The sequence below is a fragment of the Scomber scombrus genome, chromosome 11 (assembly GCF_963691925.1).
Source record: "Scomber scombrus chromosome 11, fScoSco1.1, whole genome shotgun sequence".
Taxonomy (NCBI): domain Eukaryota; kingdom Metazoa; phylum Chordata; class Actinopteri; order Scombriformes; family Scombridae; genus Scomber; species Scomber scombrus.
Genome location: NC_084980.1, coordinates 12,575,423 through 12,717,735, shown reverse-complemented (window position 1 = coordinate 12,717,735; position 142,313 = coordinate 12,575,423). Strand labels below are relative to the sequence as shown.

Below are 142,313 nucleotides of genomic sequence, written 5' to 3'. Positions count from 1 at the left end.
CTTCAGAACTTCATATATTTCTTTCCGATGTATTGGTGAGACATTAGTATTGTTTACGAGACACTGAGCTTCTCTGGTCTTCTCAAAACTGAGTAGTACAGAGTAAACAATATCATTTGCATCTATAAAATATTTATAAAAGTGTTTCATACATAAAAAAAAAAAAATCAGACTAGCTTTCAGACTATTATATGTTTTAAATTTTGTTTATGTGTTTGTTAGCAAGACATTTCACAGCTTAACTTGTCAACAGCCTGTAACTTCTTCAAAATCCTTCGTTTATGTCTCTAAAGTAAATATTTATGTCAATGAACAAGTCAGAATGACAAGTGCTCCTGTCATTGTTTACAAACAAAATAGTCAAAATACCTTTGCTGTGTTGTCAATAAAACACAGTACTCTCAAAGTATTTTCTGATGTAAACTATGATTAAACTGTGTTGATGACAATGACATTTCTTAAAATACAAGCTGGCTTTAATCTGCTGCTACTGCTAAAGCTGTAAACATCGTCGAATCTGTGCGGGATTTCGCGCGATCACACGGTATTTCAGTGATCACGCGAGAAGTTTACAGCTTTAGCAGTAGCAGCAGAGTAAAAGCCATCAGGTAAGTGTTTATTTTAATAAACTCCTAGTGTACTTACAAACTTTCCAATGCATTGATTTATGAGTAAAGACCCTATTTGTACTACTGTAGAAGTTTGATAACAATCCAGGCATTATTAGTGGAGTAATTTACGAGATACACTGGTGGTTCCATTAGCGCCTGTACTAAGCCATTCGGCTGATGGCTCTAACTCCACTATTTTGCGACCAAATGAAAAAAAAAGGGCTGAGGCGGTGATTAGATAGACCTCATGGTGCATATGACGCTAGGTGGAAATTACGCTGAACCATCACTTTAACTTCCACCGCTCACTTTTAAGGCAAAATGTAAACTGCTCATTGTGAAAATGACAAATGTAAATAAATTTACATATATGGACAACTTACACACTCGTTTTGCTTTTTTTCCTCAGTTTAATTACATTGGACTTATTTCTCTTTGAACATATAGCTTCACCTCATCATAAGTTTCCACTAGAAGCTATTGCTCACTTGGTGAGAGGTGCAGCACGCATTTTTTCCATGTCTGCATCAGTAAATCTGTGATCGATCGAGTGGTCTATGTAAGAAAGCCGTGAACACGCAGGTATCTGAATTAATTAGACCTGGCTTGACATATTCGCATATCCTCATCCTGGATTGGCGAACGTGCAATAGATCATGCCACCAGGATGCATTGATGACACTTTGTCGAGCCTCGCTTTTTCAGTTATCCTGGATTTCTTAATTCTGCAGATTGATTGATTGAACGACTGATTGATTGATCAATTGATTGAGATTGATACTGCAAAATGCAAGTGAAATACTGTGATGTGAAGTATTACAATAAATATCTCAGTACAGTGCACATTGTTGGATTACATACCTGTTCTGTCTATGAGGCGTTTGAATGATTGAGGACGCGGTTGTTTTCCCAACATTCGGCTGCACCTTTCAACCATCCTCAGCCATCATAAGGCCATCGCTGAGAACATGGTCCACAATTGTGGCTGTTACATATTACATCAGGAATTTGTCTATGTCCTTGGCCTCTTCTACCTCTCCTCCTGTTTTGTCTCCCTACCTTTCTCCAGGCAGCCATACTCCTCTTCTTCTTCCAGAATGTTAGACCTGTTCATTTCCTTGTTGTTCTTCCATTATTCTCTGTGTATATATGCTTGCTAATTGAAGGTTCATGAGTTGCAGCTCTGAGCTGTTTTGGTTTATATAATGCTTCAAATATTCCCCTTTATTAGTGAAAGTCAACATTCACCTGTGAGTAATTCATCAATTTAGGCACATTTAAGGAAATAGTCAACCAGAAATGTATATAAAATATGCCTGACATACTATGACAACTGGTTCAACTATTTTGCATGTGATAAATCAATCAATCTTTATTTGTATAGCGCCAAATCACAACAAAGTCCTCTCAAGGCACTTTACACATAGAGCAGGTCTAAACCGTACTCTTCAGGTTTCATTTTAAAGAAACCCAACATTCCCACATGAGCAAGCACTTGGCGACAGTGGTAAGAATAAACTCCCTTTTAACAGGAAGAAACCCCAGACAGAACCACGCTCAAAGTGGGCGGCCATCTACCCCGACCGGTTGGGGTAGAGAGGAGAGAGAGGAAGGATAGGAGAGAGAAGCACATTGAAAATCAACATTGAAGCTAGTAGTTCCAGGACTGGAATCTGTCATCCGGACGTCTACAGGCCCAGATTACCTGTGAGACGAGAAAGCACAGACAACTCCGGGGAAGAAGTTTAGGTTATTGAATGCATTAGGAGTACATGAATGTTAATGGATATAGATGGATGGATAGAGAGAGAGAGAGAGAGGAAGAGAGGGGAGTGCATCATGGGAGTGGGAGTCCCCCGGCAGTCTAAGCCTATAGCAGCATAAACTAGGAGCTGGTCCAGGACAAGCCTGGCCGGCCTTAATTATAGGCTTTATCAAAAAAAGAAAGTTTTAAGCCTACTCTTAAACGTAGAGAGGGTGTCTGCCCCCCGGACCGAATCTGGGAGATGGTTCCACAGGAGAGGAGCCTGATAAATGAAGGCTATGCCTCCCATTCTGCTTTTAGAGATACTAGGAACCACAAGTAGCCCTGGTAGGTACATAAGGTACTATAAGCTCTTTAAGATATGATGGAGCCTGACCATTAAGAGCTTTGAAAGTGAGGAGAAGGATTTTAAATTCTATTCTAAATTTTACGGGAAGCCAATGCAGTGAACTTATGCAATGAGCTAATGGCTAGATGTTTTGGGTGGTGAGACTATTCAACAGAGAACCAGTATAATACATTATGATTTTAAAAAATGACATAAGCAATTGATAATGTAGGAAACAGCCAAAAACTGTACAAAATCATTTGCAAGAATCATATCCAAAGAGTCTGCTAAATGCATATCATCAGTGTGGACGTTGGAATTAACAACTCCTATGTGTGTTTGATGAAGGGAAATATGGAGTTTTTGTTTTTTTGTAATGTTTTTTACAGCTTGGACACAGTAATTAGTGTAATGAGTTACAAAATCAAAAAAGCACTGGTAATTTGATCAGACTAGCTACTACAAATATATTTAAATAAAATGTGGATTGTCTACTAACATCCCCAGACATGATCAAAGAGCACAGTGGAAAGTTAAAATCTTCAGTTTTTAACTTATTTTGCACTTGTTTTTTGTTTTGCTGCAGAACAAATTATGTATCAAGTGGTCTGAGGTGGAGGAGGGAAACTGGCTTTGTAAAACTAGGGGGCTGAACCAACCTAACACTCCTACACACACTGCAATCTGAATGCACAATCTTACAGTAAGTGTGTATAAAAATACTGAGAAGCTGCTACCTAAAACCACATGCCAGAACAATAAACTCAGTTCCCACATCCTCCTTCAGGTGAATCCTTAAAGGCTCCATCTATCAAATCATTTGCTGACATGTCAAGTGCAAGTAAAGTTACTGTATCTCCTGTTTGCAGGAAAGTCAGTCTACAGGAGCTCTGTTATTAATGATATATAATTCTTAGAAGTCAATAACAACATCATTTCTCCAAATATTTGAGAACATTGTGTTCTGAAGTTGACAGCATTAATGTGTCAATCCCAGACATTACAATTAGCTACAGTTAGACATCTGTGCATATACACATTGAGACTGTGAGGATGTGTTTATTTTACTGGACAGGATGGGTCATATGTGTCTGTGTTAGCAAGAAATGATTGACTTTGTGATGTTTTTCTGAATTTGTTGATGTGATTTCTTCAAATTTTGCAAAATAATGTAACAGCCTACAACGATAATGATGTTATTTAAAGCAGCATCCTCAGCTTGTACCGCTACCAACTACAGATAAGCTGGACTGGGGCAGAGGCTGCCTCTGAAAATACCAGAAATTCAGCCATGGACAGTACACAGTACTTGCTGTAACAAATGACAGTTTTTACCTCATGTGCAAGCTGCATTGCTACAAGCTGAGTAGTCTCAGTTGAAACAAATGGTAGTTTCTTTGTATACACTATAATGCAAACAACAGGACATGGATGTGCCATGGAAGTGTATCCTGTTTTGTGGCAGCTTAAGGGCAATTCAGTCCTCTGTGTACTTCCTCCTTTCAGTAAAGATCTGAATGTTTTTATAATGGTATCATCATCTTAAGTGTCTTCCTTATAAAGTTGTAATTGTCAGTAAATGGTCTGTATTGTAACATGAGAACATGATGTCTTCATTTATTCCCTTTTCACCAGAAGGGGGCGGCATATTAGGTGCACAGCACAAAGCACTTTGGTATAAATACTTAAATATGTTCCTGAACAGAAATTTCAAAATATACATTACATAGACTGTATGGTGTATTGTGTATATGTTGTTGCCACAAAGTTATCTAATGCCTAATGTTGAAAGAAGGCAAAAGCGGGGCAGTGAACTAAAGCCATGATTAAATACATTCATCCTCCACTTAAATGACAGGCATAGTGATTCATCTGTTTGGCTCATGTTCAGTGATAATGAAATGTCTCCCTCAAATGTCTGTCGACTTCATGCTGAAAGTAGAAGGCCGTGAGCTGTGAGAAAGACACATAGTGTTGCAGCATGTGTGGTGGCTAAGTCTGAGCAGTGTTGATAGGAGGGGAACTACTGCAGTAGAAAAACAGCAAAGTCTGCAGTCATTAATATGCAAATATGCAAATGAAGGGGTAATTAAGATTGGGCGTTTGTCAGTGGCTCTTTGATTGCTAATGAATTCCAATCTGCAAGAAAGGGGGAAGGGATGATGAGCTAAAAATGAGGAAAAAGAACAGGGTGGTATTGTGCTTTTCCTCTTAAAAAACAAGGGAAAGAGTGAGTGTGAGAGTCCATGAAATGTAAAGGCCCACTTAAACAAACAGAAACAACATGATTTTTGCTGCTTTTAGACTTGCATCAGATATAAACAAGGCTACAACTGGCACCTATCCAAAACACACATATAGAAAATGCAGTACGCTAGTGTGTCGAAATTCTGTTCCAGCATCAACAGAAACCTCCGCACAAAAGAGGGGAAAACATGGCTTTGAGTTTGTGCCAAGACAATTAACCACGTACACCGTCACTGAGCATTCAGCACGGCAGGCTGGAGCACCACAGGAAGGTACAACGATTTCTGCTCATTAAGAGTGATGCGGCTAACCCCTGCGGAGAGGGATGCTCAGGTATGTTGGCGGGGGTTGGTGCAGTGGCAGCATGTTGTGTGTCACAAACAGTGTTATTTTCATATTTTTGGCAAACGGGGGCCTAACAGTTCACACACGAGCACACACCGATGTTATTGCTGTTTCAGTGGTCCCTTGACACTTGTACATCTTCCTCTCTGGCATGTGAAATGAGAAGATGTATACATGAAATAAAAACAAATTAAATGTGGTGAAGAACGGGGGAAAACAGCTGCTCTTGTCATTTTACAGCCTAATGACACACATTGCTGCAGATATATTTCACAGCGCTTAACACTGACCACGAGAATATACCCAATCTCCTTTTTAAAAAATAGAAAAAACATGCCACTATATCATTAACTGAATCCAAGTGGCAAATGTGGCAGACATTTATACTGACCACATTCCCAAATACTGGAGCCAACATTATATGTACATACTAATATATTAGCAGCTGATGCTGGCCCTGCTTTGTTTGGTGTGTGACAAGCAGCAGAGTACATGAGTGTGTTTGTGTATATGCATGATTGTGTGAGAGTGAGGGGGCTGTATTTTTCACAGGAAACAGGAAACCAGAAGTCATAACAGGATGCCCCAGGTTTTTTATACTGTACCTGATGCGTGGGTGGCTGCATGGGGGTAACCCATTTACAAAGGTATATAGCTTGTCTAGAAGAAAAGGAGGGAGCCCAGGAAAGTGTGGGTGGAGAGGAGGGTACACACTTTGGGGTTAGGAATATGGAGTTCCACTCTAAATATAGCTATTTTGTATGTCTTGCACTTCACCGTACAACCTTGATGTTGTTTTGCCTCTATGTCGTTCGTCCTACTTTTTAAAAGGCACCAAACCAAACATTGTTTGATGTTTCATGCAGAACAGCGATATGATCACTTCCATGGCAAAAAAACATGCTCCATCTTTCCCCAGGTGTACTGTAGGAGCTTCACAGTGACTCTGTGACATGAGGCAGGTTTTGTCATAATGAGGTTGATCTTCTCAAACTGACTAAACAGTTGCAAATATATCTACAGCTGAGTTGTGTTGGTGAGTATTTTACCCTTACAGCCTTTATTCATTTACTGAATCTGTCTTTAATAATGTGATTATAAGCATGCATTACCTGTCTCTGTGGTAAGTAAAATAGTCTGTGTGACGGTTCTTGTAAATGTATTTGGTTATAAAAGGACAACATGATAACCGGTATTTAGTCACCACTTTTAATGACATACAGGTGTTATCTTGAGTGCATGTGTGCACTGCATGTGTGTGTGTGTGTGTGTGTGTGTGTGTGTGTGTGTGTGTGTGTGTGTGCCCACAAAGTTGATGGTTGAGTTTTCTCGTAAAGGCCAGCACAGATGTTATTTAGGTTGTTTCCCCTCACACTAGTTGAGGTTCTCTCTAGAAAGTCTCCAAACCAACGCAGACATTGTTTACATAACCACTGAGGTACGACTCATGAGAAACAGCAGGCTGGCCATTTTTTGTGCTGTCTCATGCTTTACACTTAGAGTCTTATGGTTCAAGTTTGGATGTTGTTGAACAACAACAACAAATGTTTAAAGGAAGTTGCTGTATTACTAATGTCACTTTTTTTCTCCCTTCCACATAAATGCACTCATATGTATGTTGCATTTGATGTGCCAGAGCATTTTCTAACTATACTGTAGGTGTTCTTTTGTTGTTGGTTTCTTTTGCCCAAATCACCAGACTACACAAAATTTTTTTAACAATAATGCATTTGTAAATACCTAACTAAATTCAATATTAAAAATATTATTATACATATAGGGCAACTTTAATGACTATAGCCTAGTAGTATATTATTTTAAAGAATGTTTTAATAGCAAGGTCACTCGAAATCTGGCGACTTTGCCATGAATTTAAGAAACATAGCCAGTTAAAATCAATAACTAAGTGAGGAAAATTAACTTAAATCTCTCACTGACACACACATAACATTTTTTGTTGTCCAGGCACTGTTTGAGGACAGAATTATAATGCGGGTAACCCGTAGGCAAACTGAGGCTGCCCTAAAGGTTGATGTTGAAACATACTTGGATGTCTCACTTGTCAATCAAATGTTCGTCGTATCCCATTGGTCCTCCCTCAGATATTATCATTCCATCTTCTGCTGGGCTAGTCTGTGGGCTTTCCGTTGTCCTCCTCCGCAGCTAAACATAGATCCCTGCAATTTTGTACTCCGATCATTTTACCTCCGGCTCGCAGACACAAAGCAGTGACATTTTGCATAATTTAAGAAAAACCCCGCATCAGCACAGAAGCCGTCGAAACCTGCTTCGTTTGGTTAGTTAGTTTTAGTTGAAATTGGACACCGCTGATGTTTCGGCGTCCATGTCCACCCGTAGGCTGTGTGCAGCGGAGTGATACTTCATTGGAACCGTCCGACAATGTGGAGGCTGTTAAAATGTCTACTTGGAAAATGAAATTGTTACAATTTCACCAACATTAAGGAAACGGAGTTACACGAGAGTTATGGTCCGTGTTAGAGACGTGTTTTCGGTTTCGTGACGAGGACGACAACGAGACGAGGCGGGCGCAGGAGAGGTTCATATTGTCTTTCCTCATCTTCATCAAGCCCACAGACCGGACCACGGGGGGAAGGATCCTATCCCTAACTTTGTTTTTCTCTCTACTCCAGTCGTTCATTTCTCTGTGTTGGATGCTACATTATTCAATCCAGGTAAACGTTTGGATAAATACACACTCATAAAAAGCATGTGCATGTCAAAGAGAAGTTGTGTGTCACGTTGTAACCGGAGTAATAGTCAAGTTTTTAAGCGCATCGTTCAAGTTGCGTTGAGCCACCGCCGGGAAAAGCGGGGTCTTGGATCTTCGTCCCTTCGGCCTGAGCGAGCTTGCGGGTGTTATTACGGAGTATTTGGAGCTCATGTATGGTGGAAAAGACTTCTTTGTTCACTTCAATGGGCTCTAACGTTATAGCACATTAGCATATTACCAGACTGACTTAGCTCCCCCTCGGGATTGTGCTGTCTGTAGTAGTAGTGTGAAGGTTTAACGTTAGCCGAAAAACGTAAACGCGCACAGACGTCGATGATTGCTTTATAATATTAACGATTAGCGGCTAAATTAGCGACGTCTTCCACCTGTTCTCCACGTTTTCATTAACGTAGCATGCTCACTTTAACCTTAAATACAATTAAACCATGGCATTTTTGCACTTTCTTGTTAAAAGTATTACTGGGGGTATATATATTTTTTTACCCCCCTCCACCCTCCTCCACATTTCTCAACAACATTAACAAGCGTTAAAACGCAGCTAAAGCCTTTTATTTCTGTATCCTACACAATATAAACTCGTCTACTACCAGCTTAGTAAAACCGAAAAAAATGACTTTTCTATCTGTATATTCGTCATGTTTTGACCACTCAGCTGAAACTTTGGTGGCCCGGGTCTTTGTGTTCATCAGTGGGGTGTCTCGACGTTGAGGGGCAGGCAACAGGTTTTTTTTTAGGTCCTTTTAAACGTCCCGCAGGATTTTAACCTTTTCACATGAGCCATTATCAAAAAGCAAGCTTGGTGATAACAGACAGACCTGGTTTTAAGAAGGGCATGAGATGTTGTAAGGCTATGCCTTGCTTTAAACTTTTCTCCATATGGGCAGGCCAAATGTGGGGGTGCTCAAGACAAGCGTATGCAACTTCCATTTGTTAGGAGGGGCTAAACACTTAATCCCCCATTTTGACCTCAGCTCAATGAGGGATAGAAATCGCTAGATTAGCTAGGGTCAAAATATTCAGGCTTCTTGAGACATTGCTCATTAGTCGTTACTCAATTTGTGTTATTATTACCCCGTTGTACCACTGTTTGGATTGCTTTTGGGTTTAGTGGTTGATTCCTTTGCCTTTTTTTTTATTGTTTTGTGCGGTATCATGTTTCTTTGTCTTAGTTTTACTTGAGTGTCAAAAAAGTAATGATATTTCAATATATGGGTATTTTTGGCAAAAAGTGGAACAAAAATAATGTGATGAATAATATTTTTATAATTGCTAAGAATAGCTTTACAGTAAGTGAAACTAATTTGTTTTACCTGGTTGTTTCTACTGTATTATTTTAGACTTCAAGAGAATTAGCAGTCATACTCTGAGGTGCTTGTTTCAGTTTTTGTTATTTTGGCTTTTGATGCATTTCCTTTCTTCACTGAACTAGCTGCTGTGCAACAAAACCAAACAATAGGTGAAAAGAGCAGTAACATGTATAACACATCCAATATCCTGGACACATTTTGGAGTAGTTCGTAATGATCAGCTTTTGTTGAGACTGTACTAAGGTTTTCCTGTGCCAGAGGAGTTTTCAAATTTATTTTTTTAAGACTATATAATTATGCTTTGTTAACACCACCAATTCAGAGTGGCTATTCATGATATTCATATGAAGTTAAACATCTACTAGCGGTATGTATCAGCTTTAGTACACAACCTACAAGACATTTTAATTGTATATTTTGCTTGCTTGCTCAAAAAGTTTAATCAACACCTCTGACTGACAAGAAACTCACATCATGATTTCTCTCAGCTGGTATTCACTACAGTGCTAGTTTGAGCTGCAATGAATAATTGATTAGTTGATTATAAGGAAATTAATGGGCAACATTTCTGATAATTGGTTAATTGTTTCAGTCATTTTTCAAGCAAGAATGTCAAATGTTCTCAAGTTTCAGCCATTCAAATGTGGGGATTTGCTGCTTTTCTACTTTATATGTGTTTAAATGTATTATGACAGTACATTTAGTTTTTGGCCTGTTGCAGATAAAACCAGTGAATTGAAAGACTGGGCTTTGAGAAATTGTAAATGGCATTTTAACATATTTGTTTTAACATTGAATGGGCTAGGAATGGTTAATTGAGAAAATAATCAATAATGAAAGTAATTGAATGATGCTATTCTATTGCATTTTATTACTCTGAAACTTCCAGTGTATAGAGCATTGAGGGCCGGTTGTTTTTTGAGGTAGAGGAAGCAACCTGAGCCCAGGGCCCGACTAACAGTGCTGACACACAGACTCCAGCGAGCCTACAGCACATCTGTACTCACTGGACCACCACATGCTCCGGCTGGTGGGTGACGCCCTGTGAGTTGGGCGGTGCTTGGTTTTGGCTCGTCCCTTTTCAAGATGGCGGCCAGGTCACAAACTAAAATATGTTTCTTAAAGCATTTGAGGTGAGAAAAAGAAAAGGAATATATGTTTTTATATTTGATGAGCGTGGCCTAGTTTGACAGTTTGATCGGAGTTTGGTGCGCCGGGTGCGTAATGCCAGACGGACCTATTTGCATGAAGTTGAGGTTGAGTTGTGATTATGCAAATTCAGATACGATCAGTCTGTTTACACACCGTGCCGTATCCATCATGCACTGTGCGGCCGGATCCCTGCTCTCCATAGAAAATGAATGGGATCCATTGACTTCACATCCATCAACAGATGCCGTATGTCTGCACCTTAACGAGCACAGTGTGACCCGCGGCTGAACCACGGTCACCCAAGTTAGATCAGGGCTATCAGGGAAACTCTAAGCAAATGGCTGATTTTTCATTACATGGTGTCAGGCTGAAGGATGTGCATCTTGAAAAGTCAAAGTAAAGTCGACTGAGTGGTTTGGTAGTTTTGTATGTTGGCGGTCACGTCGTTCTCTTATCCTTTCTCACGGTCACGTTGAGCCACATTAATGATTTTGAATCATCATCATCTATTGTGTAGAGATGGAAGATATCAATATTATATTGACATTTTGATGCAAGTGTAGATATTGTCAGGGATTGTGTTTGTCGTGATATTTCTTGGTCTGAAAGGGAATTTGAATTATTTCTCATTTTCATAACATCATCATTCCCATTAATTATTATAACATTTTATGTCCCAGCTTTATTGTGGGGGTAAAGGTACAAAAGAGAGGCAACAACATGATCACTTACACTGATTATAGCAAGTATCCAGTTTAACTATATTATCTAAACTTCTTATTTGTAAGTGGAAAGTAGGACACCTGTAATGTGCAGTTGCACATTGCATTTTGTGCCTGCTTGTCTAAACACAGTAGCTGAAGTTTAAATCACGTATCAGTTCTGCAACATGCAAATAATGCTGTGTGTTTTTAAAAAAAGTGGTGTATAAGTAAAGCTTAATAATCTTACTGCTGGGCATATTGGTTAGTGGTTTAGATGATGTTGAACTGGACTTGTTTAAAAGTGCGGGGTGTAATTGCTTCTGTGGTTGTCACATGTTTTTTTTTGCAAAGTAATATGTGGAGGTGTTATTTAGTCTTTTTGTTTCGGTCTCATCAGTTAAGCCAGTGACACAAATGTGGTCATAACCAACAGGCTGATGAACAAAGCAATGGAAACAAGACCCAACTTTTGAAATTAAAAAGATAATTTAAATTTTTTAGAAGCTGCGTTATTGTTAAGTGATGACATTTCATGAACCTGTAGTTGACTGAACCAGCTGAGTGAAACAAACACTAAATGTGTAACTGTTTGGTTTTCATAATCGTCATATAAGTCATGATATTTTTCTTAGGTAACACATAACCCTATCTCGGTTTTGATTAGATATTTCAGAAAGCACTCAGTCATTTCCAAAATATTGTCATATTATTGCAGTTGTGGTATTGAAAAACAGTGATATTTGATTTATAGCTCTAATTTGTGCATTTGCTGGTCAGAATAGTCAACCAGCTTTACAAATGGGCAAAATATACTTATGTTCTCCTCACCTCTGTCTGTAGCCGCTTGCTGAGACTGAAAGGGCCAAGTGAACAGCAGCAGAGAATGGCTACAGTGGGAAACGACAAGGAGCTCAGCGACTTGCTGGATTTTAGCGCGGTAAGATATCTCTGAAGCTTGATTTTGATTGTTGAGTTTGCATCTCAGACAATTAAGTGTATTCTCAGAGAATGACAACATTTTAACTCTGATAAGAAATCCTGAATGAAGTTGTCAGATAGGTTGAAATTTGATGAATATGATGGCATCCAGGTATTAGTCAGGGTTTGAAGGATTGTAGTGTTTTTTTTATTTTATTTTAAAGCTTGTTGTGTTGCTTTAGTTTAAGTACTAAGTAAAAGCTGGATTGCTTCATGTTCAGTGTAGCTGTTGGCTAATCAATGTAGACTAAAGAACAGGATAGTTTAAATTATCCCCTCCATCATCTTTTCAGAGTTTCACATTGACTTGCAGCAGTTTGTTCACAGTTCTTTTTTTCATTTCAGATGTTTGAGCCTCCAGTTTCAAACGGCAAGAATCAGCCGACTACTCTCGCCAGCAGTCGCTTTTCAGGTAAGACAAAACCCTTTTTACTTTTTTACTGCCGTCGTCCCTTTGGCTTTACTGACTTGTAGCAATTACTTTTCTTCTGTTTTTTATTATTTCTTAATTTCTTTGAGGGACTTTTTCTGCCTGCAATGCCCTTGTGATTAAAAAAAAAACCTTATTCTTGTGATTGTCTTTATTTAAAAAACAAAACACCAATAAAATCCCATTACAGTGAAATAAAGGGTTTGCATTCATTCTCTCACCTGAAGCTGCTGTGAAATAGGCTTTTATTGCTTTGTAATGCTCTGTTTACTGACAGTAAAGCACCATGGTGTCACTACTCCATGCTCACTTAGTAGTGGTGCTTTGAACAGTGATAGAAAAGGAAATGTTCTTGCCCTCCACTCTAATGAATTGCTTTCTTGGTCACAGATTAAATACAGATTTTCAAGAAAGACATCCACATTGTTTTATGTTATACAGATTAAGCGTCATCTCCTCTACTCGTCCTCGTCCTTGCCTTGCAGGTGTCCCCTCCCTCACCTTCTCAGCTGTTGCCATTCAATCACTCAGCACAAAGGCAGAGGGGTGGGGGTTGATGCTTACTCTCTCTGCTTACTCTGTGAAAAAGTGTATTCCCTCGTCCTGCAATCTCGCACCCCACTCTTCCTCTCCGCATAACTCATTTTCACCCGGAGCCATTATCCATCCTCGTCATCAACTTCACCAGCCCAGCCCTCGCAGTCAATTTTAAGACACACATGCAGCTTACTATAAACAGACAGCCGCAGGGAGACTCAAGATCAGATTGTTTCCTTTCACTTTGGCATTTCTGGGCGCTTCCTCTCTGTGTTGCTATCATGCACAATAAGTGGAAAGCTTCGGCTCTATTTCTGCTATGGCAGATGCACTTGCCCTACATGAACCCTTCTCTGTCACCCTCGTATCTTTAAAAGTGCAGTAGGTCTTTGGGCTGGCAATAGAAATGAAACAGGATATTGAAGCTAAGATGAAAGACAAAGCAAGCGGTGGCTGGGCGGGGTATAGGGGGTTCTATTTCTTCTATTCACTCGAGGGCCACTTGCATTTTCTTTTGTGACGGCAAGGTGCATGCTTACAAAAGACACACATAGATGTCATCAATCCAACGGCTGCTCACACCATTGTCTCCAGACTTTAAAATTAGACTCCACCCAAAATCTGTCCTTTGAGTATCACACACTCAACCTTTTTAGAGTTGAAAGTTGGTGGTAAAAATGTTGCATGTAGCTTCTTCACAAAGAACAAACACTGTGGTCAGCTTGAATTCATGTCACTTGGATTCCTGCTGTGACTGTTTTCACAGCAGGGAAAAAAGTTCACATCGTCTTTTAGAGCAGCATCATAAAACACTTCTCGGCTTCTCCACCTGCACTCTCTCTGTGTTGCTCAGGATTTATCCATACTGTGGTGAAACAGTGATTATGTGGAATGTACTGAGCACATAGATGGACAGTGGATAAGTGGATAAGGAAACAGGAGCGCTCTGAGAAGTTTCTCTTTCTTCCTCTCCTTGTAAAATCTCATCAGAATCCATCAGAGGGTCAGTGTGAGACACTCTTAGTATTTTGGGTGCAGTATCACTTTAAAGGAAATAGATCAATATTTTACAAAATATGTTTGAGGTTTTTTTTAGATTTAAATGAGAAGCTCGATGCCAATCTCACATCTGTTAAGTATGAAGCGAGAGCCAGTAGATGATCAGCTTAGCTTACCGTAAAGACTGAAGGCAGGTGAAACAGCTCGGCCAGGCAACAAACGCCTCTAAAACTCTGTACATAACGAGTTTTATTGAGTCTATGAACAATCAGAAATATAAACTACAAAAGTAATAATTGATTTAGGTGTTTTGAGACGTTTTTGGGGGGAAAAGTTAAAATCTTTTGGTTCCAGCCTCTTAAACATCAATTTCTTGTTTCTTTAGTTTTGTACGACAGTAAACTGATTATCTTTGTGTTGTGGACTGTTGGTCAAAATAAAACAGGACATCACCATCGTCCTCTTTGGGAAACAGTGATTGACATTTTTCACTATTTTACAACATTGAATGAAATCAAGAAAATAATCAATAGATTAATTGATAATGAAAGTAATTGTTAGTTGCAGCCCTGAAGGCATGTAGCCCTAAAACTACATGTCTTTTGTGAATGGATCCTCTTATTTCAGTCTCTGGAAGAAAACAGATAACAGTATTTCAGACAGAAAGGTCAGATCAGTACTGCTGGATACCGGCAGCATTGAGAATGATTTTGGAGGAAATTGCACCTTTGTGAACAAGTCACGTCTGTCTTGTAGTTTAGTTGGTAGTTATTCTAATTGTTCTGCCACATTAGTATCATGAGGCAGCAGCACAGACTTGGTCAAACTGTATTCCTGCTCTTTGTGGAGCAGCTGCCACGTGTTTTCTTTATAGAGTCAGTAAGATGCCTTTTTTTCCCAGTATGGTTAGGGTTTTGGGGTATGTGGCAATTTAACATGTGTGGCTATAGGGAACCTCCCTCTTAGAGCCTTCAGTGAGGATTATATCTCTGCTCTGGTCTCATGTGCTCGGTACATTTTGTCAGATCCCTCTGACTAGTCGGTTAAAGTAATTTCCAGTGCACTTTCATTTTTTGGTCACTGGAAACCGAGAATCCTGAAATGTATTTTTAAACATTGGTAACGGGCTGAAATGCAGAAGGGAGGTGATCCAAATTTGCATGAAATGTTCCATTTTTCAAACACAGATGTGTATGTGAAACAGAGACTTAAAGATGTTAAAGTCACAAGTAAATGTACTGCTTATATGTTCAGTTTCTGGCACATTTTGAGTGTCTATAATTTAACACAGTGTCAGAACAAAGACGTGGAAATATAAGATGAACTGTGTATGTTAATGGGCACACCGTGTTGTGTCTAAGTCTCCGGTGACTCACAGGTTAAAACAGCTTGGCCTGTGTTATTGTACATTGTTCAGTATTTCATTAACAGTGTTCACTCTCTGGAGATTTGATCTGACCTCATGCTTTGTGTCTGCGTGACTCACTTTGCCGAGGGAAGGAAGAAGGTGTGTAGACAGAACGACACACTCAGTTATAGGTGCCGGGGGCAATATTCCTGTAAAAACTAAGACATGTCTGCAAGTTCGGTCCATGTATGTGTCGGGAGTTTTGCTCATGAAGCCTATGACTCAGGCTCACTGTCTGTTTCCAGTATCTCTTCCTGTGTAATTATAGACTAGCCATGCTTAAAGGGGCGTTGCATGCTGGGAGAAATGCATTGGGGTAGAGAATTTGTCTGATGTTACTCACCCTTTTCTCCGTTTCTCTTTTTCCATCCTGCTAGTCTGAGTAGTGAACGACTCATGTTTATCTCATGGTCTTGGCACTTCTCGTAACCCTAATGAAAATCTGTCAGTAGACATAGACAGAATCATATGTAGTTTTTTCATTAAAAATTATGGGATTAATTGTATTTGAAAGTGTGATTTTTATCTTTACCTCCATGTAATGTAATTCCAACCTGAAAACAAGATCGACTGCAATTGACTCAGTGTGATATGTTATTTCAAACCAGGTCAAAGGCACATACTAAAAAAACAAATGCAATGTGTGAATGACACTGAAGACATGTAAGAAGAAAATTAGTCACAATCAAGGAGACCCAGCTGGTCTTGAAATAGTAAAGAAAAGGAAATCCAATCACAGCTCTAACAAAAAAAGTCCCATCCTGTGGTCTGTTTTAAGACTCTTTTTAAGCATTGTTTTGCCGTAGTTGCAGAATTGGAGATTATTGTCACATTTTTATCCTAACACCAAAAAAGAAACCGTAAAATACGATGAAGCTAATTAAATCTATGTCACCTGATCATCAAACTTCTGTTTCCAGTACATTACTATATGCAACAATCTCTCATAAGGAGAACATTACAGAGGCAACCACCTGAACAGCAAATGTATAGACGAGGAGAGGTATGGAAACTTACAGAGTATGAATCTGGTGCCTTGAGACGACGTCCCGAAGGATCACACAGATGAGCCTCAAGCATAGGAACGTGTAGCGGGTGTTACATGGTGCAGTTTTACAGGAAAAAATCAGGCAAGCATATCTGTCTATCAACTGCAGCATGTTGTTAGAATACACAGAGTGACCAGAATCAATAAACTGTGTCATTTTGACGTATATGATATATGAATACTTTACAGTGAGTTACTTGTTTAATTTGCTCATCTGAAAGTGTCCTCTCCTCCGCTCACTGACGGCACCTGAGCAGCAGCTAATGTCTGTCCAACAACTGCCTGGTTTGTCTGTGAAAGTCATCACAGCTTTCTTAAAAGGTACTAAACTTGTGGTTTCAAAGACGTCCTGTTGAAACTGGAGCATAGCTGAACTGTGGTGGCATCTCAGTATATGTAAAGTATTACATGTTTTAAAAGCTTGTGTTTGGCTTTTGCACAAAAAAAAGTCCAAGAGATCCACCTAAAAACTAAAACCTGCCAACCAAATTTAGTTTTAATAGATGCCCAGTAATATTTTAACCTGGAAATCACCACAACCACGCTTGTGACTTCTACAGTGGCAAACAAAGCACTTCTGTATGTTCTTAAAATACACTGACAGGCCTGAAAAACAGAAACTCCTATGTAATCTTTGATTTGACTTAATTAATGATGTGCAGGATTGACAGCAACAGTTCTGAAAAGCAGCAAAAATGTACAGTAAATTGAAGAGTTGTTTCATATTTTTTACTTCATCTGCTTATCATTCAATCAGTTAATTAGAAAGAATATGTGGGTTAATTTACATTATTCTTTAACGCCTGTTAGTCTGTCATTTGTCCACTCTCTCATGTAGCTTAAACATTTTTTTCATAATAGCTTTCTTTCTGGTTTGAACTTGCATGAATTGTCTCATTATTTCCTTCACACTACCCACTGATTTCACAAGTATCACCTGTTAACCACATTAACTACATCACCAGCATGGAGAAAGCTATTCATATACAAGAAGGTTTACAGAGCTAGTTTATTTTTGTTGTACTATAATACACCCTTCTGTTGTGGACTAGATGGTGACAGTTCACACCTCTTTTTCTGCTGCCTCACAATCCTCAGTCCTCCTAAAGAGGAGAAAAATACCACATGTTCACATCTAGCTAATTAGCTTTGAATATTTTTCAGACAGTTCTGATACGCTACATGGTTCAGATTACACAACAACAATAATGAAACGTGGCCGCCTTATTACAGTCACCCCAAAAATAACCGTTTTAATTTTATTTGAAGCTGCAACTCATTTAATTCAGTTTGGTACTTAAATGACCAGTGCGTGGAATTTAGTAACATCTAGCAGTGAGACTGCAGTTTGCTTGCAACTGACTACCCCTCACCCCTTTCAGGCGTGTAGGAGAATCTACGATGGCCGCAAAAAGCGCCCTCTCTAGAGCTAGTGTTAGCTTTGTCCATTCTGGGCTACTGTAGAAACATGGCGGTGCAACATGTTGGCCTCTGTGGAAGAAGACCCGCCCACTATAAATATATGAAGGTCTCATTTAAAGTTAACGAAAACATTCTTATTTTCAGATGACTATACACTGATGAATTATAAGAGTTATATTCCATTCCTGCTTATAGGTCCTCCCTAATCTTACATAGTGGGCCTTTAATGAGATGATAGATGGGTATGTAATAGTTTGTGCAGATTATAATGAGCTTTTTCTCTCTCTGGTCAGTCTAAAAAGCTTCTTGTAATCGGCATCCCAACGACACTGAATTGGAACATTTTTCTCGTTGCGAGCGTGGGTTTTGACGACCTAAACGGCAAACTAGTGGTTCATGCTTTTTCTATCGTCTTTGATTGACGTGGAGAGTGACAGTCAGCCATAGAGAGGGGACAAGACATTGTCTCCTTCATCTCTTATTCCGCTGGTGTCGTGCTTATAGATCACAGTTGTCACGGCAATCTAGCAGCTCTCAGCACTGTGGACCCATCATTCTGTTCTACTGCTGATCCTGTCATGATTCGAGCCCGCCTCTAGCCCCCTCCCCTCTCCCCTCTCCGCTTTTTAATTAGACAACAAAACAAAAATATGAATATTCATTGAGCTTAGCTTCATTAATATGCACAATTATGCAAATCAGTACGCAATTAAGCTTCAGCTTTCCCCCAGAGATGCTGTGTTGCAGTACTAGAGGAGATTGAGAGAAAGGGGACGGGCAGAAATTTCTGCTTCACCAATCTTTAAAATCACTCCTTTCAAACACAGTCACCTCTCTGAAAGCTGGTGTGCTCCAGCCAGGGATAACATGTGTCAGCTATGTAAGACTGAGACCATGCGACTGTTAAAGCAAAGGTGTGGGCCAAATGTGAGAGAATAGATGGGCTATGAATGACTGTTGCCATGGGAAAATGTAAAGGAGCCGAGTGGGAGAATGAAGAATGTCGAGGATGATTCTGGGAGCCTCATACTGGGTGTTAATTATTCAAACTTCCTACAGCTCATATCCACGCTATGTGACAGCGCTGTCACTATGCTGTCAGTGTGAGCTGTGAAGTGAAGCTCTTCAATGGAGGTTACTTTCAGCTGCCTGAACAACCTGTATCAAAGCAGGTCAACTTCATGCTCAGAAGTTACACTTAGTTTCACAAAGCAAAGATGAGAATCCCTGTTCAAAGTGTGTCTGCCATTTAGTGGTTAATAGGCCTAATCCAGTTCTTTGTCTTCCAGGTATAGATGAGAGGAGTGGGTCCAGTTCCTGGGGGCCAGGAGAGCAGAACAGTCCATCTTTCAGCCAGGGAAGGGTATGACTAATCTTCACTCATTACATTGAAGCCGGACATGTAGATCATGATGTCGGGCTTTAGTACATCACTAAGTAATTGCCTAGGTTTGGGTCATCATGTAATTTATACCAGTTTCACAAACACGTCTAATGTATGAGACTGGATGATGAAGTGTTTTTTTGTACAGCAGTCTCTGTTCACACATGGCCTGGCACCACACCCGCAGTTTCAAAACCAGGCTCAGACTGGAGTCATTGTCTATCCACTGTTTGAATTTACTCTTAAAGGTTAAAAAAATGGTGCATCACACATCAAACTATATTAGTGCGATTGTCTTTGCACAGTGAGCTACACACCATGTAGGATGGCCTGTGTTGATTCATTCACATGGACACACATCACTGTTTCTTTTCTTGTATAGTTGCCTTTTTGTTAAAAAAGTGGAATTGACTGTGGGTTTGGTATTTTTATGTCCCTAAAGCCTCTGCTGTCTCTCCCTCCAGGGTTATGGAGAAGAAGGTATTTACAGTGAGCAGGAGGGTATTGCCTCTGCCCCGTCATTTGGACCAGGGATTGTTGGTAAGAGGGTTTAAATTGAACTTATCTGTTTAAGTACTGACACAATAACTTTCACACAGTCTTCATTTGAAAAACATAAGTGGAGGAATTCTGAGCCACCATTGTTCACTTAAATGGAGAGTATGGTTGTTGAAATACACAAGTCCATATCAATGGATGGCATGACTGAACCAAAACAATGAATTGGTTGTTTGTTTGAGAGAGCAGGTTATACACTAATGCACCACTGTAGGACAAACTATATTCATGCTTTGGTAGCGATGGATGAAGGGAGCAGGGTAATCAGGGACGTTGTGGAGGAGGGGTTTGTTTGTGTGTTGCAGTTTGTGTGTTCAGTGTGGGAGGGGGAGGGGGGAAGTGTAAAGGGCACCCATGCACAAACAAGACTCTCCCTCGGGATTACGGTGGCCTGTAGCTCCCCTCTGTTTAACTGTCACGGGAGGGGAGTGAGGTTGGGCACAATTGCCCCTCAACCATTTATAATGGGCCAATTTGTTGTTGTTTTTGCTGTCCAGAGCCATAAATACCACACATCATATACACTCACACAACAGATGGGAGGCACCCAAATGGAGAGAGGGGAATGGCCAGATTGTGATTTTATATTGACATAAAAGCCCAATTTTCACGATCATGGCCTGATTATATATTCCTTTTTCCTTACAGGGAAGGCTGAGCGAGGACCGTACTCCTCATTTGCAGGACAGGTAAATCATAGAAAGACATTAACACTTCTCTCCTCATGTTTAAAAAAAAAATGGTGTCCCTCTTTAATTTTGTTTTCACTTTGAATTTACCTCCTTAATTGCATTATTTTGCATAACTTAGCTTTTACTTTCTTTTACAACATCTACAGCCGGGCTTTATGCCCAGTGACATACACATATCCAGTCCCAATGCCCTTTCCCCGTCTGGTCTGAAGTCCAACTCCCAGTTTTATTCCTCCTATGAGGGGAGCAACGCTCGCAGGCGACCCTCCCAGGATCCCATTGGTAAGATTTCAAGGGCCTGTTTCGAGTACAGTAATTAACACCATCTTAAGATAATCTGTTGTTACAGATTTAGTTTGTTTTTTCTGATATATATTTAAGTCAGTGTGTGTTATTACTTCTCCTGCTGAGGTTTGTAGAAGTATCTCACTTCTGCTTAGTTGAAGAAAGTGAAATCACATTGAGATCTCTATTTGAAAAGTCAGTGAATAACATCAAATTAGAAAACCTTTTGATCAGGCATTAATGACTAGTCATAAAACAGATGGATGGATTGCTTCAGAAGGGAGGGGTGTGCATGAATTAATTCCTGTATTGACGATTGTAAAGTCAGAGCTGTAAAAAGTTAAGACCCCTGTGTGTTTTTAATCTATTTTTCTCTTTCTATGACTCTCTTGTTTCCCTCCCAGCAGAATCACAGCCAAAAAAGATCAGGAAGGTGCCCCCCGGCCTGCCCTCCTCAGTGAGTACTCGCATCCAGAAATCCTGCAGCCCTGAACTGTATCTCAGCCCTCGCAATCAGTCCATGGGAGCCCATGTTTTCAGATAACGCCCCTTTTCACATTCCATTTGGCATCTCAAGCCTCTCCTTGGCTTGCAGAGCAGTAGAATAGCTGCAATACAGGACATCCCGCTCCTACAGCTGTGTATCTGCACCACCAATGTTAAAAAAAAAGAAAGGGGGGGGGGGGACCACACATTCACCCAGTCGCTCATTTGCAGCATGTATTTATAGTGAGTTGTATTTGTCGGCCCTTTACTTTACGGCCACATTTCTTCCCCTCTGCCAAGTATTCTCGTTAGATCACTGAAGGGAATTCATACTGGGGTTTGATGGTTCTTACTCCACCTCATTTTTTCCCTCCCACTCGCGCTCTCTGGGCACCCTATTTCCTCCTCTTCTCTGTTTCTTCCTCCTCCCCCCTCCCCCTCCTCCTCTCTAACCCCACATCCCCTCCCGCCGCCTTCCTCTCCTCCCCCCGCCACCACGAACAACAGCCCTCCCCTTTCTCTCTCCCTCCCCCATCCCTCTATCCCAGCTGCCAGTGGAGTTGGCTGCCATCCAGGATTCGGCAGATGGTTCAGTAATTAGGAGTGCATCTCTCTGTTCCCTCTTCTCCTCTCTCGTCTTTCCTCTCCTTTTTCTCTCAGTTTAATCAATTAACAGAAGAAAACTTAGTCCATTTGGATTTGAGTTTTTCAGGCACAGTTTGATACTTGATTTTCTTGTAGAATAGTCTTGATTGAGAAGGATGCAGCCGCTCAGAGCATTTCTTTCTTTATGACCATTTTAACGTGCACCATAACCAACTGCATCTCGCATTCTGTGGTCACATTTCACTGTGTTGAAAGAGTGTGAGTTATGTATCTGTAAACCACTCTCAGCATGTTTCTGTTTAAAATGATAATATGTAAGAGCCTTTCTGAGATGGGAGACAAAGCCGACTAAAATGACTGACACTGCACATTCAATACATAATGCTCAGTGCTCCAGTCTGCAGAAATGTTGCAACAAACAGTTTATTGAATTAAGTAGTAAAACCAGATTGTAAAAATAGATTCTTACTTAGGAAGGAACACATACATTAAGATCTGTATTTAATCAAGTATTTAATGCAGTTGGCTTTTTTGTGTACAGTGCAATAAAAACTTTACTCAGTGAGTTCCAGGAAGTATTTCGAAAGAAAAATTGATTTGTGGTCACCCGCCTTGTTTAGCACAGTGAACTTTCTTATGAGTAAAAAGGAAACATGTAGCCACCGCATGCAACAAGTTAGATATATTATTTATCTAATCATAACATGATTTGTTTGTTTGACTAGTGAAGATTTCAAGCACTGAGCTGAAAAGTTCATTTTCTTTTCTGTGCATCTTGTATAGGTTTATGCATCAGCCTCAGGAGAGGATTTTAACAGGGACAATGCTGGCTACCCAGCCTCTAAGACAGGAAACGTCTACCCACCACCATTCTACATGCAAGGTCAGTCCAAACAGGAGTTGGCCTCAAACCTTCCATTTGTTCATTGTGTTGGGTTGAAAAGTTCAGTGTGACCAAGACACTGGAAAAGATTGCTTATGGCTCAATGTCTCACACACCTACATGGATAATAATACTCTGTGATGTTCTTTTACTGTCAGTATGGTTGTGAAATTAGTTCCCCATAATATTCTTCTGGAAGTTGTGATGGACGTAGGTGCTCTCGCCGTATGCCAGTGAACATCCTGTGGTGCTTTGGTGCTGAATGGTGCATCATGGTTGAATGAAGTCATCATAGTAATGTGACATGTCTCATATGTGGCCTTCATTGTCTTTTCATCTCCTGTGGCTGGTTATCCCTCACCCTTCTTGCTCCCCCCTCCTCTGCTGGATGCCCCTCTGACAGAAGGCCTCCACCCGCCCTCCGATCCGTGGGGCTCTGCTGGGTCGATGGTTCAGCCTGGTTACTCTGCCATGCCGGGAAACACCCCCCATCTAAGCCAGCATGGGCCCTTCACTGCCATCAACCCACAAGACAGACTGGTGAGCTCTGCCTTCACACTGTGGACTTGTTTTTCCACAAGGTCTTTGACACTTTTTGACTAATGCGTCTTTGAGGGCATCTGTCTGGTTGTAAATTTAAATCTTTGTATGTTTTTGCTTCCAAGAAACGGCAGCCGCTGCCCCTCTCTCCCCAAAATTACCCCCTGCATGGCAGCGAGGTGAATGGGGCTCATCCCGCTGGCTTCCATGCTGGGTCCAGCAGCTTCGGCGTCCCCAGCCACACACCGCCTATTGCTGGCACTGACACCATTATGGGTATACCCTTTTGAAATGTGCGCTTTTCTTTGTGAAAAGTGCTCTTGCAGTACCTTCACATAGCAGAATCGTTACTGAGCACAGCTTTTTGATTGAAATGCTTTTTCTCTTGCCCTCGACAAGCCAATCGCGGAGCAGCTCCTGGAAGTTCAGGTGATGAGATTGGCAAAGCCCTGGCATCTGTAAGTTGTACTAAAATGGATAATTACAAGCAATTATTCTTAAAATGTTTTACAGTACAAAGATTCTGCAATGTAATAAATGTAAGGACATAGGTTGAATTTCATCCAATTAAAAACAAACCTCTATGTACAGATCTATCCTTCAGATCCTAACAGTAATGGCTACTCTCCGTCCCCATCTACTCCCTCTGGCTCTCCTCAGGCTGTGTCAGGTGAGTGAAACGCTCTAGTCATTTTTTCCTGTGGCCTCAAGGTCAGCTATCTGTTTTGTTTGTTCAACCTTTCCCATTTCCTGTTGTGTAAGGTGATGATAAAAAATCTTTAAAAATGTATTGTTTTCAATCTAACAAGATTCATAGGAACAATGTAGCTCCATCTATTGGGATAAAAGTGTAAGTAAAATATTTCTTGATTGATTCTTGATTGTTGTGTATTTAGCAATTTGTACTGCCGCTTGTGTAAGTTCACAATCTGTTTTATTGGCTTGTATTGCATTTATCATGCATTCAGCCGGACTGAGTGTAAAATACTCTCAATTACCAATTTATGTTAGCATGGTTGATTAGCGCAGTTTAGGACCACTCCTGTTAAATCTGATTGGTTCAAGAAATCTAAACAACCCTGATTATGATATGATTTTTTTTCCATGTCAGTGAGTTCAGCCTGACCTCTACCAGCATAGTGTAGAGATAGGTTTGGCATGCAATACTATGTCGGTATTTAGGTAATCTAATTTAGAAATATTTTTTTTAAATTTTGAAATATCTCTCCTTATTGCTGTAAGCAGTACAAAGTTTTTGGAGATAATGGCACAGACAGTGAATATCTATATGTAGAGTTGCAATAATTAATTGATTAGTTGCCAATTTTTAAATTATCCAGCTACTGTTTTAAGTTAGTAATTGTTTTGAATCATTTTTATAGGAAGACATTTCCCAAATTCTCCGATTGCAGCTTCTTTTGTCTTCTATGACAGTAAACTGAATACCTTTGGGTTGTGGACTGTTGGTCAGGAAAAATCATGACATTTGAGAATCACCTGGGGCTTTGTGATATGCATTTTTCCCCATTTTCTGACACATTATGAATCAAACAACTAATCAATTTATCAAGAAGATAATCAATAGATTAATCGATAATGAAAATAATGGTTAGTTGCCGCCCTATCTTTAAGTGTAACTCACGGTATAAGTTGTCCATTCACAGCTTAACCTTCACGTGATCTTTCAGACACTTACACCATCCAAATATAACTTATGAGAGAGGAAGGGAAAATACAGTTAAAGAAAACAAAAAAAGGCGAGGTCACTTCCCCATTTGTCTCTACATTTAGTCCCTGATTGAGCTCATCACACACTTTCTACATCAAATACTACTGCTGGCACAAGATGAGAGAGAAAAAGAGATGGTAATGAAACACATGAAATAAGGACAGTCTTTGATTGAGCATGTATCATAAATAGCATTTGACCAAAATGAGTCACAAAATACTACAGTGTGAGATAATGAAGGAGAAACATTATTTAGCTGGAAGCCCCAATTGTACCAGTCATGTACACTGTAGATGACTGGTACTGTGAGTACGACATTAAAAGCCGACCATTTCCAGGAGGCATCTGTCCAACTAAGCCAATACCCTGTGAACGGAGGGGCAAGTCCATGTAGATAAATGAGTATCAACAAAAATCCACTGCTGAGTGTGGGGCATTACTTTTAGATACATTTATTTATTTACTCTATTGACACAGTAAATGAGGGCAAATGTATCTGAATATACCATGTGGTCTCTGTTTTTTCAAGGCTCTGCATCCCAGTGGACTCGGTCCTCTGGCCAGGCCACACCTTCACCTAACTTTCAAGGTGGAATTCAATCCTTGGTGAGTCAGTCAACATGAGTTACTTCTTTTTTGTCTGAGAGATGCTCAAAAGACTTTTTAAGGCATATTGTACAAGTAAGTTACGTAGGTTAGAATCTCTCTCCTCATCTGTTGCTGCTCCTCCACCTCTGCAGTCTAATAAACTGGAGGATCGTCTGGACGAAGCCATCAATGTTCTTCAGCGTCACGCCAGCGGACAAGGAGGGCCAGGACTGGCTGAAATGCACAGCCTGCTGTCGTCTGGCTTAGGGTTACCTCCGGCTTTTAGCAGTGCAGCACTTGGGCTCGCCAGTCGTCTGCCTGGACTGGTGAGATTAATGAATAGTAGCATCGAAAAGATATCTGCCAAAAGTTATTTTTATATCTTGATATCACAGGTTTTTGCTTATTTACCAACATTACAAACATTTAACACGATAATTGAAACTCTGCTAAATTGTTGTCTTTAAGCTGTCCAGTCACCTTGAAGACTCTGCTGGTCTGCCCTCTAGTGGAGGACTTTTGCATGGTCACCACGGCTCCTCATCTGTCCAGCCAGGCTCTCAGCCTGAAGGTTTTACCAGTAAGACTTTCTATCCTTCGTCCTTTTATTTATTTTTCATTTTAGAAAGAGAGCATTGAGTAATATTTTTTGTTTTTTTTCTGTGTTTGTATCATTTAACATTAGAGCTCAATACCATTTTTGTTTTTGACTTCTCTTTGCAGGCCTGCCTGGCGGTCTAAATCGTTCCAGTGGTAATGATATCAAACGAGAGAAGAAGGAGGATGACGAAAACTGCTCCATTACTGACAAGTCAGAGGATGAGAACAAAGACACGAATGCCCACCTTGGATCAAGGTGCCATTTGTTTAACATATCTTTTATATGTCTGAGATGTCATAGCATGTACCCTTCTAGTGTCAGGAAGTTATTTTAAACCTGTCTAGATGTTATTTGGTGTAGTCATTAATTTCTTATTTATGGGCTCTGATCAAACTATACTTACACAGTCAAGTTATCTCATGTATGTTATAAGACTCAAAATGCTGCGGTGCACTCATAACTATAATATAATATGAGTTATTACATGGTAGGAGAGATTTACCAGTTACAAACTTCTTCTTGGAGTATCTTCCACATATCATCATATTAAGCTGAGTAAGAAGACATTGAATCATTTGAGACACATCTTTATTTTGTGAGAAGAAATGTCTTTGGCTTTATTGAACCAAAACTTATACTTAGTGGTCACATTACTAAAAGTCACAGAAAGGTCAAATTGCTGGAAATGTAGCACAAGCTATTTCAATTAAAGTTCATTTTATTTACATGCCAAGATTTAAGCTGAACCAGCAGACGGAAATACTTCTCCCTCAGTTGAGCCTCACTTTTTTATCATGTGTTTGAACAATAAATGTTTTTTTAAACAGTTAGCTTACATTACAGTTTATCTCATTACCTCACACCTAATAACTTTTTCTTGCAAGTATTAGAAAAGCCTCGTTCAAGTTAAATGGCAAAGTTAAATCTCAGTTCTTGCATTATTCAAATGTCTTCAATGTTTCTCAAGTTAATTATAAGATTAATTAGCTGATAAATAGGATACATCAGTAGTTGGAGTATAGCGTTATCTTTTAAAAGTGGAAATGGGGATTAAAGATGTAAAACCATCTTATCCCATTTTAATGTTTAATGCAGTACAGTTCACACTGAAGACACATCATCATTTAGCAAAAAGTTTCTTTTATGAAGCTTATTTAAAAAAAGGATGCCAGCTTAAAAAAAAGTATCTTTGATAAAGCTGACATCCTTACAGATATAACGAGGTTATGAACCTACTATATAATCTTGAAAGGAAAAGTACTCTCACAATTACACAGCTAAAGGTTGGGATGTAATCTTGTTTATGAGATAAATTAAAGTTTGAAGTTTTAACAAAATCAACGAGAAATGGGAAGATACTTTTCCCTTTTTAGGATCTTAACTAAATCTGCATTTCAACCTCAGTAACTTAGTTTGAGTTTTGGTGACGTAGTTCAGAGGTTGCATCTCAAATGAAGTCGTTACTTTTTAATCCTTTATCAGTTTAATTTGTCTCAATAGTGTAGGACACACGCTAACGTTAATGTTCAAAGAGGCTCCATTGTTCCCGTTACTGTGTGGTCAAAAAGAGACAATTCGCTAGTAATTCATGTCATTAAGTTATCTGGAGTTTAAGCCCTTGTGATGAGGTGTCGACGTCATTAGGAAAGTTTATTGCATACCATAATTAAGTAGTATGTAAATCAAAGTGAACTGTACCCATACTGTTGTTTCCATCCCTCCTCATTTGCTGTTGGCTCTTCATTAGTCTGGATGATATTGATGATGAGGATGATGAGGATCTGCCAGTGGAGATTAAGGCTGGGCGGGAGAAAGTGCGGAGGTTGGCAAACAACGCCCGCGAACGGCTCCGTGTGCGGGACATCAACGAGGCTTTTAAGGAGCTGGGCCGCATGTGTCAGGTCCATCTGAGCTATGAGAAACCGCAGACCAAATTGAGCGTACTGCAACAGGCCGTTAACGTTATACTCAACCTGGAGCAGCAAGTTCGAGGTTAGTGGGTGTCCAGGGAGGAAGGAAACGGAGGGAAAGGTCCTCTTTACAAATTAAAACTCCTGCATGGCTTCACTTCCTCAGATCCTGACATGTCCTGCTATTCATATTGATTTGCTAAATCCTTTTAGATGTGAAGAATAATCTTGTTAGTCCACTCACGCTGCTTAACAAATTATCCCTGCTTAAAGCCAGTTAATTTAAGCATTTTACATCTTGAAGTGCACTCTAGAAAAGTGAAGACAAGGGAGAAGGAAGTGAAGCCATGTGAGGGTTTTTTTTTAAGACATGCCCATTCTCCGGTTTATCTTAAAGGTTTTCGTCCTCTGGTAACACATACTGGACTTTGTTCTGATGCAGCATGTGTTACCTTGTCTTACATTTGCCTTTCTGTTTCCACTATGAAAATGCTTACATGTCTCACCCTTTGACTGGATTAACACATCTTTTCCGTGCACTCATTTGCTTTCTCCACTGTTGCCTCATTATGCTTTTCTTTAACCATGGAGTTGTTTTTATAAAAGTTATTTTAGCTTCACAAACTTGAAATTACTTTTATGATTTTCTTTCTCTCTTCCTCTCTGAGCAGGCTGTTTGTTGTCATATCTATTTACCCAGCTTCAGCTTTGTTGCAGTGTCTGTGCTGCATGTCTTTAACCCATAACTTTTCCCACCCTGTTTTCAAGACAAACCATTTTTCCATTCACTCCCCTGTCGTCTTTTCATTTTCCTTTTTACAGATGGCAACAGTGACCTCCTCTTCCTCACATTCAGATAAATACATCTACTGCTGATGTATTTAACATGACGCTCTCAGTCTATGCCCTTGGCTTTAATTCTGTGGCCTTTTCTATGTGCTGTACTCGGCAGAGGGTGTCCGCTTCCTCTCTCTCTCTCTTTCTCTCTTCCTCCTCATAACTTCTCTCATTCTGCTGGACAGTCACCGTATCCCCTCGACTTCCAACCTGGACCCCAACAACCAAAAAAGTTGGTTAGACTTGAGGACAGGTTAAAAAAGGCCTTAGGTTGACTGTTGCATCTCAATCCAATCCTGGTTTGAAAATCTGCATCAAGCTTGATCAACTTGTAACATTTCAAGTTTGATTTGAAGTGTCGGCTAGAAGTTTTATTCTTACAAAGGCTTCCTATTCATTATCTACATGCTATAGATTCAAGACATATCCGCTCACTCTCCCGCAGCACAGCCCCACTCCACTGAGCAATTCCACTGATCTTGTTCTGGGTTAAGAGTTTTAAATTGGCATCATACTGTGAAATATTTGCCAGTAACAGCACAATAATCCTCATGAGGGCAAATATAAATAAAACCAGTCTGACTGCATCTTTAATGAAATGTCAGCGTAGGTTCAGCGAGGGTTGTGATTTTGGGTTTGTTAACCAGCCCCTCCAACCCCCTCCCCCTCTCCTCCTGGCTGCAGCGTTGTCACGGTGACCGATGAGAACCTGACTGCCGAGGAGAAGGAGCAGAGGGAGCGTGAACGCCGCCAAGCTAACAACGCTAGGGAGAGGGTGCGTGTGCGCGACATAAACGAAGCCTTCAGAGAGCTGGGCAGGATGTGTCAGGTTCATCTGCAGAGCGACAAGGCCCAGACCAAGCTTGTCATCTTGCAACAGGCTGTCCAGGTCATACTGGGCCTGGAGAAGCAGGTGCGAGGTAGGTCAGTCGATACAGCAAGGCCACATAGACCACCACCCATATCTTATCATAGCTGCAGAAAAAGGCCACCAGAACTGAAGAAAATCTCTTCTTAAAGTTTGTTGTCACCTACTGTGTAACATCCACTTTTCTTTCTTTTTACTATTTGCTGTACTAATTGAGAAAGGAGGAGAAAGGGAAAATGCTTGAGGAAGGAAATCCCTGCTTTTCTGCCACATGCTTGTAATTCTCATCCTCCTATTCACTTTCTTCTCACGTTTTTCCCTTTTTCTCTTATACCTCCTGCACATTTTTTGACTCTTTTGTATGTTCAGAACTGCTTAAATGTCTTAAAGAATTGTTTTAAGCACACTAGTGAGAAAACTCTTGATGTTGTTTTTTAATATATATATATATATGTGTGTTGTTTTTTTTTCAAAGAGCGTAATTTGAACCCAAAGGCTGCCTGCCTCAAGAGAAGAGAGGAGGAGAAAGTGTCGGGTGTGGACCCCCAGATGCAGCTCAGTGGGGGTCACCCAGGTCTAGGAGGCGATGGACACAACTCTGTGAGCCATATGTAATTCTCAGGTCAGTCTTCAGTTTAATTTGTGATGTTTTAAGTTAACTTGGTCAAAATACAATGTTTTAATAGGTTATTATGAGCTACATCTGTGTAGAAGTCTTTGTGTAGAGGGGTATTCATTCATTTGTCTCCTTTCTCTTCCAGTTCCTGATGATTGTACAGCCCTCAGAACACGTGGCCTTAATCTATCATTGTCATGCATCTCAGTGTGTGTTAATCAACTTTTGGAAAGCACACACCTCATTACTGACAAAGGAGTTGGCCACATTCCTGACGATGAATATAAGAGTAACAAGCACACTGATACAAAAGATTTCTGAATCTTTACATGACATCACTTTGAACCGAGGACGCTGGTTTGGAGTCGGTGGCAATTGGACATAAGGACATTCTTATGATCATGTTTTTGTAAGACATTTAAAAAAAAAAAGTTGCTTTACACGTTGGGAGCAAAACTTGTTTGGATCAAATAAAACTTGCGGATCAATTGCTCATGTGAGCAAAGTTAGGATTTGTATTATTGGATAATGATTTGGCATTCCCATCCGAAAAGGAGGTCTTACATTCTTCACAAGCAAAGAGGGACACTCGGGTTTGAACAGCACGTGTGTCTGAAACAAAGCCTAATGTGTAGTGTTTGGTAAGATAAAAAAAAATGGCCATTATTATTATCTTCTTTAGTGGTGACTGAACGACATCCAGCCATGCCAGCAGCATTTAAAAGACTGACCGGGCAATCAGAGAGCTGACTCCTCTTTTTGATATGCTGGTAATTCTGGGTGTATTTTATAATTTTCTTACTTTGGTTAAAAAGGTAACACAGTCAGTTTTTTTCTTTTTAACTGTGGATCCCTGAGTCTTGTCTCTAAGTCCTGTACATCTGTTATTGTCACTGCCATGCAAGTGGAATGGAAAAGACTGCTGGAGGAAGACCCGCCACTGACACAAACACGAGCACTCATTACCAATGCAGGATCCACAATGATGTTGAATAACATCTGCACACGGATACCCCAACCATCCCTCTGTGAGGCTGTCGACTCGAGCACACAGACGTCAAAGTTGTTCGTTCTCAGCCTCAGTCACGTGTTCAGTATAATGCAGCCACTGTTATACCACAGTGAGCTTACTTAACGTCATTGTGGTAAATTACATTTTGCTAGAAGACGGAAATAACGGAGTATTGAAAAGGATTGAGTGTTAATGCTACTCAATTGCCATTGACTGACTTATTATGTTGTTGAGAATTTGGTGTTTTTGTGTTGAATTTTTTCCCTTTTGAAAAATTGCAAAGCCTGTTGTAAGGATCTTCCTATTTGTAGAATTGATTTGTCATTGTTTTTTAAATTTTATTTTTTACTTTGTAAGATAGTTGTATGAGTTAGTTTTGTTTCCATTTGGAATGCTCTTTCTTTTTTCGTTTACATTGTTTAAATGTAAGACAGCGCTCAATTTAGATTCCAGGAACAAAGTGAGGTGTTTTCTGTTGTGCCGGGTGCTTGGAAATGTTAGAAATGACAAACTGCCTGGCTGTGACATCACATGTTGTGATATTGCCCCCTTTTTTTTTTTGTAATTCCAAAAAACAAAACCTGTTTCAACATAAACCTGTCAGGCCAGTTGTAATTGGATTGTTCTGGTGTTCGCCACAGTTTTTCTTATAATGAAACAATATGAATTCTTCAGCGCACCCCCCCTCCCCTCTCCCTGATATCTTGCTCTCTGATGAGCTTGTTGATTAGTTTGAGGTTGGGGCATTCAGGGGCGGTCTGCACAATCTGCAACATAATTCAGTTTCATTATGATATAAAGCATAAAATGAATCAAAAAGGGTGGCCTTAGTCATTTTCCTGACTTTGGGAGTTTTGATAATGGTTACTCACCAGTGCCTGAATACTTCTCTGCTACTTGGTGGATGATGTTGTATTTGAGGATTTATAGGTTGTACCTTTTTATAATACAGGCATATAAACAAATATATACTTCAGTAACATCTGACAGTGTCTCAAAATATTTGGATGAAGAATTACATTCATTTACTGCTTCAGTGTGTTATTACATGTAAGCTGACTAATAACCTGGTCTACAACTTTGACACTGAAAACTACTTAATACTTTTTTATTTACTGATTTTTTTTTTTAAATATATTTTTGTTCTTGACTGGCATGTGCATTGATATGTATGTACAGCTGTATCATATGTCCTTATCAGCTGATGAGTAACAGTATTTGGTTTACCTTGCCCCATGGACAAGCCCCAAACATTATTTTCTTTGTCAGTTATCTTTTGCCAGAAAAAAGTGGTATTGTTGTGATACAGAAAATCACCACTAAAGACTTTTATTTCTTTACATGAAAGACGTGTCTACAGTATCCAAGTATGAAAACATGCACCTGATTTTCTTTGTCAGCAGACACTTTCTTTCCTCCACAACAAATGACCTGCTACAGATCTCACTGTCTTCACTCATGTTTGGGGACAATATCTATGTAGGCTCTGTCCTCGAAGTGCCTCCAGTTTCCTATTTTTTATATATAAAGTAGATATTGAGAACTGTTGTGTATATAACAGTAATGTAGCAATAAATGTGCCATTTTTAATAACAAAACTCCCCTTTATCTGATGTCTTTTCTTCTTTCTTTCTTTTGAAAAAAGGTAAAACACATTTTTACATTTTCTGCAAAGCAAGTTGGTGGAAGAGAAACAACCGAGTATACCTGTGTTTTTGTGAAATATAGTTCATCCTGCTGTAATTTGCCCCTGAACAAATGAAAGAAAAAGCAGGTAAAGATTATTTAATAGACAGACAACCAATATGACTTCTGCAAAAAGGTTGGTTTATGAGTCATATTTTAGTAATGGGGCCTTTTATTAGTAAAGAACCTACAAGAAAACACATTTGTGGTTACTTCATTTTCCACACACCCACTTCTACAAGGGCATGTGCAGTTTACTGTAGATATACCTACATACAGTAGGTACCGTACTGTACTATAGACATACCTATGTACAGTATGTGCTGTAGATACTGTACTGTAGACATACCTACATCAATCAATCAATCAATATTTATATAGTGCCCAATCACAACAAAAGTCATCTCAAACATACATATTGCACTGTAGACATACTTACATACGGATGTGCTGTAGATACTGCACTGTAGACATACTATACGGATGTGCTGTAGATACTGTACTGTACTGTAGACATACCTAGAGGAATCAATCAGTCTATCTTTAATTATATAGTGACAAATCACAACAAAAGTCATCTCAAACATACACACAGTATGTGCTGTAGATACCATACTACACTGACTGTAGACATACTTACATACAGTATGTGCTGTAGAGACCGTACTGCACTGTACAACATACCTACAGACAGTATGTGCTGTAGATACCGTACTAGACATACTTACCCGTACTGCACTGTAGACATACTTACATACAGTATGTGCTGTAGAGACCGTACTGCACTGTAGACATACCTACAGACAGTATGTGCTGTAGATACCGTACTAGACATACTTACCCGTACTGCACTGTAGACATACTTACATACAGTATGTGCTGTAGATACCGTACTGCACTGTAGACATACCTACAGATAGTATGTGCTAGTGATGTGTCGTTCGCGAACGAGCCGGCTCTAAGAGCCGATGCTTTGTAGTGAACGAGAAGAGCCGATGCCCGTCGGTGAGAGCCGAATCTTCAGCCTCCTGTTCAGCAGTCCGTTTGGCTGAGAATCCATGCAGGCAGGGGCGGGAGTTTATTTTGATGGGCACACCATTCGGCCAATCACATGCGAGGACAGACTAGGATCATACCATTATGTGAAAGAAGGAAGGGGGGCAGACGCTCCAAAGACAGTGAGTGTAGTGGTACAGGCCAGATACACACAGCAGAGACAGAGGAGGATGTGAGTGCAAGCATGTCAATGTGTTCAGTTGTTCTGTGTTCAGTTCAAGGTTTTTCAGGTGTTTAACAGTTTGATTAAAATGTTAAACAAAAGTTACTGTATACAAAAATGCATACAAATAAGGCTTTTATGAAAACACTGAATGAAAACTTGCTTACCAATACACAAACCATTCATAATTGCTAAATCAGGCTAAAATAGAACGCTCAGAGTGATACTAAATGAAGAGCCGTTTGGGAGCCGTAAGAGCTGGCTCTTCTAAGGGAGCCGAGCCAAAAGAACCGAATCTTTGAAAAGAGCCGGTTTGCCCATCACTAGTATGTGCATATTTGGCTGAATCCAACCCTGCTACGCCAATAAGAACATTTGGTGACATCTCAGCTCACCATAGCTTGATTAAAACGCTAGAGGGCAGAAATTAGCTATAATATTACCTCCATGTGCCTCTCTGGTACAGTATGCAGGGCAGTTTACACCAAGCAGCCTCATCAGATGTTCATATGTGTTGCCAGAGCTTCAGAGACAAACACTACCTACCTGTCTCCCGGTGTGTTGTGTGTCAATTCATTTTGGTAATTTGATTCAAAACGCATTTATGGAGGAGTATGCGCAATGTAAGCGCGGTATAAATAAATACTGAAAAGAAAAAGTCAGTCAGTAATAATTATCTTCAGGAGTGTAGTTTTAGCTTTTTTAATTAATTTTAGGATAAACCGGAAGTACTTCATGCACATGCGCACTAGGCAGCAGTCTGTACGCGAGTTCTTCCTAGTTTCCTACGCGGCGTCAAGAGGACATAACCAGCCAAAATGATCGGTAAAATAATAGGCCAGAAGTATGTGTCCATGGCCAAGACATGGTAAGACGTTTTTTTTCTCATCGTGTGATTGGTAAAAAAGCAGAAAGATATTAATTCAGCTGCAAGTCTCGACTTGTCCTTAGCTAACATGAGCTTTTAGCCTAGCTGAGGTCACTGCTATGGGGGCATGCAGGCAGCTTATATGGGTTCGAAACATGATTAAAATGACCATTTTAGGGTAAAATATATTGTATTGTAATATGTTATATGCTATTGTAATATTACTGACGTTTTCTGTAATAATTGTGGCGCATTTTACATGTGAATTTCATACCTTTTATCACCCAGTTTTAGGAGGACATGTTTAACTTGGTCAAATTTAGACTGATTGATCTTAGTTGTTGGACTATTGTTGACTCTTTTTTTATTTATTTTTTTATTGTTGTGACAATAAATTATAAAATGAGTATATTAATCATTTAGATCGATGGCCTTTATTGTTATGTCATAGCCCTCCATACTCCACCCATAAACATACAGGTACACAATAGACATAATCTTTTACACACATAAAGTCATGTATAAATTTAGCCCATAAGGTCAAATTAATGTGTTTAAATGTGTATTTGTTTGACTAGCTGTGAAATGGAAAAAGCAAGCATTTTCTCCACAATTGATTAGTAAAATAATCAGCTATCGAAGTGGCTGCTTTTTGTCATGTATTACTTAACAACTTGTCTAGTGCTACTCAATTGGGGCTTAATATTTGTTGCTAAGTATATAATATGTATACTAGCAAATAAGAGTAATTTTCAGCTACAGGCTAAATAAATGAAACCGTATCAAACAAAAAAAACTGACTATTGTAAAGGTTTGTGTGTTTTTTCTTTCACTGTAAATGGAAGAAAACTGGATCCATTTTAAACGTGTTCCACTTTACAGGGTCCCAACACTGGCTGTCTGGGGCACAGTCGGAGGTGTAGCTCTGGTCCACTTAACAGACTGGCGATTGGTTTTGGATTACGTTCCCTACATCAGCGGCAAATTCAAGAAGGACGAATAGTGTCAGCCAGGTAAGTCAGAAAAATGGCAAAGAGATAACTACAGAAAGTCACAGACACTTTATTTAAGTATCCTGACGGTTTTCTTCGGGATACGAGTACTTAAGCATTAATAATTCTGCATCTAATGGATCTCTTGATGTCAGAAAGATCAACATTACTGAACTCAAGTAAAATGTGATGCTACTCTTCTCCAGCTCTTACATGTATATATGTTGAATTTAGAGTTTGTTTTAAAAAATCGGATAAAACTCTTTTATGTTTCCTACTTGTCTTCATTCAAAAATAGGTATAAGGGAATATATGTTTATATCAATCTATTGTATACTTAGAAACATACATATATATATATATATATATATATATATATATATATATATATATATATATATATAGCAATCATTCATTAAAAGCAAATTTCTTGAAACTTTAATGCCCAAGCACATTTCCGTGCCCCACTTTACTCACCTTGACATGTTGGTAGAACCTGATGGCAAATTCACAGGGTTGAACATTATATAGAAAAGTACACACGAGCCTACAGGTGTTTTTTCATATGTGCAATCTGCGGCATTGCTGACTGTGTAAAGCACCAGACTTAACTATTTACACCGAAGGCCCGATAAAATCCATGTTAGTACTCATACAACAGGATTGTTAGACATGGGTAGTATTTTTTCATGCCAGCTGTGGTGGCAGCACTGAAAGCAAGCTGCAAAATGAAGACATAAATGAAGAGAATAATAATAATTATTAATATTATAATTGTTGTGGATTTTCAACATTTATATTGCAGGTAATAGGCTGTGTATATTTCTTCTGCTCAAATGATGAACACGGTTAGCAGTGGGTGGAGCTATTTATCCTTCTATAGTAGCAAGTATTGTCTGACCCATTGTAGCTCATACCACCATCCCTTGAATAGACATTGCATTAAAGAAGCACACTGTTTCCTTAGGTGACATTTTTTCCATCAACATGGCCAATGTCATTTATTATGATTACATAGTTCTTGATTTAAATGTTTTGCTAGTTTACTTGAACCGAGACTCAAAGAAAGTGGTAACCTTGTGTATATTCTTCTTTATGTAGCTACTTTTTTTGAAAATGCAACTGTAGTGAAGAAAATATGTTACTAATTTCCCAAGTAGGACATTTACCAGCAACCTCCACAGTTATGACATATTTCACTGTAATAAAATGTTAAATTCTCAGAGCATTTATCATCCATGTGTAAACTGTCTTGTTGTGTGATACTGTGTCTCTTTAACACATTTGAGTATACTCATTGTATAGAAATACTGAAAGATATCTTCTGACAAAACAGTGCAAATTTGTCATTTTGCCTTATTAAGGTTATGTGTAAACATTGATTGATCAACAAACGACAAAATTACACTGAACATCTCTAGAGCCTCATTACTCACCATCAGTGTAAAAACAATAAAAAGACACAAATAAGACATGCAATTAAATGCTTTTATCTCAACACCATGCACTACCTCTGGCCAAACATGTGCACATCATCACCTGGATATTAATTATTATAGTGAAGCATGCTGGTGGTGACACTTACAGGTAGGGAGGAGGAAGACTGTCTGGACAGATGAAAGGATAAACAGAGTGAAGTTCAGATGCAATAAACTATGCACTTTAGAAGCGCCATGAGACCAGAATCCAGGACAGAGGCATATTTTAAGGCTATATGTAGCAGCTTTTAATAAGGCAGAAATGCCTCAGACCACTCTGCAGTTATTTAACATGAGAACTGAAAACGTTGAGACTTCTGTTTAAGCTATAAATCTGAGTATTGGGCTTCTGAAGAGTGTTTTATTTGGAGTATTATTTTAGATAGAGCTTAATAATAGTCCATAATTAAAATAAAAGATGGGCAAATATTCCCTTTACAACTGAAATGCTCATGCCTCTTACAGTTAACTTTACCATCTTGTATGTTTTCCTCCACTGTTGCTCAATGTGATGATTTTTTTGTTTCCTCCTGTCAGGTCAGTGTTGGATTATTTTTGCACACACACTGAAATAATAAACCAGAACTGCTGCAGCCGGTACTTTGCATTGTAGTCCAACTGCGTGCCAGGCCACCGGTGCCTGCCGTCATCTTCATCCTGCAGCTCCGTCAACATCGAACTGTTCACCATCAACATCCTCTGAAATGCTCTGCGGTTTGGCATTTCCTAAGTCCTCAACCAGTGACAACGTGAATGGAAAGAATGTGAAAACAGATGATTCATGGACTTTTGTTTTCTTGTCCTGCTTAGTTTGAGGTCGGGTATTTATTTAATCATAAGTCGCCTGCGTGCTGTGAATCAAACCTGATTCACAATTGGAAAAATCTGTCCTTAATGTCATAATGTGATTGTTTTGAAAAGAAGTAAAGGATGTGAGATTTATCCTACAATCTGGTTGTGTGTAATTATTTCACTTGAAATGGTTTAAATATGCTCTGCCTGCTCTCATGATTGAGTCCAGTCAAATTGAAGTTTGTGTACATCCTGCATGCAGCCCCATCAGTAGTTAGATTTTTTGCACTTTACACTGGATCAGATCCCTTTAGTAATAGTTAATATATGTGCTTCTGATTTGTTTGCAAGTCCATAAAGGCCACAAATTATAATCAAAAATTGTGTTGACCGACAACACTGATGTTAAATGAATTATTAGTTTCGAGACCAGTCCAGTCAACCAGTTTGGGAGTGATGGCAGTTTCCAGTCCTGTGATTTGATTTCAGATTGTAGTTTTACTTATTTTGTATTTTGTTTCTTGACAAAAGATGTTTTTATGCTCAGGTCTCATAGATTTACAACTGCAACTAAAAGTTACCGTGGAGGTAAAGAATTAAAAGTAGAAATGCAACAATGTCAAGTTAAGTTTATATGTATAGCACCTTTCAACAAAAAGGCAATTTATAGTGTTTCACCATCCTGAAAGTTATACTAAATGTATGTACTGTGAGTATTAGAAGAGAAAAATTACATCTACGCCTTTTCTATCATTAAAAAATACAGAATCTATGAATATGCAAATATTGTTTGTTTGGAGTTTAACTGCTGGACACAAGATGTCCCTGGCTTCACTTAATAGCCACATGATCACCCGAGGCTTCAAAATCCCATATGAAACTTGTTGAAGTTGCGTACTGGACAGCAACTGGCTCCAACTTAGGTGTGATGTCATAAATCATGCTTGTAGGTACTCCTAAACTCAGATTTAAGGTGAGCACAGAGACACTTTCTACTTTCAGCAGATTAATGTGAAAAAGCCTCTTATAGTGTCAAACTCCACACAGTGAAGGGAAAACATCCAAGTAAAGTAACAAGAAGAAAACCACCTTTTTTTAAGTGTGTGTGTGGTCTGCTTTTGAGGATAAAGTTCAGACTTCAGACCAGTTGGGGACAGCTCTAAAAACTGGAAAAGCTGATCTTTGGGTCAGTGGTTAAATTAAAGTTGGGACTAGGTTTAGGAAAGTAGTGGTAAGTGTTAGGCTACCAGGCTAACACTTACCACTACTGGTAAGGCTGATATGTGTCTGGTATAAGTAAAACCAATCATTATGTAGACTGGCCCTTTGAGGGTATTATAAAATATGGTTAGAGGAACCTATAAGCAGCATTTTAAAAATTATCAAGTCCTGATGCAATTAACTAGTAAATTCAGCTGTTAAATTGATATTAGTGGAGTGAAAAGTAAAATATTTTTCCTTTAAAATGTAGTGAAGCAAAAATTAACACACAATGGAAATATTCAAGTAAGGTTAAAAAAGTACCTAAAAGTGTAGCTGAACTGAAGCTGCTCTGCTGACATACTATTTTCGCTGTGGACCCTGTGTACATCTGGACTGGAGCGGTACTTCCGCACTAGTTCGCTGTACGGTACAGCGGATGGATTTACAACGCTCGTCACGCTGCGCGGCCGGCTGGCGGAGTGATCTGCGGCTGTAAAGGTCCTGACGGGGGACCTCTCGGGGATCGATAACAAACCAGACACGGTGGAAATTCATGAGCGCAATAACAGACAGCTCGCTGGCTTTTTTTTTTACATGTAATAAGCCAGAATTAAAGCCAAGCCAACCAACACAACGTGGACCATGGAAAGGAAAAGGTGGGACTCGATAATCTTACAGCCGCAGCAGTTGTTAAAATGAAAGTTTCTTTGCAGGAAACGCACGCATGAATACACGCGTTTTGCAGTTTGGGACTTCAGCAAATGAGCAGCTTTACGCTAATGTTGACTTTATAGCTGCAGTCATAGTGGGTTTAGTTAAACGTAGACTACAGGGAGTTTTGAGATTACCACGTAACTTGAAAAATAACAACTTTGAGCAACACTTTATCGGTACACTGATGTATTGACGCGTAACATCGCTGCTAGCTTGATTAGCTAGCTAAGTTTCATTGTTTACACACGCTTGACTTGCGGTGCGTCGGGCCCTTCTCAGTTAAACCAGAGCTGTGACACACTGGTGTTAAAACACACAGCTACAACACAGTTATCTTGTTAAAACCATTAGAGGAAGAGCATGCCTCTTCTTTTGTAGCTCACAGCTGATTTATCTAACTTTGGGTCCCTGAGAGTTTCACTGAGAGGACAATGACAGACAGCCGGTCTGTTGGGTTGTAATCACGAAGCGGCATCAGTGAACTAAATCTGTCTTACAGCTCCTCCTGCACTCAGGAAACATCCACTAAGGTGTTCACGTCATTTGGATGATTTGACCTGTTGTTTGAAGACTGAGGGTGTGTGCAGGTGCCTGATTGACACCTCCTGACTCCCTGTCATTACACATGTCCGGGCGGGACAATTTAAGCGACACCCTTTGATCCTTTTCTAAAGATTACATGCAGTTAGGTGACCTGAGGACTCCCAAAAAAATGTCTAATTATATGTGACCCATCTATCAATTTCTCAGGTATTGGAAAGGTCAATCTTGTGACTGATGTCCTTTTCTTCTCTCAAATTCACCTTATTGGCATGAATGTCACAACAACAATATTGCCAAAGCGTCAAGAGTCAGTCAAACAAAGTAACATTAAGATTAACATATATTATTTATATATATATATAGTATATCCTATGCATGTATTTGTGTGTGTGTGTGTGTGTAGCTCATTCACTGTCCCGCAGGTTGTGGTATCTTGATTCATATTGGGCAGCAAGATGTGCCCTGTCTCCCCTTATCAAAAGTAAATGCTCCTTATTTAGTAATTCCTTTCTGTTTCAACCTCACCTGTCGAACAGTGACCACATATTCTGTTTTCTTTTGGTTGCCAATGTTTGATTGTTTTTTCGATTGCCAGTTTGCAGTCACTGAGCCTGAACTCAGTCAGGATCTGTATCTGCTTTCTATTTCTGACAGTAGAGAGATATTCTGTCAATCTCTTTTTAGGCCCAGATAACATTATAATCTGTTTTGGCTTTTAGTTTCTTATTTGCAATGTTCCAGATAGGTCTCGTTACCTCTCTCTCTCTCTCCCTCTTTAGTTTACCTGTTAAGCGCTTCCTCAACAAGCCTCAGATAGTCCGTGGCATGGGCAGCGGTCTTCACACAGACATGAATTCAAGCCAATCCCGGGCTGGACGGTTGCTCCTGACCAAAGTGCAGCGCAGCAGGCACAAGTATCCTCATGACATCAACCATCAAATCAGGGTGAGACTAAGTTTGGTTTTGGTGTTTATGAGGCTGGTGACTGCGGAGTGCTACTTGAAGGAATGAAAACTTTTAAATGACAATGTTGGTGAACTATTCCAGTTATTATGGGCAGTATAAAATCAGTTTACAGTGCATATAAAAAGTACTATACTACATGTAACTAACACCCCCGTCTTGTTATTGTTTGACTACACTGAATGAATGAATGAAACTGTGCTTTTTTGACACTGAGTAACAGAGCTACAGTTCACTTACATAAGTATTAACCCCCTCCTAGTCAATATGTAGTATAGACACTTTAGGCAGTAATTACAGCCTCAGATCTATGTATGTGGGTCTGGTCTGTGTCATTTTGTCCTTATTTAGCTTTGCACATCTGCTCAAATTCTATCAAATAGCAACAAATTTGGATTTATTGAGTTCTGGACTCTGACATGACCACTTAAGGATTATTTAACAGTATTGTTCAGTATTATAAGTGAGGCTAAATAGGTCAGTTTAGGTCCCCCACTGGCAAACAGTAGCTGAGATGGCATTTGACTATTAAGTTAAAACTGATGAATCACCTTAACAACTCATTCACTATTCTCTTCATCACAAACACTTAGTTCACTACTGTGAGTGCTAAATTGAGATTTCTGCCGTTTAGGATTTGTCGTTGTGTCATCACATTTTGCACTGACAGTTAGCGAGCACTACATATCAAACTAGTGTGGGAATTTTGAGGACAGCAGATGCAATAAACTCAAATAAAATGATAAAGTATCACTCTGTTGCAAATAGCAAATGATTTTGGACACATTTAGTGTCATCGAGGCCTGTAAGCTACTTCAGAGTTACCAGAGGCTTCCTGATGTCTCCCTCACTGTTAAACCTCCCTCCTAGATATTCATTAATGATTGACTGTTGATTGTGCTCTGAGGATTATTCATTGCTTTGAAAATTTGACATAATTAGAGCCTTTTATCTCCTGTTTCCCTTCAAATTATCTACAACAATCATATAGTACTGTACAATAACTTCTCACACTTTTCATTTTCTAAAAAGTTTAAATTTTAGTGCAGTAGAAAATCATGCTTTTGTCTCCTTTTGTAAAGGCCAAACCTGACTTAAACACAACACTACCAGTTCGACAGACGGCATCCATCTTCAAGCAGCCAGTGACCAAGGTGACGAATCACCCCAACAACAAGGTGAAGGCAGATCCGCAGAAGGCTGTGGACCAACCAAAGCAGGTCAGTCAGGACAGAAAATATGCACATTTCATGTTCATGTCAGGAAACAGTCATTCTTTTATTGTTAATACTGTACTGAGCCGAGTGGGTCAGAGGACGTTACTGTACTTGCAAGTTGTTATTATTTTTGTGCTAAAGGGTCAATTCAACCCTGGTGTAATAATCCTATATTAGTTGGATAATGACGCATAGTCAGTTTTGGAAAATTTGTGCTCAAAAAGTTTTCAAAGATCATCTTCTTTGTGTTTTGCTTCAATCTGCAGCTGTTCTGGGAGAGGAAGCTAAGTGGGTTAAGTGCATTTGATATTGCAGAGGAGCTGGTGAAAACTATGGATCTTCCCAAAGGTTTACAGGGTGAGAATAATATAAATACAACAATCATTTATGGTTTTAAAGTTAATATTTATACAAGCTTGACCTGTGTCTCCCCTGTTTTTCGCTGCTCAGGTGTTGGTCCTGCATCTTCAGACAAAACGCTTCTGTCTGCCATCGCCAGCGCCCTGCACACCAGCCCAGCACCTGTCACTGGACAGCTTACAGCTGCAGTGGAGAAAAATCCTGGAGTCTGGCTCAACACAACACAGCCTCTCTGCAAGGCCTTTGTTGTGACTGATGATGATATCAGGTGAGTCATTGAGACATGTACAGCTGCCTTCAAAGTTTCCTTACTGCATGAATACAGTAGAAATCAACTATAGTATCAATTGAAGACATATTTTGCTATTTATATGTTGCTTTAATTGAGAGATATTAACTAATGTTTCCTAAAAAAAAGTAAAAGTGTCATGTGGATCCAAAGTGTTATAAAAGTGTAGTTCAACAGGGCACATCTTTTTTAATGAATCATGTTAAAGTTACTAAACCACTGAAGATGTTGCTATTATAGACGGACATTAAGTGTACTCATGTGGCTGCTTAAGTAAAAAGCTTGAAATGTGCTGGAGTCAAATTAACTGACTGCTTAGAGTTTGCATGTATGTTTTAGTTGGAGTTTAGTGAAGAGTCCCTGTTCTCTACATCTGATGAATTTCTGCTCTTTTCTGTCACTGTGCAGCATTTACAACAGTTATTTCAAGGTGCCTTGAAAGCAAACAATGGCCTCTACTTTACTTTTTATATCTCAGCTGCAGTCTTGAATACATGATGCACATGAGACCAAACTTACTTTATAAATTGTGTTGCTGTGCTCTGCTGTGGTTTTCTAATGCTTCACCACTTGCAGTTGTATTCTCGTATAATATTTAAATGACTTTAGGGACACTTAAAAAAACTCATCCAGTCATTAAATATTTCGTATAATGTTTCATTTACTGTTGTTGCAGGAGATTGAGATTTCTTGGTTAATTAAGACAAACTGTTCAGTGTGTGTTACTGCTCACAACGTCTTATGCTGTGTGATTATTATTATACTGTATTATTGATTATTGTGACAATAACTTGCTCCATTATTTGAGTGAATAAAACATCAGAAAAATCTGCAGTCCAAAGCCCCAAATATTTAATTGACTTTGGTGTAAGATGGGGAAAGGAAGCTCCTCAATTCTTCATCAAATCAAGCATTTTTGCTTGAAAGAAATGACTTGAATCAACTAATGGTTGCAGCTCTATACTTAATAATGTTACTCTTATTTAACCATTCATTGTCTGTAGTTTGACTGACCAGAAGGCTTTGACATATACTGACACATCACACATCCTCACTGGACTGATGCTGCTCTGAGTTGCTGCTGTGAACTTGTTGAGCTCAGTGAGTGAACAGAGCAGAGTTGCTGTCACTGGTGTCACTCTCACTAAAACCACACAGGCTTAAATTTGTACTACATGCTGCTTCAAATTCACATGATGTATGATTTGTAATAACAAAGCAGTAGTAGTAGTAGTAATAACAAAGACTATGCAGGCCAGCTGAGCTTTTCAACTCCTGAGCAATAAACTCTTTTTCCTCTGCGTCCTACAGGAAGCAGGAGGATCTGGTGCAGAAGGTGAGGCGGCGGCTCGAGGAAGCCCTTATGGCCGATATGTTGGCTCATATAGAGGACACTGCTGCCGACGCAGCAGCCAACAAAGTGGAGGAGACAGTTGAGCAGGTGGAGAAGGAAGAATTATAGCCAAGGTACACACAAATGCAGCGCCGAGGCCAGTATTGCTGACTTCATTTCTGTTGGTCAATTCTTATATAACATGTCTCCTCTTGTCTCCCACAGGCTTGATCGACATCAGTATTGCTAGTTAACTCCTTTCATACTGAAGACTTGTTTTAAATCGGCTTCATAAGATTTTTTACACTTTTATTTGAAATTGACCATAAACACAGACATTCTGTAGATTTTGAGAACCTAAACAAAAACTGTTTTCTTGACATTGTTTTTTTTTTTTTTTGTTAAACATGTGACGGTTTAATCCTGAAAAGGTGCTTTCAGTTTCAGTTTTCAGTTAATTTTTTTTTACCTCTACTAATATATGGCAGTTGTGTATGGTGCTCTATACAATGCAGTGTTGTATGTTCAAGCTCAAGTTAAAAACACAAACCTGATGTATGTGAATGAGAAATTATGTATGTATGTGTGTGTGTGTCTGTTTTTAATACCAGCTGATGCTGAGAAGTGTTTTTTTTTCTTTCTTCCTACTGTTTGACGAGAACGTGTTTCCTCTTTTATCTCCCTCTCTGGCACTGCAGGTAGTGTTTTATGCCCAGAAGCACAGAAAAGGTTGCAGTATGTTTACATGCACACAGTACTCTTGTGTCTGTGAATAATCAAACAAAGGTTTGATTAAAGGTTTAACAGTTCAAAGTAGTGTTTTTATTACAAAAACCTGAGTTTACATGGTTTTGAAGTTTAGGTCATGTTATCTTTTTTATTGACAAAAAAATTGTCAGTATTGTTTTTCCAACTACATTTGATTGAAGACGGTAACAGAAAAAGGTTTATACCCTCAGAAAATATAAAAACATACAACGCTGATGTACCTCACTACCTGATGTACTGTACCTCATTACAAGATTCATTATTTGTCAAATAAATGCAGCTCTTTTTTCACTGGTGTTGTGTGTAGAGTTTTTGTCATTACTGCTGTTACATTTAGGATGTGGGAGGCAAACGGTAACCTTTTTTTCAAGTCTGTCTTAAAACACACAGAATAGTCCATCCTTGTTCAGCTGAAACTAATATGAGGCTTCAGCAGTCATTTTGTTAAATCAAGTTGGTATATATTCCAAATTTACAGTCTTTTTCATATTAAATAATTTTCTTTGTCTTACTGTCCTTTACAGCTGCAACAATGTATTGGTTGATTAACTATTAGATAATTGCTTGGAGTAGTTTTTAAAGAAAAAGAAAGTCCATCTTTGTTTCCAGTTTCTCAAATGTGAATTGTTCCTGACTTTTATGATAGTAAACTGAATATCCAGGACGATACAAGACATTTGAGGACATCATCTTAGGCTTTGAGAAATAATGATCAACATGTTCAGCATTTTCTGACATTTTATAGTCCAAACAACTAATCAGTTCACTGAAAAGATAATTGATAGATTAAGCAATGAAAATAATCCTTAATTGCAGCCCTTTAACTGAAGCTGAGGGACTGTTGTACTAAAAAGAATCAGTGTGGATGAGAAATAATGACTGATCTTTAACTCTTTGGATGTACATACAGTTTTGGTATAAAATCATGCTCTTGATGAGATAGTAGGCATTGTGTTAAAGTCTGTAGATATCTTTTTTTGTATTTGCTATGAGAACAACATTTAATACGCTACTCAACATATCACCCCACAAAGGGTCTACTTATGCATAATGATACTGTACAGTGAAATCACATTCAAACACCTTGCGTCTTTTCAGGAACATCCTCCTCTATTACACTTGGGAAAAAAATGTGACCCGATCATTTAAATGAATTCTCAGTGGTTTTAATTAAATTATTTACACGTTTTTTTAATATACATACAGCCCTCCCATGTATCTTTGTGTTGTTATTTCTAATAACCACACAGCCTGCATGTGACTCATGAGTTCAGTTGGAGCACCCTGAACGCCTCATTGGTAGCCATGATGAACACACCCAGCCATTTATGGAGCACAAAAAATGACATAAAAATAAAATAGATGCAGAAATAAATAATTAAATAAAAACGTAAATAAATCATGAAAAGTATATAATTAAATTAATATCTTTTCTTTATTTTTTTTTATACATTTCCATAAATCTTTTATTTCTGTATTTCTTTATGTATTCATTTCTGCTATTCATCTCTGTTTTCTACTTTTATTCATTAATGCACTTCTCCATTTATGTACTTATTATTCCTGTATGTCTGCGTGTATTAATTTGTTTATGCCCATGCCATTGTTGTTGTGCTCCATGATTTTTTTTTAAATTTTTACACATATATTAGGGTTGCAATAAGACATAAAGGATAGATAAAAAATAAGCCCTTGCCCTGCAGACTGACAGACACAATAGCAATGACAGCAGCGGTGGGTGCTCTCCCCTCTTTTTGCTGCATGTGGCCTTTGAACCCATTGTTGTGTCGCGGGTGACGTCAGGGCCGTGTGCGGGAGACGGAGCAGCGTGAGCTCGGCGAGACAAAGGCGGCGGACCGAGCGGGGTCAGGCAGCAGCACCAAGAGAGAGAGAGAGAAAGAGAGAGCAGCCACTGTGTGTTTTTAACTTAAAAACAGAGGACTCTTCTCGTCTTTGGATTTCAGCTGTGGTCTCCTGACGGCGCGCAGCATGAAGAGCCAGTGACCCACTCAGTAACATGCGTTGACTCTCAGAAACAGAAGAAAGAAAGAAAAAAAGTGTCCTCTTTTCGCTTTTTTAAACGTTTTTTTTCTCCTCCGCCCCCCACTTAGCCTGCTAGTTAGCTCACTAGCTCCTACTAGCGCTGCCTCCTTTTTCTCCTCCTCCTCCACCTCCTCCTCATCTTTTTCCCCACAAGAACTGGGCGGCACGCGAAGAGAGAGGACGTCGTCGACACAAAGGAGAGATAAAGTAAGTTTGTGTGGTTTCAGAGCTTGTTTAATTTTAAAAATCAACACGGCCACCCCTGAGGAGGAGCACCGGCTCCAGGGTCGGAGCTAGCTGCTAGCTGCTCCCAAACAAAGGGGTCGACAACGTGACTGAGAGCCGCCTGTTAGCTCGCTGAAGCTAACAACAGCGTTTACCACACTTTTCTTCCAGCCGGCAGGTTTTTACTAATTCAACCAGCAGCTACCAGAGTGAGTGAAGTTAGTGCCGCTGGTGTGTTTGTTAGCTGTGGAGGGAGAGAGGGTGTTTCAGTGGTGTTTAAGAGCAGCTTTATCCCGACAAAACAAGCAGGCTGTCGGATGGTTTCAGATGTCAGACAAGAAGCAACAACAGACAAAGCAAAGCGCCCAAACCCTCACTGTTCATGTAGGGTGTTGTTGATGAGTGATCCCTGCTCAGCTCCTCTCTTTTAATAATAAACAACCACCTCCAGTTTGTTTGATTTAACTCTGTTTTTTCTCTCTTTCAGAAGAGGGTGAGCCTCACTCCCAACAAACAGGCATTCGTGATCTGATGTGAGATCCACGGAGAGACTATGCCGAGCCCTTTATTCCACCCCGAAATTATGGACCACGACGTGGTGATCAGCAGCCAGCACAGTGGGGTCAGTCTGCCCCGAGAGACGGACCAGGAGTCCCGGGAAGAGGACCACCAAGAGGCGCTCCGCTTCGCCTTGGACCAGCTGTCACTCATGGCCCTGGAGAAGGCGGACTGTGTGGCGGACCCTCTGGACGGGACCCCGGCTCCGGGCTCCGAGGGTTGTAACGGTGTGAGTGGAGGCGGCTACGTGGATCTACAGATGCTGGAGCACCCCAGCGGATCCCGGGACTCGCCGTCGTCTTGCTCTCCATCCCCGGAGTACTACGGCTCGGGCGGGTACCACATGGCCGGCTCGCACCCCATGCTCCACGGGGAACAAAGCTCTGTCCTCTGCAGCAGGAAAAGAAGCGTGAACATGACGGAGTGTGTGCCTGTCCCCAGCTCTGAACATGTGGCGGAGATAGTCGGGAGACAAGGTAAGAGCAGGGGAGAGTGTGTGAGGGTTTATTTGCGTGTTTATGTTTTTTTGGCTGGCTCACAGAGGCAGCATGCAGCCTGGTGGTTCTTTGTTTGGGTGGCTGCTGCTGAACTTTCACAGCCTGCTGCTTGGTGCTCTGCTCCTCACTGTTTTTTTTAAAAAGACAGCATAATGCGGGTTCCCCCCGAAAATAACACACCTGTTGTATTTTCACCATCTTAATTTTATTTCTTTATCATAAACAGTGTTTATACAAAGTGTGTTGGTTGAGTAGGAGGGAGGGGGAGGGGTGGGAGAGGGTCAGACAAAGCGGCAGATTGTCGGGAGTCTGGACATGTCTAGCAGCCTGCACCAAACAAAGGAAATGAACCGAAATATGCAGATTTCATGCATCACAGATGCAGAACGGCCACTTTAAGCCCAGAAGTCACTATCTTAAGTTACGTATATGTCAACAGTGGGTGATTATTGGCTGTGCGGGGGAGATTTTTAAGGCTGAAACGGGGCAGCAGGCGCACAAACACGGGACTGGGCGGTGATACGCCCTGCACCCAGCTCTGTCTGTCTGCCTGCAGATGCTGGCTGATCGCTCCGTGTTACCCGTGTCGTTTTGATTTCCCTCCACATTTCTGTCATTTAACACTAAACGCCTCGCATGGACTCGTGTTGTTGCTCCGCTCCGATTGTCGCGGCCGTGGCAGCGTTTCACGGCATTGTTCCCTTTGTTTGAAAAAGCCATGCTTTCTGCTTCCCAGGATGACATCACACACCACGCGTCCTATTGGTTGCCAGGAGTGTAGCGTCCATATTTAAAGACACAGAGGCACTCAGTCGATGCTGCTTGAGCATCATGAGTTGACAACATGGGCAGTGCATAAGTCACTGACGAGTATATTTAAGCAGGCAGGCTCCTCATTTATTCCCACTTTGCTTCTTCTGGGGGGTACTTTAAGATGGCCTGGCATTGTATTAAAAACTGTCCCGATATTGATTGTAGGGTGATTTTATTATGTTAGTATATATATTAATATTTCAGATATACTACTACTTTCAGTTCAATATCAAACTCAGGTATATTACTCAACACCAATATTGTTCTTGTACATAATGTTACTATTATTGTACTACCATTGTTTTTAATTGCTTTTGTACTTATTATTCATTGTTATTTATTCTTTTTTTACTGTCCACCTGCTGCAATAAAGTACATTTCCCCATCATTGGACTAACAAAGGAATATCTTATCTTTTTGTTTTTGGGGCTTAAAAACAGCTGCACACGGTGGATATGAGCAATGTTTTTTTTAACTGCATATTAGAAAATATGTAGGATGTGGTTTTCTTTGATTATATAACAAAACACCTTTTAACATTAGTATGTTTTTCACTTGATTTTTAGCACTTCATCACATTTTTTGGTCGTTTCTGTGTGCATCAACTTGTATCTTGTGTAAACAAATCAAAACACACTTTATTTAAATGAACAGTCAGTTGCCAGTTTATTTGGTCCACCCAGCTAAAACTGATGCAGTCTAATAATGCAACATCTCAGGGATAAATCCCACCCTCATGAAGGTAAGTAATGCCCAAGAGTTTCTAACCTTCTTATATCAATAAGGGTAAACCACATATTAGAAACACCATAATGACCATATAGTTTAATCTTTAACCTTTTAATGCAGTTAAAACAAAACAAATTTATTGCAGACAGTATTAGTTTTTGCTCAGTGTATCTAATAAACTGGCAGTGTATTGTTTTTTTATTTACTACTTTATGGCGTAATCAGACTGATGTGCTTGTGTGTATGGTTTTTTGGCAATTAGTTGATTATCTTACAAAACCGATGTCTGTCCGCTTCTACGTCTTCCAGGTTGTAAGATCAAGGCCTTGCGTGCCAAGACAAACACCTACATAAAGACTCCAGTGAGAGGCGAGGAACCAGTATTCATTGTGACTGGACGCAGGGAGGATGTGGAGATGGCCAAGCGTGAAATAGTGTCTGCAGCGGAGCATTTCTCTATGATCCGGGCGTCCCGGTGCAAAGCTGGAGGACCCGGAGGTGGAGGCTCTCTCCCTGGACCACCACACTTACCCGGACAGACCACCATACAGGTGCTGAAACTGCTGTAGCTCAGTCACCATGCTGCGTTTTCAGCATTAGTTTTATTTATGTGTCATAAAACCACTGCTCAGTTTCTGTCATGGAAGTTTTTTCAGATGGTTAAAATGTTTCTCTCATTGTCGATCCAGGTGAGAGTTCCCTACAGAGTCGTCGGTTTGGTTGTCGGACCAAAGGGAGCAACTATCAAGCGCATCCAGCAGCAGACTCACACCTACATTGTGACACCCAGTCGAGAGAAGGACCCAGTGTTTGAGGTGACCGGCATGCCTGAGAACGTGGACCGAGCAAGAGAGGAGATCGAGACCCACATCACCCTGCGAACTGGAACCTTTGTAGACCTGCAGGGAGACAACGACTTCCACTCCAACGGCACTGACGTCAGTCTAGAAGGCCTGGGCGCCCTGGCCGGAGGGCTGGCATCGTCTCTGTGGTCCAGGGCTGCCAACCACCACTCTGCACCCCCGCCTCCTCCATCCTCCCCGCCTCCTCCTATTCCCATGTCCATGCACCACTCCTCCGGCCGGAAGGTGTCCTCCTCAGTCGCCTATCACTCGCACAACGGCGGGATGAGCTCAGACAGCTACAACAACACCCGCAAGACCAACGAGGGAGGCAGCCCCACAAGCCCTTTTAGCACAGGCTCCAGCAGTGCTGGAGGAGGTTTCACTTTTGGGGGCGACTCCACCCCAGGGCTGCCCTCCTCAGATGAACTGGGCTTTGAGTTCAGTGCTTCCAACATCTGGGCACCTTTCGTTAATGGAGGAGCAGGCAGCAAGACGGCTGGCTCCTCCCAGCAGCAGCCTCTACGTCGTAACAGCAGCGGCCTCAGTGGTGGCGCCATCACTCCACGATTGTCTCCAACTCTGCCTCAGGACACCGGCGTGGGCCCCCTGGATCATCCATTAGCCCGTCGTGCCCAGAGCGACCCCCTCAGCACTCTCTCCTGGCTACAGTCTGGCAGCGCGGGAGGTGGCTCCTTCTCCGGAGCATCCAGCTCCAGCTCTGGTGGCTCATCGACCGGCTACTCCTCCTGCTCGGCCTCCTCCCTGCCTGGCGGCTCGCCCACTGACTCCGAGGGGGGCAGCAGCGGAGTAGGTCTCAGCTCTGGGATGCTGAGCCGGCTGAAAGGCGGCTCCGGTCCCGGGGTTGCGGGTCTGGTCGGCGTTAGCCCCGGGGTCAACAGGGACTGCTTTGTGTGTTTCGAGAGCGAGGTGACAGCAGCCCTGGTGCCTTGTGGCCACAACCTGTTCTGCATGGAGTGCGCCGGGCAAATCTGCCAGTCAGCTGAGCCAGAGTGCCCCGTCTGCCACACCCATACCACACAGTGCATCCGCATCTTCTCCTAATGGCAGGGGGATGGGGGGTGGGTGGGCGGGGACATATTAAAGGGGGGGCAGGAAGAGTACTGGAGTGGGGCACCAGCTGTGTCGGCGGCGGCGATGGACAGATTCACACTAATAACCTTCACACACACATGATGGACCATAATAAATGCATTAATAGAGATGATGATACTATACGGATGTTGATTTATTGCTGATAACTGTCAAGATTAATAATAACAATAATAATAATAATAATGACAATGACTTATTTTCAGAGTGAAGTTAATTGAAACTGGTCTGCAGACAGTTGGGGCTCAGTCAGTCTCTCGGTGGTGAACTTATGGAAGGAAACTAGTGTCTTATCTCTCTTCAGGCCTTCATTTTGACCCGGAGCAGCTCGCTCAGCTCGACGCAGTTCGGGCTGCCGGCTGTCGCTCTGTCTCGACATTTCTTCATTCTGGCTTATTCAGATCTCTACCTGCTTTCTCTCACAGCCTTTCCTTTTGACACTTTTGTACTTAACAGATATTTTTCGATGAAGCTGTCAACGAGGCCTGCACTTTTCTACTCCTTATTTTAACGTTCTTGACAGGACGCAAGCTGTTCCAACAATCCCTCGCTTTCTCTCCTCTGCTCTCACTCATGCTGTTGTTGGTGACGTTAAGTGGCGGGGGGGTTGCTATTTTCCTTAAGCTTGGAACTTTTTTAAAGGTCGGCATGTGGTCAGGCACCTAGCAGAACAATACACCCAAGGGACTTCTTAAGGATGAATTCCATTTTCTTGTTGCCACATAATAGACATTAGCCATCAGTAATGCCAAATGAATGCTATTAATAGAAGCAAATGTGATCAGATTCAATAACATGGATTTGGATGAGTCTGCCCCACATTTCAAATGTGGTTCCCGCATTGATTCACATTAATTATCCTTTTAAAAAACGTAGAAACGTACCATTAATGAAACTAAAGGAATGTGACTGAGGTCAGTTTCCTGTATGTTTGGGCTGCCTGACAATCCCTTTACATCTCTCTCTCTCTCTTTGCGTGTGTGTTTGCATGTGTGTTTCGGGGTGGTCATGCCCACTCATGGGCATCATTGTGACCCATCACCATGAGAAGGTTGCTGTCCCACCGCCCCTCTCCTTCAACTTTCCTCACAGTCTTATAGGAAGGCGACGCTCCGATCCATCCACACCAGGACATTTTCCCCTCACATCCTCCGTCTGTTACATTAAGATCGGCTTATTTTAGTGTTTTCTACTAGTTTTTTGACTCTTGACTGTCAAGTGTGTGGCTAACAGACATATTTTGAACTCTACGATAAGATAGGGCTTTTCTGATGTCACATGTGAATGTTTTGTCCAATAAGGGGTCTTGGTTAAGGAGAGATGTCTGCTCCTCTGACATGAAACAATAATAAGGGGCTCGATTAAACCGTTGTTTTTTGGGTTTTTTTCTTTTCATGCACTGTAAAACTCCCGGCCCCTCAAAAAAAAAAAAAAAGAAAAGAAACGGCTCTTACTGTTTTGTTAAGTTTTGGTCTTCCACCCCACTCTCACAGCAAAGCTGTATGGCACTCTCTCAAATGACACACTGTCGTACCCATATAGCGCCGTACTCCTGGCCAATCGTAGTGCATTATATGGATAGTTGTTTGAGATTTGTCCTGTTTCATTGCATTACAGAGGAACTCCTGATGAGGCGGTCGCATCCTGTATTGTGTTTGTGTTTTTTTTTGTTTTTTTTAAATCCAGTGTGAGTTTGCAGTAACTGCCTCCTTTATAGTGTTAATACTGTATGTGTGACTTGGGCAATGTCGACGTGATGGTACACGGTTGCCGTTAGCGGCCCTTCTGAACATACCGGGAATCAGCTCATAGAATGAGACAAGCCATGACAACTGAGTTAAAACGACACACCTAATTCTTAAGGGCTTCCTCTGACTGCACAGACATGATCACGTTTTCAGGCTCACACAGTAGAAGAATAATTAACTTGTCCTTTATGGCAGCTAGTAGCTAGGTCATCCAGGGCTTCCAGACACGCTTTGTGTTCAAATCCCAGCAGCTGCAGAATGTTTTGCTTCTTATTGTTAATGATTTTCTTTCTCTCTTAATTGGTCTGTCGCCACACAGTCATCACCTGGTCCTCAAATTGCATCTTTTTTAGTGTAGTGTAGGGCACTGCAGTGTGGACGACAGGAAGGGTTGTGGGCTTTTAATATTAAGGAAAAAAGGGTAACTCGGCTTGAGTAAATAATTGGCAAAGCCACACAGATTTAAAAAAAAAAAAAAAAAAAAAAAAAAAGTGCAGTTGCTGCTGCGCTTTGGTGCTCCAGCCAGTATAATGTTAAAATTATTTGCTGTCTGTCTGTTCGTTAGCTACTTGAGGTGACGAGGGCAGTCGCTCCACAGAGGAACCTAACTAATAAGCCGCTGTCCTGGTTGAGCGCAGCAGTGCACTGATTCCTGTGTCCGTACTTGTAGGAAACTCTAGCCAGGAGCTGGACTGTTAGTTTTTGTGAAGACTAACTAATGGTGCTTTGGTGCAACTCCCTACTGAAACACAGTAATGAACAAAAGCTGGTTGGTAGTAGAGCTGGGTGACGTGGACAAAATCAAATATGATATTTTTGACCAAATATCCGATAGATACAAAATTATAGGGATAGCTGTTGGTGATTTCACAAAATATTTAAACTGATTTTTGTCATCAGTGACTATGTAGGTAAAAGCCAATAATATAGCAGGCTGGTGAGTTCAGAAAGTTGCTTTACTATCACTTTATTGTAATTCAGCCTTTAATACCAGGAAAAAAAACACTTGTGCATATTACGAGGTCCACAATCTAAAAGGATATCTGGTCTTATCACAATATTAATATGTCGATGTATTGCCCAGCCCTCGTTGGTAGGGGAGGCCTTTTAGTTCTCAGACTCCTCAGTGCACTGTAGACCCGACAACCCTGATCTCATTCTCCTCGCCACGTCCAAACTCGGCAAACCCATCCCCTCGTCGGGCTCTGACGTCAAACGTTGCTTTTCGTCTCTTCTAGTGTTCACTCGGAACAGATGCAAGGCTGCGAATGTGTCTGAATGAACAGATCAGTCACGACTGTGTGTGTGTATGTGTGTCTGTTGAGGCCGATCTTAAAGCCCTTCTTAAAACTGTCCAAGTTGACGTGTTGAGGAAATAAAAATGTGTCGTTTTTCTTTGCCAGATGGGTCTAATGTAAATATCCTGGCGTTGCACCAGGATGTTTCTGGCCAATGAGAGAATGTTAGGGTTCATGTACAGTAGTTTAATTGTTAAAAAAGGTACAAGTTTTTTCAGATAGACTGCTGATTTTTATTTGTTTTAGCCAAACGTATCCCCCTCCCCCATTTCCTTCCTTAAAGGTTTGAAAACAGGGTTTCCTGAGGCATGCTAGCCAGTGACCTCTGACCTTTTTTGTGATTTAGAGGGGGGGGTGCGAAGAGAGCCATGCCAATAAGGGGTGACAGACGCCCCTCAAGCCTCCGCTCTCCTATTTTTGCTTTAATTCTCTTTGTATGCAGAACCAAAATGTAAACGTCAGCAAACTCGGTTTCAGGCCTGACCTGTGTGTAAATATCCTGAATACAATCATTGGGATTTGTTTTCAAAAGCAAACTGACTTAATTGAAGATAAGTGTAGTTTCTAAAGAACATGTATCATTATTTGTAAGTTAACCATCTGCATGTCTTCAAGCCATCTGGCATTAGCTAATAATTTTTAAGATAAAAAAAAAGACTTTTTACACATTTTATTTTTTACATTTTATTTGCTTACCTAAATATCCCAGACAATAATGTGACCCTTTTTTTTACTTCAAATTTATTTTTATTTTCCATTTTTTTTATTTTCTTTATTTCCTGTGTACTACATATAGGCAATTTATAACAAAATGAGAAAATTATTGAAGAAATTTTAAAATTGAAATATATTTTATTTGAAAGTTTATGGACCTTTTAACCGTGAGCCGGGAGAATTGTATAATCATATAATTTGAGCTGACTTGACGGTTATGAGAAATGTATCAAGAGTTTTATTTTTTAAGCTTCTTTAATAAAGTCTTGTTTTTGGTTTCATTTTTTTACTGTAAAATGATCTTTCGAGTCTTGTCTTTATTTCTGGCCAGTGTGCAGTCGATATGTGCAGCGGCTGCATCTTTGCCACAGGGTGGCAGCAGACACGCCTGCAGCAGAGCAAACAAAGGCGTGCTGTGAACCTTTCACTTCACGTTGCTCACATCCCAGTCCAGAAATGGCTTCAATAGAACATTTAAATGGATTTGAGTGTAGGTTGTGAAATTCATAATGCTATCAGAAGCACATGCTTATACTATGATCAGAAGTAATGCTGAAAACATTCATTGATCATTGGCCAGTTGATTGACAGAAAATGAATCAATTTTAATAACCTTTTTGAAATTTGTCAAGCAGGAATGTCAGTGTTTAAGTTTCAGAAATCTTTGCTAAGTCGGACTGAGCCGGAATGTTTAGTGGCAAACTTTTCTGACCTTTTAATAAACAAATCGAGCTAAAATGATTAATCAATAAGACAGATTGACAGTAAATGACGATTACTCATTGTGACTTTGTTAAGCATAAATTCAAAATATTTGAAAGTTCTAGCGTCAATATTATGAGGATTTGATGCTTTTCCTCATCTTACATCAGTAAATTAAACATTGTGAGGTCTTGGACAAAAAATACAATTTCAGATGTTTTAAAGACCAAATATTTTAATGATTCATCAAGATAATTGGCAGATTATCCAATAATGAAAAGCAGCGTGACAAATAAACTGTTCATCAGGCTTTGACTATTTGATTTAAGGAAGTTTCAGCCGGAATAAGAAAATCAGGCTAATTTACGAGTTCAATATTCCTGTAGTTATTTGCTTCAGATTTACCCAAACAACTAAAAACAAGTGTTTCTTTTCTCCACTGATGAAAACACGCTAAAGCATCTGTTTCAACTTTGGTGAAGTAGTGATGTGTGATGGCTCCCTCCTCCTCCACAGGGAGGTCAGAGGCCACACGGAGAACAGACTGAGCGTTCACTGAAGTGGAAGCCGGTTGTTCCAGCTGAAGGTTTGTGTCAATAGCACCCTGCTGTCCCCATCTGCTAAAAAACACTTGTCTGAGTCTGACTTTTTCTTAATAGTTGAAGACTGAAATTGTTCTTAACTTGTTGCTTGAAAAGTCCAATTAAACATTCTTATATGGGATTAATTTAGCTTTTTGGGATAAAATAAATAAGTAGACACATTTTCAATTATAAATCAAGCTTCAAGCTTCATGGAAAAAATAATAAGGCAAAAGATTAGATTGTGACACAAATGTCCTTTTAATAGGAAGCAGATCACAATCTGGCTGCATTCCAGGTCCACTTCATCCTCATTAAAGAACGATCAATAATGATAAGAAACAAATTAGAAACCTCCTCAGTAGAAAATAATTCTCATGCGAATTCTGTGTTCACACTACATTCATATTGGTTACAGATGACATATTCACAAGCCTTTTTGAAAAGCAAAAGAAAATACATTGATGATTTATCATTACACAGGTTTGGAAATTTAAAATGTTGAAAATAAAACGTCAAAGAGACACGTGCTGGCACAACAAATTTTCCCATCATGCAATTGTAGTTGATTCTATTCACAGGGTGGGCATCATTGGTCTCCACAAGAGTTGTGTCGGCGTGCATGCATGCATGTGTGTCATCTTACATGTGCCCCTTTGTGCTTGAGCATAGATTGGTGTTATAGACGTGTGTGTGTAGGCGTTGTCAGTGCGTATGTTTACGTACATGAAGCAGGCAACCAACAAGCCCCGAACTGGATCATCAATTATTTTTCTTTCTTTTGTTGCTTTTCCGGCTGCAGCCTGGGATTGCTTTATACGATAACACATTAAAACAATGTAACTGCACTGCAGGCTCCTTTTTAAAAAAAAGGCTAGTTCACCCCAAAATTTAAGCAATAGTCGAATACATTCGTTTGCATGTATCCAGTGAAATTTGGAGGCCTAAAATTTAAAAGGCAGGATTTGGTGTCCTCAAGCAAGTGGTGGTTCTGGATTAAACTGTCCCTTTGATGGCAGACAGATGGCTCTGCTGAGGATAAGTAACATTCAGAGGATTTGTATTTGGTAGAATTCAACAGTATTCAGCAAAGACAACATGTGACAGGCCAGCAGTGATGTCTCCACACAGCAACAGGAAAAGCTCCCACAGCGTTTACTCACTGTCACTGACATCATTAAGTTTCACAAAGAGACCACGAGACGAGCCGGACTATGATCGTGAGTGTTTGCTCACCTTTTTGCAGTGAAAGGTAAAGGGGTTCATCAACGCACATGACAAGACTGAAACTAATACTTGGACACCATAAATGCTTGGTGGTAACCCTGATGGCTTCTTTCTTTGAAAAAAAAAAAAAACATAAGCTCTGCTTCGTGCAAATTTGGTCCTACTAAAAGGCAAATAGTAATTCAAGGACAAAACACATTCCCTCTTATCCGTAAAATATGTCCAGTACTTCAGAGAAAAAGCGTACACATCTTCCAACAGGAATGGAGGATTTTTATGAGTCCGTAAAGAAAATATCTCAGTGATATATTAAAAAAACCAATCATAAGTCTCCCATTCCTTGGATCTGGATATTGCGGTTGATTCTCCTGTAGTTATATTGACAGCGCATACATTTTGGGTGTGTAGGTACAATATATTGCTCACAATCTCAGAGCCCATTTTGCAGCTCACACACATACTCAAACACACACACACACACACATGCAGGCACACAATAACAAAAGACAGCAGTTTTCACAGAGGGTTTGTTCTTCATAAAAACCACAAGGTTCAGTGAACATACAAACAAACCACTATTGCCTTTAAGAGATGAGTTTGGATACGTGTGCAGGCCTTCAGGAGGACCAGTGTTCCACTGAGCATTGTGTGTCCTCGACGCTTCACGTGGATTTATTTCAAGTTCCTCCACAGTGTCACTCATGAAAGACTTCCTGCATCATAGCGTTTCTGCAGTGTGGCGGTGTTTCTATGACAGGGCAGGTAGGATGGGAGGCTGGGTGGGTGGGAAAGGAAGAGGGGTGCACGTGGGTAAGCAAGAAGCATGGGCAGTATGTATTAGTGCGTAAACTGACATCCCAGTCCACTGATCCCGTAGCCCTTTTTTTTGAGTTAATGTGCACTCTAGAGGGTGTGGATGTGTTAGATGCTGGGGTATTGCTCCGTTGTCGTGATGTGAAGCAAGAAAAGTGGCCACAACTTCTGTCTCTTCGAACACATCATGTGTCAGACGCGGCGTGTTTTCTTCATGATAACGAATGTTAGATCACATTTATAAAACCTTATTGTACCAGGGTTATATGCACCATGCTCACATGGGTAAAATATTGGAGGCACCCATCTCTAGTGGGAGGAGGGGAACAGTTGCCATGGTTACAGCAAAGTGAATCACAGTGTTCCTGGGGGGTCAACATGCAGGACGTTAGTACATTACAGGACAGACTAGCTGTGACGTTGCCCCTGGACACTGATCTAAGGTCAGTGTTATAGGGTTTTTTTCCATTTGAGGTTTTTGGGCATAAGGATGCTGATCTTAGATCTGTGCCTGAACTCCAACTTACAAAACACATCACACCGTGGGACGAGTACGCAGAGCAAACAACGGGGGAGGGGAGAAAAGGGTGGAGGGAGGGAGGGAGGGAGGGGGGGGGGGGGGGGGGGGGGGGGGGGACTGGAAGAACGACACACAGTCAGTCAGGCAGGCAAGCAGACAGACGGACAGAGCATAGCTAGGCGAGGACTGCTCTCCTGAAGACACAGAGAAGCAAAAGTGCAAAGTGGTCGTTCTCAAACTATTCACATGGTTTTGTTGTTCTGCGTTGCATCATTTCACATCTAAATGTACAGCATATAAAAGGTGTGATGTTTTATAGGAAAGGCTGAATGAGGGAATGACAAGTGCTCGCTAATGTGTGGCTAACCCAAAACCAAGAGGTCTGAGTAGGGCAGCTGTTGAAATATTCAAAATTAAATATGACTTTTTATAAACATATTCTTTCATGTTTGCATTGATAACGTTGCAATGAAAATGTTGCATAATGTATGCAGGTATATGTACAATAGAGCATTTTCATGTGTGTGCTTGTGTATTGCACATGGTTGTCTATCTATGAAAGGGTGAGTACTATATGTGTGCATAATACTATGTCTATCAGGTACGTCTCTGGTGTTTTTGTGCACATGTGCGCTCCTCTTCCTCGCTCCCTCAGCTGCGGCCCTCCTCTGCTGAACGCTGGTCTGACTTGAGCTTGACGAACTCTTTCGCCACATCGTCGTTGTTGCGCTGAGAGAGGATGCGCAGCACCGTCAGGCCCGTCTCGTCCATGTGGACACGCCTGCCCAGTGGCATCCAGCAGCTGACGCTGCTCTTGTTGGCCATGTCCTTCACCTGCAGCACAGCCATGCCCACGGTGCGGTCCTCTCTGGCAAAGCAGTAGTCCTTCACACACACCTGCAGCTCGTAGCTCTCTGGACCAACCTCAGTACCCAAGGAGCTGAAATAACACAGACGTTATATTTCTTGTTTCTAGTGTTATATTTCTAGTGTTTTTAGTAGAGTAAATATCAGTATCAGTTCCCAATTGACCCTCTCAGTTCTAACATACTCACTACTGGAAGCTCTCACTGAACTTAGGTGACCAGGTGTTGTTCTTGGACTTGGTTGCAAATTTCCTCTTCTTGTCACTGAGGTGAGGACCGATGATGTAGACTTCCACGAAGGGCCGGAAACCCTGCGCCTTCCATTTAAGGTCATTGGCTGCCACCACTGAAGGAAGAAAGTGAGATAAGTAAGACACAGAAGGAGGGTAAGAGAGGAAAAGAGAAGGAATTCAGATATTTTTGTTAAAAATGGGACAGGGGTGCAGCTTGCACTGATTTTTACCTTTGACACTGATCTTGTGTTCTCCATTAGGCTGGGGTAAGATGTCCACGTTCATGATCACCTCTCCAACTGCATCCACTCCAGATGCTGTAAAGACACACTCAGTAAGTAGTTGATTGAACCCTGATGGCGTGTGTATTTGCAGTGCTTCAGATAGCCATAAGTGGTGTGTTTCTACAGTTTAGCACAATTATTCAAATCTATGACTTGAAGAATTGGGATGCATCAGCACATTGTGAACTAAATTTAAACATGCTGAAACCACACACACACACACACACACACACACACACACACACACACACACACACACACACACACACACACACACACACACACACACACACACACACACACACACACACACACACACACACACACACACACACACACACACACACACACACACACACACACACACACACACACACACACACACACACACACACACACACACTCTGTTATAATTAGATGAGTAGAACTTGGCTGAGTAAAGAAGCTTTTGAAAAAAGGGAAAAGATAAAAGGAGATGAATCTGAAAGAATCCAAACTGCAACACAAGTTTCTGGACAGATCTTTAGTTGTATCAGCGCCTTGCACATCCTACCCTACCTTGATCTCCAGTCACTGCAGTGACATATATATATATATATATATATATATATATATATATATATATATATATAATAATATTATGCATGCGTCATACTTTTTTTTTTTAGATAATTACGCAGAGTGAAAGTTGAGGTTGTGCGATGGGCTGCTCACTGTCTCGAGTTATCTTTTGTTTTATGACAGTTGGATCACACAGATGTCTGAGCTGCTGTGGTTTGTTCTGGGGGAAACGCAAATATTACATAACAGTGCTGACACGTACGTTTCTCCGGTGGCGTGTCTTCGTTTGCTGAGTACCTGATCCCTTTCCCTCCATGGACTGAGAGGAGACAGATGATGACAGAAGGAGAAGATCACAAAAAAGATGTTCATTAGGACAGCATGTGGAAAGTACGTCACCTAAAATAGTTAATAGGTAAGGTGGGCTGTGTGTATGTGGGAAGTAATATCATCTGCATATGAAGGATACCTGGGCAGCCATATTGTCCTTTTTTACATTTTCTGCTGCTCTAAAATCTATCTGTGGACATTTATTCTGTATTCAACTAAAACCAGTAAATGCAAACAGCTTCTTTTTTTTAACTAAGTGAAGCAATACATTAAACATTTTCTCCCAGCACTGTAGGCAAGTTATTCTATTTAATTCCATAATCCCATTTAAATCCATAAACTGTATAAACTGTAGTGACAGTAAGAAAAGGCAGTGGAGCTGTTTGAAAGTAGGTGAATGCATGTTTGTGTAAAATTGTTAGAACCTGCTGTGTGACAGAGTTTGTGTGTGTGTGTGTGTGTGTGTGTGTGTGTGTGTGTGTGTGTGTGTGTGTGTGTGTTTGAAGTTGTACCCTGAGCGTTCTGTGAGAGGACAAACTTCCTGATGAGTTTGTCTGTGGCCTGCGTGTACAGAGACAAGGCGTAGCGCAGAGACTGCAGGTCTGGACTCTTTTCCAAGAATGTTTTCTTCAGCCCCACACCGCCAGCATGGAAGTATTGCTGCGTAACAGATGCGACATGACAAACATATTGTAGATAGGTATGTGTCAAACAGGCACGGAGTGAGAAGACACGGTGAGCTCTAAATGGAAAATGTGGGTGTGACAAAACTGCCTGCTGATGTGCAACAACATTGTCAGCCTTGGGGCTATGAAGCAAAAGCAGGTTGATTTGAAGCTGGTTTGGTAACTCAAACAGCAAGTTTGCACAAAGTAATATGTCAGTTAGTCAGATATTTGACACTAAAAATAACATTTTACCAATAACAGAGGTAAGATGAACATTTTATGTTTTGTAACAGAGGGAGCATCTCCTTAGGAGTGATTTTGACCCCAAGAATTCACTTATATTTGCCAAAGTAACATTCTGTTGTCTGCTACACAAAGTGAATCTGAACCTAAAACTAAAGTACAAATCTATCTCAATTAGTGATCACTCCAGGAAAATTTCCTGTTCTTCAGTGATGACCAAACCAAAAATATTAAAAAAGTAAGAACCAAGAGCACTCATGTGTCTACTGATCATTACCATACCTTAATAGTGTCCAGTGCCAGCTCTATTACTGCACACTGTTTAGGAGTCAGGGCTTTGGCCTCTTCTCGGCCCATGTGCTCCTGTAGAACAGATAAACAAATAAAGCCGTCAGTTTATACACCTACAACTGTAAAAATATTAATTATGGTTACATTTCATTGTATATATTTTTTGTCTGTCTCCTGTTTTATCACCTTGAGCTTGGAAAGCTGGCCTAAATCCTTAGCAGCATTGAAGATCATCTGGGTGCCCTGTCAAGCAGAGAAAGACAGACGAGTGAGTACAGTACAGTAAAGAAACAGTGGTGTTTGAGAGATGTGCAGGTGAGGAAGATTAACAGAGTGAGAGGTGACTTCTGGAGGATTAGTGCGGACAGTCAGTTGGAGAAACAATAAATGAGCCTCAAGAGTGAAGGGGAGAAGTGGGAAACAAGTAAATATTCTCAAAATGTAGATCAGAATTAAAACTGTGTGAACGTATTTTTCAAATGAATACTCAGAATACACTACATTTTGGGAGTACATTTCAAAAAGGGAGAGACAAAAGGTTTAAATGCTTCGGGCAGGTAGTGTTTTCTCTTGTGTACTGTGCTGTCATCTAAATCAGGTTAGCCACTTATATCCACAGAGAGAGGAGGAATACAACTATGACAAAGGCTACAGAGGGTGGTGTTGAGGCTCCCTCTGGTCTGTGAAGGTAGGAGAGTGTGTTAGTGGTGTTTCTTCATGCTCACACACACACACACACACACACACACACACACACACACACACACACACACACACACACACACACACACACACACACACACACACACACACACACACACACACACACACACACACACACACACACACACACACACACACACACACACACACACACACACACACACACACACACACACACACACACACACACACACACACACAATGACCTAAAGAAAGAAGGGAGAGCGTGGGGCCATGTTGAGATAGATGATCAATGTACAATCGCAATGGAGCACTGTCTGGAAAGGAATTGAAGAAACAGTGTTTGGAAGGAAATGTAAATAAAGAGAGTGTGTAGTTGTTTGTTACATACCGTCTGGTCAGTTAGTGTAGGAAGCACAATTGTTTTCTCCATTGTGTTCATCACCAGTTTCCAGAGCTCCTTCAGTACTCTCTTCAGAACTGTCTTCTCACAGATCTTAGCAAACAGCGACAGGCTGAAATACAAAAACACACAATCTCTCAACGGATAAATTGACTGCTATGACCATTAAGTACAAACAGTATTTGTCAGGGTTGGCTGTCATTTTTAAAAAAAGAGTTTTGGCACTGATTTAAAAACAAAATCTTTAGTTTGAGGAATATGTTTCTAAAAACTTCCTTTTAATTTAGCAAAATATGCAGAGCTCCCAGATGCTTGAGTGGTCACAGTTATTGAAGAAAAATCAACCATACAAGAAGTTTGCCTAAATAGAGTCTCAACTCTACAATTTTTTCTGATTTACATACAAAAAAAATCTGATTAAAGCTGGGAAATAATAATTTGAGCAAACACTGGATGCCAACTATTAATGTTTGCCAGTTTTTGATGCTGGAACTGGATGCTGCAGACACATTTGGTCAGTGCTAAAAAAGTATTGATATTTGATACCCTGCCCAACTCACTTGCTGTCCAAAAAGTCCATGATGGGCTGCAGCACGTTGTCCGCCTCCTGAACCACGCTGCCATTGGCCGGTACCGTCTGACCTTTGACCTGGGCCAGGATGTCCCCCATCTGCCTCACATTGTCCAGAATCTGGGGCTGGAAACTACAATAACACAACAACAGACCTTGACATCAGTTAAAGAGGCTGGTCGCAGCGGCTCTTTGTTCCAGGCAGGAATAGTACAGACACACTCACCTGACAGCGAAGATGTGGCTGAGGTCGTCCATGACGCTGTTGAGTTTGTTCTGCAGCTCCTTCAGGAAGTCACTTGCCTCCACATTGAGCTGGAAGAAGATAAATTGGAATGAATGAAGGCATGCACAGATGTCATATTGGGACACGATCACAACCAAAGCTGCATTTATGGAAACTTACGTCTTTGCCTCCCATGGCCTCAAACATCTTCTCCAACTGAACTCTCAGCTGCTGGATGTTATTGATGATGATACACGGCTGTGGAGAGAAAGAAAAATCATTACACACTTCTCTTTTTCACCCTCTCTCTGTCCGCTCCCAGCTTTCTATTCGAATCAATCAAGGTTAGTCCTCCTAACTTTTTTTATTGCTTCTTTGGCGAAAACACTCTTGGTGATGCAGGGCAGGAGAAGCTTGAGTTTTCAGTAATTACTGCTCCTCCGGGGCTCCTGGTCTCTGTGGGAGTGCAGTCCACTTTCATGGCTGGGCATGGCTATTACACTAAAATGTGCTTTATTGTGCTGAAATTAATTAACCTGACCACATACAACACAGAACAGTGTACATCTCAAAAGTGGAGCATAAATGAAACTATTAAATCCGTCACCATTCTTTATTCCCCTGACACAAATTTCCATCCAATACTTTGTTGGACCAAACTTTTCCTCTACATCTGTCTACTATTATAAACATTTATGTCAGCCTTTTTTAAATATTTCAAACACCTACCACTTTCTCCTTCTTGACATGATTTGGAAAGTCCTTCGCTATGATGTCAGCGTAAGACAGCAGGACATTGCCGATAGTCTAAGAGAGAGAAACAAAGCAAATACAGAAAGAATGTACACATTAATACTGTATATTACATAAGAGTCGCTGCTAACGTAAATAAATTCTCTGTGAAAGTCACCTTGGCGAATCTCTTCATGTAGTTGCCGACAATCTGAGGGTCGGGACACTCCAGTTTGCGGATGATTTCAAAGCTCTGATTGAGCTGAGAGAACACGTCCACCACAGAGCAGGAGAACAAAGCGTGCTCTGATGTGACCTGGAACTGGAGAACGAGAAGAAAGAAGAGAACCGGAGGGAAAAGTATTAAAGAGGAGAAGAGCTTTTTTGGTGCTGATGCTGCAGCTGTAAAACACTCAATATGAGGTGTTGGATTCCCATGAGGTCCGCCCAATGAGACAAGTTCATAGTACTGCAACAGATCATGGACAATAAAACTGGCCTCTGTACTGGTGTTTCTCACGTCCTTCATATTCTCCATATCTGCATGTGACTGCATTAAGAAGATTTGTGAAGTGATTCCTCTGAAAGCGTTTGCATGAGAGTGATGCAGACAATCAGAGGGTTATGATGGGGAGCAGAACCCTCATTAGCAGTCCGGCCATTATCCCAGAAGTGAATAGTGTTATGGTATGTGACTGGGCCTGGGGAATGCAGTTTTGCTGATGCAGGAAAGCAGAAACTGCTTTAGGCGACATTAATTGGACCCAAAGGATTCCTGACATATGAGCTGGGAGAATCTTCAGCTGCTTTGTATCGACCTTCTCGCCGCGTGGAGATGTAGGCGTGAGCTGAAGCTGAGAGTGCGAGTCAGTGTGTGGTTTGTGTGTGTGTACATCGAGTTGTGCTATAGCATCTACTCTTCTCTGCAGTGAAGCTTTTTTCATTTGCCTTTGGTATTGAGTCAGTATTGATTGCCTTGAGGCCTTCAACCTGCTCTTCTCAGACTGGAATGTGCTGAGTCAGTAGAGTTGATGTGAACTTCCTGAATTTGCATGAGAAATGCATGAATACATGTTTTCGGAGGGTGCAGATGCTGCAGGTAGGAGGTCAAATCTAAGCTCTCCTATTTTATTGCTGCCTCAGCAGAATTTAATTGTTGAATTTCAGTGAAATTTACATGATTATCTTATCCGCCTTCGTGCAGTTCTTTTCTCCCTACTTTTTCTGCAAAGTTTGCTTTGACAAAATAAAGCAAACTTTAGCAACATGACATTTCAAACTGACATTGTTTGTAGAGTAAGAATCAGTCTGTATGTGATCATCTTAAATAAATATTAAAATCCACGTTTTTTAAAATCTAGGTATTCTTAGGTGTAAGTTTGTTGTTTTACAGCCCTTGCAGAGACGTGAGCAACAAGCTGTGAATTGTCTAGCTGTTAACAAGCTAGTTAATATTCCAGGTGGGCATGATTTTACATGTAAAGTGTGCAGATGATAGCAGTTACCCCATCTTTTTTGTCCCTTTCCAGAGCTCCATGTAGAAAATCTCTGGACACTTCCTCATTTTCGTCCAACCACATGATGACAAATGGCTCAAACCAGCTGCAGAGGAGAGAATAAGCAGCAGCAACATGAGTCTCTGTCTCACGGTGATGAATGTAGGAGGGATGGTTTGGATGCTATAGAGAAAATACTCACGCAGGATATTCAGGAACATGCTTCTGGAAAGTGGGCAGCTCCTTGCAGTACTCATTATAAAGCCACTTCACCTTGAAGTGCAAGTTCATATAATCTGCACTCTTACACAAGCGGTGTTTCTCATGCTCTGAATAACAAAGAGAAAGAAAGAAAAGTCCCACTTCATCAACACTAATGCTTTCTCTCAACATTTTTTTCAAGATATGTTCCCCTAACACACACTAAAGTCTCATCTCCCTTTTTCCAGGCATCATCTCCACCCACTCCAACACAGAAACTGACCTTCCATGGCGTATCTCATATCTTGTGCAAACATATTCCACATGACCTCAGCGCTGATCTTGCCCACGTTCAGTTCCTGGGGAAACCTGTGAGAGGCAGCACAGTGCTCAGACCGAAATCCAGTCATGTGTGCAGTAGTGGTACTGTATTATTTAATAAGATAACCCAGGCTTATTTTTATGTCTAAAGCAAGAGAAAAGCCAGAGAGTCCATTTGAATTAATAATGAGGTATAAATTAACAATTTTAACACAGGCTAAAGGTTTACTATCAGTTCACATTGCAAGAACAAACAAACACAGCAATATAACACAGAAAAATACTGTTGTTGGTATTTTACAATTGGTTTTCATAATATGACATTCTTAGATACTAAGTACATCTTTGTTTATTTAACATTTAAAACTGACATGAGGCAGCCTTTAGCCTTAAAACAAACACAAAGTATCCGCTGTTTGGTCTGTTTTTTAGTTTCTCTTAATGCTGTGACGCTCCTCTTATATTCTAACACTGTGTCTATTCTTTAAATCAATCACACACAGCTGTCAAACAAAAAAGCAGATACTCACTGATTAAGGCAGTGAGTGTAAGAGTTTTTGTCTTCCTCTATGATGGAAACGATGAGTGTGATGAGCTTTGACCAGAAGTCAAGGTTTTTGACGCTGGGACCCTGCTCATCTGGAGGGACGGCCTTTGACTGGAGACAAAAATAGGTGGTGGTTTTACATCTTCATATTGATTTAAAAAAAAGCTGTATTCTTATGCTGAAATAGTTTGTAAATGTTCCAGTCGATTATGGAGATAAAACCTACAGTATTTAAGGATAAAAGTGTACTTTCAGTATTTATTCGTAGTAGTGTCCTGATACCTACATCAAAGAACACGGAAATTGCAATGGCAACATCTGCAAATACACAAATACAGTATGTTTGCTTCACACACACACATACACAGACTTACAGGATCTGTCTGGTATTCCCTGTTGTAGAGGTCGTGGCAGTTATTGAAAATGTACTCATAGGTGGAGTTGAGACAGGCTTTTACACAGTCCTTCACCACCTGGCTCGCCCTGGGGGGACTCTGCAGCTCCTGGACCTGAACACAAATGTGACACAACATATGCTTGAATTCAAAACATCTTCAAACCCCTGCTAAGACACGCACAGTCTTAGCAGGGGTTATCACTCACTCTTTTTTTTTTAAATTCTCTTTTTATTGGGTTATACCAAGGCCCATACAAGCAATGCAATTACTCTCATAGGACTTAAAAGCCTTTTCTATCTGAGCTTTTGTAAAATACAGTTGTTGTAACAGAAAGTAAAATTGAGTTAAAATAGATAATACAGAAGCAAATAAGGAGGAATAATGTATATAAAAATACAAATATATACATTTAAATACAATATAGCTTGATTGTGCACAATCCAATTTTCCCATCTTTTCAAAAAATTGTCCAAATTGCAGTCTAATAGAAAAAGTAATGTTTCCATCCTAAAGATACCATAAATAACATCAATCCAATCATCCACTGTAGATATTTCAGGTTTTAGCCTCTTTCGAGTGCAGCAATGGGTTTTCCTGTCAGCTGCGCTTACAATCTGAAATAGACGTCCAACATAAGAGGTAACATTTTCTGGCGACAGAGTGCCCAAATACAGGGTCTCTAGTTTAAATTGAGTACTTTTTGCAGAACTTTATGAATCTCCTGCCAGAAAGGAATTAATAATGGGCAAGACCAGAATATATGATAATGATTTGCCTCGGAGAACCCGCACTGTTTAAAGCAGTTGGAAGATTTGGTATAATGACTCTTTTGAACTGGAGTAATGAAGAACCTAATGAGGTTTTTCCAACAAAGCTCGCTCTATAAAGCTGAACTTGAAGTTTTCCATTGTAGCTCACATAAATCCTCCCATTCCTCTTCTGTTATACCTCGTTCTCCTTCCTTTCCAGCAGGGGTTATCAGTAGGAATTTAACCGTAAACTCACTAAGCTGCACAAATAGCACCAACATACTTAACACACACACACACACACACACACACACACACACACACACACACACACACACACACACACACACACACACACACACACACACACACACACACACACACACACACACACACACACACACACACACACACACAGTTTCATGATAATAGCTTCAGTTTGTATAGGGTAATGTTAAGCTGACTCTCAGTTTGGGCTTCAGGCTGCTTTCCAGAAAGTGCTTGAAATTTGAACCATGTTTAGTTTGAAGTTCAGTTAAAAGAAAAGAAAAGGTACATTTCTGCAACTCATTCTTACCTTCATCCTGAAGAACGTGATGCTTGTCAGCAGGTCAACAGTAGACTTGAGGTCTTGGAGTCTTTCAGGACTGCTGGCAGGGAAATTATTCTGAAAGCACGTTCACAAACACACATTGAGATGACTGGAAACTGCACAAAACATTTTTTTCAATGCAAGAAAAATAAATATTAACAAAATGACCACGTCATTTTCACCTTAGTCCCAAAACAGAAAGCAAGCATATGTGTGCACACAGAAGTATCACAAACAAATGTGACCAGCAAGAGACAGTTAAATAAACAATAAACAGCACTCGTGACTGTATTGGCATGTAATTCAGTATCTAGTTGTTCAGCAGGTGTTACAATAGAGAGAAGCAGACAGTACCCGATACATGGACAGGTCGATCCTCAGGGAGTTGTGCAGCTGATCCAGTAGTTTGACAAACCTCTCCTTCTAAATAAGAGAAAGACACAAACACAGAACAAACCACTTGAAACACTTCACAGTTGACAGATTATTTGTTACCATTTGACTACACAAACCCAAGACCGGATCTAACAAAGCTCGGCTGATTGGATGCTTGAAGAGGTGGGCTGGGCCACATTACACTGACTTTTATCTACAGCCCCAGAGTGCACTCAGTTTTTAAGAGTACCATGATCTTCTCAAGAGATAGAAAGATGAGGTCTTTTCTTCATTATAGTTACATTAATTGAGAAGGGAACTAAATATTACTGTATTTTTTTTCAGGGACTTACGCCAAAGTTTGATGCAGCAAATCTGTCCGAGGCAGAAACATTGTTGGAGGACTGCGTGGTGTGGGCGTAGTAAGCGTTTATGTTGGCAAGCAGGGTGCTCATCACGGCTGGCACTCCTGGGCACATGTACTTAGATGACAAGCAGGCAAAGTGGCTGTTGGATGGAAGAGGCGAAAAGAACATTTAGTACATGTAGGGGCTCTTAACCCTTTATACTGACAAATAAACAATAATTAATTTGATTTGATTTCGCTTATTTAATTTCTAAAAGTTCGACATTCAGAACAATGTTTGTAGGACTGACGTCATGGCCTGGTAGATGGACTCGACTCCGTATCTCATGGCAAACTCATCGACTATCTCCTGAGCTGTCTCCTCAAAATACACCTTCCAGGCATCGTCCCCTTTGGCATCAGGGATCTTTACTACTCCGCCATTCTGCTCCTCAGTGGTGTACTGGAACAGATGCTGAAAGCAAAGGAAGGACAGATAAATGCTTTTCAGTCCACATCTATAGTTAACATTATTATTTACAGCACAAATATGTTTTGGGCTAATATGAACTCATCTTTGGAACTACTATTATAAGTATTGATGCTTAGACAACCAGAAGCTTTTTAGTTACACCTCGTAATCTTGTAACCCCACAACTGAAACAGGAATAAACTTTGTCCCAATTTAGAAGATCAATGTTGGAAAGTGTGATGTTTTCTATGCTGTAGGACGTATGAAAAGAGACTAATATGAGACACTGTTCATGTAAGTATATTCTGCTTCCAGGACCCTTCATCAGTGTAAAATGGTTGAGTAATTATAGTCAATTACTAATGATGTCAACTAAAATTTGCTTCTACTTTTTATGAAAGGAAGGACATTTTCTTAGAGGATATGGGCAGAAACAGAACATTTACAAGTTGACTGATTGGGTTAATGGGAAACCCTGAATTAAATTGACTAGAACTAATCAACTCAGAACATTAAGTTGCTCTTGCATATTTAATGTTTTATTTCCAGTCATTTCAGGTGCACATGATAAGAATGACTTTGGGAAGATTCCCACCAGATGTTCAAATGAGACTGACCTCATGTAGACAGGTGTACTGGACATGGTAAGGAGCCACCGTCTCCTCTCCTTTGATCTCCACACTTATGTGCATCCGGATGGCTCCTGACACAGCAGACTTATCTGTTCGCTTGTCTGTCAGATGAAAAAAAGATATACATGCTTCCTTAGTTGGCTTAAATATGCTCTATCTACAAACAGACATGAACTTCAATTATCCGTGTCTCTGCGTGACTTGCTCGCATCTCTCATCCGTCTCTAATTCTACCTTTCCTCTTATCTGAGAAACTTACCCAGGTTGTACCAAACGTCCATCTCCCCACTCAGAGTGCGGACTTCGATGATGGTTTGACCCAGGAAGTCATCGCTCTCACGTTTGAACCTCTGTTTCACTCGAGACTTGATGTCGTCATCCTCGTCCCAAACGCGAACCTTGATGCGATCAGACGAGTTGTGGCATTCGCTGGATGGACAGAGACAGAAATTGTTAAAAGGAAAAAAGTCAACAACTGTGGTGCAGAGGAACATTGTGATGTTGGAGTTTGTCAGGTGACACAAAAATGTTCTTCTGAAAGAGCAAATTAGGTGTTTGTGTATGATTTAGAAAGCTAGTTTCCCTTTAATAAAATTTAACATGTATGCCTAAATTACAGCACTACCACTGTTCATTTTTGTGACATATAATCACTCAGCATTTAACAGGTTATAGACGTTTTTAGACAAAGTTTTATACTGTTACTTACAAGTGGAAGTTCTCTTCCCAGACTGGATTGAGGTTGCCGTAGATGGTCTTGGTCCTCTTCTTGGTCTTCCCCACTTGGACGGTAACATACGGGTCACTGGATCCTGTTTTGTCTTTAGCCTGCAGGCCCTGGGCACATACCACTAAGGATAAGAAAAAGAAAGGCATTAAAACAATGACCTTTCTAGCTATTTGAGAAGATATTAATTGGATAACTGTCTTAGTGTGTCGCACCAGTGATGCTGATCTTTGCTGACCACTTGGAGGTCCCGTCTAGCACACTCTGCTTGATCTGTTTCATTTGCGTAGCATGCGTTGTTTTGTCAAGGCCGAACACTTCCTGGATTTGCTCAAAGATCTCTGGTTTGTTCCTCTCTCGGATCTTCATGCGGTCCTTTAGGACCATAATGATGTTCTGGGTTCGGTCTTCCGCCCCATGCTTGGAGCTCTTCTCTGCAGCCCCTGATGAGACAGATGGATGAAGAGGTGGATTTACAGTAGGAAGAATAGTTAATAGTGTAAAATATATTCAAGGCAATATGGCTCATAAGTCCAACAGCATACTCCTGTTTCCCTGCAATACATCTCTTTAAAACTGAGTGCCAAGTTACGATAGCACCAGATCAATTCTGAAAGTCTTTGACATTTCTTGGCCAAGGATCAAACTCCAAATCTCCCAATATTATGGCGGAAACTGTATCCACTTAGCCACTGATCTGGTCAGGAAAGAGTAGATAGTTGTAGTGTAAAAGACTGATAGATGTTTTTGGCACAAAGATCTTACCAGACTCTTTGGAGACAAGAGACAGATGAATTATGCATTGCATAGATCGACTCCAAAATCAGTAAGGGAATTGGATAAGCCAACCCTTGTGGAGTTAAATTAGACAAAGCAGTACGGATGCAAAGGCTATGAGTAGGAGTGAGAGAGGAGAGAGGCAGGGGTATGACAGCACATTACTCAGGAGATAAATTGGAGAGGAAGAGGGAGGAGAATGTGTGAGTGGATAAAGGACAAGAATAATGGGATGTCAATTGGGCAGAAGGATACAGAGGAGGAGCTAAAATAGGTTTAGGTTTGTGTAAAAAGTCTACGTGTGAGTATACATTAGTAAAAAATATATTAAACAGTGTGCGTTTTTGTACATGTATGCAAAAGTGTGTGCCGTTGGATGCAAAACACTGATGCTTACTCTGCAGACAGTCGGCATTCAGTAGATCCTGGCACTTATCGTGGCATTTGACACCGCACTCAGAGCAGCGCATGCCTTGTCGGGCGATACCCCACAGCAGCCCCTCACATTCGTAACAGTAGGTGGGCGTGGTGGCCGTCCACACTTCAAAGTTGTGTGGGGTTGTGGAGGAGATGGGGTAGATCAGAGCCTGCAGGGTCTTTTTATAAACATGACTCTTCTGCAAAAGACACAGAGAAAAGAGTATACATGAGTGTATACAAATAGTGTGGTAGATACTGGAGGATCCTGAATGGAACAGTGAAATAAACTGAGAAGAAGAAACCCACCAGTTCCTCATTGCCGAGAGTGGTGGAAGCCATGGCTGAGGTGATTCCAGCTTTTCGAGAGTTCTGTACTAGAGACTGAAAACAAAAGAACAAAGATGATTTTTTTTTAATGTGAGCAAGTGTATGGCCTTCAAATTTATATTCAATACCTGTGAGGGATAGATGGCCACTTACCATCGCCTGAAGTGGCAAAGCAGTGATGAAACAGAAGAGAGAAAAAGGAGAGGGTAAAAGAAAGTCATATTTCAGGAATTTTTTAACAATGAGGTCTTTATAAGACATCATGCATGTGTATGTACATGCACCTACACAGATGATATGGTATTCCCTGACCTCTAGAAGAAAAAAGTGCTGAAAACAAAGTTGATTAATAACTGTAATTACATTAACACCAAAGATACACCACCATTTAATTTATCAACAATTCAAGGTTCCTTTTATGTCCTTTTAATGTGAAGCACTTGGTGCATGTAATTTCTTTTGTTGTAAAGCACTTTGAGCTGCATTACTTTTATGAAAGGTGCTATATAAATTAAGTTGTTATTATTATACAAGGTACGCTGGGAAGTAAGGAAAAAATAAAATTATGTTAATTTGTTTTCAGAGTAAGAAAAAATGGAAGTAAAAAAGTAAATATTTTATGGCATGATGTGTGTGATGTGTGATGTGTGTTCATGTATACCTCACTCACCAGATCTCTGACAAGAGGAATGGCTTTTCTCTTGCGCAGGTCCGGCATGCTGTCAATACTGTAGAGGGCACCTCCCATCCTGAATACAAAAAGTAATAACCGTTATATATTCAAATATATGTTCATCAATATTTATGGTTGGTCAATGTACATAATCTAATTCAGACATTAGCACACATGTTCTGGAAATGTACATCCACAGAGAAATGTTGGAGGTAAGTGTAAGACAGGTCTGATTTGGAGTCATCACATTTTCAGTGTATACTGACTGCTAAGGTGAACAGCGCAAAAAATAATAATAATATAATAATAAATAAACATAATGTGGACTACTGTGGAACACTGTTGCATACTGTGCTGTAATACTGTTAGAAAAAAGACTATCCTTTAAGTTTGGACTTTTAAAGATTCACATACTTTAATAAAAAGATAAGATTAAAAAACATTCTTACAATAAGTTAATGTTGTGTTACTAAGGGGCAAGTGTAAATTCTTCAATCAGTTGTTTCTATTGCTACTCCATCTTTTCTCAAGGACTTTACTTGAGAGTTTAATTACACAGGCTGCCTCATCTCAAGTTGTAGGAATGACACACCATACACCTGGGTATAACTGCTAGGTTTCTATTTGGCTAACTTAGCACTTCTTTAGTATGCAGCCTCAGTTCTACTCCCAGGTCTGCCTCATCTACAAATGACCTGCCAGCTAAGTCAGGGCAGCCCACCGTCGCTCAATACTCACTGGCCAAATGCCATAAGCTGAATGAGCCTGTGGATCAGAATAAATAGGACAGAGGATTCCCGGACTAAAGAAAGGCATTATCAATCTGAAGCAGTACTGGTGGTTTCCATGATGATCTGAGAATAATTTTAATTGGGTTTAAATTCAAGAGTTTTTGCATTTGCTGGTTATAGTTTCACTTACTGTGTGGTTTATTCTATGTTTCATGTAAGAGAAATTACATTTGTTGAGCAACAGACAGCAGACACTCACCCTCCTTTACCAAACCACAGTGAGTTGGAAGTCTCTCCTCGAGCCTGATAGAAAAAAAAGGGATGTAAGATGAAAATATTCTATGTGAATAATGATACATCACTGGACTGAGAGATATCTGTGAAATAACTATTATTTAATAAATGCTACCCATATTGATGCCACTAAAAACACAAAAGCCGGTTATGTAACTATGCAAAAAAGGTTTTTCCTAAGTTTGCCTTTATTAGGAGAGTCAGAAACAATGTGGCTTATAATCAGACTGAAAGAAAGCTCTAAAAAGATATGACAAAAAAGACCAAATACTTGTGAAGATGAGCGAGTGGTGTGACGGTGCCGGTTTACATGACATCTGTTGAGTGTATTGGCCAACACTTCATTCTTTCTCTCGAGCAACTAATCAGTTTGTACCTACCCGTCAGCATGCTCCAATGATGGCCGAGCAAAGTGCATGTGAGTGTCACTATGGCAATGACATGAAACTGGAAAGAAAACAAAGTGGGTTGGAACAAACAAACTAACAAAAAAAGGACAAAGGAAGGGAAGCGAAGTGTACAAAAAAAAGGCAACATAAACATTGAAGCAACTGATTAATTTTCTGCACAACTGAATTCAAAGGTAATGAATAGCAACATAATATGTGGATAAAATATGCAAGTGAAAACTGATCAAGCAAAACTAAATGTGCAATTAAATCAAGCAGTAAGTGTATGGGACCAGAGCAGTGACAGTTAAATGTTGGCATCAAAACACATAACATAATATTTGGCTTTGAAAGCAAAACCAGAACTGAAAAAGGAAACATTGGCATTGAAACACTTGTATTGGAAAAATGTATATTGGCACTGAAACAAGTTACACTGGAAAATAAAACACAGCCATTAAAAAAATACAATCTTACAATCTTATTATCTTATTTTATTTTTATATTTTTGGCTGGACCAACCAGAGACTAGCTCTATAACCCTTAATTTTTGTCCATCACTAACTCACTGACTGATTGTGGTGTTTTGTGCTCTGATAGACATCATGGCACAGGCATAACATCACACAGCTGACACACTGTTAGCCTAGCATGCTAATCCTACCTAAACATATGATGAGACAATATGTTTACAGACATCTGCAAATGGAAACAGATGAAAGAGCATGGGGAGTTAACAGATAATTAGTATAGTTATAATTAAAATACGTTCTCTTTCAAATCAAACATCCCAAGATGTGAGTGGAAAATACTGTTCTTGCAACGGCAATGTTTGTGATATGCTACGTCAGTACACTGTACAACAAAAATTACTGAGACCACTACAGAAAATTGCAGATCAACATTTCTATCCAGGAATTAACATTAGATACTAACACTGACTATCCCTGTAACAAATTGGCCACAATCTCACACACTGACCATACACATGTCCAGCTATATACTAAGTTTTGACCAAACCTTGTTTGCATTATGATGTCTGAAGAAAATAATTGAAGATTAATAATGCAAAAAATACCAAAATAAAATTAGATAATTAAACTGTAAGATTGTAATTTAATGCCTGTGTTTAATGCCTTTGTCAGTGTCAAAACTTGTTTCAGTGCTAGTACAACTTTTCCCAATTTAAGTGTTTCAATGCCAATGTTTCATTTTCCAGTTCAGGTATTTTTTTCAAAGCCAAATGTTATTTTCCATGCCAAAGCTTAACTGTCATTGTTTTAGCTCCATATAAGTCAGGCAGTCATACGGTCATGTGGTGTTGCATGAAAATGAAATAAAAAAGTTTGCCGTTTGTCAAGCAATCAGTATTTTCATTTTAGGACAACCATAAGGTATCAATTATGGAATATGAAACACATTAAGGCTGCTTTCTGGTGTCTAGCTAAAAACACTATCAAAATAGAACTCAAGAAGAGACTGTATGTACCCTGTCTTTGCACATAAATAATGCAAAACGCATACATATTTCAAAGACTTGGTAGACAGTTTTAGAGTCTCTTGAACTTGGGTATATTTTTTGAAATTGCAGTTATGGCAGTGAGGGAGGAGCTGAATCAGTCCATCAGCTCTGGGGCTGCTCTGGATTATTGTGAGGGACTGGACTGGAATTTGGATGCAGGGTAGGGTTCAAACCATAGATGGCTACTTATGCACTTACCTCCCGAAGCTGTTCTAAGACCTTGTTGTAGAGTCTTAACCAATTCTCTTTGGCCCTGACTGCTGGATCCACTGGCTCTTTGGGCTCCTCTATGACTGCAGGACTAAAATAAAAAAAGAACAGTTTGAGATTTTTAGCACAAATGAAAAGCTGAAACATTTCAAAGAGTTGTGGTGGACATGTTTCTCTTCCAGTCTATTTTTGTTGCTGTTTAGTTCATTGATTTGATCCCCTTTCAACCTTCACTCCTACCTCTCAGGCGGCATCTCAATTTCCTCTATTGGCGTCGGCGGTCTGCTCTCTTCAAAGCGTTCCTCCTCCTCCTCCATGGAGAACTTTTCTTCTGACTGGGCAGGGGAATTCCTGGCCTCCTTCTCCAATATATTTTCCTCTTCTAGCCAAGGCTCTTCTTCTAGCTGGAGGGTCTGGTCTGGAGAGGCAGTTGACTGTGTGGTAGCAGGACCATTGGGCTGGGATTGAAGCTGTGCAGACGGTGGGGTCTGTTGGGAGGAAGGACCCATGGCAGTGGAAGGGGACTGGGAGGCTGAGGCAGCCATTGTGGCTGGGTGTGATGGTGGTACAACAGTAGATTGCTGTTGTTGAGGTACAGCTGATGCTGGGGGGTGAGACTGGGAAGGCTGGCCGGTGGGAACGGAGGAGAGGAAAGTAGAGGCCAAGCCTGTGACTGCAGCTGTTAGAGGTTTGGCCATCGAGAAGAAGGAAGTGGCAGATGGGGCAGCCTGTGGCTGAGGCTGTGTTTGGGGTTGGGGCTGTTTAGGTGGTTGGGCCATTTGTTGACCAGTGGGGGGCTGTGATGCAGGGGCAGGAGTCATGCCAGGAGGATGAGCCTGGTTGGACGTTTGGCTCGAAGGTTGAGTGGGGGGCTGCTGTTGGTGTAAGGAAGGCTGTTTCTCTAGTGGAGGTCTGGAGCTGGTTACGTCGAGAGTTGGCGGGACAGTTGACGTCGGGGTGGGGGTGAATGGTGGCTCCATGTCTTCACTGAGGGTTCCATCTAGATTGTACAAATCTTCATCATCATACATCATCTCTTCATCCTCATAGAGGCCCTCCTCTTCTCCCTCATACAGTCCTCCGTCATCCTCCTCATACAGGGCTGCCTCCTCGCCTCCGTCTTTGCTGTAGCCGCCTTCATCACTGTATGCCTCCTGAGTCTCATCAGGATCCCAGTCAGGGGAGCCTTTACTGTAGCTAACTGACGAGTGGCAGGAGTGGTAGGAGTCGTTTTCATCATAAGGGTCCCTCTCTCCATACTCACCGCCATAGTCCTCCTCACTCAGCTGACTACTGCATCGACTCAACTCTGCGGATGATGCATAGCTCCCTGTGGGGCTAAAAAGCAAAGAAGAGAAGAGAAGAGAAGACTCATTATTAAAGCACTAGAGTGGGGTACAGTTTTGTAAGATAATCACACTTTCATTAAGGTTATTGTTACCTATATAATAATAAACAAGTCCACATGTGTAAAATGAACAGTTTATCATCCCTTTGTGAATCATAATCTCAGAAAATGCTCACAGAGCACTTAGAGTATGGCCTGTACTCTTTGTACTCTATTGGACAGCCCTACTAAAAACCTGTTCTACATGTCTTAGCGTGGCCAGGAATAATGCTGATGGCTAATCAATGGAAAGCACTGGGGATACAAGAGAACCGGACAAGCAGCGAGAAATAGAGCAGAACAGAACGGTGAGTGGCCTCCAGAAAGCTGATAAAAGAAAAAGAACAAGCATCCAGAAATGCAACAAACAGGGAAAAAGTATTTATACTCCTTGATGAATGGGGCTATTAAAAACAGAATAGAGGCACAGAAAGGAAGGAGGATGGATGAGGGCGAGCGAGATAGTGAAGACAGGAAAGAGAGGAGGAGATGAAGAAGAACGGGCGGGGTGGTGGAGAGGTTGCCCTGCCCAATACACTCATACCAGCAGCTAATCTTATGTGCAGTATTGAACATTAGATTGCAAGTTGAATAATTCATTAAGCAAGACATGGAGGGCTTCATGGTCTCATTCCCAGTCTGTGCAAAATATGTCAATTAACACTGAGAAATGTAACAGTATTGTAAACAACTATGAAAGATAAATAGCATTTGGTCAGCACAACTCATTGAAGACTCACATACGCAAACACTGGGTGGTAAAAATTCACAAAAGATATTCATTCACTAATGAATGAGCTAAACCTTGACACAAACGGCAACACAAATTCAGTCTTTAACTTCTAACTTTAAACTAATTATGTTACACTTCATGTCATCATCATTCTTGCATATAGTGTTGATCAATGAAATAGTCAATCAACAGAAAAAATAACTGAAAATAATTATATTGATAATAAATTGATAATTTAAGTTGTTTAAATGAACCAAAAATACCAAACAATTATTAATTCCAGTTTCTCAAATGTGAGAATTTTTAGTTTTTATTCTCTATCGTTTAAACTGAGTTTTGGACGATTTATCGAAAAAGAAGCATACAGATTAAACTCTAATCATTGCTCCCAGTCATAATTACACTAACCTGACAGTCCTCTGATTGTTGTAGTCGAGGTCTTGGTTGTTGGTTGAGCGTGGGTAAGAATAGCTTCTGGAGCTTCGGTGCTGGTGGCTGATAGGATACTGGTGAACGGAGGCATTGGGCTGGGATGTGCTGTAGTATGGAGGAGGGATGCTGTTACTGGTTTCACTGCGATAGTCGCTGTCCCTGTCGTCCACGGCACTGTCTGGGTCTTCATCTACACAGAGGGACATGCACACATTAGTATGGCTTTTGCTATGTCCACTAACTCAGAGTACAGCAGAGGAGAAGGGAAAGTTTTGGGACTTTATTATTACATTTTTAATTTAATTTACTTTTTTTTTTTTTTTTTTTTTTTTAATGAACCAATCTTTTAGTAATATGGTAATTACAGATAATATAGCTCAGCTGGCAGTATGCTACCACTTTAAGACCCATATAGGTCATTCAGAGTGCATCCATACATGAAACACGTGATGAGGATCCCCTTTCCATCGTAACTCTGCATAAATCCACTTCTACTAAAGCGAGGCTTTATTTTTCTCTGTATCAGAGATTAACATCCCACAATGGTGAGAGACTTTAACAGTGCTGAATCAGTCAAAAGCGAAACCAGCTTCTATTAATCATTCATCATTATACATCATCCTCTCTCGTAGTCTGACGATGGCGTCCGCTGCACCACTTACACCTTCATCTTCATCTGTCTGGGCGTGTAAACACTAATTAAAGGCATCAAACTTTGTTTCTCACTTCAACCGTGTCCCTCTCTCTCTCTCTCTCTCTTCATTGGCTCTGCATTTATCATTGCCCCCCTGCTCTTTCCTATTTCCTCTGAGTGAACAGAGATGAGATGAATTGCTGCAGTTCTGTGGGTGAGTCTGACAGACACTTATATAAGACCATCTGCTAATCACAGCAAGGAGGAACATGTTATATACTTAGACGGGGGAAAGAAAGAGATGAGCAAATGAGCTGGGACATATAGGACCTTTTTGTATATTTATATATATCCCATGAATGTATACATGTACTATAAGTTTCTATATGCAAAACATACAGTACAATCCACAAGTATTTTATAGCAATATTCAACAAAGGTTTTTAGATTACATAAGGAAAAATGTTAAAGGATCAGTTCATCAAAATTACTCAACAGACTTCGTTGTAAATACTTTTTTCCCAAAGAAAATGTTGGGAGTGAAGTCTGTTCATTGTATTATTGTGTTGCTGTTAAATTTTCTAAATGCTGTGATCCCCGTAAATGAAATGATTGCTAAAGAACTCTCCAAATACTTTGACTGCACTGTATGTACAGCATGTACTTTGTGTACACTTACTTTGTTGGTCTCCCCAAAGGCTCCAGTTACCTGCAATGAAATAGGAGGGTTTCAGAATCGATTATGAATTGTACGGATGTTCAAACATAAACATACATTCATGCCATTAATGCCTCAAAGTTCCCAGTTGGAGCTGGTGAATGGAAAGAAAGCATTGAAGGAGTGCTGAGCCTCCGAGTCTTTCCACCTGCCCCAGACAGCTGGCTCAGCAGACTGGGCCAATAGTCGAAACACAGCTGCATCCTGGAGGAGCTTGCCTCCGGACATATGATGATAATGCTATCGATCCCTTACAGTGCAGCAATCCAGGCCCTTTCCCCTCTAACACACAACAACCCATGTGTGGTTACACACATAATGGACACGCTGAGCAATCTAATTACATCTCAACGGCTAAACACATAATTGTCTTGTTCAGCACAAACAAATGACTGGTTTGTATAATCAGTGATGGGTCACTTACAACACTGGGTTCCTGGTACACGAAGAGGGCGTTCCTGTTCCTCCTGATATGAGTACTGGAGGGAGACAAATTAAAAAACGTGGTGTAACATAGTTTTTCCCCCAATTAATCATGTCGGCATGTTCCCTAAAATGTAAGGATATGCTGGGGCATTAAATCAAACAGGGTGATGGCTTACATCTTGGTCCCTCATGGCGTTGAGTTGCTCCAGTTTTTTGGCCCAGTACCGTGCCTCATCCTCAGGGATATCTGAAAACAACAAGCCAGACATACTCAGGAGACAAAAACAACTGTGATACAGCTTCACCTGTGTCATTTGTACTTCTTTCTTTAAATATTTATTCCTGAAACATTCTGCTTAAAGTCCTGTGTTATAATCCCCACCCATGTGACGACAAACTAACATAAAACAAACCATTTTAGAATATTATTTGACCTAGATCTGATAGAGTGAACTCCAGATACTTTGGCCCAACCAGAACACAGTGACATTGAAAATTCACCAAGAGCCCTAAAGCTAAACGTCTATAAATAGGCAAGCTCCACTAACTGAGGAGTCAGGTGTACAGTATTGACTAGAGGAAGAGGAAACAGTATGAAAATGACACCTAATCAATGTTAAGAGGAACACAGCTTGATCACTGAGAAGGAAAGGACACAAACACCCTTCTAGTTTCTCATTTTCTTCCACCTATTGACTGTTTCTGATTGCGATGTGAATATTGATTTTTCTGGTAAAAATGATGGACCTATGCTCTCACCGAGAGGCAGTTCAAAGCGTGTGTCGAGCAGCACCAGGTGGAGGGTGGGTTCTTTGGTGCCACAGATCTCATTATCAGCCATGATGACCTGGGAGTCCAGGGTGAGCCACTCGCCTGGACCCTCCTATGTACAGAGAAGAAAAGCAGCTGACACGCAAATGACTGCAGGACAGATACATGAGAATGATAAAAGAGGCACATCAAGCAACAACTGCAAGTCCCCGAAGTACCATAGAGTACAGAGTGTTCAACTACAGTATTTCTCAAGAGGTGATGGTGGTGGTGGTGGTTAGTGGCAAACCTCATTTGACTGTCGGATGTTATGGAGGGGAATCCACACAGTACCGACCATGGTGTCCCAGATTAACCCTTTGTTCCACACCTCTACTGTCAGACCCAGGTCTAAGCGGTTAATTTCACTAGACAGACAGAGAAAGAGAGACAGAAAACTTCAAAAATCAAGAGAAAAAGCAAATGACTTACTTATAAAGACATTTAAGATAAATGCTAAACACACACACACAAGTTGCACAGTAATTACTTGTGGGCTTCACTGTGACAAATATAAGACACGTCTCTGTGGGAGAAAGCCTAAGAGAATCTAACATAAAGCATTTACAAGACAGCAGGAGGGCAGGACAGAAAGAGAAAGAGTAAGGGGGATGAATAAGGGGAGGGAGGAGAAGATTGTGATGAAGGCAGTGGAGGAGGCAATTGTATCGCATGCCTGGAGGGAGAAAGTGGGAACTTTAATTAAGAAATAGGAGGACTGGATTTCCCGTCTCAGTGGTGACTCCTTTTAAGAAAAGTGCCTGTTTGATTCATTGCCGTGACTGAGGGGGCACAGTCAGTTAAATGCAGTTTGAAGAAGGGGATGAGGCTCTCTCTGCAGTCCAAACATTACATAACACAGCTTCACTGATGCAACCCCAGTACAATGCTCAACGCCTCCGAACATCATACTAATGCACAGGACTCTGCAGCCATCCCGCCTTCTGTATCCCACATGCTAAATGATTCTCACCATTTATCACCCATACGCTGCCACACTGTCAATACACACACACACACACAGGATCACTCTGCATGCCAAATACTCAGTGTTGTATAATGTTCTAGTGATTGAAACAAGCTATCATTTCAATATTTATTGAAACATAAGCTCAAACAAACTAATTTAAAAAGCTGCTAATGATGCCTGGAGAGCAGAAATAGAAGGAGAAAGAGGGAAGTGGGAATATGGGGTGTAATATGAGGTTGAAATGGGGAGAGGATGAGGAGGAGGAGGGGCTGAGCAGATGAAGATCAAGGAGCAGTGTTTAGAGGAAGCGACAGAAGAGAGGGAAAAGGGGCTGGGAGAGAGCCAAGGTTGAGAACAAGGCTGAGAGGAGAAGAAGTGCTGAGGGAGAGTAGATGAAAAAGAGGATGAGGCAGTTGTTGGAGGCGGAGGCGCGCGTGCGGAGAGGAAGAGCTTTGCAAAACAATACAGGGATAAAGGGCACTTGGGATGGAGGAGTGAAAAGGAAGAGAGGGAGAAAGGTTGACAGAAAGCAGGAGATAATGAACAAACACAAAAGCACTCAAGAAGGTGAAGTGGAGAGTGAGATGAGGGGATGCAAAGAGAGGACAGAGAGAGAGAGAGAGCGAAAGAGCGAGGTGAAGGGAGGTACAAAGAGAGAAGAAGAGAGAGTTTTGTCAGAAGATGAAGGACTCACAACATGAAGTCTTGCTCCCAGCTGGGCAGGTTGCCCCTGACCGCAATGGTTGTGCTCTTCACATTTTGTACCTTAAGAGTCACATAAGTGTTGAACTTCTCTGTTAAGGAGAGAGGGATGAAAACATTAAACACGTCTGCATTAGAAAATAATGATAAATGTTACATTCTACATAGCATCCCCTTCATTTCCAACCATATAATGTGTCCATAGTCTGCAACCGGCCTTTATTTAATGATGATTTATATCACATAACAGCAAGTCTCTCCCTCTGTTTGATCTACCTCTTTCTATTTCCAGGATCCCAGGTCTTACCTTGGGGTCCATCCAGCTTGGCTTTCTTCACTGTGAAAACACAGAGAGGGACAAAGTCACACACAGGAACGCCATCTGTTTTCACTTCTGAATGTTCCTGCGTCTTCTGTTCTGGCTTTTACACAGAGAGAAGCGGCTACAAGAGGATGCTCGAGATAAATTAAAACCCAATCTGTGAATCTTAATGAAATACATGAAACTCGTGGGGATTCAATACCATGTAGAGTTATTATTACTGTCCATTTTAAAACACATTTTCCAATCACAGTTGACTGCCAGAAGGTATCCAGTACATATTTACATACTACATGTCTGCTGAAACAGGAAACTGAAAATTGCAACTATGCAGATTTGGCCTAAGTGCTCTACCTTCTTTGCCATAAGGTCCAGACATGTTGGCACCAATTATGGTGGCAAAACATACCGCTAAAAAAACACGGGCAGCTGTCCCGCTGTGCTTCATCAGTGTGGGACAGCAGAGCAGAAATAGACAGTACAGTAATATCCACATGCAAATACAATGACTACTCAAATTAAACAGATGGCCAAAATATTTTTCTTTTTATTAACAAAGATTGTTTTATTCAAAGGAACCACAGTTATAGCAGATGTAGCTGTGGTGTAAAGGCAAGTATAAAAACATTTCATTATTCAATTTTAACACAATCACGTCTAAGAGTCAAAATTTATAAATTAACTGAATCTATTAACTGAATCTATTAATGTCTTTTTTGTACATTCAAAATGGAAAATGTCTACATTTATTTAACACAACGTGTCTGTGGATTTTTCAGTGTACAGTAACAGTCAGGCTATCTCGCTGCAGCACCTTTTAAACCAGCTTTGACGTAACACAGACATACATTTTTAATGCTCTACTACCCGCTGCTCTCCACCGCGCGCACACATGCACCGCAAGACCCCCGCACCTCACTGCAGGTGTATGAACATCATACACCCACAAACATAAATGGTATGTATTAATAAAATGCAAAGGCAAAGGTTACATAACCAGCCTTGAACCTTTATCACCGTTGGGAAAACGTGTTGTGAATAACGCAAATTCTCAACAACTTATCTCATAATAATACTCACTAACAAACCATCCACACCACAACCAGTCGCCATAGTAACCACCACTAATTGAAAAGCAAAATAGCCCTGAGTCAGCAAGGCACTTTTTTTGTTTCTCTTCCTCATTTCTTTACCTCATCTTTCTTTCATGCAACACAAACTAAACTACAGCTGCGGCTTAAGTGCCGTTCTGTCAGTAGGCACGCACGCACGCGCACACACACACACACACTCAACTGCAGTGACTCACTCACATGCACCTGCAGCAATGATAAAAATATATTAATCTCCTCTTCCATTCATACCTCAGAAACCTGAACTCAACACCTACAAACAATAAACATGTAGGCAGGCTTACGTGTGTGTGTGTGCGTCCGTGTGTGTGTGCGTGTGTGTGCATCTGTACTTAAAATGCTGCTCTGGTATTGGCTCGACATCTTTTTGATGTCAAGTTTTCACAACAGCTGTAGCTGAAAGCTTTTCCCTCGCTGTGTATGTGAACAGAAAATGAAACGGCTCAATATAATGTCGGGAAGACAAGAATGAAAACATGCTGCGGTCCGTTCTCAGTAGTCCTTTACATTGTTTAGACAGACCACATTAAAACCTGGTTCTTTGCTGTATTTTAGTGTGAAGATCCAAACAGCCTTGGAAATATATCAGTACATGAGGAGGATCAATAAAAAAGGAATTGGATTTTCGTCGGCAGAAAGCTGAAGCTTAATAATAACACACAATCATAAATCTCTCTGACAGGGTGGGTTGCAGTGAGAAACGTCCACAAGCCCCCACAAACAATATTTTGTCACAGTTGCATGTATCCGAGCAGACGAGATGACCCGCAACACATACTGTTCATGTAAGAGCCTATGAATCACAAACAACGTGCCTGTGGAGGGCTGTAACATAGGATCAATTGGCTGAAATGTAGGTTATGGGTGAGTAGCCCGGATTCGGAAAACGAGGTCAACGCTGTAACTATACATCACCATTAAATGACTCAAAGGAGCAAACAAATCAAACTGTGTTATTGTTTTTTTTTGGGGGGGGGGGGGGGTTTAATCAGAGGATGCACAGCGCAATATGTTTTGTGCAACCTCTTTTCTTTTTCTTTTTTAACAGAGACTTCACTCAGGAAGTACCTCTGACACAGCAGACACTGACTTATGGGAATTGAGCCGATTGCCAAGAAAACAGACTCAACAGGGAATCAAGCAAACCCTTCAACTTGAACTGTCGGGGAATGTAAAATAGGAGCTGGGTGAGCTGAGTTTAGCCATGGCCGCCGACAAAATGAGGGCCGACATGATTCAGAGAGACACTTCCTTATTCCTAAGGACCATATATATATACATATATACACACACGCAGATCTGCGGTGGTCTTTGCAACTGCTGACAGAGACATTACGCTCCCTGATGTAATGTCCAAATCAAGACAGGGCGAAAACTGGATTTGAAAGTGCATTGAATATATCCAGGAAAAGAAGCCAAGTTCTTCAGAGTTAATCTGTATCTGCGTCTGAATTCTGCTTTGTCGGCAGATGCTCTAAAGAAATGCAGCCTATTCAAAAGGCGCAAGCACTGTGGAGGCCAGAAATAGCTCCAGTCAGGTAAGCATGAATGATGTAACAGGAACAGAAAGGAGGCTCTCTGCCAAGTCTCGTAGTCTACGACACCGACAGCCGCAGCCATTGTTTATGAATGAATATCGCTTTGGGTCTTAATGACACTTGGGACTGACTCAGAGCAGGGACAGTCAGTGGGTGGAAGTGGCGGGACAGGATGAGGTGGGGTAGCATCGATAATGGGCCTGATGTATAAAAGGTGACTTTGAAACCCCTTTAACTTTCCTTTTGGCAGCATATTGCCATTATTCCATCTACGACAAGTAGACACAGAGTTCAGACACACCACAGTCATTTCTGTCACAAGTGATTGATCAGGTTGACTTTGAAATGATTCTGCGGCATTTCTGTTAATCATGTAAATAATTTAAGTCACTTTTTACACAAAAACACCAAAATTCCCTCGTCACAGCTTCTCTGGTGTGAAGATTTGCTGTATTTCTGGACTGATGTGACGGAACGTCTTTGGGTTTTTTGAGACTGTTGATTGGACAGAAGCTATTTCAATATGTCATCTTGGGCTTTAGGCACATGAGATCAGCATGTTTCACCATTTTCACTCATTTTACAGACCAAATGATTAAGATTAATTGCAAAAATAATCAAAAATGATAGTCATTGTTAGTTGCAGCTCTTATCAGATTCATGTTGACCATTCTTGGTTTACTATTCACATCATAAACATACTTTTACAAGTCCCCCTATATGCTTAAAGTCAGCAAACACTACCAGTTGATGTCAGTGTCTCATATGTTTGAGAAAGTGTCTGTCCAAGAAAGCCTTCAAGTATTTAGCCTATAAATAAACACTTGAGGACCACAAAATCAATATCAGTGGGGTCCTTGGGTCATATTCAACTGATTGCTGCGCCCTGGATGTGAAGCTGGAAGTGGTGCTGCTTCATGAGCAATCACAGCAGATGCTTATTCATTGCACTGAGAGGCAACAGTGTCAGCATCAGGTGTTTTTCAGGGTGTCGGATAGAGGGAGGTGACGCATCGCTTCAGGGAAAACGTTGAGGAGTGACGCCCACCTCCAGAGCCGCTATGAGTATTCCCTCACGACTACAGCAGAGGCAAGGCAGAGGCAGGGGCTTTTCCTCGTCGTCCACCTCATCTGGCTGCCCACGCATGAATGAACAGAGTGGATGACACACACATACACAAGGCAAACGCAACAGTAGCAGCTCAGGGAGGACACATTTATAGAAACTCCACCGCCAGTGATTGTTTGCTGGTAATGGTCACGACTGGGCTAGCCTACAACATTCCCTGTTATCTTCTTCTTCTTTTTTTTTTTTTTTTTTTTTTTTTTTTAAAGCTGTCACATTTAGAAAAACACACAATGCATCTTTAATTAGGGGTCAAACGTGAATTAAACAAACATGTCATTCAGCAACAGTGGGTTTTTTTTTTTAAAGTATCCTTGTGTTAAAGGTGTTGTGTGTCCGTCACATCGAGCAGAGCCACGGTGGGATTTAATGACTATTCAGCACAAACCCTCCGCCGCTGCTCGGGCTGAGTTTTCTACGGAGCCGACAGCCCGCAGCTCTGTCACACAACTGCTGCGGTTAAACCGTGAGCAAGTGATACTTGACTAACACCAAGCACAAAGGGTTTTATCTATTTCCTCTCTTACCTCCCACACATAGCAGGGACATCTCTGATAGCGGTGTGAGCGTCCCCGGCTGTCCTCTACTGAGTGCCCGCCTGGATGCTCCGTGATTTGTTTGGTCCGTCTGTCTCCTGGTTACTACAAAATTAAAAAAAAAACTCTAACGCTAACAGAAGCACATGAGCATTATCTCAAAAAGCGCTCGTCTCTTGCTCTCCGGAGCTGTTGCTCTTTTGACAGGACAGCACACACACAGGAGTGAATTCCTCGCCCCCCTCCCCCCCTCTTCTTCCTCCTCTGCATTGCCTCAGCTCTCCTCCACTGCTCCTCCCGCGCGCACAGCCATCTTGTTTCAGCAGCAGCAGTACGCGCCGAGCCGCCCTGACGTCACGCTTGATGAGTAGCAGGAGGAGAGGTGAACGGAGGAGAAGGAGGAGACGGAGACGGGATGGGGATGATTAATACTGTCCTGGCCACTGTAATGCACTCAATGAACAATATGACGACGAGGAATTTCATTCATCGTTTCCAGTTACAAAGCATTTTAGAAACATTTTTCTTTAGGATTCATTTATTCAATGGATGCAAGACTGCATTACCAACCAAGTGGGCACGTGTCCAGGGCCCCCAGAGGGCTCCCTGTGTTTGTGTTTTTTTTTTGTAATTTGATGAATTTCATATTTCTTTGAAAAATGGAACCATGAAGTCATGACAGCTGGCTCCTGCATTATTGGCCTCTTCTTGTCGAGGGTTTAGTGGTAAAAGCTTCATTATATTAATTTACAGAGTGCTCACATGCATTATCCTAAATTACCTGCTGGTTCATAATGTATTTCATCTATACCACCTGGCGCCAGGTAGTATTCCATATGATGATATTGATGATATACTGAGTAATGAAGCTGCCATTTATAGTGTTCTGTGTAAATCACAGGCTGCTTCAGTGGTTCCCAGCTGGGGGTCAAGTCATGAAAATGATTAAATTAATACAAGAAAGAGCAAATTATTATTTAACTGTTTTGTTGTTGCCTTTTTTTCTTATGAAATACTGAATGTGTTTATCTGTTCATACCTGTAAAACACCTTCAAAATAAATAGGGGATGCCCATGGAGCTTAATTCATGTATGCCTTGTAATTATATCTGACACAATAATTCATACCAAAAAAAATATGCCATATTAATGATGAAGATGTCCAACAACAGACAACATGTGAGTTAGTGGGAAATATGACTAGATTTTGGTGTCAGACTGACAAAAGAAAGAGATGTGATATTGAGGGAAAAAAGCTGAGCTCTCCTGGGTAAAAGGAGCTGGAAAATATGAATGCCATACGTGCTGAGTCTGTCAGAAGATGACAAAAAAAGAGTGGAGATAGGATGAAGAATCATAAACCAAAGGAAACTCAGATCCAAAGATTTATACAGAGAGTCAATGCTTTGGCTCCAAACCACAATGTTGAGATGAAAACAATGGCTGAGGCAGATGAAGACAGAATAGATCCCTTTGCACTGCAGATGTTTTGACTTCAGATTGAAAAGCACAAACATGACTCTGGGGGGATATGGCCACTAAACACTGTCTGGACTTAAATGGATAGAAATTTGTAACAGTAGTTAAATAAACAAATGTATTTACTTCCTTCACTACCCAATTAGCTGGTACCCTCAAAAATTGGCATTTTAGTTTATGTGATGACAACACTGCTTTAAAAAACTAGGTACCTAGGGTTGGTTATTTTTGTACAGTTGTACTTGTACTTCACTTGAGTATTTCAATTTCAGCTCAACCAAATAGTGATTTTTGCCACTGAACTTCTCACATGGTTTAAATTCAATAAATATACTAGCCAATTGTATATAAAGTAGTAGAGACTAGCTCCACTTCCAGCTACAACAATAACATGCTGCTTGCACACTGATGCCTCAGTATTAATAATATAATGACGTATAATACATCAATCAGAGGGATTAAATTAGTTCTTCTACTTTAATAATCTAAGTTCATTCTGCTGATAATATATGTACTTTTATATGAGTGGGTTTTTTCATACTGGTAGTATTTTTACATGACTGTATCGATACTTTACTCAAGTATAGGATCTGAATACTTTTTCCACAACTGACTGCCAATAAGAAACACATGGAAAATCGCCATCCCTGAAATGAATAAATAAATAGATAAATAAATAAACGATGGAAAGCTGCTCTCCACATCCGGAGAGCAGCTGGTAGCGCCGATAAGAAACGCCAGAGGGCATCAAAGAGCCGCCATGACTGTCGAGACTACTAGAAATCCACAGACCGATGAAGTGTGTTGTTTACGCCTACGTTAGGTTCAAGATGGCTGCTGGAGACAACAGCGGCAGGCCTCCTTGCCTTAATTTCTCCGGACCGGGTCCTTTGGGAAACAGTCAACCCAGCAACAGCGTTTTCTCGATGCCAGCATCCAACGGCGGAGCGGTCGGTTCCGCCGGGGGAGCACAGGGAGCAGCCAGGCGTCCCAACCCGCAGATGGGGCCTGGCGGGGGAGACAGCAACGGTGTTTCGACCGGAGCTCCGCCGACTGCGCAGAACTCCCTGCAGCAGCCCTCTGCGGCAGGTGCTGCGGCAGCCGCGGCCATGGCCAACCCGGCGTCCAACATGGCAAACAACGCAGCGTCAAATGCGTCCCAGGCGGCTGCAGCGACAGCCACTCCGGCAGCTGCGTCTGTGCTGGTGTACCGGGAGCCGGTGTACAACTGGCAGGCAACGAAGAGCACCGTGAAGGAGAGATTTGCTTTTCTCTTCAATAACGAAGTGCTGAGTGACGTTCATTTTTTAGTGGGCAAAGGAATGGGTGTTCAGAGGATACCTGCACACAGGTAAGATTATGAACCGCAATATTGACACTCATAACAATAGATAACTACAGCTCTGAATCTGCAGAGCACAACGAGTTAACCCGCTCTTTGTGGCTGCTGCTGCTCTCATTGTCAGGTTTGTTCTCGCTGTGGGGAGCGCAGTGTTTGATGCGATGTTCAACGGTGGGATGGCGACGACCTCCACGGAAATAGAGCTTCCTGATGTGGAGCCAGCTGCATTTCTGGCGCTACTGAAGTAAGGACCAGTGTGACTGAAAGAGAGGGAGACATTGTACTGAGAGTGTAAACGTTACATTTCACATGAGTACTGGGGACATGGCAAGAATGTGCATTTAGAATTTCATTGCATCCATCAAATGATGATGATAATCCAGGATACAAGTCTGTACATGGTGTGCCACAATAACGTTGTAATATCTTGCATTACTTGTGGACCCTCTGCAGGTTTCTGTACTCTGATGAAGTCCAGATTGGGCCTGAGACTGTGATGACCACACTCTATACAGCTAAGAAGTATGCAGTGCCAGCACTGGAGGCTCACTGTGTGGAGTTCCTCAAGAAGAACCTGAGAGCGGACAATGCTTTCATGCTGCTTACACAGGTCAGCCTCACCTGAAGTATGACTGTTGACCAGTTCTTGTAAAATACTGCATGTCATGTGTTGGCTGCACATGCTATATTTGCTATACAGCAAAGTCTCTGTTGCTGGTGGAATATGTTATTGGTACAGTTTCCTCAGTGCACCGACACAAAGACATGGACACATTCACATATCCAGCAATGTATAACAAATACATGCAGAACAGTTCCATATACTACAATTCACTTATTGAGAAATAAATGGCTAAGGAGTTAAGTAGTTTGGGGTTAAGGGGAAAACTATTATAAACTAGTCTAAATTCTAAATCTCTCCCAGAAAAGGCGACAGGCTCTTACAATATATGTGTAACAACACAGAGACTGAACATATTTACTTTCCCTGTCATTGTAGTTGAAATGTTCCCTTTGTTGTATGTTTACATGACCCCACCCCAAATGTAATGGGTGTGCTAAAACTGTCAACCCCAGTTGTGGTAATGTGTGTGACAGAATTTAGATTTCAAAACCACCCAGGTTAATAGAAAAGCTGTTTTTCTGCAGTTCAGCTGTCTGTTTTATGAATTTGTACCTAAGGCACCTACATGTGTAGTAATTAGAGCTGGGCGATATGGACAAAATCAAGTATCACAATATTTTTGAGCAAATACCTCGATATCGATATTGCAACAATAGATGATTCTTGATGCTTTCACAGAATATTTACACTATGAAATGTTTGGTAAATAATCATTGGTAATGTGGATATAATGACAAAGTGGGTAAAAGGTAAAAAATAACACAAGCTAGAGCTAGAACAGTCCGTTAAGTTCAGAAAATTACATTATATTACAGTAATGCAGCCTTTAAAACCAGGAAAAGACAACTCTGATGACATATCACGATATTACGATATCCAAAATCTAAGACAATATCTAGTATCATATCACGATATCGATATAATATCGATATATTGCCCAGCCCTAGTAGTAATGCACTGTTTTTTGTTTGTTTTGTTTCAGGCACGGTTGTTTGATGAGCCTCAGCTTGCCAGCCTCTGTCTAGAAAACATTGATAAGAACACTGGAGACGCTCTTGCTGCTGAAGGCTTTACAGACATAGATTTGGGTAATGTAGCCTTGCTCATCCTGACTGACAGGTATTTAAGAATGAGTGCCTTAACTGATCCTTGATTTATTTTTCCCCTCGCTCCTTTAGATACACTGGTGGCAGTGTTGGAGAGGGATACTCTAGGTGTAAGGGAGGTGCGTTTATTTGGAGCTTCGGTGCGTTGGGCAGAAGCAGAGGCTCACAGACAGCAGCTGCAGCCCACTCCAGAAAACAAACGCAAAGTCTTGGGCAAGGCTCTCACACTCATCCGCTTCCCTCTCATGACCATCGAGGAGTTTGCTGCAGGTGAACATAAAAATAAAACTGTAACTTTCTCTCACTCAATTTTTCTCGATTCTTTCCTTTCAGACTCTGATCTGTGTCCCGGGATTTTTTTTTTTTTTAATCTTTGTCCCTTTAGGTCCAGCCCAGTCCAGTATTTTGACCGACAGAGAGGTGGTGAGTCTGTTCCTCCACTTCACAGTAAACCCAAAGCCGCGCGTAGATTTTATTGACCGGCCTCGCTGCTGCCTCCGCGGGAAGGAGTGCAGCATCACACGTTTTGGACAGGTGGAGAGCCGCTGGGGCTACAGCGGGACAAGCGACCGCATACGGTGAGTGAGAAGGAAAGAAGATGTAATCACACTCTTAGTCTTCGCACAAAAATACACTTAACACTTAGTGATATATTATGGCATATTAATTACATGTAATTATTTAGTCTAGTTTTACAGTATAGTCATTTAAAATAAGTCCACCTCCACAGTTTAACCTTGAAATGAAAAAATAAAGCACTTATGACTACTCAAATTTGAACATGACAAACAATGACACATTTTCAATGTATTCAGTCAAGACCTGACAATTACAAACATACCCATATTATTCTGTATGTTTTGATCAGAATTTCCAAAACATGCTGTCATTACAGAGCAGAATATTTACTGGTCATAGTCTTGTTGATAAGACTGTCAGAAAGGATGGACAAGTACTGAGGTCATTAATAGACCTTCTCTGAATGCAAGCCTTGGTGTAACTAAAAAATATTAATGATGGTCCTGTTCCATTTATCAGATCCACCTGAGCCTCAGTATTCTGGACTGAGCTATCCTTAGTGTTATTAGGTACACATGTGCTTTTCCTGCTACAACAAGTGAAAATTTCAGCTGTGAAAAGAACTGAGGAGAAAACCAAGTGAGGTATCTCAATATAGGAAGTGCTTTCTGGAGTTACCAGTCATAGAAGCTCCAAAAACATCATGTATGTTGGAAGCAGGGTAGTGTTTCCCCCCTAGCCCCCCAACCCTCACAACACCATACTTCTTATAACAGAACCTTTCATATAGATGTCCTTTGAAGAATTAAGAGAGGGAGGATGGCTCAAACTATTCCACATTAATGAAACTCCCACCATTTGACTGAGATGATGTCAGCTGTGCAGATGTAAGGAAGACACCCATCCCTATCCACCTGAAGAACAAGAGAAATTACTGAGGCCATCAGTCCCGTCTGGTGGAGGCAGGCTTGTAATGAGACTAAATTCCCTCAACAACACGAAGCAAGGTGCTGGCAACATTTCACCACTTGATCTTGTAAAAAGCTTGAAAAGAAACAATTTATTTTAGGGACAAATATTCTGTGTGATTGACACTGAACTCCAAGCTGGACAGACTTCTTAACAGCACAAGTGTCTCTCTCCACTTCCTCCCTGCTCGGAGCATAGAGGAGAAAATCCGTCCAAACATGCTAACAGTCTGAGACCTGCGGCTTGCATAAGATTCAGAGCTGCCTCATCATACTTGCTCAAGACCCTTGGGGGTGAGCGACAGCCGAAGTGGCAGAGTCTGATATTTGTAGGTTACGCCATTGGAAGTGAACCTGAGAAATTTCCTGTTCCCTAGATGGGTGCTTAAGTGGAAATAAGCATCCGGCAGATCTATTGATGGGAACCAGACACCCGGGAAAATCGAGCGGAACACAACATTATGTTCATTAAATCCAGAATTGGACGTAAGAAACCTCCTTCTTTGGAATGAGAAAATATTGGGATTAAAAACCCAGATTAATTTCCTCACCGCACAATTTTAAATGCCCCTCAGCAGTAAGTTTGTTCTCCAAAGCCTTTGTGGCTTGCACTGTGGCCTATGAAAACACCTCACCATTTAAACTTGGTGGTTTCAATGTAAACTGAAGACTGTTCCCCCTGGCAATGGTTGTAAACACCTACGGGTGAACTGTGCATGCGCACTATTCTTCCATTTGGACAGCCAGGAAACCCAGAAGGCTTGAAGCTCGAAACTGGAGCAGCTACACTCTCTTGTGGCGACAGTCTGTGTTGCATTGTTTGGTTTTCTCTTTTTGAATTACACACTGCATCCTCGGCTTTATGCCTGGCTGCGACAGTGACTTTTTAAAATGAAAAAAACATGTAAGCTGCTTTGTGAGATACATTCACTTTTCCCTCTTAACTGACCCTGTAGAGTGGCGGGGTAAATTAACTGGGGAGCAATGAGGGAACTTGTGCTTCTCCACGTTTGTGAACATAGTGAGCCATTACAGAGCGCTGACTGGGACACTTTTTTGGTTCTTCTCTTCTCCTCTTTGGGGGAAGGGGAAACTGCCAGTCTGAACATTTGCCATGAGCTGCTTCGAGGAGACCTGAAGAGAATGGTCTGTCTCCAAACAGATGTGGTGGTATTGGAGCTTCCATAAGTGGTCATGTCAGAAGATGCTTCCCATTAAAGCCGCAGCTATTAGTCAGTCAATCGATTAGTTGCAGCAGAAAATTAATGTTCAGCTATTTTGATCAGACTGTTGATCAGACAAAATGAGACGTCACCATGATCTTTCAGAAATTATAAAAGGCATTTTTCTGACATTTTTATATACAAAACAATGAATTAATTAGTCAAGAAAATAATCGACAGATTAATCGATTGGAAATAATCATTAGTTGCAGCATTACTTCCCATAGTGAGATACTGAGCAAGAAACGGTAAAATAACACAACATACTGTGTGTACATAGTGTTTTACTCAGCTTTTCACAGTTCATCCTCACATCCTCTTCCAGGTTGATATGTTTTTTTGCTCTGTTCTTTTTCACAGGTTCTCTGTAAACAGAAGGATATTTGTGGTTGGGTTCGGCCTGTATGGCTCTATACACGGACCTACAGACTACCAAGTCAACATTCAGGTATGAAGCAAGTCCCCACAGATTTCAGACTTTTGTTTTCTGGTTTCAGTGGATGATGTGTAATATATTTCGGATATCTGTATCCTCTCTCTTCCTCCTTCTCTCAGATTATTCACACAGACAGTAACACTGTGCTGGGCCAGAATGATACAGGCTTCAGCTGTGACGGGTCAGCCAATACCTTCAGAGTCATGTTCAAAGAACCAGTAGAGATACTACCCAACGTCAACTACACTGCCTGTGCTACACTCAAGGTCTGTAATGCACTCAGAAGTAATAACAGACACACATGCAGCACTACACAGGTTAGCAATGCAAGTCCATTAGGGAAATTTTGATTTTTCTTTTTTTTTCTTGGGGTGACATTTTTTTTTTTTTAGATCAAAATTTATTCAACTTACTATTACAGAAGACCAAGATAAACCGTGTATTTTCACATTCAAGAAGCTGGAACCATATAAAAGCATGTTCACATAAAAAATATTTGAAAAAATCACTGGATATCTGATCTGTCCACCAGTAGTATTAAACTTCCCCTCTATATGTCTTGCAGGGTCCAGACTCTCATTATGGGACTAAGGGAATGCGAAAGGTAACTCATGAGTCATCATCCACTGGCACAAAGACCTGTTTCACCTTCTGCTACGCAGCAGGTAACAACAACGGCACTTCAGTAGAGGACGGACAGATTCCCGAGGTCATCTTCTATACATAGTCACCTCCGACATCACAGTGATCTTCCAACAAATGTGACAGCCTGACACCAGTGCGGGGCTACACCTCAGCAGCCGTACTTGGGGCTAAACTGTCAGACATCATACTGTTCCCTCCATATAGTGCACTACTGTTGGCCACATTGGAAGTAAAAATATTCATGAGGCGATGTAGGTCACTACATGAGGGTGTAGCTTGTCATTTGAGATGCAGCCTCTCTCTCTCAGCAGCCTCCTTTATCCCTTTGTGTTGTAGTGATGCCAGCCTCTGAAACAGACATGACTGTAACCGACTCCACTAGGAAAGGAGAGAGGGAGGGAGGAGCTTCTCAGATAATTCACAGTATTGATGTCTCTGCTGTGGATTGACAACATAAAAGCTTGACACTGAATTCTACTTGTACGATTCCCCTTCCTGTACTCCACAGCATTAGCGCAAAGGAAAGTCGCAACTGTATCAATGTACAGTTACTCAGATTTGCCAAGAGAAGATTCTCCTACCAGTCCAGTACAGACCAGCATTTCCCTCTGTTCCACTTCAGCTGTAACTTCCATAAACTCACAGATCTCATAGGCTTTATGAACTCTTGGCAAATTTGAACCAAACTTCATATTAGTCTTAATGATATGATTATGGTAAGCAACTTTGGGGTTTCTACATACAGTACAATCTGTGATATCTTGTGTCCTTGCTTGGTAGTTGCCTATACCCAAGAAACATTGCACTTCTTGGCCTTGCGTATGTTCTTTTGGTTGTTCTATGGATGCACACTAACTCTTCAGATGTTTCTTTTTACCTTTTGTTTTAAGAAGTGCGGACGGAACAAAGCTTTCCTTCTTGGTGCGGAAGTTAAAGGGTTGTATATTAAAGTGGCATTTATTAACATTATATATGTAACTTGAAATAAATATTGATTAAAGAGTGAAGAAAAATATGTTGGTGCTTGTTTTTTTAAGAACCCCACTTTAATCTGTCAGGGTTTAGTTGTGAAGGAGTAATGGTTGCCTTAAGTCAGGATACTGAAGCTCTACCAACTAACTTGACCAAAAAAAATAAATTCACATCACATTATTATGGGTTGAATGTTTTATTCATTACATCGACTGAACAAAGGTTCAATCCAGAGAGTTTGACTTCTGTAACACTGTATAATAATTTCCATGATGTTATCTAGCCATGATCCATTTAAATATGCATTATTGCAGCAGTATCACAGTGCACTGTACATACCCATCCTGGCAGATGAATGGGGGGATGGGGGGGGGGGGAATAGAAGAAACAAAGAATTGATAATACAACTACTTTACTCCAATTGTTCCCCAAACCCCTTGCCCTAGGCACTTGGTGTACTGTAGCTGTGAAATGAAAAATTAAGCATTGTTGCTTCCATTAGCCTACAATGGAAGTTTAAGCTTTATTTCTGCTCCTGACTCAAAGTCAAACAATTTGTGCAATGTACTTTAAGCCTGTGCAAAGATTTTAAAGTGCCCACGGGGTAGGGTTTAGAGATTGATTTGGTATTTAATCCGGGGTCAGTGTTTACAGTTTGTCCAAGTAGTTGTCAAGGGCAGGAATGCCCTCTTTCAGACCTTTGCGTTTCCTAATGTCACCGACAATCAGAAAGGGTTTGCTGGTGAGGTCGCTGGGATCTCCCGGGAGAATTTGCCAGTGGTCAAACACACACTGAGGGAAGGCCTGGCCTCCAGTATTGCTGCGCAGGTCAGCGGTGAACCCTGAACAAAAAAAACAAAAAAGCCCACACAATTAGTGCTGTTTCAAATGGTGAAATATCCTCGTTTACCAAAAAAAGGAAACAATTTTCTCGCCCTTTGTGATCCACAGGCTGTTATGACCTCAACATTTAGTTGTATTGAAAAAAAATAAAAATGTAGTCAAACAGTTGAAATTTTCATCAAGCTGCAGTATATTTTAGTTGTAACTATATTAGTAAGGAATCACTTTTCAAAAGACACAGCAGAGTACAAACTAAAACACACACTCACCAAATGATTCATTGACAGGCAGGAAGGCTTTCACAATAAACATGGGAGTTCCCATCACTTGGGATTCCTCAAACACGTGACCACGTTTCCTGTTCAATACACCATAGATCCCGCCAACCACCTGCTCTGGGCACTGAGTGGAGAAGAGGCACAGTAGTCAGACATACAGTGATATTTTTCTCACATTATCATATTATACATAATCTTGATGGTTTAGTCATAAAAAACTAATTTGAAATCGCTGAGTTCTGTAAATCTGAAGAAATTGTTGGATTTTATATCTTTCCCTGTTGTAGTTGTAGGTTAAAAAGTCCTTAAAAGTCATGTTTCTCTGTGCTTGAATACAAAACATTTTAGTGTGTATTGTTACTTTGGATTTTTTATTAAGTTATTCAAACAAATTTGACAATCTTTGTTTTCTGATTTATTTTGTAGACAATATGCCTCCATACACACACCTGTATCTCCACCAGGTATACAGGCTCCATGAGTCGTGGCTGAGCAGTGAGCTGACAGGCATACAGGACTCTACGAGCTGTGGGAATAATCTGTCCTCCACCACGGTGGATGGCGTCTGCGTGCAGTGTCACGTCATGAATGTCAAAGCGAATTGCGCGCAGGTTCTCCTCGCACAGTGCACCCTGCAGAAAGAGGACAAGAATGAACAAAAATCAGAAGATTATCATGACTGATTACCAAGAAATGTACTTTGTAAATATAATTGTATTTAAAGTTTTCTGCCGCCCACCTCTTTAGTCGCCCACTGGAAACCAGCCACCACGCTGTCCTTAATCTCATTGAGGTACTGAACACCCTTTGTCATGTCTATCAGCAAATTGGGCCCGGTTCCGTCTGGACCAAAGCACCAGATCTTCCTGGCTTCTGTCACCTCCCATTCAAACTTGTCTGAGAGGTAACGTGCACGAGCTTTGAGCTCCTGCCGAGGAGTGACATCCCCCTTCTCAATATCTTCAGCCAGGCCGTCAGGAAACGGGCGGGACTTCATGAAGAGACGATTGTGCTTGTTGGGGGATTTGGACAGACACATCTGGTCTGATTCTTCCGATACTGTCTCTCTGTATGACACAACTGGGTCTGATTTCTGAAAAGAAAGGGATCCAACAATATGAGGATTAAATGTGCATTCTGTGTTTTATTGCTTTAATTTAATTTGAAATCTCTGTTACTCCACAGTAATAGCAGTGATCTAAGGGTTATCTGTCAGTCCGAAAAGATAATTCTGGGCCTTAATTTCCTACCTTTACCGTCCTGATGTCACCACATCGAAAGATCTCTGTTCCTCTGTTTTTGCCATCTCACCTTCAGTGGAATGCAGGCGTGGTCCTCCTCCAGGTCTTTCAGGCAGATCTCCAGGTGCAGCTCTCCTGCTCCTGCGATAATGTGCTCCCCAGACTCTTCAATGATGCACTGCACCATGGGGTCAGACTTGGCCAGGCGCTTCAGGCCCTCCACCAGCTTGGGCAGGTCTGCAGGGTTCTTGGCCTCCACAGCAACTCTGACGACAGGACTCACACTGAACTTCATCACCCTCATGTTGTGGGCCTGCAGACAGAGACAGAGTCACTAGCTGAAAAACTTTTTGTGTTGTTAACAGGACAAATTGTGCCAATAGCAAGCAATAACTCAATATAAATAACTAATGATCCACTGTGTGGCATACCAGTATTTGAACTACAGTTTATGTTCATACAATGCTTAAGGAGAAAAAATAAAAAAAGGAATAGGTTACCTGTTCAAATGTGGTAATGGTCCCTGTCTTAACCAGGTACTGGTCTACTCCAACCAGACCCACGATGTTGCCACATGGGACATCCTCAATAGGCTCCACATATCGGCCCATCATCAGAATGGTCCTGTATGGAGGAAGAGGGATGTAGTGATGAAAACAACAAATACATGAAAACAAAAGGGTACAGTAAGATGAGCTTTTTAGCAGTAAAATACTGTAATTAAAAAGTAGCACCACCATCTCAGGCCCTTTGTGAACACACCCACCTCTGGATGGGTTTAATGTAGAGGTCTTCTTTCTTGCCAGGGGTAAAGTTTGGACCCATGATGCGGACCTTCAGGCCAGTGGACACACAGCCAGAGAACACACGGCCAAATGCGTAGAAACGACCTTTGTCAGTGGTTGGGACCATCTTGGAAATGTACATAACCAGAGGAGCCTTGGGATCGCAGTTCTTAATACCTGTGAAGAGAAGGTAAGCTCTGAATCTTGTAAAGCAAAAATGCAGCCTACACATAGTGAGATTATTTTATGAAATCCAAAATCAATCATCAAAATGATTCTTGTTGAACAATGTCCTCTTTTGAGGGCAAGCGTGTGCAATGCTGTGAGAGTTTTCTACTGACCCATGGCAGCCTCGTCATCTCCTGGCCCTTCATACAGCAGCTCACAGCGGTATCTCTGTGCAGTGACGGGGGAGGGCAGGTGGATGGTGATCATTTGGAGCAGGGCCTCTCCGGCAGGCAGCCAGCGACGCATCACAGCTTTGAGCAGAGGTTTACCCTCCTTCTCCTTGTCCTCGGTGTCCAGTTTAACATCAAGCTTCTCTATTAGTTTGGCTGCCTCTTCCTTATTGAAATTCATGATGGCATCAAACACCTAAGAGAAGAACCAAAGAGGCCAAAAAGTTATATATTTTAAACTATGTGTACAATTGTTCATGTAATCTCTGAAATCACTCTAGTAAATTTAAACACAATTTTTGTTTGTAAATAAATTAGAGATCTGGTGCGGTCTGTGTCTCTTTCAGTGTTCCTGAATTGTATCCAATTTCAACCACTAGGAGGCACTCTGACACTTTAAGGACAGGTTGACAAACAGGTGCCCATATGAACATTGAAATTGGTTTTGTTTGCTCTAATCACTCCACCTGTTCATATGGACCATTAGAAGATCCCTTTTAAATGCACTTACAGTCTAAGCAATGGGGGACAAAATCCAGTGTCCTTGTTTTGAGCAAAAACGTGTTAAAAAGTTTTTCTCAAAATAATATCAAGCTTCCGTGAACTGAGTTAGTAAAATAAAGTGTATATCTGCCACAGTTACAGTCTTTTAAGTATAAAATCTCATGTTTGTGTTCTCCCAAACAGTATTTCACTTCCAAGCTGTTCAAGCTAAAAAAAAGACTAATTTAGAAAGATATCCACTTGATTTGACTAATTTGGACACCTGGGGCCTTGGATAAATGTTTTAATATACTTTTGCACAGAAGGAGGGTACTTAATTTTGTCCCCCATTATAAAAAGATCTGTTACTGGCCCGCATGAATAGGAGGAATGATTAAAGCAAGAAAAACTTGTGTCAATGTTCATTTGGGCACCTGACTATTGTTTTAGGATGTAATTTAAAAATTGTGAACCTGTCCTTTAAAATCCTACACATTGAGCCTTTAAATTACTACAACATTTAAAAAAAAAAAATGTAACACACAGTGTGTATGTGGATTTACAGTATTCATCAGATAAATGAAGCCCTTGTTAAGTTCACAAATAAGTTGTTTATAATAGTAAATTTCCATTCACCTTAAAGATGGGGTCCAAAATGAGCTGGCAGAAAGTGCGAGGTAGTTTCTGGCCATCAGGACCTGCAGCAGTCTTACTGAACTTGCCGGTCTTTGGATCAAAATATCTGTGAAGATGCATAGAAATTATCGCATTTCATTCAGATATCAAATTGAGCTCAATATACTGTTTTGTTAATGGCACAATATATGCTAAACTTATGAACATTTCTCGTGCAAGTAAATTTGAATTTCAATTCTGTGTCTCTCTGTACATTCATGCATGTTTACCTGTCTCCCCACAGTTTTTTCATCATGTCCTCCACTTTCTTACACCTCTCTTCAGGTCCCAGCTTAGAGTCTCCTTTAGTGAACTTAGCCACGTACATTTCTGCAAACTGCTTCAAGGTGAAAGCCCACCCATGCAGACCAGAGCCAAACCCAACTGTACCAATAACTGGGTCGATCTGAAGACAAAAAGTGAAGTATTATTTTAAATCACAAATGTAATTGTAACATTTTCAAGCCATGTCAGGGAATACATGTGTGTCTTTGGAGTTTGAGCGTCTGCCATACCATGATATTGCCCATGGGTCCCCCCTCATCCTCTCCGTAGGTAGAGATGATGACGTTGACATTCTCCACGATACGCTGGAAGGTCTGGAAGAGCTCATCTGTACCCAGCTGTAGTTCAAGCAGGGCCCGGTCCATCTTGTTCATCATCAGAACCGGCTTGATGCGTTCAGCGATGGCCTGGCGAAGTACAGTCTCAGTCTGCACACAGACACCTGTGAGAGGAAAGAAACAACTAAGTCTGATTAAAAACAAGAGTGTATATGTGTGTGTGTAAGAGGTAACGGGTGTCAAACATTATGCAATTACCTGAGACACAGTCCACCACAACCAGCGCTCCGTCAGTTACCCTGAGGGCAGCAGTGACCTCAGAGGAGAAGTCAACGTGACCCGGAGAATCAATCAGGTTGATGAGGAAGCCGTTTCCATCCATGGACTGCTTGATAAAGGCCATGTCGTTCTCTCCAAGCTCATAGTACATGGAGATGGCACTGAACAACAGAGAGGATAAATGGAAAGGTTGGATTAATAAAAAAGGAGGCGGCGGGTGTAGACTCATCACATCTCATGTCAGTCTTGAGCTCACAGGCTTGGTTCAAATGCTCCAAACTGGCTTAACTGGGAAGATTTCATTGAGTAAAGAAGTGATGCATTTATTGGAAACTATAACTTTTCAAACTTAGTATGGGACTTTAAAAGAGATCAAAAATGTATTCTGCTTTTACAAACGTATTGCTTCGATTGCTTTACTGAATAAATAATAATTATAATTTTACTAAGAAGTATGTGACAGTGTGTACTCTGGCACACATTTATAATTAATAACTGTTTCTTTCCAGTACATTTAGATTAGCAGCACTCTGCAATTTACTGGAACAAAACAAGGTTTTTTAAAGGCCCTTTTGTTTCACTATAAGTCACTACATGCACACACTATTTTCTGTTGTAGTAATTTTAATCAAGAGATTTTTATATTTAGGGCCCGAGCACTGACAAGTCAGTGAGGGACCTATTGCTTTTGCCAGGATTCTTATTATTAGGGCCCGAGCACTGACAAGTCAGTGAGGGACCTATTGCTTTTGCCAGGATTCTTATTATTATTATTAGGGCCCGAGCACTGACAAGTCAGTGAGGGACCTATTGCTATTGCCAGGATTCTTATTATTATTTTTCACGTTCTTATGCCGCCACTTTGGGCGCATTTTTGGTGGCCTGAACATGCATGAAAACTCATGAAATTCTGCACACACGTCGCAGCTGGTGAAAATTTATTTAATTTAACGTGATTGGACGCAAGCGTGGTAAGGGGACTCGCTAGCGCCCCCACACGTCGGGTCATGTGACCACAAATCTTCTCGGATCTGCATGAAATTTACATATGTCATAGGTCTCATTGGATCATTGGAAAATTAATTTTGTGGAATTTTTTTACCTAACAGGAAGTCGCCCACGCGGCGTGGCGTGCACCGATTTTCATTTTTCGAACACCGCTTTGAGGACTTTATGATGTTCACAGAATCATGAAACCTGCCACGTAGGTTTCAAATCATGAGCTCTTTCATCTGATACCACATTTGCCCAATATTTTGCCCCAACAGCTCAGTAGCGCCCCCTAATGCCTTTTCCCACTTAGCATGTACTGACAAGCTCTAAAACTCACCAAATTGGACACACTCATCAAGACTCACAAATATTATTTTTTGGTATAACCGCAACCTTTTAAGGGGCAAAATGACTCTACAGCGCCCCCTAGAACATTAAAAGTTGAAGCCCCGCCTTCTACATGCACGTACATGAACGAAATTTAGGATTCATATATATCATGACCAGACGCACAAAAAAGCCTCTTGGACACATACCCTAAGTCCAACAGGAAGTCGGCCATCTTGGATCACAGGTGCATTTTTGCCGCCATTTTCCCCATTTCCAGGCCTTGCACTTTAACGAACACCTCCTGCAGTTTTGACTCCACAGACTTAAGATTCGCATTGTATCATCCTCAGACCTTGATGATGTAAACTTGACGACAGATTTTTCCTACGTTATACCAGGTGGGCGTGGCAGTCGTTTGTTTGTATAAACAAACAACTCCTTATAACTCCTCCATACATTGTCGGATGTTTATACATGCACTGCGTAAAATGTCACAGCTGGTGACGCCGTTTCAATTTCAACATCATTGGGGGTGGATGTGGCAAGGGGTCTCCATAGCGCCCCCTAACAGCAGGTCATGTGACCACAAACTTTGTCTGATCTTCCTGAAATTTACAGGACTCATAGCACTCATGGGTAAACCCTCAAATTATTTTTTTCAAATTTTTTGCTCTAACAGGAAGTGAGTTATTGTGCATTTCCTGCGTCAATTTTCCGTTTTTACCTCTGCGTTTAGAGGACTTTCCCGTCTTCACAGAATCACCAAATTGCCCACATAGGTTCACACTCAGGCACACTTTAATTTGAGACCATAACTGCCTCTGGGCATGGCACAACAGCTCAATAGCGCCCCCTAATGCCTTTATCCATTTTGTACATTTTCACAAACTCCTACACTCACCAAATTGTACACATACGTCAACAGTCACACATATTGACTACTGACAAAGTTTGGGATTTTTAAGTGAGAAGATGACTCCACAGCGCCCCCTGGAAGATTTCAAAGTTTAAGCCCCGCCTCCCACATTGACATAGAAAAATGAAATCGACAAGGCCTATGTATTATGTCCAGACGCACAAAAAAGCCTCTTGGACCCATACCCTAAGTCCAACAGGAAGTCGGCCATCCAGGCTAAAATGTTCAATCTGGATAATTTTTATTATTATTATAGTTGTACGCCTTTTTGACAGCCTAAACATGCCCCAAAACTCACCAAAACTTGCAATCATGTCCGATCCGGAGAAAACTTTGATATTTTAAGGAGCGGGGAAATGGCAGACGCAAAAATTGATTAATAGCGCCCCCTAGAAAATTTAAAAAATCAAGCCCCTCCACTCAGATTGACGTAGACAAACGAAATTCGGTGAACACATGTATCATGTCCAGACGCACTAAAAAGCCTCTTGGACCCATAGCCTAAGTCCAACAGGAAGTCGGCCATCCAGGCAAAAATGCTCAATCTTAATGCTTTTTTGACCCTTCACCCACATTCCTTATTGCTTAGAAGTCACTCAGACTCATTTGTGGTCTTAGACTGCCATCTAGTGGAGACATTAACAGCTGCACACAATGTTCAATTAAAGGCACAGGAGCAAAGACATCTACATGCCAGTTTTGACAGCCCTGCGACCGCCGCACGCACCGACGTGCACGTACGGCGTTACAATTGGGGGGGTAAACGGGGGGGTGCGAGGGCCCTTCGACACTGCTTGCAGTTTTAATTATTATTATTATTATTATTATTCACGTTCTTATGCCGTGTCATGAATCGCATTTTTGGCGGCTTGAACATAAATGAAAACTCATGAAATTCTGCACACACGTCGCAGCTGGTGAAAATTTATTTAATTTAACGTGATTGGACGCAAGCGTGGTAAGGGGACTCGCTAGCGCCCCCTAACGTCGGGTCATGTGACCACAAATCCTCTCGGATCGGCATGAAATTTAAATATGTTACAGCTCTCATCGGATCATTGGGAAATTAATTTTGTGGAATTTTTTTACCAAACAGGAAGTTGACCACGCGGCGTGGCGTGCACCGATTTTCACAATTTCGAACAACGCTTTGAGGACTTTATGATGTTCACAGAATCATGAAACCTGCCACGTAGGTTTCAAATCATGAGCTCTTTCATCTGATACCACATTTGCCCAATATTTTGGCCCAACAGCTCAGTAGCGCCCCCTAATGCCTTTTCCCACTTAGCATGTACTGACAAGCTCTAAAACTCACCAAATTGGACACACTTGTCAAGACTCACGAATATTATTTTTTGGTATAACCGCAACTTTTTAAGTGCCAAAATGACTCTACAGCGCCCCCTAGAACATTAAAAGTTGAAGCCCCGCCTTCTACATGCACGTACATGAACGAAATTTAGGAATCATATATATCATGACCAGACGCACAAAAAAGCCTCTTGGACCCATACCCTAAGTCCAACAGGAAGTCGGCCATCTTGGATCACAGGTGCATTTTTTCCGCCACAGGTGCATTTTTCCAGGCCTCGTACTTTAACGCACTCCTCCTGCAGTTTTGACTCCACAGACTTAAGATTCGCATTGTATCATCATCAGACCTTGATGATGTAAACTTGACAACAGATTTTTCCTACGTTATACCAGGTGGGCGTGGCTGTTGTTTGTTTGTATAAACAAACAACTCCTTATAACTCCTCCATACATTGTCGGATGTTAATACATGCACTGCGTAAAATGTCACACCTGGTAACGCCGTTTCAATTTCAACATCATTGGGGGTGGGTGTGGCAAGGGGTCTCCATAGCGCCCCCTAACAGCAGGTCATGTGACCAAAAACGTTGTCTGATCTTCGTGAAATTTACAGGACTCATAGCACTTATGGGTAAACCCCCAAATTAATTTTTTCAAATTTTTCACTCAAACAGGAAGTGAGTTATTTTGCATTTCCTGCGTCAATTTACCATTTTTCCAACAGCGTTTAAAGGACTTTCCCGTCTTCACAGAATCACCAAATTGTACACATACGTCAACAGTCACACATATTGCCTACTGACAAAGTTTGGGATTTTTAAGTGAGAAAATGACTCCACAGCGCCCCCTGGAAGATTTCAAAGTTTAACCATTATATGAATACCTTATCCCCTTTCATTTCTGGTCTTGGTCTGCCATCTAGTGGAGACATTAACCCCCCTTCACACAATGTTCCATTGAAGCAGCAGGAGCAAAGACCTTTACATGGCTGCTGTCAATGCCCTGCGACTGCGACAAGCACTGACGTTCCTGCGTATGAAGACCTACCTGCGCGCCCTCCGACTGCGCCACAGTCCGACGTGCGTGGATGTGCGAGGGCCCTTCGACACTGCTTGCAGTTTTAATTATTTTTCACGTTCTTATGCCGCCACTTTGGGCGCATTTTTGGTGGCCTGAACATGCATGAAAACTCATGAAATTCTGCACACACGTCGCAGCTGGTGAAAATTTATTTAATTTAACGTGATTGGACGCAAGCGTGGTAAGGGGACTCGCTAGCGCCCCCACACGTCGGGTCATGTGACCACAATTCTTCTCGGATCTGCATGAAATTTACATATGTCATAGGTCTCATTGGATCATTGGAAAATTAATTTTGTGGAATTTTTTTACCTAACAGGAAGTCACCCACGCGGCGTGGCGTGCACCGATTTTCATTTTTCGAACACCGCTTTGAGGACTTTATGATGTTCACAGAATCATGAAACCTGCCACGTAGGTTTCAAATCATGAGCTGTTTCATCTGATACCACATTTGCCCAATATTTTGCCCCAACAGCTCAGTAGCGCCCCCTAATGCCTTTTCCCACTTAGCATGTACTGACAAGCTCTAAAACTCACCAAATTGGACACACTCATCAAGACTCACAAATATTATTTTTTGGTATAACCGCAACCTTTTAAGTGGCAAAATGACTCTACAGCGCCCCCTAGAACATTAAAAGTTGAAGCCCCGCCTTCTACATGCACGTACATGAACGAAATTTAGGATTCATATATATCATGACCAGACGCACAAAAAAGCCTCTTGGACACATACCCTAAGTCAAACAGGAAGTCGGCCATCTTGGATCACAGGTGCATTTTTGCCGCCATTTTCCCCATTTCCAGGCCTCGTACTTTAACGAACTCCTCCTACAGTTTTGACTCCACAGACTTCAGATTGGAACTATATCATCCTCAGACCTTGATGATGTAAACTTGACGACAGATTTTTCCTACGTTATACCAGGTGGGCGTGGCAGTCATTTGTTTGTATAAACAAACAACTCCTTATAACTCCTCCATACATTGTCGGATGTTTATACATGCACTGCGTAAAATGTCACACCTGGTGACGCCGTTTCAATTTCAACATCATTGGGGGTGGATGTGGCAAGTGGTCTCCATAGCGCCCCCTAACAGCAGGTCATGTGACCACAAACTTTGTCTGATCTTCGTGAAATTTACAGGACTCATAGCACTCATGGGTAAACCCTCAAATTATTTTTTTCAAATTTTTCGCTCTAACAGGAAGTGAGTTATTGTGCATTTCCTGCGTCAATTTTCCGTTTTTCCCTCTGCGTTTAGAGGACTTTCCCGTATTCACAGAATCACCAAATTGCCCACATAGGTTCACACTCAGGCGCACTTTAATTTGAGACCATAACTGCCTCTGGGCGTGGCACAACAGCTCAATAGCGCCCCCTAATGCCTTTATCCATTTTGTACATTTTCACAAACTCCTACACTCACCAAATTGTACACATACGTCAACAGTCACACATATTGACTACTGACAAAGTTTGGGATTTTTAAGTGAGAATATGACTCCACAGCGCCCCCTGGAAGATTTCAAAGTTTAAGCCCCGCCTTCCACATTGACATAGAAATATGAAATCGACAATGCCTATGTATTATGTCCAGACGCACAAAAAAGCCTCTTGGACCCATACCCTAAGTCCAACAGGAAGTCGGCCATCCAGGCTAAAATGTTCAATCTGGATAATTTTTATTATTATTATAGTTGTACGCCTTTTTGACAGCCTAAACATGCCCCAAAACTCACCAAAACTTGCAATCATGTCCAATCCGGAGAAAACTTTGATATTTTAAGGAGCGGGGAAATGGCCGACGCAAAAATTGATTAATAGCGCCCCCTAGAAAATTTAAAAAATCAAGCCCCTCCACTCAGATTGACGTAGACAAACCAAATTCGGGAAACACATGTATCGTGTAAAGACGCACAAAAAAGCCTCTTGGACCCATAGCCTAAGTCCAACAGGAAGTCGGCCATCCAGGCAAAATGCTCAATCTTGATGCTTTTTTGACCCTTCACCCACATTCCTTTGTGCTGAGAAGTCACCCAGACTCATTTGTGGTCTTAGTTTGCCATCTAGTGGAGACATTAACCCCATCACACAATGTTCACTTAAAGGCACAGGAGCAAAGACATCTACATGCCAGTTTTGACAGCCCTGCGACTGCCGCACGCACCGACGTGCATGTACGGCGTTACAGTTGGGGGGAAACCTGGGGGGTGCGAGGGCCCTTCGACACTGCTTGCAGTTTTAATTATTATTATTATTATTATTATTATTCACGTTCTTATGCCGTGTCATGAATCGCATTTTTGGCGGCTTGAACATAAATGAAAACTCATGAAATTCTGCACACACGTCGCAGCTGGTGAAAATTTATTTAATTTAACGTGATTGGACGCAAGCGTGGTAAGGGGACTCGCTAGCGCCCCCTAACGTCGGGTCATGTGACCACAAATCCTCTCGGATCGGCATGAAATTTAAATATGTTACAGCTCTCATCGGATCATTGGGAAATTAATTTTGTGGAATTTTTTTACCAAACAGGAAGTTGACCACGCGGCGTGGCGTGCACCGATTTTCACAATTTCGAACACCGCTTTGAGGACTTTATGATGTTCACAGAATCATGAAACCTGCCACGTAGGTTTCAAATCATGAGCTCTTTCATCTGATACCACATTTGCCCAATATTTTGCCCCAACAGCTCAGTAGCGCCCCCTAATGCCTTTTCCCACTTAGCATGTACTGACAAGCTCTAAAACTCACCAAATTAGACACACTCATCAAGACTCATGAATATTATTTTTTGGTATAACCGCAACCTTTTAAGTGCCAAAATGACTCTACAGCGCCCCCTAGAACATTAAAAGTTGAAGCCCCGCCTTCTACATGCACGTACATGAACGAAATTTAGGATTCATATATATCATGACCAGACGCACAAAAAAGCCTCTTGGACCCATACCCTAAGTCCAACAGGAAGTCGGCCATCTTGGATCACAGGTGCATTTTTTCCGCCACAGGTGCATTTTTCCAGGCCTCGTACTTTAACGCACTCCTCCTGCAGTTTTGACTCCACAGACTTCAGATTGGAACTATATCATCCTCAGGCCTTGATTATGTAAACTTGATGACAGATTTTTCCTACGTTATACCAGGTGGGCGTGGCTGTTGTTTGTTTGTATAAACAAACAACTCCTTATAACTCTTCCATACATTGTCGGATGTTAATACATGCACTGCGTAAAATGTCACACCTGGTAACGCCGTTTCAATTTCAACATCATTGGGGGTGGGTGTGGCAAGGGGTCTCCATAGCGCCCCCTAACAGCAGGTCATGTGACCAAAAACGTTGTCTGATCTTCGTGAAATTTACAGGACTCATAGCACTTATGGGTAAACCCCCAAATTAATTTTTTCAAATTTTTCGCTCAAACAGGAAGTGAGTTATTTTGCATTTCCTGCGTCAATTTACCATTTTTCCAACAGCGTTTAAAGGACTTTCCCGTCTTCACAGAATCACCAAATTGTACACATACGTCAACAGTCACACATATTGCCTACTGACAAAGTTTGGGATTTTTAAGTGAGAAAATGACTCCACAGCGCCCCCTGGAAGATTTCAAAGTTTAACCATTATATGAATACCTTATCCCCTTTCATTTCTGGTCTTGGTCTGCCATCTAGTGGAGACATTAACCCCCCTTCACACAATGTTCCATTGAAGCAGCAGGAGCAAAGACCTTTACATGGCTGCTGTCAATGCCCTGCGACTGCGACAAGCACTGACGTTCCTGCGTATGAAGACCTACCTGCGCGCCCTCCGACTGCGCCACAGTCCGACGTGCGTGGATGTGCGAGGGCCCTTCGACACTGCTTGCAGTTTTAATTCTGTTTGTTTCTGTGCTCCTCTCACTTATTTAGAGTGGGTGGGGGTTAGCTGTGATGTCACATGTTTCTGTCCTCCCACACAGCCCTGATGAAGCAGGTTAGCTGAAATTTTGAATATTTAACTCTCCATAAACGATACTAAAGGATGTTTTTTCCTATCTTAAACTTTACAAAGACTTATCTAAATGATCAAACTCATTTTTCAGGAGCTTTAAGATCTTCCTTGTGAAGCACTTGAACACTGAGCTGTCAATTATCTAAACCCATTTCTCTGGAGCACATACGTTGATTTAATGGTGATACAGCGCTCCTGCTCGTCTTTGCGTGTGTCTGTGAAGCGAGTTTCTCCCGCTCGGGCAGAAGCAATGATCCCCGCCTTGGACACCAGGGAGTCAGTCAGAGTGGATTTCCCATGATCCACGTGGGCAATCACAGACATGTTCCTTATGTTGGACTTCTTGTCCATGATGGCACGGATCTGATCCACAGTGAAGTTCACCTGGGGGTAGAAGCGGGAAAGGGAGAGTGAGGGGTGGTAGGGGTGGGGGTAGGGGTTAATATTCACCCATTCATTTCTAGTAGAGGTTAATTTTTATTCATGATATTTGCGTATTTATTTATGTCCACTACCGTATCTCTGCAGCTGTTCCAAGCAGAGTTATAAAAAGAAAGTCATGTTTGAAACTGAATCCTTCAACCTGACCAGTAGGAGTGTGGGTATTGCATTAGGACTTCACCTTTTGGTCTCTAACCAAGTAACAGGTCAGGAATTACAGAGTCACAACTCGCATGTAGCAGCTGAATAGGCCGAACCGTACCATTTCACAGACACGTGGGAATAGAATCTCTTCATTTTATACCATAAAATAATTTTAAAATACTCACATTGAAATTAAGATGAAATATACATGGAATAAAATGAAACAAATTAATTTGATCTGTGACTAACAGACCAAAGACATGCACCAAATGGTGTAAAATATTTAAGGGGTTATTAGCTCAAGGCATATTTCAGAGGAAGATCACAAATGAGATTTAAGAAAGGGTATAAGCATGAGATAAGAGATGATTAAGGCACTTTTGGGAAACGTGTGTTAGAACATTATATTAATAATCACTGTGGGCCTATCTGGACTTTAATATTATGATTTTACATAAACTCAGGAAAAATGAAGGATCCACTATCATTTAACACAATAATAACATGTTAAATTCAGCCCATAACTAAATCCAAGAAATATCCCATTTTAGGATGTCCACGCATTAACGGAGACATACAAGAAGCTCCTATTATGTGATAATAGTTGATTTTGAGTCATTTTTGTGGACATACACTGCAGCTCTCCGTCGATGGCATATTATTGTAGGCCTATGTATATTTCTGGTGGTCTGATATATTAACTAGAGTATGGCTGTGACGCAATTTAAAAAATCCTTTCATAATATACCGTTTGGTAAGTGATTCAGCATATTTATATCGCGAGGGGCATATGTTTTCTCCGTCGCCACATTAGTTTGTGCAGTAATGCTGTACCAGCTTTTGATATTAAAGGCTTTGCTGTGAACGTCACAGTGAAGCAGAGTAGGCCGAGCAGCTCAGGCCAAAGCCCTGCCTCATCAGCTGGCTGCTGCGTATGTTCCAATAGACCACATGTAGAGCCATTATCCGCTCACATAACACCACCAACCACCGGCATCTTTTTGACACACACCTGACGGGCTCCAACGCAGCTTGTCACACCGTTATAACTACACATGAAGGTTATTTGGTGGAGCCGCTGACAGACGCACATATGTTATATATCACAAATACACATCAAAACACAATTGTCAGCTCATGTAACCGCAATGTCGACTTACCATTTTGCCTGCTAGTAGTTGGTCTTCGTGTGTGTAGAGTTATTGCTGTAAACACACTGCCTCTGAGGACAGGCAGTCCCGGTGGTGACAGGAAAGACGCTGCTGCTGCTGCTGCTGTTGCGGCTGCAGTGTATCAGCGCAAAAAGAGGCTGTTGCAGCAGGGGGCGCTGCGGTTATAGCTACTGCAGCCTCTGTGCCCTGCACTGACACATTGCAGCCGGTAAGGTCCGGTGACGTATCAGATTTCCATGAACAAACAACATTCAGTGAAGGCTGGAAAACAACACCATGTGCTTCACGTGTTGGAAATGGTGCACGAAGAGCCATGACTTAAGTACCATTACACCAATGTAGAAATACTCTATTACAAGTAAAAGTCCTGCATGACAAATCCTACATAAGTATTAGAGGCAAAGTGTACATTATTAAAGAAATAGTATTGGGTTGATCCCTCTGACTGATATTAGTATTATTATTATTATTATTATTATTATCATTATTATTATTATTATTATTATTATTATTATTATTATTATCTTCCTGTTATTACTATTATTACTATTATTATTATTATTATTATTATTATTATTATTATTATTTTATGACATTATGAGATTATTAATATTGAAGCATCAGACAGTGTGTAAGCAGCATGTTACTGTTGTAACTGCTGGAGGTGGAGCTAGTTCCAATTACTTACACACAGCTAACCAGTTTATTCCAGCGGTTCCCAGCCTAGGGCTAGGGCCCCTCCAAAGGTTCAGTGGATAAATCTGAATGGTCCTGAGATGATTGATGGGAGAGGAGAGAAGAAAAAACAAAGTTCTGAAACACAAATCTGTTTTCAGTTTTTGGACTTTTTCTTTCATCTTTTGGTGAAATATTGGATCATTTAAACATTTATTGGAATGAAACCATGTGAGAAGTTTAGAGGGAAAATCACTATTTGATGGAGGTGTTAACTCATAGACATCTGAAATGTGACCTCTGACTACACACTGCTTTTTGTAAGATGTCAAAAGACAAAACAATGTGGTGAATTTAAAAGCTTGTTATATTATCATTAGTGTCAAATCTTCATCTGAAAAGTAACTTAAGTGGTGGAGTAAAAAGTACAATATTTCCCTCTGAAATGTAGTGGACTGGAAATATAAAGTGACATCAAATGGAAATACTCAGGTTAAGTATAAGTACCTCAAAGTTGTACTTAAGTACAGTACTGGAGTAACTCTACCTAGTTTCTTTCCACCACTGTTGTCAACAAATCCTTATTGCCACAGATTATCCTTGAATGTGTTTTAAAACATGACTTTAAATGATATATTTTCTTTCTGTTTTGGTTGAAAAGCTTCTTTTAATTACTGAAAAACATTTTATGACTGATATTTATTTATTTTATTTATTTATTTATCTTTTATTGAATTTCTGCAGTATTGTAATATAGAAACTAAATTTACTAGAGTCTCTTCATTAGATTGCATACATTCTATTCTTTATTTTAGAGGCCCACAAACTGAGGTAGATATGCTCATGCAGAATGGCTATGATGGTATATACTATAAGAAGTTTGTGTTTTAGTTTTTGTACTGACATAAACAAAAACAGTCAGATACTATATTTTTCAATACTTTCTCAGTCCCCCAGTTGAAATAAATTCCATGATTGCAAATAGAAGGTTAGATATAAATAACTAACATTTAAAGGCATATATAGTTTAAAGTTGTCAGTATTTTTTGTTTTATTATTGTCTTTTTCTTCTAGATTTGAGAGGAAACTACATAACTTTGCCTTGGTTACTGAGAATAGCAACTCATCAAGACAAACTGTGAAGATGCCCAAATATGTCTTGGCCATCAGCTAGTAAGTGTACAAACAAGCACAGACAGCGTGAATCTAACACACATGTCCCATGTCACGATTGTGTTCAGGCAAACAGCGTGCAGAAGGATCGGTTACTTCTGAGTTATTTTGTTGGTTTTGTGTCATTAAAGATAAAAATTGGAAACAAATTGGCTCCTTTCAGGTTGTTAGCCAGAGGAAAATCCAACTGAATTAAAGTCACTGGCTTTGCTCAATTTTTGCTTAATATTGAGCAAAAATGTTTACCGACTAATGTTACACTAGCCATTAAACATTTAAGTCACCATGTGAAAATAGGTTTTAAGTCATAAAGAAGTTTGAAATCATGAAAGTCACACACATTCACTACTCTATTTTGGCATTAAAGACATTTCATCAGTTATCATTTACCCTGCCTTCATTAAAAAGATAAGCAGGTTACCCTGACACTTTCAGATAGCTTTATCAGTTCTCTAGAGATAAAGTGGAAACTCTTCTCCTTCAAGGTTTCCTAGCAGTCTTCAACCAGCTGAGGGCAGAGCAGCACAAATCATCTCCGGTAGATGAAGAGAATCATGAATGAGTTTGAAAATGAAGATTTCAAGAAAGTATAGTAAAAGAAGATGATATTCAGGTATGTATGTCTGTGTTTATGTGTTTGTATGAAAATGCACACATGTGTATCTGAAGGCAAGTAGGTTATTCCCTCATAACCACAGCAGACCACAGAGGAAAAATCCAGCTCGGTACTGAAAAACACATTCTTCCCCGTTGTACTTTAACACGCACATATAATGGGCCCTCATGAGAGCAGATGCACAGTATAGTGGAAGAACCCTTTATTAATGCAAGAGACAATATTTTATTGATCCTCATGTGACACAAATGGAATGACGTACATTTTCATTGGGTTTATCACTTTCTTATTTTTGTCCAGGCGCTCCTCAGCTCTTCCTCACAAAAAAACTGGTTTGTTGTCCTAATGGATTAAAGAGCTAGACTAAAAGACAACAGTGGGGGAGGATATCCACCAGACAAATGGATGTTTCATAACTTGGCAACCAAACATCTGTCATTATTTATGGTTTACACCTAATCTAAAAGGAGTTATGCATTTTTAACCATAAACCCATTTTTTAAGATCATTTATAGCGGCTTTACAAAGCTCAGTTTTTGCAGCCAATGCTCAGCTTTCAAGTTTATTCACATCTACGACTTTGAGATCACAAGGGAGGCGAGATATTAATATTTCTGTTTAAAGCCAGAAACCAATCATTTATGTGTTCATTTCAACAAACAGTGTTTTTTATCTTTCTTCATCCTACTGCAATATCACTTTTAACCGCATTTCTACCGGTTGAGTAGACCCACTAAAACACCCATTCTCGATGTGGATAAAGTCAGGTTTCAGGTGTCTGCAGTCACTTAACTAGATGAGCACAGATTACTTCACTTCAAATATAATGCCTTTTTATGTCGAGATTACCAAATTGCGTTTTCTGTACAGATGGCAGCTCTTTGAAGTTTCTCCTGTGGGATGTTGACTGTCATACTGCTGCTTCAAGTGCAAACAAGCGTTTGTAAATACCAAAAATGGGAAATTTGCTCCTTTCATTCATCACAAAAGGGTTTAGAGATGCACATCATTTTGTCCCAATTTTCACAGAGGAAGAGGGGGAGACCAGAAAGATCAGGGAAAAAATCAATCAAATGACTGGATTAAATGGCCAAATAAATGCCAATATAATATATCACATGTTGGACATTATTTCAAATACATTTGCAAGTGATACAGATTATTTATTTTGCGTCTATGGGGGACACTGCAGAAACCAGCCTGAATCTTAACTCAAAATTTGTAAGAGGGGCACAGCCAGTCAAGCTCTTTACTTACACTCAATGCCAGTCTCACTGCTATGTGACACTTGTAGCTATGAGGCTATGGAGAAACTTTTGGACAGGGAGGCCATTAGCTCATGTTTATGAGCTAAAAGAAAATGAAAAAAACAGGTGCTGTGCTGCTTCCATACTGTGCTGTTATGCATTTATTATTCTCCTACTGGTGCTGAATTGAGAGGTTTTACTGGTTAAGGTTCGCTCCAAACCCAAACAACACAACCTCACTTCTCTTCAGCACAGAATTGCTTTCATTTCTCTTATTTATGTGACATTGGGAAGTTCCCACAAGGTGCACACAAGGTAGAATCATTTTGTGCATATCAGAGTTTATCACTGAGCTCCAGATAAGAGCCATTCAACATGCATTTCACAGCTCTTGGGGTGATAAGCTGAATGCTTACAGCACTGTCTCTGCTACCTGCCTGTCTTATGGATCTGGGTTCGTCGCTGTAATCTTACTTTATCCACCAAGTGTCTTTTCACTGTTCTGAGGATGTCTAAACCTGTTTTCAACATGCGCTTTTTCAATATAATACCTCTTCCTACAAGAAATGGGACTTTATGAACTGGGAGAACATTTTAGTTGGACTTGTGTCACACTCATACGCATATGTTAAAGTGTAGTAAGATCATATAAGGTTAATTCAGCTGCTTGACTGTGATTTCATGGTAAATTTCACGTTTTTTTGTGAATTACTTCCAGGAAAGTAAAATCTGGGCCCCTCCCCTTAACCCCAAACATAAAATAATATGGCGTTCCAGGATGATGTCATAAGTAATGACACTGCAGTTATCTATACTGAGCTGCAGCATGTTCTTGGTATTCAGAGATATCCATAAAATGTCCTGGTTTGATAATATCTGCATGTACTTTGAAACACTAATCTGAAGATAGAAGAACAATAAAGATAGCAGACCTCCACTGCAATGCAATTAGGATTATTACAGTACTGATAATATTTCAGAGGAGTGGATCTTAATGCAACAAATATACTTGAGAGGCATGTACTCAAAAAACTGGAGGATAGTGATCAGAAAGGGTTCATACAGTTTTAATATTTTACTTTATAAAATAGCAATGAATCCATGACAGCTGGTCCTGAATGAGTCAGTGAAATCCCAACTCACACATTTTTAATAACCATGAACCTTTTCCTAACACATAATGAATATCTTTATATATGAGGATATTTTAAACCTCAGAAACTCTCAAATTGTATAGTCATTCTGTAAAGACTATCTCTTCTGCAAAGCCCACATGAGCTGTAAAATTAATGTCCTCATATCCAAAACTTCACAGCCATTTCAGAGAGTTTGATTTATTTCACACAATGTTACACGCCTGAGACACAATCAGAAAAAGATGAGAAAGAAATGGGCAAGCGCTCCATCCTGTCAAAACAGTTTTGCATAAAATGACTCTCTGTGTGGTGTTAGCTGTGCATCAGGGTTGAACCTGGCCTGGGACCTTTGTGGCATAAGTTGTTTCATTTTCGTTCTGTCCCTCTCTATTTTTAAACTTTGGGACAACTAAGTCAAAGCGACAATATCCCAGAGGAAAAAACGTCCTTGAAAACATACATCAAAAGAAACTCCTTCTCCGTAGGCATTGAATTTTTCTAATAAAGGTAAAAAAATCATCTGAAGGGAAAATAAAATGACTTTCAATTATTTGAGCTACCAGATGTATAAGGCTCAGTCTCTTCCCCCTGTGGTGTAAGAGTGCTTTGAAGTGGAGGCAATGATGGCGGGATAGTGCCAATATTCATTATGGAAACAAGAAGGCAAAAAGTTGATTATGCTAAGAGTCATATAACTCTCCTCTGCACTGTGATAAATTGTCTTTGCAAGTGTGCATGTTCCTGTTGTGTTATTGCTCTGAGAACATATTACATAATTCTTTATTTTATGGTGTGTATGTTTAGAAATAGTACAAAACAGATGCCCCTAATTATGGCAATACAGATAAGAAACGATGAGGCATGGTGAGGTCCTTCTTCTGAAGAAATAAATATATAGTCATTGTTCAGCATTGGTAACTGGTAAACTGCTCAATGGTGAAACTGAAGAAAGAAACAGAAAAAAAGGTTTTCAAGATCATTCATGCTGACCAATTTTGAGAAAAATTTAGTTTAGGGTGAGTGAGTTTTGAAAAACTGGCAGACTCGCTATGATGGCAACTTTTTGCCATGTTTCCCCTTAAACAAGCTAATGTCTTATTTTATTTTAGAGGTCTGAAGAGGTAAGTTTATCAAGTAACTGACTAGAAAAACTTCAAAGATTAGAGGAAAGTCTGAAAGTGAGTCTCCAGCCACAGTAAAGACTCAGATTGTCCTTTGCCACAGCTGTGCTTTGAGCAAAATGCTGATGCCATGCTCTCAATAACCAATGCTAACCATACGAGTTCACCATTTTAGCCCAAAACACAAAGTACAGACAAGGCTGATGGGAACAGTATTTAGTCATAAACCAAAATTTTGAGAAATTAAAAACTTTCACCTGATGATGACCAACAAATATCAACCTGTTGGTGAGGAAACACTTCATGCTCTGTACCAGGAATATCTGTATCAAAGCTGGTAATCCATCTGTTAGTAATTAAATTATTTTAGGCTGGACCAAAGTGGTGAACCAACCTGACCGACTGAGAGACAAGCTGACTAACCAGTAGACAGGCCACACTGCAGGCTTAATACGTTTTTTCTCTTCTGTTAACCAGCTCAAGACACTTAATGGGGGTCAGGTCGCTGGGTGGTGAACCACAGTGATAAGGGACTGAGTGAATTTAAAAAAAAAAAATGGCTGAATTATATGTAATCAGTTTGATTTCATGCCTATATTAAGTGATAAGTTGAGAAAGGAGCAGTTTTTGTTTATATTATTCTGTGTGCTGGATCAGGCAAAAGTCACTTTAAATAAACTTGAGCTCTGACAGAGCTTTCATCTGACAAATTATGTTAAAATGTGAATCTCTACGTTATGCATTTGAAAGAAAGAAAAAAGAAGACATCTAAATCAACAGTGTCCCACAAAAAATGAATGTGAAACCACAAAGGGAGTCAATCCTGGCTTATCATGACGACATCAAAGGTCACTCTAGACTATCTGTGATCAATGCTGACTAATTCCTCTGTCCTTCCTTTTGTGCCCATTGGCTCTTTCAGCTGCCTGCTCAACATCGGATTGGACGGCGATCAGCTGGGTTGGGGGAATGCACTTCTGTCATATGGCATTTCAACTTTGTCCCTTTAAACAGACTCAGGTATTCCTCCTACACGCCAAAGCCAAAGAAGAACACATTGATCTGGTTGTGTGTTTTTACTTCCTTCCATAGTTTAACTGAAATTTCATCAGCTGCTGTTTTAAAGTTGGAATTATGACGCTGGATACAGATAAGGTAAGACACGGATCACTGGGTGCTACCATCAGTTTGAACATGAGACATTCAGCCAGAGTGTTTGCTCAAAGAACAATAACAACTATGTCTTCAAATAGGGAAAAAGTGGATGTGTATTGATTTGACAAGGGTTCAGTCTTTGTCAAAGGCAAGTGTAGAATTGAGTTTGTGACACCAAACTGAACATATAAGTCATTTTCTTTAAGAACAAGCACACAGGCTGGAAAAGCACCTCAACTTTAAACCGGTTGCTCAGAGTGCTTCTCCATTTCAGATGCATGGTGGGATGGACCTCATTGACCTCCTCCTCAGGAACACTGATGAAACCACTAGTTGCCACAGCAACCAACCGTGGTCTATCACAATTGGGTACTCACATGAGGTGAGTACGGTGGTCACTCTGCAGGGTTTGCATGTGAACAGAGTCACTTGGGGGAAAACATATCACAACCACAAATTCATAGAAACTCATTATGAAAATATGACCGCTGAATGTGATCTGTATTCTGAAGGGTCGTGTATGAGCTGAAGCTTAGGAAATATAAGAGCCCACTTATAGTTTCATCGTGTTCTCCTGTATGGCTGCAAGCTGCAACCATGACTGAGACCAAGAGTCACGGTCAGATGAGCTCAAGGAAATGAGTGGCTGGTGTGTTTATATGCTTGTCTGTGCTCGTGTGGGAATATATGATGATCTTATTAAGTTCAGTGGTGAGGTTGTCATGTTCTACACATACCCTCCTCCTCAGAACCTGAGCCCTGAGCAGAGTGGTGCTGATGACTTCCTGGATACCCTGCTGGGTGGGAGTGACTTCTCCTCAGCTCCGACATCCCCCTTGTGGTCGCCCTGCACCACTGACAGTGGCATCTACGAGGACTCCCAAATGGATCCCACAAAGAGCCCTAACTCAAACTCCTGCAAGCCTTTTCCAGCTTTTGACACACAGTCACTCCCTCAGCCTCCACCTTTAGAGGAACCACCAGCTAAGCTCGCAAATGAAAAGACATCTGATGTTTCCATTGATCTAGGTGAGAGTAGATTTAAAATGGAAAGTTATGATGTTCTGTAAAACTTTATACTTCTATACTCGGAATAAACATCTGTGAAAGCTGCAGAGTATTTGCAGCTTATGTTCTGCAAACATCTGCTGTTTTAACAACAATGACAATTGTAATGTTATGAGTCATAAAAAAATAGAAGAACTAGGTGACAGCCAAGTTACAAAATGAAGCCCTTGGTGTGAGATTTATCCATTTGCACCTTCAGTGGCAAAATAATGAAAGCTTTTAAACAAAGCTTTGAGCATCAGGGCCTATTTTGAAGAGCAAACAATTTGTTTTTCCAATTTCTGACCATTTGTAAAGGATAAAAGGTTTTACAGTTGTTATCCATCACGTGATTAAATTGTCTTTTGATGGCACATCTTTTAAATAATGGTCCCCTTTCACACTGCCAAAATTCAAATTAACAGTTTAAACCAGATCTGTGGAGACAGAGTGACATACAGCACATTTTGTGGAACATTTTGTCAAAGGCAGTGGGATGCTGCCTAAACATTTTCTTTTTTTTGAATGGCGCATGCTGGCAATTTTGTGAATCATCGCCTGCTGTTTTACTGGTTTCATTTGTGCAATGCACAGGCTGGGAGTGTGGTGACCTCCAAGAGCAGTTGGGAATCACATACTACCTCACTACGAACCAAAGCTCCCTGTCCAGTCAGGCCCTCACGGTGAAGGACCTGCTGCTCTCCAACCTGGGACAGGAAGTAAGAAGCTATGGGGACATTACATAAAAATTACTGTGTTTATTTTTTTCCTGGAGACCAGAGACCTTCTCATGGTGACTTGTCCTACTCTTAAATTGAGAAAGAATGTTTTGCATCAAAAAAACAGAATCAGTCCACTCTACTGCTTTCTTTGGGTAAGATGCCCAGAAATTTACTCAAACTGGAATATTCTGTCCATCTGGTTCACAGGCACAGAGAGTACCCCAGCATTCCCTGCAGGAATTCGTACTTAATGAGGATGAGAAAAAGCTTCTGGCTAAAGAAGGGGTAAACATACCCACCAAACTCCCCCTCTCCAAGGTACATGAGCAAGACACACTTACATGTATGTAGGACAGACAACCACACATAAGAATGCTCATGCATGCATCTAAATCTGTATCCCCAGTCACACAACCTCTGCCAGTTTCCCACCCTCCCCAACCCAGTTTCCTCTCATTTACCCTTTTCTTCCTCATTCTTACTTGTCCCTATCCTTCCATGTGTTTCATCTCCCTGACAAGTCTGAAGAGAGGGTTTTGAAGAAGATCCGCAGGAAAATCCGCAACAAACACTCGGCTCAAGAAAGTCGGAAAAAGAAGAGGGAATATGTTGACAGTCTGGAAGGAAGGTAGGAGCAGGTTGCACTCTGCATCGTCACTCAACTTCACATTATCTCCACATGCACTGGCCTAGAAAAAAATTAACTTTTATCTGCAGCCATTTATAATGAGCTTGTTTTGCCATTATCAACTTTAACAAACTGTTGCACAGATGGGAAGTTTGGGTATTTTTTGGTCACTGTTTGATAAACCAGAGCCCATGAAAGTTTTTTTACCCTTAAAAGCTCCTCAGGCTGACAGGAAATTCACTGCAACAACAGTGGTTTCAAATAAAAAGACAAAGAGCGGAGACAGCAGTAGCTGTCATGGCTGACCAAACAAAGAAGCTCTTAAAGAAGTTCAGCACTTTTTGTAAGAGAAAAAGGCTTCACAGAGCTGAACAACAGTGTCTGGGGAATTCAGTGTCAAAACAAAACAAAAATAACACACTTTCCGATGATGTTGCCAACATCAAAACACTGGGACCCTGCATGTTTTTACCTATCCAATGCAATAGTGTTCATTAAGATTCCTTCATACTGAGAGTTAATGGGGGGCCAAACAATCGTTTTAAGTCAAGAACATATATGTAAGAGAAATATACAGTTGAAAAAATGTGAATTATAGCACAAACATGGCAATTTTTCCAGCATGTACAATAATTCAATTAAATTGAGTGTCAGTCAATATGTCCACAGTGTCCAAATAATCATACATGTACTGTACACACGCTTAGAACCAGAAACTTTCTCATTTACTTACAGAATAAAGAATTGTTTTGTATATAACAGAACAGATTTGGATATTAGTATAACTGTCAACATTGCTAAAAGCTCAAGAGGGAGGAGCTCTGTGAACACCGTAATTATCTTTATCATGAACAGAACATAGTATGGACTGTGACCTCAGAAACATACAGACTCTCATAAACACAATGTTTCAGTCAAGGGCCGGGTTACATATCCAATTATACTGCTATATACATGACAAAATAGGTAAGTATTCTATATAATAAGGATTAGGATTTGAAGCTTTACCTGGACAATTATTAACGGCCCAGCTGCTCTGCTGATCTTTTTTTGCCTGATCTGTCATTCAAACAGAATACTGTAGTGAGTTAGCCAGAGACACAATAGGGCAGTTAAACCACTCTGTGCTGCAGCTTGGGGGCATAAAACGGAAGCTGGAGATGCTGTGTAAAGGCGGCATCTCACAATAGTTGGGGCAGGAGGTTTTGCCAAGATGGAGCTCAGTTTAGTCCTCCTCCCACTCTCTTCTATTGCCAGGCTGTGCAGAGTCCGCCATAAGACGCGGACAGCCTTTGTCACGAAATGTGCTAATCCTGCCTGCCTCCCCCACATTGGCTCTTCTGTCCCATCACACCTCCGCAAACAGTGCAGAGTGCTGCAGCTAGTTTGATTCATACGATGAAAAATTTGAGCCTTTGAGGATGGTGCACCAATTCCCTAAAATTTCTCAGTTTTGTCAGACCACTCCAGTTTTTTGTTCATAAGTACCCCTGGAGTGTAGGAATATTTGAATTTGAATTGAATTTTTTTTTAAGTGCCTTGGGGTCTTTTTAAAGTTATTTCATGGTACAATGAATTAGAATAGTATCATAATTCAATATTTTTTATATCTTAGCATCATAGCTATTGGGGGCTCCAGGCAGGTGCCTACTTTGCCTAATGTTAAAGTCCGCCCCTGTGAACCAGTAAACACCAATTTAAATTATATTTTGAGGCTAGGAAGAGTTTGTGTAGCTGTAATTTCTGTCAAAATGTATGTAAACTTGATTTTGTGCTTACAGTGGGAGTTCGAAATCCTACCTGCATATATAGCCACACTTAAGCTGTATTGCCTGTGGGTAACACAAGTTCCGTGATACAGGTGAAACCGTCACTCCCCCTGAGCAAAGTCCGCATTTGTTGGCAATTAAGTCAGCTGCAAGTGGAGCGTATCAACAGGGTATCATTATCAATCATAGTTGAGCTCAGTAAGAGGGGCCATAATGGAGGCTGACTCACAGTGGCTAACAGAAACAAGGGAGACAGCAAGAGAAGAAAGCGGACGAGCACTGGTATCACTGGATGACAGAACAGCGTGCAGATAATACTCTGCGGACAGATTTTGGCAATATGCCTTCATAACACAGTGGTATTTGGTACCCTTTTCGCTCATTCTGTCATTATTTCCCCTCTTTTTCATGCTGTCTCTGTCGTCAGGATGTCTGCATGTAGTACTCACAACCTCCAGCTGCAGAGAAAGATCCACCAACTGGAGGAGACCAACAAGTGAGTCCTTAGATGAGGCTGATATTTATTCCCATTATCCATTAATCTATTGAATATTTTATAATCATTTAGAAATCAGCAATTCATCACATTTTACAGGCTGGAATCATTGAATGTTAAGACAAATTTACCTTCAATTGTATAAACTTCTTTTGGGCATCTTTTCAAACAGGAAATTAAAACTACAAGATACCCTCTAAAGTGGTGCCCTGAGTATTTTCTTAGTGCCAGTTTGTCTTTTTAGTTACAGTTTCATCTCACACTTGGATTTGTTTTCGTGTAGCTAAATTGTTTGCATGAATCGTGTCTCATTCTCTCTTTTGTGCCTTAGTTGTGTGTTGGGTCATATGTGTCAGTGTTTCATAAAGCCATATTGATTTTATCCCATGGCCTCTTCCTCTTGAGATGCTGGCAACCGCTTTGTTGTTTAAAATCAGGACTGAGGAGGCTCAGTAGAAAATTACCAGAATACAAAGCCCGTCCGATTTAAAAACCTCACATTGCATTCTCTTCATCCTGTCATCTCATTATGCTGCTTTCTTTATGATGCTGGCAGAGTGCTGCAGTGAGCTGACATAAAACGTAGGAAGAGGGCACATATGAGTACATTTCCTGGTTATGTGCTGCTTGTCTTTTTGTTGTTTCAGCTGCCAGTGAGACAGTGAGCCAGTGAGATAATGCCTGTATTTCAAAGAACGTGTAGCCTGTCTTACAAAAACTTTACAGTCTCTTTCATCTTCCTGTCTATATTTGTATTGTAGTGCACTGCTGGAGCAGCTAAGCCGGCTACAAGCTCTCCTGCCTAACAGCTACAGCAAAACAACACAGAGAGGGACGTGCATCCTGGTGAGAACACAACACTTCATTCATTTGCACACACAACATAATTTGCAACAACTAAATAATATATGCCGTTACACAGTGTGCCAAAGCACATAACGGTTGCATGTGTTCCTCTGTTGGCTACTGTTGTGTTTATTCTTTAAGATGTGAATCCAAATGAACGTTTAAGACATCTGCTCTCATCTTTTGTAGACAATTTTATGTAGTCTATACTTAATAACTCCCTTCTTCTTTTCCCATCTGGCTTTCTGTCCTCTGTTTTCTGCACTTGGCCTGTTTTTGTCCTGCTGTCTGTGTTAATGTTCAGGTTCTGCTTCTCTCCTTTTCTCTGCTCATTTCCTCAAATCTGCAGCCAGACACCTACAGTCAACTCAGCCAGCGAGAGTACACAGAGACCAAAGGTCCGTAGATGTGCATTCACACACACACACGCACACACACACACACACACACACACACACACACACACACACACACACACACACACACACACACACACACACACACACACACACACACACACACACACACACATTCTCTCTCTCTCTCGCTAACACACACTAATGCTTCTCCTCCACATATCCGCCCCTCAGTGCCGTCCCGCTCCCTGCAGTCGATGGATGAAGTGCAAGACATCCGTCCTCCTCCTCCTTCGCTCCTCTTTGTCTCCAAGGGCTTTGAGGCCTTGTGCAACCTGGCGGAAAAGCTCTGGCCTCAGACAGACCCCCCCACCACAGATTTTCCACCCTCCCACCACCAGGATCCCAGGCACTGTGATGATCACTGATCTCCTCGCACTCCCAGGAGGAAAGGCGTACCAAAGAGTGCGGGCTTACTTGCAAGTGCAGCATCCAAATGAGCAGTTTGATTGCTTTTCAGCGTCTGTTTCTCACTGCAGAGACTGGGCGATGTGTTGAGGAGTGTATGCTCTCCACCACACAAAAAGCTAGTTAAAAAATGTTTCTAACTGACGTTCACTCACTCAGACGGAGGTCAGTGAGGAGGTCATCCACACAGATGTAATTTTTCATGCTGCTTTAGAAATCTGAGCCTCAGGGACCTGGAATACCATGTATTGTAATGTTGTATGCAAGATGATCTGCAAAACAGTATACATGTATAGCCACTACTGTATTTTATTTTTCATTTTAAATGTATGTGTTGAAAATCCTTTTGAAGAATGATCTGAGATGCATTTTGTTCAAAGCAATGCTGACGATGCACAAGACAATTAAAATGTTTTTGCTGGTGATTTTTTGGAAGCAATTGAAGTGCTTCTTTCATGAGTCCATGTATCCTGGCTGGAAGAAATGTGCATCCTAAAAATAATGAGGGAAATTACAAACAAGAAAAAAAGTGCCTTGAACCCCAAAATAAAGTGCTTTTCATGCTAAGCAAAAGTTTCTGGATGACTCCAAACTTTAATTAAAATCCATTAAATTTTAGTTTTATGCCACCTGTCAATACGGTTAGGTGGCATTCAGCTTTGAAAAACTGTGTATTATTGGTCCATTTGGTAGGATTTGGTTATTATATTTGAGAACATATAATTATTGGCTGATATGAAGTACCTTTTTCCAGTGGGGTCAAAGGAAAATTCAAAACAAATTGTTAGTTAATGCATTTGAGGGAAAATTGCCCAAACTGCCTGCTCTTACAGGGAGCGTATCCATTAAAATAATACTTCAAAAGTAATTCTTGTCTCTGGTTTGCTAATACAGAGCCTCATATAATTTTCTCTCTCCCCAGTACTGTACTGAAGAATAGCATCCACTGTTCTTCTCATCCGTCCATAATGCATATCTAGAAAGCTTATAGGGTCTCTATTTTCAGGATCGCCTCTGTATATCTGAGAAAATGTATATGTTGAGGTACAACGCAAGAGAGACAACATCTGCTCATATTCTCTACAGCACATGTAGTGTACTATATTTTATTAGCTCAATGCTGTGCAAGCCAAAAGAGTGAGAACAACATTGAGGTCACGTGTGGATTTATTTTTGAACCGCTGATATACAAGCAGCCTTTAAGATGCTCTTTTCATGATGTACTTTAAAGGTTAAATTTAAAAACAGTGCAAAGTTTGCAGATAAAGCTTTATCTGCCATTGAGGACACTGAGTTTACCTTCTGCAGTTACCCACATTACACATTGTGGGGTTTTTAAAGGATGATTCTGATCATTTGACAGTCAAACAAGTCATGCTAGCAGTACAGTACCATTCAAAAGTTATGACACACTTACTCATTCAAATGGGGGGAAAAAAGTGTAGAAAATTCATCAGTTCAATTAATAAATGAAATTTGAAAATTTAAGGATTTCTTTTGAATACTTTGGGTTTCTGTGTTCATTTCTACAGTGAGTAGATGTGTCATTTACATTTAACATTCCTCACTTAGTGCTGTTTGTTCAAGCTATAAGACCAGCTGAGGTTAACAAACTTTTACAGTTTAAAACCGGAATGATTTCAGCAGTACACTATCCACACTGGGAGCACAGACATGAATTATTGATCAGGCTGCTTTAAGCTATACAGTTTGTTGCGGTGGTGTGATAGAGAATTATGGATGTAGGTTGACATTCTACCAGAATATCAATCCTGTCAGAGTTGAGAGGTGCTTCTATCTAAGCGGCAACGGGCCACAGGAGATTTCGTTCAAGCTCCATTTTTCAATTTATGGAACTTTTGGGATAAGACGAAAAATATTTAAGCATGAGTTGAGGTTAAACATCCTGCCCCTTCATGATTATATTAAAACTGATGAAGTTTTTGCTTTATTGTGTCACTTTTGAGAATTTTCCTAATTGGATACTGTGTGAAACAAGATATGCACATCTTTGAAATATGGTAACCCCAATCTCCCAATATCTTGATTCGGTATACTAGATAACTAGATTACTGGCTGGATTAAAGGCCTATTTCAGAGCATACTTGAGATATTTAATGATCCCCCCTCCCTGTCCCCGTTTTCTTCACTTGTATGAAGTTCTTTATTAAAAAAAAAATGTGTTCAACCCCATGTGTCAATTCTCTGAATCAAGGACACAGTTTCTAATTGGATCTGTTCACCCTCCACCCTCCACCACTGTAATATTGTATGCATTGCAGCAGTGCAGAGGGAACCATTCAGAGTGTGAATTCAAATTACTTTGTCTTTGAGACTCTCTCTCCACCAAAGATAAATAAAGAGCACGCTGAATGTCCTTGGTCAGCCTGAAGGAATTGTATGTGAAAAATTCACTTTAGGACTTGTGGAGTTCACAGTTAAGTGAGTGTCTGATTAGTCAGAACTACAATAAAACACAAAAGCTATTATCAGAACTCTCCAGGCTCTTCTCGTTCATGATAATCTATAACTCATTTATCTTGACTCAAATAAGTTTCACACAGACAAATACAGCATGTGGGTGTATTTTAAATCACACTCCCATGCTGAAATACAAAGACTAAATGATGAAAGTAAAAGGATTCATCTTTTAGTGTCTTGGAAAGCTCCTGGAGAATGCAAATGAGTGGCTCCACAGCGAGTGTCAGGGTCGGATTATAACCATATCTGTATTTCCATCCATAAACATTACAAGATTAAAACATTACAAGGTTAAACAAGAAAAGGGAAGCTGTCAGCAAATTAGTGTTAATCTTTATTTAAATTTGTTAATGACTGTTTTTGAAACCAGACAGAAAAAACACAGAAATGAGAATAAATTGGTTCCAACAGTCTTGACTGGACTTGACTGCTGAATTTGAAAGAATTTCACTTATTAAATGTTGCTTGGAGAGAACTGGTGAAGTATTGCAGGAGACTTTACTAAAAGATACTATGTTTTTTCAGGCATATACACCTTTATTTGATAGTTGCCAGACAGGAAACATGGCAGAGAGAGGGGGGGTGTGACATGCAGTAAAGGTCCGCCGGCCGGGATTCGAACCGGGGTCCAGTGCGTACGTGGCATGCGCTCTAACCACTCAACCACCTGCGCGCCCTAGAAGATACTATGTTGAAAAAAAGTTTCAAATCAAATGTGCAGGTAAAAGATTTGTGCAAATTGTTGTCTGTAAATTACAGGCTGTGCAAGCAATTCCAGTTTTACCCATTGACACTAATTGAGAAAATGTCTGTAAATGGCATCTCTTTTCTCTGAAATGCACACAGAACCAAACACAACGCTGCATCTTTTGAATACCAACAGTGACCTATGAGACATGCAAATCACAAATATACACATATCTCTCTCTCACGCTGGCTCCCTCACAAAGACTGAAAGCTATTGAAATCTAATTTATCATTCCTCTGATGTGCGTAATTTCAGAAGTGCAATAACAAATCCTTGTAGGCTCGGGGAACCTTGCTGAAAATGCCATCCTGTAGGCTAAAGGTGATAGATGTAACATCAGAGAGGGCGATTAACTAGCTCCATCAAAGAGGAGGGGAAAAAAACAATGAATTGCAAGCATACTGTCTTTGTGAGTGGCTACAGAACTAGGATGGTAAATAATGAATTTGTGGGAGGAGTTATTTAAAAGAAAAACTACTTTCTATTCACATAAGAGCCAAGGCAGTTCAGATAACACTGAATCGTTTACACTGTTTAAGACTTCTGAACTACTCTTTACCACCTTACAACATAACACAAGCCTGTCCCTGTTTGTTTGCGCATGGATTATCAGGTACTGTGCAGACAAGAAATCCATTTCAAGGCTCTGGGAAACATCTGATAGTATCTTTTAAAGGATGCAGAGAAGTGGCACCTTTTTCTGGTTTTAATTTAACAGTGAAGCATCATTCCTACCTAAAATGTATACAATACGACTTTATATTTAAACATACATTTGTACACCCAGGCAGTGCGCCACCAAGCGGTGGAGGAGAGCCTCCGTGAGTATAAAAGCTTTCAGTCTGTGGATGCTGTCTGCAGAAGGATGGCTGCATCATGTCAGACTTGTGGCTGAACGCTCCAAAGTAGGTTGTCACGGATAAATCAGCGCTTATATTTAACACTTTATTTTTTCCCAGCTTGGAAAAAATAATAAAATGCGAGTGTTGGCGCGTTTAAGTTTAGAAATGACTTGCTTACATGATGCATCTCTGATCTCCCGCTGACACTTTGTGCATTAAACACATCACGAGGACAATGGGAATTTTTGTATCCACGTTTTCACATCTGCAGTTTGGAAGTTAATCTTATAAGAGGAGGTGAAGCTGCCGAACTTGTTTCAAAAGTAAGTAGCCTTTTTCCTCTGCAGCATCATGCAGAGCAACAGCAGCACCTCCGGACCTGTGACCGCTCTCAGTGTGTGCGGAGGAGAGGAGGATGAACGCGAAATCTCCAAACTGGTCAATCCCACAGGAGGAGCCTCCAATCTGGCCTCTTTTAACCTTTCACTGAACTGCTGGCTTCACATCCTCTCTAAGGAGTCCTCTATGGACCTGCATGGAGACAGTGCAAACCTGGCAGTAAGTCTATTTAAAGGTTTGCTATTATTTCTTATAAATCCAGCTGGATGTAACAACACCAAACCAACATGAATGTTTAAAATCCTTTTGCATGAACTAACCTAACATAGGGTGGATTAGGGTAATGTGAGAACTTTGTCTATTTAGTTATTCTAAAGCTATAACTAGTATATGCAAACTGTGTAGTGTGTACGTTATATTGTTTAACATTACACATGTCAACATACAGGCTACTAGTTTTTTTTTAACAATCTAATGCAGAAAACAACAAAAAAAGGAATATATATGGGTATGCAAATTTCAGAAAGGCTGCTTTGTATAAATCTAAGAATTCTAAGCCTAAAAAAATAGTGTCCCAGATTATAAAATCTACAAATTCTGAAATGATTTGGCACAAGGAACATTCATATATTTACCATTTTCCTTTTGAGTACAATATCTCAAAATCTCTGATCTCTAATCTTCTGATTTAACAAGGAAACATCTCAGGGATTTCATAATGATATTAGGTGTTGATATAATGTATTGGATTCATGGCAAACAAGTCAGAATTGCAAAAAGTGTCCCACATTATCCTAATCAACCCGTACTGAAATGCTTGTAGGTGGTTATTTTATGCAAGTTTTACTTTGAATAAATGTGTGTTTGTGTGTGTGTATATTTAACAGCTCACAGTACATAATATTCAATGTGTTTGTGTTGTGTGACAGGTGCGAGTTCTCATTGCTTTGGTCTACCTGGTGGTATGTGTTCTGGGGCTAGTGGGTAATCTCCTGGCACTCTTCCTGCTTCATTCCCGCCGACGGGGCCACCACCACTCCTCCATTGACTGCTTTGTGATGAGCCTGGCACTGACGGACCTCCAGTTTGTCCTCACCTTGCCCTTCTGGGCTGTGGACACGGTGCTGGACTTCCGTTGGCCTTTCGGCTGGGTCATGTGTAAAATCGTGAGCTTGGTAACCACACTGAACATGTACGCTAGCGTCTTCTTCCTCACTGCCATGAGCGTGACCCGCTACCGCTCCCTGGTCACTTCTCTGAAGACAGGCAGCCCTAGGATTGCTACTACTCGTGCTAAATGGGCCAGTTTAGCCATTTGGGTGGTGTCACTGGTGGCTACTTTGCCTCATGCTTTCTACTCCACAACAGTCCAGGTTAATTTAATTTCATGGAAACCAATACTTAACTGCCATTCCAGATGTGCTTTTCTTAAAATACATGATATCTGATGCAGTTGTTTTTGTGTTTTCAGGTGTCTGCAGATGACGAGCTGTGCCTGGTGCGGTTCTCTGACTCCGATTCAGGCCAGTGGGATCCCCAAGTCCTTCTTGGACTCTATCAGACACAGAAAGTCCTCCTGGGATTTGTGGTGCCTTTGATTGTCATAACTGTGTGCTACCTCCTCCTCCTGAGGTTCATCCTGAGCCGGCGTGTCGTAAGCAGCACGGTCAGCGATGATGTCACAGAGAGGTCAGAGTCTGAGAGGGGCCGCCACCGCCGCCGCTCCAAAGTCACCCGCTCTGTCACCATCGTAGTCCTGTCCTTTTTCATCTGCTGGCTACCCAACCAGGCTCTGACCCTGTGGGGGATTTTGATCAAATTTGACTTGGTGCCCTTCAGTAAAGCCTTCTACAATGCCCAGGCCTACGCTTTCCCCCTAACTGTGTGTCTAGCTCATACAAACAGCTGTCTCAACCCGGTGCTTTACTGCCTGATCCGCCAGGAGTACAGAGCTGGACTGAAGGAGCTTCTGGTCCGTGTGTCTCACTCCATCCAAAACGTTCTCACGCTTGCTCTGAGGGGGAGGAGAGTAGAGGAGGCACCAAACAGCTTGGTCATGATACACAAAGACATCAACATGTAATTTACACTGTTAATACTATGGGGAATGCTCCTTTATGACTCAGCCTTGTGTGCCATATTTTCTTTAATAACACGTTCCTGATTACTGTCAGCCCCCCAAAATCAGACAATCTGGACACACACACACACACACACACACACACACACACACACACACACACACACACACACACACACACACACACACACACACACACACACACTCTCACACACTTCAGTAAACTCACCTGCTGCAGATGAACCTTAGTGGCTCTGTTCATGTGTTATTATGCACACCTTCCTCACCTTCATCAAACCCTCCAATCAGTTGGCTCAGAGCTACACTATGAGCCCCCCCCCCCCCCAAGCAATCAAACAAATACATTGTGATTTTTGTATAGTCAGACTTGTAAAGTGATTTTTGTACTTTGCATCACTAACGCCCACGCAGGTACAACACTGTAAGAATGTTACAATTTGATTCGTTGTGGGCAGTGTTTGACGCTAGCATGGAGCTGTCAGCCATTTTCATGTCTCTCTGTGTCTGCCTTGCTGTAGCGCTGTTAATTGTTTTGTGAATGCACGTATGTGCTGTGACATTAAATAAAATGAGGACAAAGGAGTTCTGTAACGTCTCAGGAAAGTTAATCTTCTCTGCTGTCACTTCCCCGTCTCGTGGACAGTAACAAAACCATGAAATGAGTCAGCCACACAGAAGCAGCACCATGTTTTTGCCCTTTTGCAACCTTTAAATTTTGAACAAGGATAACCATCTGCAGCTGCCCACAAAGTAGGGCCTGACATGTAAATACCACACAGGAACACACACCCGTCATAGCCTCTCTATTGTGTGCCACTGTAGTTGTAATTACTTCTCCAAACAGAATCACAGGTTTATTCAGCCAGTCTCTGAGTGGGAGGCATCTGACAGTTTTGAATAGAAAATAACCAAAAGTGTGATTTCAGAACAGGTATTTGTCCCAAAAGTGCAGGCCAGTTCATCTTGTTCTTACTTAAGATTACAGCCCAACACCTTGCTCTTTAATGTGTTATCAGGAGAGGTCTTCTACTGCTGACATCTGTTACTGTTTTGTCTGATTTACTGTCTGATGTCGTCCCAAAGACATTTTTCTCATCAACCTCAAAACAATAGACAGAGCAGCTGCGATACATCCACTTATCCCAAGATGGCCCTTTCTATGTCAGAGTCGGATCACAGAAATTAAGCAACATCTGACAGGTACAAGTATTGCAATAAAATGTGCAGCTAGCTATTCTTCAAGTACAGGGATTCATTTCGGAGAGAGCCAGGATGATGAAAAACATTTGAGGACATTCAAGTGTGAGTGTCATCTCTATACATCCATGTATAGCCAAGATGTATTGCCAGTTTGAAGCAGTTACAGGTTCAAGATGTTGACTGCCCCGACAATTTCCCAAGATGAGATTTTTGAAGATGATGAGCATAAATTATATGTAAAGGTGAAAAGAAGTCACTCCTCGAGGGGATGTGTCATTAAGGTCACAGTAAAGACATGAATAATCATCTGCGAGCCAAGCTGTTTGTGTGGCATAAATCGTACCACTGAAGAAAAGTCTGTTTTTCAATGGCTATTTTTTGTAGCTATTTTTATGTGCAAGGATTTTATAAACAGAACTGTAGTTTCTTTTCAATAGCCACACATGCAGCATCTATTTGTATCTGAAATGGGAGATAAGGATTTTCACTGTACGCAGTTTCCAAAGGAAAGGAGTTAATTGACTGAACATAGAGTCTGATAGCCGATTAATCAGTTAAAATGCTGCCAGATTGGTGAAAACATTTGTGTTTCAGAGTGCAAACGAACAGCAAGGACAGAGAAAGGGGAGGAAGTGTATGTGTGTGTGTGTGTGTGTGTGTGTGTGTGTGTGTGAGACAAATATGTCATTACAAGATCAGTAATATAAACAGTTTGACATAATAATCTTAACTCAAGGACCCCTTATTAGATTTTTTAAACTTTCAACTGCATCTTCTGGATCATCATATGTTGAAAAAAGCTCCAGAAAGAGATAGGAAGTGGACCTTGAGTTACGAAGCACTATGAGCTAAGGTTGAGTTTTTATTAGCAGATTTCCATCTCACCATCTTCTGAAGAGTGTATGATTTGGTTGAAAGCTCCAGAAGAGGTTAGTGAGATGTGAGATGCAGAATTAGTTTTTAACTGCAGAATGTGAGATATGTTGGAAAGCTTTGGAAAAAGCTAGGTTGAGAGTAATAAGTAGAAAGATGGACTTAAGTTGTTTATGCTTATTTTACTTCCCATTTAACAATCACAACTAATTATGTATATTCTTTCACTTCAACCTTTCTGAAACTAGAACATGTGACTGTAAGAGCGGAGGCTCACTAAAGTCTATGAATACAAATTGTAGCTTATGGCTCATGCTGACTTTATGAACTTCATGGCTACACTTTTCATTCATTAAATCTGACAGATTATAATTCTATGAGTCTGATGCTGGCTCCATCTAATGGAGACTAATCTAATATCTTGTGGATATGGACTTAGAGTGTGCCCTGGTTGACAGCTTCACTGCACTCATCAGAAAGGACAAGATGACCCTTTTTTCTTTTTTTTGAAATTACACAAGGGAAATCAACCATTCAGTTCAGTGAAATGAAGACAGAACAAAGACTTCTCTTTAAAGCCCCTTGTTATCTAATGAAAATAATCGCAGATACAGACGGATGAGTCATTGGAAGCATGCTGACAAAAACTATCTGAACTATCCAAAATGAAAAGTCTTATCAGGTTTAAAATTGTTTTTTTTTGCAGTGGTTTCCACTTGAAGGACCTCTCCTATCCTATCTATCATGTTTCTTTTTTGCAGTCTCTTCCTCTCACTGCTCTCCATCTTTGTTTGCAGCATTGCACCTTTGACAGGGAGTTCAAGTTCAGCATTCTTCATCTAAGTCTTGTTCGGATTTGCGAATATTGAATTGGGAGCTTATGTAAACAGACTTCAAACAGCAATCTTAATGCCTTTCCACATATTTCATTAATAAGATTCAAGGACTCGGCACTCTTGTTCTTTTGTTCACTGACTGATATCCTTGTATGCATTGAAGTGACAATGCTTATTATACGTTTTATAAACCAACATGTAAGTCTTTAATTCTCTGCAGCAGATTGTGCTGACCTCGCTGGCTCTGGTCACTGCACTCTCTTTCCTTAACAGCATCTCAGTAACCTCCTGTGAAACTCTTTCACAGAGCAGGAAGATGCCACCCAGCTGTGCTTCTCAGCGGGGAGCACATTCAATGGTTAATAAGCTGCGGCTGCTTCCTACTAGATATAACACTTTGAATTACAACTGAGGAGTTTGATTCTTGCTTCATCAGTACACCAAATCTTTGATACGGTCTTCTACTCTCTTTGTGTGAACTCCAGGCATGTTGTCACTGACCGACTCCTTACAGTGATGCCACTGTGTAGCACAAAACTTTTGAAGTGCTGCATTGACATTGCCCTTCCAGAACAATCTGCATCACTGCCACGGAGGCTCTGATGTTGCTTTTCCACCTCCTCCCTAACCGCTGTCCTTCTTGATTAGTTTGGGTGGATGAGCAGTTGTAGGAGGAGTCAGTCTGGTGCCATTTTAAATATCGATTAAAAAATCACCAAAATATGTTATTTGTCATGGGGTGGCCAAACGTTTGCAAACAAGTGGTACAGTAAATGTTCTGGGAAATCCACTGAGACACTTCAATAAACAATGTATTAAAATAAATAATAAAATAAGCACATGCAAATGCATTATTGCTCACAATTTGTGTCCATAAGCTGCAATGAGTGAGAGGGATTCTCTGATTCAATTTTAGTGGTCACAAACCCAAAAAGTTTGGATTGGGAACCAGTGGCCTGAGAAATGAATGCCACAGTACAAATGGTACAAAAAAACTTTTATATACTGGCATATCATGCAAGCCAAGCTAATACACCACAAAATAACAATAGAGAGGTAGATTGCAAGGACAGAGTGAGAACATTGAGCTCATTAGCAAAACAGAGCTGAGACAATTGATAATAATATATAGATGGAAAGGTGGAGCGGTAATGAGGGCTGTGTAATAATCTATTCACAGATTAACACATTGCAGCTGTTGCGTTTTCAGGCTGTTACATTTGTTGTTTATGTCTGGATTGCCAAAGTGTCTTAATGGAGTGAAGCTTATTCAGCATCAGCACCATGTTCGCTGTACTAATCATCTACTTATTCAAACACCTGTGGCCCATTGTACAGTCAGAGCACCTGATGTGCATTTTCTCTCCTTAACACAGAGAAAATGCAAAACCCGGGGCAACTGAGGTACAGGATTTTATTTATTTTTTTATTCTTAAACCTAGTTATTAGAGGATAGTAGGTTTGATTATCATGTTCAGTGATAACTCAGTGCATTAGGAAAATCTAAACCAACATTAGTGTATAGATGTTGACCTCAAACACAGACAATCATACATCATAAGAACATCCCTTGGTTCACAATTGCAACCAGAACACGACATACAGCACATATACACACAAGGTTGTACAGGGAACTTATTGTGTTTATTTCCAAAACATATGCATTAAAAAAAACATTTTTTTCCCGACAATGCTTTTTCCCCCTGAGATATAATTTTTTCCCCCCTAGAAACACAGTGGGATTATGGTCCATTTACAGCCAATCAACAGCAAGTACAACGTTTTCTTACACAAAAACAAGAGGAATTATACATCTCACCAGAGAAAGAGAAATGTCCTATACATGTAAGAGAAGCAGTTTGATCAAGTAAAGAAGACTATAGATGTTGGGGACAAAACAAACAACTGTAATTCTCTTTCAATTCCTTTACAATGTAACATTAAACTAAAGCCTCCCACAGTTGCATGCAGTGGCTCATGTCAATCATACTTGATAAGATCTGATATCTCTCTGCATAAAATATTGAACAAATGTTTCTTTACAGGCGAGATGTAGAGCACTTGAGATCTGGAGCACTCTGTTAAAAATAAAGAATATAATACGGTGCAGTATAAAGTGCAGCAACCTTACACACCTTATTAAAAGCTTTATTTATAACTTTGTGCCCCAGATCTCATCCTGTTGCCCTTTCTGTCAAAGATCTGGTTCTAACCTCCAAGTAATCTGCCTCATAAAGATCCCCCATATAGTCACTCATGGAATATTATAGCCGGAGGAACATTTATATCCCACTCTGCTTATTGATAAATGTACCCTTTAAACAAGTTGTTTGATCTTAGATTTAAAAGAAAGACTTATCAAACGCCCAACTGATGAAGCATCATCTCTTTTTCCTTACAAGGAGGTCAATTTGTGAAGCTTCAGCGGAGGAATCTTCTATTGGTCAATTTCACATCGCTTCTCATCGTGGCAGTGAGGGCAGACTGAAAAGTCTGGGCTTAACAAAACCACTACAGTACTAGAAGAGTCTTTGCTCTGGAAGGCATGAGGAGAACCTCCCTCCTCAGTGATATCCATCAGACTGCTGATTCTCAGGTGTAAGGTTTGTTTATGGACAAGTTTGTGTTGCGAGGTAAATACCTGAGGCTATTTCTCTTCATTTATCCCCACAGGAGAGTCCGCTCTCTCCCTCTTCACAGAAACCTCCTCTTCCTTAACACTCCCATTGTCTGTTAGTTGAGTTGCTTCTCTTTTCCTCTCCTCCTTAATGAGGCCCTTTTTCACCTTTGCCTTTGCAGTGACAGCACATGGCGGTTTGACATCGGTGGAGGACTCAGAGGTGGCCGTTGAGCTCTCGCAGACAGTTGGTCCCTCCCACTTTGGGATGTCCAATCCCAGCAGTTCCATCACCTGCTTCATGACCTCGTCCACATAACCACTGATACGCAGGTGTGCATGCTTGTCCTATGAGATGGAAAATTAGAGCTGTGAAATTAAAAACATCAAAACACCAGCAGCATCTTTCTAACCATAATTTTGCTTTTTATTTGACATTTCAAGTGTCACTTAACATTTACTAAGTATATGCGTCTGCTGGTGGTGCAGGAATGAGACGTACGTGTTTGGTGGGCTGCAGGTTGACAATGACCAGTTTGCCACCTTTGCGCTTGGTGAGGAGTGGAAGGTCTCCACTGGGTTTGATCTGCAGGGAGGTGCCCAGCGTCAGTGCCAGGTCTGCTCGTCTGGATGCCGACAGTTGAAAAAGAGTATCAGGCATTAACAGGAGATGTGACTGATTGTGACATTTTTGACTGCTTTTCTTTAAGGGATATTTGTATTTTTAAGAGCTGCAGTAGCAGCATTGTGGGCTATTGTGCATCTAAAAATGAGTTTCAGATTCCAGTGGAGGTTGTTGGTAGTGACGGCAACATTAAGCAAGTTGAAGAAAAGCTTTTGTTTGATGCAGGGAAATATAAGTAGAATACAGCCTGATCATGTACAGTACACCCGCCCTGTGTCCAGCGAGGTGCTACCGTACCAATGAGTGAAATTCAACACTGAACTATAAATCAAGGCGTACATTACCCCCTTGTGTGAAGTGTACATGGAGCATGGACCTTAATAAGCGCTCAATTAGTCATATTTTCGTTTCAACAAAGAGCCCCAGACCTGTTCTTTGTAATATATACAGTAATTACACATCCATTATGGATCACTGATAGAACATCAGGGTGAAAGCACATCAATCAAAGCCTGACGCACAATAAAAGCTTTTTGTGGTTGAAGGACTTGAATGGAAATGTTAACACACAGACGCAAAATGGTAACATTAAAGCTGACTAACGCAAATGTAAGATTTCAAATAAGGGGTTATTTGCATATCAGCACATTGACGGGAAGGTCATACAGAATGCTAAAGAAAATCAACCTGACATATTAAAT

At 40.8% G+C, this 142,313-nt stretch overlaps 10 protein-coding genes across 12 annotated transcripts in view; 7 read left to right on the top strand and 3 right to left on the bottom strand.

Annotated features, from left to right (window-relative positions):
* Positions 1 to 7,678: 7,678 nt before the first annotated feature.
* LOC133990375 (transcription factor E2-alpha-like) lies at positions 7,679 to 33,213 on the top strand. Of its 3 annotated transcripts, none has more exons than XM_062428666.1 (20): positions 7,679 to 7,989; positions 12,052 to 12,148; positions 12,535 to 12,601; positions 19,323 to 19,396; positions 19,882 to 19,957; positions 20,624 to 20,664; positions 20,814 to 20,949; positions 21,357 to 21,409; positions 22,828 to 22,927; positions 23,331 to 23,467; positions 23,593 to 23,743; positions 23,867 to 23,925; positions 24,059 to 24,137; positions 25,726 to 25,802; positions 25,937 to 26,110; positions 26,253 to 26,364; positions 26,508 to 26,640; positions 29,817 to 30,052; positions 30,476 to 30,622; positions 30,762 to 33,213. In XM_062428666.1, exons 2-19 carry the CDS (start codon positions 12,095 to 12,097, stop codon positions 30,613 to 30,615), a joined length of 1,899 nt encoding a protein of 632 aa, XP_062284650.1. In that variant the 5' UTR covers positions 7,679 to 7,989; positions 12,052 to 12,094; the 3' UTR covers positions 30,616 to 30,622; positions 30,762 to 33,213. The 3 variants fall into 3 exon arrangements, with proteins under 3 accessions (XP_062284650.1, XP_062284649.1, XP_062284648.1); XM_062428665.1 differs by lacking the exon at positions 29,817 to 30,052 and adding an exon at positions 28,133 to 28,377 and having other exon boundaries at positions 7,683 to 7,989; positions 21,360 to 21,409; XM_062428664.1 differs by lacking the exon at positions 29,817 to 30,052 and adding an exon at positions 28,133 to 28,377 and having other exon boundaries at positions 7,683 to 7,989.
* Positions 33,214 to 35,288: 2,075 nt separating this feature from the next.
* LOC133990582 (cytochrome b-c1 complex subunit 10-like) lies at positions 35,289 to 38,821 on the top strand. The gene is made up of 3 exons (XM_062428938.1): positions 35,289 to 35,401; positions 36,284 to 36,414; positions 38,409 to 38,821. The coding sequence occupies exons 1-2, from the start codon at positions 35,352 to 35,354 to the stop codon at positions 36,402 to 36,404; spliced, it is 171 nt and encodes a 56-aa protein (XP_062284922.1). The 5' UTR covers positions 35,289 to 35,351; the 3' UTR covers positions 36,405 to 36,414; positions 38,409 to 38,821.
* A 1,566-nt stretch (positions 38,822 to 40,387) lies between these two features.
* On the top strand, positions 40,388 to 46,559 carry LOC133990396 (methyl-CpG-binding domain protein 3-like). Its single transcript, XM_062428697.1, has 7 exons — positions 40,388 to 40,522; positions 41,903 to 42,068; positions 43,169 to 43,306; positions 43,570 to 43,660; positions 43,754 to 43,931; positions 45,264 to 45,419; positions 45,511 to 46,559. Exons 1-6 carry the CDS (start codon positions 40,509 to 40,511, stop codon positions 45,412 to 45,414), a joined length of 738 nt encoding a protein of 245 aa, XP_062284681.1. The 5' UTR covers positions 40,388 to 40,508; the 3' UTR covers positions 45,415 to 45,419; positions 45,511 to 46,559.
* A 1,709-nt stretch (positions 46,560 to 48,268) lies between these two features.
* On the top strand, positions 48,269 to 52,825 carry LOC133990798 (RNA-binding protein MEX3B). Its single transcript, XM_062429205.1, has 4 exons — positions 48,269 to 48,303; positions 48,809 to 49,355; positions 51,228 to 51,469; positions 51,608 to 52,825. Exons 2-4 carry the CDS (start codon positions 48,875 to 48,877, stop codon positions 52,823 to 52,825), a joined length of 1,941 nt encoding a protein of 646 aa, XP_062285189.1. The 5' UTR covers positions 48,269 to 48,303; positions 48,809 to 48,874.
* An 8,147-nt stretch (positions 52,826 to 60,972) lies between these two features.
* Positions 60,973 to 90,247, bottom strand: LOC133990814 (protein unc-13 homolog A-like). The gene is made up of 40 exons (XM_062429220.1): positions 90,226 to 90,247; positions 85,887 to 85,916; positions 85,572 to 85,671; positions 84,158 to 84,275; positions 83,857 to 83,980; positions 83,274 to 83,344; positions 83,096 to 83,150; positions 82,633 to 82,662; positions 81,296 to 81,509; positions 79,008 to 80,105; positions 78,756 to 78,858; positions 76,612 to 76,655; positions 75,619 to 75,697; positions 74,928 to 75,002; positions 74,599 to 74,818; positions 73,640 to 73,867; positions 73,407 to 73,548; positions 72,957 to 73,126; positions 72,683 to 72,798; positions 71,905 to 72,068; positions 71,601 to 71,754; positions 71,227 to 71,295; positions 70,858 to 70,947; positions 69,508 to 69,642; positions 69,117 to 69,244; positions 68,549 to 68,634; positions 68,267 to 68,393; positions 68,074 to 68,170; positions 66,747 to 66,890; positions 66,560 to 66,643; positions 66,017 to 66,094; positions 65,837 to 65,925; positions 65,600 to 65,743; positions 65,028 to 65,151; positions 64,139 to 64,195; positions 63,944 to 64,024; positions 63,263 to 63,410; positions 61,806 to 61,892; positions 61,532 to 61,688; positions 60,973 to 61,416 (listed from the first exon to the last, which is right to left on the bottom strand). The coding sequence occupies exons 1-40, from the start codon at positions 90,245 to 90,247 to the stop codon at positions 61,128 to 61,130; spliced, it is 5,571 nt and encodes a 1,856-aa protein (XP_062285204.1). The 3' UTR covers positions 60,973 to 61,127.
* A 2,260-nt stretch (positions 90,248 to 92,507) lies between these two features.
* On the top strand, positions 92,508 to 99,584 carry LOC133990904 (BTB/POZ domain-containing protein 2-like). The gene is made up of 9 exons (XM_062429325.1): positions 92,508 to 93,064; positions 93,180 to 93,299; positions 93,509 to 93,665; positions 94,663 to 94,768; positions 94,859 to 95,056; positions 95,172 to 95,364; positions 97,857 to 97,944; positions 98,052 to 98,198; positions 98,498 to 99,584. The coding sequence occupies exons 1-9, from the start codon at positions 92,508 to 92,510 to the stop codon at positions 98,657 to 98,659; spliced, it is 1,728 nt and encodes a 575-aa protein (XP_062285309.1). The 3' UTR covers positions 98,660 to 99,584.
* A 142-nt stretch (positions 99,585 to 99,726) lies between these two features.
* On the bottom strand, positions 99,727 to 115,609 carry LOC133990539 (elongation factor 2b). The gene is made up of 14 exons (XM_062428883.1): positions 115,484 to 115,609; positions 113,908 to 114,122; positions 105,074 to 105,255; positions 104,768 to 104,979; positions 104,483 to 104,658; positions 104,214 to 104,319; positions 103,038 to 103,290; positions 102,678 to 102,873; positions 102,412 to 102,535; positions 101,982 to 102,224; positions 101,410 to 101,763; positions 101,120 to 101,302; positions 100,662 to 100,794; positions 99,727 to 100,391 (listed from the first exon to the last, which is right to left on the bottom strand). Exons 1-14 carry the CDS (start codon positions 115,484 to 115,486, stop codon positions 100,198 to 100,200), a joined length of 2,574 nt encoding a protein of 857 aa, XP_062284867.1. The 5' UTR covers positions 115,487 to 115,609; the 3' UTR covers positions 99,727 to 100,197.
* Positions 115,610 to 123,282: 7,673 nt separating this feature from the next.
* LOC133990538 (cyclic AMP-responsive element-binding protein 3-like protein 3-A) lies at positions 123,283 to 129,052 on the top strand. Its single transcript, XM_062428882.1, has 8 exons — positions 123,283 to 123,647; positions 124,260 to 124,384; positions 124,595 to 124,705; positions 124,909 to 125,015; positions 127,212 to 127,280; positions 128,042 to 128,126; positions 128,431 to 128,524; positions 128,717 to 129,052. The coding sequence occupies exons 1-8, from the start codon at positions 123,341 to 123,343 to the stop codon at positions 128,908 to 128,910; spliced, it is 1,092 nt and encodes a 363-aa protein (XP_062284866.1). The 5' UTR covers positions 123,283 to 123,340; the 3' UTR covers positions 128,911 to 129,052.
* Positions 129,053 to 133,372: 4,320 nt separating this feature from the next.
* On the top strand, positions 133,373 to 135,443 carry LOC133991253 (relaxin-3 receptor 1-like). The gene is made up of 3 exons (XM_062429760.1): positions 133,373 to 133,579; positions 134,290 to 134,733; positions 134,832 to 135,443. Exons 1-3 carry the CDS (start codon positions 133,373 to 133,375, stop codon positions 135,441 to 135,443), a joined length of 1,263 nt encoding a protein of 420 aa, XP_062285744.1.
* Positions 135,444 to 140,019: 4,576 nt separating this feature from the next.
* sirt6 (sirtuin 6) overlaps positions 140,020 to 142,313 on the bottom strand; it is an 11,454-nt gene continuing 9,160 nt past the window's right edge. The window contains exons 7-8 of the mRNA XM_062428953.1: positions 141,490 to 141,613; positions 140,020 to 141,335 (exon numbers count right to left, since the gene is read on the bottom strand). Coding sequence (XP_062284937.1) covers positions 141,018 to 141,335; positions 141,490 to 141,613 — 442 coding nt within the window. The 3' untranslated portion in view covers positions 140,020 to 141,017. The remainder of the gene's footprint in view (positions 141,336 to 141,489; positions 141,614 to 142,313) is intronic.

What these genes read in the sequence shown, in the direction of transcription:
- LOC133990375 (XM_062428664.1), top strand. Translation starts at nt 12,095, where the DNA reads ATGGCTACAGTGGGAAACGACAAGGAGCTCAGCGACTTGCTGGATTTT. An exon ending in ACTCCTCATTTGCAGGACAG is followed by an intron (nt 20,665 to 20,813) that starts GTAAATCATAGA and finishes CAACATCTACAG; the next exon opens with CCGGGCTTTATGCCCAGTGA. An exon ending in CCTGGAGCAGCAAGTTCGAG is followed by an intron (nt 28,378 to 30,475) that starts GTTAGTGGGTGT and finishes TTTTTTTCAAAG; the next exon opens with AGCGTAATTTGAACCCAAAG.
- LOC133990582 (XM_062428938.1), top strand. Translation starts at nt 35,352, where the DNA reads ATGATCGGTAAAATAATAGGCCAGAAGTATGTGTCCATGGCCAAGACA. An exon ending in GTGTCCATGGCCAAGACATG is followed by an intron (nt 35,402 to 36,283) that starts GTAAGACGTTTT and finishes TCCACTTTACAG; the next exon opens with GGTCCCAACACTGGCTGTCT.
- LOC133990396 (XM_062428697.1), top strand. An exon ending in ACATCAACCATCAAATCAGG is followed by an intron (nt 42,069 to 43,168) that starts GTGAGACTAAGT and finishes CCTTTTGTAAAG; the next exon opens with GCCAAACCTGACTTAAACAC. An exon ending in GTGACTGATGATGATATCAG is followed by an intron (nt 43,932 to 45,263) that starts GTGAGTCATTGA and finishes TGCGTCCTACAG; the next exon opens with GAAGCAGGAGGATCTGGTGC.
- LOC133990798 (XM_062429205.1), top strand. Translation starts at nt 48,875, where the DNA reads ATGCCGAGCCCTTTATTCCACCCCGAAATTATGGACCACGACGTGGTG. An exon ending in GGAGATAGTCGGGAGACAAG is followed by an intron (nt 49,356 to 51,227) that starts GTAAGAGCAGGG and finishes TACGTCTTCCAG; the next exon opens with GTTGTAAGATCAAGGCCTTG. An exon ending in CCGGACAGACCACCATACAG is followed by an intron (nt 51,470 to 51,607) that starts GTGCTGAAACTG and finishes TTGTCGATCCAG; the next exon opens with GTGAGAGTTCCCTACAGAGT.
- LOC133990814 (XM_062429220.1), bottom strand. Translation starts at nt 90,247, where the DNA reads ATGTCCCTGCTATGTGTGGGAG. An exon ending in TCTTAGAACAGCTTCGGGAG is followed by an intron (nt 76,656 to 78,755) that starts GTAAGTGCATAA and finishes TTTTTCTATCAG; the next exon opens with GCTCGAGGAGAGACTTCCAA. An exon ending in TGGGAAGAGAACTTCCACTT is followed by an intron (nt 73,127 to 73,406) that starts GTAAGTAACAGT and finishes CTGTCCATCCAG; the next exon opens with CGAATGCCACAACTCGTCTG.
- LOC133990904 (XM_062429325.1), top strand. Translation starts at nt 92,508, where the DNA reads ATGAAGTGTGTTGTTTACGCCTACGTTAGGTTCAAGATGGCTGCTGGA. An exon ending in CATCGAGGAGTTTGCTGCAG is followed by an intron (nt 95,057 to 95,171) that starts GTGAACATAAAA and finishes TTGTCCCTTTAG; the next exon opens with GTCCAGCCCAGTCCAGTATT. An exon ending in CTGCCTGTGCTACACTCAAG is followed by an intron (nt 98,199 to 98,497) that starts GTCTGTAATGCA and finishes TATGTCTTGCAG; the next exon opens with GGTCCAGACTCTCATTATGG.
- LOC133990539 (XM_062428883.1), bottom strand. An exon ending in ACGCCTGCATTCCACTGAAG is followed by an intron (nt 101,764 to 101,981) that starts GTGAGATGGCAA and finishes CTTTCTTTTCAG; the next exon opens with AAATCAGACCCAGTTGTGTC. An exon ending in GCCTGTCAATGAATCATTTG is followed by an intron (nt 100,392 to 100,661) that starts GTGAGTGTGTGT and finishes TTTTTTGTTCAG; the next exon opens with GGTTCACCGCTGACCTGCGC.
- LOC133990538 (XM_062428882.1), top strand. Translation starts at nt 123,341, where the DNA reads ATGTTCTACACATACCCTCCTCCTCAGAACCTGAGCCCTGAGCAGAGT. An exon ending in TGATGTTTCCATTGATCTAG is followed by an intron (nt 123,648 to 124,259) that starts GTGAGAGTAGAT and finishes TGCAATGCACAG; the next exon opens with GCTGGGAGTGTGGTGACCTC. An exon ending in CCAAACTCCCCCTCTCCAAG is followed by an intron (nt 124,706 to 124,908) that starts GTACATGAGCAA and finishes CTCCCTGACAAG; the next exon opens with TCTGAAGAGAGGGTTTTGAA.
- LOC133991253 (XM_062429760.1), top strand. Translation starts at nt 133,373, where the DNA reads ATGCAGAGCAACAGCAGCACCTCCGGACCTGTGACCGCTCTCAGTGTG. An exon ending in GAGACAGTGCAAACCTGGCA is followed by an intron (nt 133,580 to 134,289) that starts GTAAGTCTATTT and finishes GTTGTGTGACAG; the next exon opens with GTGCGAGTTCTCATTGCTTT. An exon ending in TCTACTCCACAACAGTCCAG is followed by an intron (nt 134,734 to 134,831) that starts GTTAATTTAATT and finishes TTGTGTTTTCAG; the next exon opens with GTGTCTGCAGATGACGAGCT.